At 42.4% G+C, this 144179-nt stretch overlaps 1 protein-coding gene and 1 long non-coding RNA gene across 2 annotated transcripts; both read left to right on the forward strand.

Annotated features, from left to right (window-relative positions):
• The first annotated feature begins 22292 nt into the window (after positions 1-22292).
• On the forward strand, positions 22293-38788 carry LOC121553652. The gene is made up of 3 exons (XR_005997555.1): positions 22293-22381; positions 22488-22563; positions 38704-38788. It is a non-coding gene; the product is annotated as an uncharacterized LOC121553652 (long non-coding RNA).
• An 8470-nt stretch (positions 38789-47258) lies between these two features.
• ptpn20 (protein tyrosine phosphatase non-receptor type 20) lies at positions 47259-121089 on the forward strand. Its single transcript, XM_041866935.2, has 41 exons — positions 47259-47320; positions 48062-48215; positions 48907-48978; positions 49176-49350; positions 49736-49871; positions 49988-50126; positions 57192-57344; positions 57700-57885; positions 60964-61126; positions 61225-61465; positions 61829-61929; positions 62084-62161; positions 62291-62398; positions 63349-63465; positions 67517-67725; positions 81336-81437; positions 81886-81979; positions 85605-85672; positions 85707-85787; positions 86333-86495; positions 86897-87111; positions 88020-88118; positions 88244-88692; positions 88880-89651; positions 90018-90188; positions 90278-90452; positions 92844-93054; positions 93153-93190; positions 94471-94535; positions 95014-95175; positions 95895-96354; positions 97278-97387; positions 97513-97598; positions 105441-105577; positions 105805-105953; positions 106081-106171; positions 115799-115955; positions 116171-116348; positions 116648-116863; positions 117403-117465; positions 119778-121089. The coding sequence occupies exons 1-41, from the start codon at positions 47259-47261 to the stop codon at positions 119946-119948; spliced, it is 6777 nt and encodes a 2258-aa protein (XP_041722869.2). The 3' UTR covers positions 119949-121089.
• Positions 121090-144179: the final 23090 nt, after the last annotated feature.

Genomic DNA, 144179 nt, shown 5'->3' on the forward strand with positions numbered 1-144179 from the left:
TGTGAAGCATGGGGGTGGAAACATAATGCTTTGGGGCTGTTTTTCTGCAAAGGGACCAGGACGACTGATCCGTGTAAAGGAAAGAATGAATGGGGCCATGTATCGTGAGATTTTGAGTGAAAACCTCCTTCCATTAGCAAGGGCATTGAAGATGAAACGTGGCTGGGTCTTTCAGCATGACAATGATCCCAAACACACCGCCCGGGCAACCCCATAGAAAATCTTTGGAGGGAGTTGAAAGTCCGTGTTGCCCAGCGACAGCCCCAAAACATCACTGCTCTAGAGGAATGGAGGAATGGGCCAAAATACCAGCAACAGTGTGTGAAAACCTTGTGAAGACTTACAGAAAATGTTTGACCTGTGTCATTGCCAACAAAGGGTATATAACAAAGTATTGAAAAACGTTTGTTATTGACCAAATAGTTATTTTCCACCATAATTTGCAAATAAATTCATTAAAAATCCTACAATGTGATTTTCTGGATTTTTTTTCCTCATTTTGTCTGTCATAGTTGACGTGTACCTATGATGAAAATTACAGGCCTCTCTCATCTTTTTAAGTGGGAGAACTTGCACAATTGGTGGCTGACTAAATACTTTTTTTCCCCACTGTAAGTATTTGATACATCAGAAAAGCAGAACTTAATATTTGGTACAGAAACCTTTGTTTGCAATTACAGAGATCATACATTTCCTGTAGGTCTTGACCAGGTTTGCACACACTGCAGCAGGGATTTTGGCCTACTCCACAATACAGACCTTCTCCAGATCCTTCAGGTTTCGGGGCTGTCGCTGGGCAATACGGACTTTCAGCTCCCTCCAAAGATTTTCTATTGGGTTCAGGTCTGGAGACTGGCTAGGCCACTCCAGGACCTTGAGATGCTTCTTACGGAGCCACTACTTAGTTGCCCTGTCTGGGTGTTTCGGGTCGTTGTCATGCTGGAAGACCCAGCCACGACCCATCTTCAATGCTCTTACTGAGGGAAGGAGGTTGTTGGCCAAGATCTCGCGATACATGGCCCCATCCATCCTCCCCTCAATACGGTGCAGTCATCCTGTCCCCTTTGCAGAAAAGCATCCCCAAGGAATGATGTTTCCACCTCCATGCTTCACGGTTGGGATGGTGTTCTTGGGGTTGTACTCATCCTTCTTCTTCCTCCAAACACGGCGAGTGGAGTTTAGACCAAAAAGCTCTATTTTTGTCGCATCAGACCACATGACCTTCTCCCATTCCTCCTCTGGATCATCCAGATGGTCATTGGCAAACTTCAGACGGGCCTGGACATGCGCTGGCTTGAGCAGGGGGACCTTGCGTGCGCTGCAGGATTTTAATCCATGACGGCGTAGTGTGTTACTAATGGTGTTCTTTGAGACTGTGGTCCCAGCTCTCTTCAGGTCATTGACCAGGTCCTGCCGTGTAGTTCTGGGCTGATCCCTCACCTTCCTCATGATCATTGATGCCCCACGAGGTGAGATCTTGCATGGAGCCCCAGACCGAGGGTGATTGACCGCCATCTTGAACTTCTTCCATTTTCTAATAATTGCGCCAACAGTTGTTGCCTTCTCACCAAGCTGCTTGCCTATTGTCCTATAGCCCATCCCAGCCTTGTGCAGGTCTACAATTGTATCCTTGATGTCCTTACACAGCTCTCTGGTCTTGGCGATTGTGGAGAGGTTGGAGTCTGTTTGATTGAGTGTGTGGACAGGTGTCTTTTATACAGGTAACGAGCTCAAACAGGTGCAGTTAATACAGGTAATGAGTGGAGAACAGGAGGGCTTCTTAAAGAAAAACTAACAGGTCTGTGAGAGCCGGAATTCTTTCTGGTTGGTAGGTGATCAAATACTTATGTCATGCAATAAAATGCAAATTAATTACTTTAAAATCATACAATGTGATTTTCTGGATTTTTGTTTTAGATTACGTCTCTCACAGTTGAAGTGTACCTATGATAAAAAGTACAGACCTCTACATGCTTTGTAAGTAGGAAAACCTGCAAAATCGGCAGTGTATCAAAAACTTGTTCTCCCCACTGTATATAAAAATTGGGGTGGGGTAGGGGGGTAGAAGGATTACTTTTATACTATCCCAGGTATTCCTTAAAGAGGTAGGGTTTCAAGTGTCTCCGGAAGGTGGTCAGTGACTCCGCTGTCCTGGCGTCGTGAGGGAGCTTGTTCCACCATTGGGGTGCAGCAGCGAACAGTTTTGACTGGGCTGAGCGGGAACTGTGCTTCCGCAGAGGTAGGGGGACCAGCAGGCCAGAGGTGGAAGAACGCAATGCCCTCGTTTGGGTGTATGGACTGATCAGAGCCTGAAGGTAAGGAGGTGCCGTTCCCCTCACAGCTCCGTAGGCAAGCACCATGGTCTTGTAGCAGATGCCAGCTTCAACTGGAAGGCAGTGGAGTGTGCGGAGGAGCGGGGTGACGTGAGAGAACTTGGGAAGGTTGAACACCAGACGGGCTGCAGCGTTCTGGATGAGTTGTAGAGGTTTAATGGCACAGGCAGGGAGCCCAGCCAACAGCGAGTTGCAGTAATCCAGACGGGAGATGACAAGTGCCTGGATTAGGACCTGTGCCGCTTCCTGTGTAAGGTAGGGTGTACTCTGCGAATGTTGTAGAGCATGAACCTACAGGATCGGGTCACCGCTTTGATGTTAGCGGAGAACGACAGGGTGTTGTCCAGGGTCACGGAGAAGGTTATTTGCACTCTGGGAGGAGGACACAACGGAGTTGTCAACCGTGATGGCGAGATCATGGAGCGGGCAGTCCTTCCTCAGGAGGAAGAGCAGCTCCGTCTTGCCGAGGTTCAGCTTGAGGTGGGGATCCAACATCCACACTGATATGTCTGCCAGACATGCAGAGATGCGATTCGCCACCTGGTTATCAGAAGGGGGAAAGGAGAAGATTAATTGTGTCATCTGCGTAGCAATGATTGGAGAGACCATGTGAGGATATGACAGAGCAAAGAGACTTGGTGTATAGAGAGAATAGGAGAGGGCCTAGAACTGAGCCCTGGGGGACACCTGTGGTGAGAGCATGTGGTGCGGAGACAGATTCTCGCCACGCCACCTGGTAGGAGCGACCTGTCAGGTAGGACGCAATCCAAGAGTGAGCCGCGTCGGAGATGCCCAACTCGGAGAGGGTGGAGAGGAGGATCTGATGATTCACAGTATCAAAGGCAGCAGATAGATCTAGGATGAGAGCAGAGGAGAGAGAGTTAGCTTTAGCAGTGTGGAGAGCCTCCGTGACACAGAGAAGAGCAGTCTCAGTTGAATGACCAGTCTTGAAACCTGACTGGTTTGGATCAAGAAGGTCATTATAGAATGAAGCACACTGAAATGGAGCCTGAGAAGCTGGTTATATACTCAGAAAAGAGGTGAAACCACTCCCCCTCCAATACAGCCATTGATTACCCAAATAACAACAGTCACAAATTCCCCTGCCCCTTAATCCTGGTTGATGTGTCAACAATCATCTGCAAGTTATGAGCAGTCAGCTGTTCACATACCAAGTAAACTACTTGGAAGACAGGCAGCACTTAAAGTAGCTGGCCCTAATTAGCAAAAAGACAGTAAGTACTAGACAACAACAGATTAAGACAAAATTAGACTTGGAGATATCAGGACTCCTCTGGCTATAGAAGGACTAATCATTAACAAAATAAAACAATGGCCCTTTATATACTCCGTGTCCCAGTCTTTCTATGCATGTAATGTCTGTGGGTGAATTATGAAACAATTACTGTAAGCAGATGTGCAAAAATTGATTTAGATTTGTTTTGCCACTGCTTGATCTATTTTAAATGTAAGAATATGTTGCAGATTTAAACTTTAATTGGTGCCTATGGAAACAAATAGAAATGTAATGAACAATGTTTACAATATTCAACTTTATCCTCTGCAATACTTTTTACAGTAGGCAATAAGCTGTCATTTAGGTGGTCATTAGCAGGTTATTATGAGGTCTTAACCATGACAGTACATAATATAGCACATTATGGCCTAGTGGTCAAAATTATGACCAGCTGGTCAGATAGAGGACACAAAATACATCATATTCAAGTCAGTAAAAATACATAGAAAAAACTTCAAACAGTTTGTGACCAGAAAAAGACACACTGACATAGGTTTATTGTGCTTTCAAGACAACTGGGAACTTTGAAAAAAACGAGGTCAAATCCTGACATCAGTGATCTTCAGGTCGGAAAGTTAGAGCTCTAGAAAGATGCCCGAGTTTCCTACTAGAAATTGGTAGTTGTTTGACCATTAAAAATAATTTCCCAGTCGGAGCTAGTTTTTTTTCCCGAGTTCCCAGTTGTCTTGAACGCAGCATTTTCCCACTGGGACGTGATCACAGGCCTCCTGTAGCTCAGTTGGTAGAGCATGGTGCTTGCAACGGCAGGGTTGTGTGTTCGATTCCCACGGGGGTATGAAAAATGTATGCACTCACTAACTCTAAATGACTAAAATGTAAATGTAAAATCACGCCCTATTGGCGGCTGTGCTTCTGACCTGTCGCCTGTCAAACTGCGCGTGTGTAATCCAATTGAGTTCTTAACGCCTGGGCGGGCTAATAATAGCGGCAATTTACAGAAAGAAAAAAGTTTCGAAACACGTAACATTCGAAGGATCTGGTAATGGAGAAACTGTATTTGGCCGTTTTGGATTGAGGCACTGGCAGAAAGTACAGTTTGGTGTCAGTCATGCGTTGCCTGATGGACTGTAGCTCCTAGTTACAGAGGACGCCAAAATAACATCCAATGATCACGAGGATTATATTGGAGCGTTGTTGAGGAGGGTGAGGATATTACTAAAGATTCGAGTTCTTCACATATCGAATGCGACCAGGTAATACGCAGCCCACATAAACATAATGTTTTTCTTTCATTTTAATTCCTGTAATTCGGTCTATCACTATCGCAATAATGGACTAAATGAACCTAACGTTAATCCTTATAGTCCAAGGACTTTACATGTTCTGTTTAAAGGCTAACTGGCTCTGGAAGACAAAACAGCCAAATACTCCATCTAAACGTGAATCGATTCTCAATTGCGGTATTGTTCTAGAAATATAAATCCCTCAACCTTCACATAAAATTAAATACAAAATACACACTAAATGTACAATGTTTTAACCGGGTTTAACACTGTTGCAGCTGACAGTACTGATCAGTGACACATTTGTAGCGTCTGTCTTCCATTTACACGCAGGTGTTCTTCTTCTTTGGAGTGTAACGGCAGTTGGCATCCAATATGTTGCATTACCGCCCCCAACTGGACTATAATATGAATCCATTATATTTTTTGATACAAAATGCGATCACAGGTGTTCGGAGATGCATATAGCTAATTAGCACAGGTAGTCCACTCGGTCTTCCATCTGTTTTCTGTAAACAAGCGCTGGAACATGACATATGGCCGTGTGGGAACCCTAACCCTATAAAGGTGTTTAAATTTAACCTTTAGTTTTTTGAAAATTATTTATTGCTGATATGAAAGAAACCCCACTGGGCACAGACTGGTTGAATCCACGTCATTTCAGTTAAACGTTGACCCAACGTGGAATAGATGTTGAATTAACATCTGTGCCCAGTGGGAAGGTGCTTATGCTTCCAAAACCACACCACAAGCGATGCGTGTGGATGTTAAGACCGAGCGTCACGGCTCTTAACAAAACTCCCTGTGCAGAAGACGCCTTCGCCCAATGACTCATGTGTAATGTAATGGAACTGAGAGTCATGATTAAGGGCTAGTCCAGCATTTCCCAAACTCAGTCCTGGGGACCCCAAGGGGTGCACATTTTGTTTTTGCCCTAGCTACACAGCTGATTAAAATAATCAAAACTTGATGATGAGTTGGTTATCTGAATCAGCTGTGTAGTGCTAGGGCAAAAACCAAAACGTGAACCCCTTGGGGTCCCGAGGACCGAGTTTGGGAAACACTGGGCTATCACCTGCTAATACAATTAGATAATTGGATAGTTAGGGCCTGTTCTGTATCTCCGGTTGTAAGCCCACTGTATCACATGTTTTGGATGAAAGTACATTATAGGCTATATGTTGCCATGTCCCTGTAGGCTACTTGCCAAATAAAATACAAAAAGGTAGGCTTACAGTTGTGGGCTTATGTAGGCTACTCTACAACTGCAGACTTACTAGTGATGTGCTGTTCAGGAACGATTCGTTATTTTTGAACGACTCTCTTTTACTGACTCGAGAGTCATGATTCATTTTTCTGAGTGACTCGTTCATTTCAGTACTATGTTGTTCTGACCTGCTGGCCACAATGAGTCCTACTGCAGGATTGATACATGCTCCTCCTGCTCAGCGGGTCCAGACACATGCTCCGACCAACAAAAGTCTGTCATATTCATTCGCGCAGTAAAATAGATCATGCTGCAGGCAGCATAAAGAAGAAAAATACATTCTTAGAACTGATAATTGATTGCGTGGTGCAAGAATGAATTCAACTAATTTATATTGAATGTTTTGATGGACAGCTTTATAGAACCAAAACATACACAGCCTCTGCTCAAAAAACTAGAGCTGCAATTCGCAAATTATATAGTGCATACCACCCTCACGACAGTCAAGAAATGCATTTTGCCAAAAGTTGTTAACAATCTAGTCCGTTTGCGGCCACAACTAGACCTTGTTTCAAATGTATCAAAAATGTATCTTATTTGTATGCCTCTGTGGAGATGGGAGAACCTTCCAGAAGGACAACCATCTCTGCAGCACTCCACCAATCAGGCCAGACGGAAGCCACTCCTCAGTAAAAGGCACATGACAGCCCGCTTGGAGTTTGCCAAAAGGCACCTAAAGGACTCTCAGACCATGACAAACAAGATTATCTGGTCTGATGAAACCAAGATTGAACTCTTTGGCCTGAATGCCAAGTGTCACGTCTGGAGGAAACCTGGCAGCATGGTGGTGGCAGCATCATGCTGTGGGGATGTTTTTCAGTGGCAGGGACTGGGAGACTAGTCAGGATCGAGGCAAAGATCAATGGAGCAAAGTTCAGAGAGAACCTTGATGAAAACCTGCTCCAGAGCGCTCAGGACCTCAGACTGGGGTGAAGGTTCACCTTCCAACAGGACAACGACCCTAAGCACAGAGCCAAGACAATGCAGGAGTGGCTTCGGGACAAGTCTCTGAATGTCCTTGAGTGGCCCAGCCAGAGCCCGGACTTGAACCCGATCTAACATCTCTGGAGAGACCTAAAAATAGCTGTGCAGCAACTCTCCCCATCCAACCTGACCGAGCTTGAGAGGATCTGCAGAGAAGAATGGGAGAAACTCCCCAAATACAGGTGTGCCAAGCTTGTAGCGTTATACCCAAGAAGATTCGATGCTGTAATCGCTGCCAAAGGTGCTTCAACAAAGTACTGAGTAAAGGGTCTGAATTATTATGTAAATGTGATAATTCCATTAAAAATAAATTCCAAAATCCTGTTTCTGCTTTGTCATTATGGGGTATTGTGTGTAGACTGATGAGGGGAAAAAACAATGTGATCAATTTTAGAATAAGGCTGTAATGTAGCAAAATGTGGAAAAAGTCAAGGGGTCTGAATACTTTCCGAAGGCACTGTACATCAACCTGTGCATGGTGAGTTTGAATCTGACACACTGCTATTACATCACATCCTCTCCTCCTACTTTAGGAGGCCCTAATCTATGGATTTCACATGACTGTGAATACAGATATGAATCTGTTGGTCACAGATACCTTAAAAAACAATTTAGGGGCGTGGATCAGAAAACCAGTGAGTATCTGGTGTGTCCACCATTTGCCTCATGCAGTGCGACATCTCCTTAGCATAGAGTTGATCAGGCTGTTTATTGTGGCCTGTGGAATGTTGTCCCACTCTTCAATGGCTGTGCGAAGTTGCTGGATATTGGTGGGAACTGGAACACGCTGTTGTACACGTTGATCCAGAGCATCCCAAACATGCTCAATGGGTGATATATCTGGTGAGTATGCACCTCGGCAAGACGGAGCTGCCCGCTCCATGATCTCGCCATCACGGTTGACAACGCCATTGTGTCCTCCTCCCAGAGTGCAAAGAACCTTGGCGTGACCCTGGACAACACGCTGTCATTCTCCGCTAACATCAAAGCGGTGACCCGATCCTGCAGGTTCATGCTCTACAACATTCGCAGAGTATGACCCTACCTTACACAGAAAGCGGCACAGGTCCTAATCCAGGCACTTGTCAATTCCCGTCTGGATTACTGCAACTCGCTGTTGGCTGGGCTCCCTGCCTGTGCCATTAAACCACTACAACTAATCCAGAACGCTGCAGCCCGTCTGGTGTTCAACCTTCCCAAGTTCTCTCATGTCACCCCGCTCCCCCGCACACTCCACTGGCTTCCAGTTCAAGATCGCATCTACTACAAACCATGGTGCTTGCCTACGGAGCTGTGAGGGGAACGGCACCTCCTTACCTTCAGGCTCTGATCAGACCCTACACCCATACGAGGGCACTACGTTCATCCACCTCTGGCCTGCTAGCCCCCCTACCTCTACGGAAGCACAGTTCCCGCTCAGCCCAGTCAAAGCCATTCGCTGCTCTGGCACCCCAATGGTGGAACAAGCTCCCCCACGATGCCAGGACAGCGGAGTCACTGGCCACCTTCCGGAGACACTTGAACCCTACCTCTTTAAATGTATGCAGTAAATGTATGCAGGCCATGGAAGAACTGGGACATTTTCAGTTTCCAGGAATTGTGTACAGATCCTTGCGACATGGGGCTGTGCATTATCATGCTGAAACATGAGGTGATGGCGTCGGATTAATGGCAAGACAATGGGCCTCAGGATCTCGTCACAGAATCTCTGTTCATTCAAATTGCCATTGATCTTCTGTTGCGTATCAAGGTAACCTAACCTGACCCTTGACAAAGGCAAGAAGTTGAAACATTTGGTCTTTGTGCTGGATTAAATAGCATATACTTTCTTGCTTATGCCTGTGCTTTTCCCTTTTTTGAGGACTAGTGGGCATACTACCCTGCATCTCACTGCTGGCATGCCTCTGAACCTGGGCCTGGTTGGTCCCTGGACGACCAGATTCTGAGGAAAGTGGTGTTAGAGGGCCAGTAGAGGGCACTCTTCCCTCTGGTCTAAGGAGACCCAAATTACCGAAAGTTGTCTTCAGACAGGTGAATCTGTCCTGCAAAGGCAGACTGACCATTGTAACAAAACTCACTTCCCATCAGCTTCCACTGCAAGTGTCAGTTTATAGCACCACGAGAGAAGGATTTAGACATGGAAGTAATGTAATTGAGTTTATCTGAGACCAGTACTCCTGTCCTGCTGCGTCTCTCTGTCAAGTGTCAGTCTATCCTATCTTCATTTATGGATCAAGCCTTAGTGGTCATTCTGAGCTCGTTCCCAATGATCAGTGCTTTAGTTTGTGTTGCTGTCCAGCGGTTCTGAATTTGCGATGCACCCCACTGTCCACGTTTTTCTGTACTATAGCGTTTTGATTTGAACATTTGAAAAGTTGTGGTGTGTGTATAGGATCCTATTTAAAAGACAGAAACAGATCATTTGGTTCCATTTCAACATATTTATTAGTGAAACCAAAGTGCTGTAACATATACAGTATACATATGGTCTACTATGATATAGGTTGAATGTGATGGTCTGCCTATAACCAGCCTGAGTAGGCATCGAACTCCATTCCTATTCTATTCAGAGTTTACAGAAATGTAATCAAATTGGAAATTAGTGGTTATCAGGCTAGTTAATGCAATGCATGTCTGTTGAATTTGGAAAAATCCACCCGCACTCGGCCCCGCCCCACCTACTCAGCCAATCAGAGCCACTACTACGTTGCGGCCGTGGCATACTGCATAGGGAGCCTACTTTTTACTAAACGGTACGTGCTAAATAGTATGTGACGATGAGTAAGTAGTATGCAGTTAAAGTATGTAGTACGCTAGTATGGGTATTCGGACATGGCCAGCATTTCCAGTGAACGCTTGATTCGCAAACGGTTGATCACTATGTTGGTGGGGGTTTTTTTCCAAGCAGCAAGCCCACAGCATGCTAGGTAGTGCTAGGTATCAACAGCCAATCCAGCACATCTGGAAGCTATTACCGAGCCTTGATTGGTCAATCGCACCGCAATATCACCAGGAATTATTTGCATTTTATAGTGAATGGCATTCTGGGATTAGGGAATTTTCACTTGTCAAACATAAACAAACATGGCTGCCATCATAAAGAATTTAGCTGCTGTTAGTTTAGCTCAAATCAAATCAAATCAAATCAAATCAAATCAAATTTTATTGGTCACATGCGCCGAATACAACAAGTGCAGACATTACAGTGAAATGCTTACTTACAGCCCTTAACCAACAGTGCGTTTATTTTAAACAAAAAAAGTAAGAATAAAACAACAACAAAAAAAAGTGTTGAGAAAAACAAAGAGCAGAAGTAAAATAAAGTGACAGTAGGGAGGCTATATATACAGGGGGGTAACGGTGCAGAGTCAATGTGCGGGGGCACCGGCTAGTTGAGGTAGTTGAGGTAATATGTACATGTGGGTAGAGTTAAAGTGACTATGCATAAATACTTAACAGAGTAGCAGCAGCGTAAAAAGGATGGGGTGGGGGGGCAGTGCAAATAGTCCGGGTAGCCATGATTAGCTGTTCAGGAGTCTTATGGCTTGTGGGTAGAAGCTGTTGAGAAGTCTTTTGGACCTAGACTTGGCACTCCGGTACCGCTTGCCGTGCGGTAGCAGAGAGAACAGTCTATGACTAGGGTGGCTGGAGTCTTTGACAATTTTGAGGGCCTTCCTCTGACACTCATCTCTTTTCTAAACAATATTACATTTATCTCTTGTGCTCACCAGAAATGTGGTACATTGTAAACAAGTCTAGCTGTTAGGTCGCTTATGGTTGTTTTATTTGTCAGCGCACCCTGTTATTTAGAATGGTTTATAGAATACGTTTGGCTGTGGATGTATTCCGTGTGATGCTTGGATAATGAAGTTCGCATTTATCTTTTACAATAAAAGGTGAAATTGAGGAATAAAGTTGTGAAGACCTTTTATTTCCCATCAGTACAAAACATTGTTTAGATGCTTTTCAACAACAATACTGTTCCAATCACATATTTGCAATGGTACGCTGCAGGGACTACTCAATAATGATCACAAATGTGATCATACGCGTATAGAGGTAAGCCTTTAACATAACTCCTAACACATCAATCAAATGTATTTATAAAGCTTTTTACATCAGCAGATGTCACAAAGTGCTATACAGAAACTCAGCCTAAAACCCCAAACAGCAAGCAATGCAGAAGTAGAAGCACAGTGACTAGGAAAAACTCCCTAGAAAGGCAGAAACCTAGGAAGAAACCTATGGCTCAGGTCCTCTGGGAGGGGAGGGAGAGAGATAATTAGAGGGAGCATACTTAAATTCACACAGGACACCGGATAAGACAGGAGAATAACACCAGATATATCAGACTGACCCTAGCCCCCCGGCACATAGACTATTGCAGCATAGATACTGGAGGCTGAGACAGTGGGGGTTGGGAGACACTGTGGCCCCGTCCATCGATACCCCCGGACAGGGCCAACCAGGCAGGATATAACCCCACCCACTTTGCCAAAGCACAACCCCACACCACCAGAGGGATATCAACAGACCACCTACCTACTACCCTGAGACAAGGCTGAGTATAGCCCTAACCCCTAGCCTAGCTAACGTTAGCCACCTAGCTAACATTAATGTTAGTCACCTAGCTAACGTTAGCAACAACAATTTGGAATTGGTAACAAATACGTATTGGAAATTTGTAACATATTGTACGAATTGAAATTCATAACATACAGTTGGGTGAATTTTGGTCCATTCCTCCTGACAGAGCTGGTGTAACTGAGTCAGGTTTGTAGCCCTCCTTGCCGCTCGCACACGCTTTTTCAGTTCTGCCCACAAATGTTCTATAGGATTGAGGTCAGGGCTTTGTGATGGCCACTCCAATACCTTGACTTTGTTGTCCTTAAGCCATTTTGCCACAACTTTGGAAGTATGCTTGGGGTCATTGTCCATTTGGAAGACCCATTTGCAACCAAGCTTTAACTTCCTGACTGATGTCTTGAGATGTTGCTTCAATATATCCACATAATTTTGTGAAGTGCACCAGTCCCTCCTGCAGCAAAGCACCCCCACAGCATGATGCTGCCACCCCCGTGCTTCACGGTTGGGATGGTGTTCTTCGGCTTGCAAGCATCCCCCTTTTTCCTCCAAACATAACGATGGTCATTATGGCCAAACAGTTATATTTTTGTTTCATCAGACCAGAGGACATTTCTCCAAAAAGTACAATCTTTGTCCTCATGTGCAGTTGCAAACCGTAGTCTGGCTTTTTAATGGCGGTTTTGGAGCAGTGGCTTCTTCCTTGCTGAGTGGCCTTTCAGGTTATGTCAATATAGATACTTTTGTACCTGTTTCCTCCAGCATCTTCACAAGGTCCTTTGCTGTTGTTCTGGGATTGATTTGCACTTTTCGCACCAAAGTACGTTCATCTCTAGGAGACAGAACGCGTCTCCTTCCTAAGCGGGATGACGGCTGCGTGGTCCCATGGTGTTTATACTTGCGTACTATTGTTTGTACAGATGAACGTGGTACCTTCAGGCATTTGGAAATTGCTCCCAAGGATGAACCAGACTTGTGGAGGTCTATCATTTTGTGTCTGACGTCTTGGCTGATTTCTTTTGATTTTTCCATGATGTCAAGCAGAGGCACTGAGTTTGAAGGTAGGCCTTGAAATACATCCCCAGGTACACCTCCAATTGACTCAAGTGATGTCAATTAGCCTATCAGAAGCTTCTAAAGCCATGACATCATTTTCTGGAACTTTCCAAGCTGTTTAAAGGCACAGTCAACTTAGTGTATGTAAACTTCTGACCCACTGGAATTGTGATACAGTGAATTATAAGTGAAATAATCTGTCTGTAAACAATTGTTGGAAAAATTACTTGTCATGCACAAAGTGGATGTCCTAACCGACTTGCCAAAACTATAGTTTGTTAACAAGAAATGTGTGGAGTGGTTGAAAAACAAGTTTTAATGACCAACCTAAGTGTATGTAAAGTTCCGACTTCAACTGTATCATACGAATTGTAATTCGTAAAATAGCATGCGAAATGGATTTTGGACAACCACAAATTAATACATACCATACGAAATGTTACATTTCATACTGAATTTTGTGTCTGAATAATATGAAATGCTATGAGATCAGGTTGCAACCAGCCAGCAGCATGCAGTGAAAAGAAAAGGAAATGCTTGCTAACTTGGTTAACTACTTCAGTAAATGAGTATTTCCAACAAATCAACTGTTTTAGACTATTATATTTTCACCAAGCAAGAAAAATGAACATGCAATCACTCTTGATTGAATGAAAATAATCATTTTGGAACGAACGCTTCCAGAGGGCATCACCGGGGGCACAGTGCCTGCCCTCCAGGACAGGTACAGCACCTGATGTCAAAGGAAGGCCAAAAAGATCATCAAGAACATCAACCACCGAACCACAGCCTGTTAACACCGCTATCATCCAGAAGGCGAGGTCAGTACAGGTGCAGACTGAAAAACAGCTTCTATCTCAAGGCCATCAGACTGTTAAATAGCCATCACTAGCCGGACTCCACCCAGTACCCTGCCCTGAACTTAGTCACTGTCACTAGCCGGCTACACCCGGTTACTCAACCCTGCAGCTTAGAGGCTGCTGCCCTATGTACATAGACATGGAATCACTGGTTACTTTAATAATGGAACGCTGTTCACTTTAATAATGTTTACATACTGTTTTACTCATTTCATATGTATATTCTAGTCAATGCCATCCTATTAAACTATTGCTGTGCATTTGGAAAGTATTCAGACCCCCTAATTTTGTTACGTTACAGCCTTATTTTAAAACTAAAATATCCCATTTACAGTATTCAGACCCTTTACTCAGTACTTTGTTGAAGCACCTTTGGCAGTGATTACAGCCTCGAGTCTTCTTGGGTATTACACTACAAGCTTGGCACACCTGTATTTGGGGAGTTTCTCCCATTCTTCTCTGAAGATCCTCTCAAGCTCTGTCAGGTTGGATGGGGAGCGTCGCTGCACAGCTTTTTTCAGATCTCTCCTGAGATGTTCGATCATGTTCTGGCTGGGCCACTCAAGGACATTCAGAGACTTGTCCCAAAGCCACTCCTGCATTGTCTTGGCTGTGTGCTTAGGGTCGTTGTCCTGTTGGAAGGTGAACCTTCGGCCCCAGTCTGAGGTCCTGAGTGGTCTGGAGCAGGTTTTCATCAAGGATCTCTCTGTATTTTGCTCTGTTCATCTTTCCCTCAAGCCTGACTAGTCTCTCAGTCCCTGCCGCTGAAATTCTTATTTATTTATTTCACCTTTATTTAACCAGGTAAGCCAGTTGAGAACAAGTTCTCATTTAAAACTGCGACCTGGCCAAGATAAAGCAAAGCAGTGCGATTTAAAAACAACAACACAGAGTTACATATGGGGTAAAACAAAACATAAAGTCAAAAATACAACAGAAAATATATATACAGTGTGTGCAAATGTAGCAAGTTATGGAGGTAAGGCAATAAATAGGCTATAGTGCAAAATAATTACAATTAGTATTAACACTGGAATGATAGATGTGCAAGAGATGATGTGCAAATAGAGATACTGGGGTGCAAATGAGCAAAATAAATAACATATGGGGATGAGGTAGTTGGGTGGGCTAATTTCAGATGGGCTGTGTACAGGTGCAGTGATCGGTAAGGTGCTCTGACAACTGATGCTTAAAGTTAGTGAGGGAGATAAGAGTCTCCAGCTTCAGAGATTTTTGCAATTCGTTCCAGTCATTGGCAGCAGAGAACTGGAAGGAATGGCGGCCAAAGGAGGTGTTGGCTTTGGGGATGACCAGTGAGATATACCTGCTGGAGCGCATTCTACGGGTGGGTGTTGCTATGGTGACCAACAGGGGCGGTGTGTTCATTAGGGCGATATGGGCGACGCACTGCCAAACGGGAAAAGGAAGGGATTTTCTTTCTAATCAATTATTTCACGGCAACAGTAGTTATCAGTGTTCTAATCTAGACGTCTGATCTGCCACTAAATGTCCAATCAGGCTAAAGTCGTGCTTCAAATGGCCCCGCCCCTTTTGGGGCAATTTCAGTCAGGTTGAAAATGGCCCCAGAAGTCTCTCATAGACTCTCATGTAAAATCTTTTTTTTTCAAATATCAGAGCTTTCAATACAATCTCTATGGGTTCCGGGAGGGCTTGCACTTACGCGCTTTCGTCATACGTAACATAACCATGAACGTAACTAAGAAAAGAGCGGGTAGCAGCGTCAATCAATTCACGTACTACTGTCAAGATGGCTAGCGTTCAGTGCAACTCGATTGTCTCTTTGAAAGAAGTTCCTTTTTGTCAGCGAACAAATCAAGATAAATTGGCAACGAAACAATTAGGACCTCCCAGACCAAATTTAATAATTCAACAGGTTTCTACTAAAGGGGGAAAGTCCTCCACCAGAGGATTTTCCAAAAATTGGTACGAACGAAAAACCTGGCTAGCAGGCTGTGATGTAGCTAATGCAGTCTTCTGCTACCCCTGCTTACTCTTTCACCCTGAAGGCGGCACGGCAGACAGCACCGCTTGGACAGCGACTGGTGTAACGGACATGCACCATCTTTCAGAAAAGATTAAGAAACATGAGCTGTCAAAGACCCACATGGATAGCTGTTTGAGATTGTCTGCTTTGGGGAGAGTGAACATTGCCACTCAACTGGATGAGGGATACAGGCTAGCTGTCCGCCGCCACAACGATGAGGTTAGCAAGAACCGCCACATCCTCAGCCGGCTAATCCAGTGTGTGAAGTTTTGCGGAGTGTTTGAGTTAGCTTTGCGAGGCAAAGATGAAACTGAGGGCTCCACCAACCCTGGTATTTTTCTTGGACTTGTCAACTTTGTGGCACAATTAGATTAGGTGTTTTATGGAAATGCATATTGTTTATGCAGTGTTGAGGAATGTGAAAGAACACCCTTGATTATTTTTACTGTGATAACTTATTTTGCTTTTGTAAGCCAACACTTTTGAGATCAGTCAATAAATGCTTCTGGTATTGACTTATATGCTGCCCCTGTCTTCATGTTGTTGCTGGACATATATATTTTTTAATGTGTGTAGGTCACCTAAATCATCAGAAAAATTGCCCCCCCTGAGAATTTTTTCAGGAGCCGCCACTGGTGACCAATGAGCTAAGATAAGGCAGGGATTTGCCTAGCAGTGATTTATAGATGGCCTAGAGCCAGTGGGTTTGGCGACAAATATGTAGTGAGGACCAGAGGCACAGGGTGGGAGTATATGAGGCTGGTGACAAAACGGATGGACTGTGTAGAAATCCAATTTGCTGAGTAGAGTGTTGGAGGCTATTTTATAAATGACATCGCTGATGTCAAGGATCGGTAGGATAGTCAGTTTTACGAGGGCATGTTTGGCAGCATGAGTGAAGGAGGCTTTGTTGCGAAATAGGAAGCCGATTCTAGATTTAACTTTGGATTGGAGATTCTTAATGTGAGTCTGGAAGTAGAGTTTACAGTCTAACCAGACACCTAGGTATTTGTAGTTGTCCACATACTCTAGGTCAGACCCGACGAGAGTAGTGATTCTAGTCGGGTGGGCGGGTGCCAGCAGCGTTCGATTGAAGAGCATGCATTTTAGTTTTACTAGTGTTTTAAGAGCAGTTGGAGGCTACTGAAGGAGTGTTGTATGGCATTGAAGCTCGTTTGGATGTTAGTTAACACAGTGTCCAATGAAGGGCCAGATGTATACAAAATGGTGTCGTCTGCGTAGAGGTGGATCTGAGAGTCACCAGCAGCAAGAGCGACATCATTGGGGGGGGCATGGGCAAGTTGCAGCGGAGTGTGGGGTATGTCACTGTGGGGACGACGTCATCGATGCACTTATTGATGAAGGTAGTGACTGATGTGGTGTACTCCTCAATGCCATCGGAAGAATCCCGGAACATATTCCAGTCTCTTCTAGCAAAACAGTCCTGTAGCTTAGTATCTGCGTCATCTGACCACTTCTGTATTGAGCCAGTCATTGGTACTTCCTGCTTTTGATTTAGCTTGTAAGCAGGAATCAGGAGGATAGAATTATGGCCAGATTTTCCAAATGGAGGGCGAGGGAGGGCTTTGTACGCGTCTCTGTGTGTGGAGTAAAGGTGGTCTAGAGTTTTTTTTCCTCTGGTTGCACATTTAACATGTTGGTAGAAATTAGGTAAAACGGATTTAAGTTTCCTTGCATTAAAGTCCCCGGCCACTAGGAACGCCGCCTCTGGTTGAGCATTTCTTGTTTGCTTATGGCCTGATACAGCTCGTTGACTGCGGTCTTAGTGCCAGCATCGGTTTGTGATGGTAAATAGACAGCTACGAAAAATATAGATGAAAACTCTCTTGGTAAATAGTGTGGTCTACAGCTTATCATGAGATACTCTACCTCAGGTGAGCAAAACCTAGAGACTTCCTTAATTAATTTGATTTCGTGCACCAGCTGTTATTTACAAATATACACAGACCGCCACCCCTTGTCTGAATAGTTACTGTTGAGATGTGTCTATTACTTGATCTCTGAAGCATTTATTTGGGCTGCAGTTTCTGAGGCTGGTAACTCTAATGAACTTATCCTCTGCAGTAGAGGTCTTCTATTCCAGTGGTGGTCCTCATGAGAGCCAGTTTCATCATAGTGCTTGATGGTTTTTCCGACTGCACTTGAAGAAACTTTCAAAGCACTTGACATTTTCCTGATTGACTGACCTTCATGTCTAAAAGTAATGATGTACTGGCATTTCTCTTTGCTTATTTGAGCTTTTCTTGCCATAATATGGACAGCCCTTTTTGGTAAAAGACCACCTTCTGTATTCCATCCCTACCTTGTCAAAACACAACTGATTAGCTCAAACGCATTAAGAAGGAAAGAAATTCCACAAATTAACTCTTAACAAGGCACACCTGTTAATTGAAATGCATTTCCAGGTGACTACCTCATGAAGCTTGTTGAGAGAATGCCAAGAGTGTGCAAAGCTGTCATCGAGGCAAGGGGTGGCTATTTGAAAAATCTCAAATATAAAATATATTTTGATTTGTTTAACACTTTTTTGGTTACTACATGATTCCATATGTGTTATTTCATAGTTTTGATGTCTTCACTATTATTATACAATGTAGAAAATAGTTCAAATAAAGAACAACCCTTGAATGAGTAGGTGTGTCCAAACTTTTGACTGGTACTGTGTGTATATACAGTTGAAGTCGGAAGTTTACATACACTGGTTGGAGTCATTAAAACTTGTTTTTCAAACACTCCACAAATTTCTTGTTAACAAACTATAGTTTTGGCAAGTCGGTTAGGACATCTACCTTGCATTACACAAGTAATTTTTCCAACAATTGCTTACAGACAGATTATTTAACTTATAATTCACTGTATCACAATTCCAGTCGGTCAGAAGTTTACATACACTAAGTTGACTGTGCCTTTAAACAGCTTGGAAAATTGCAGAAAATGATGTCATGGCTTTAGAAGCTTCTGATAGGCTAATTGACATCATTTGAGTTAATTGGAGGTGTACCTGTGGATGTATTTCAAGGCCTACCTTCAAACTCTGTGCCTCTTTGCTTGACATCATGGGAAAATCAAAAGAATTTAGCCAAGACCTCAGAAAGAAAAAAGTAGCCCTCCACAAGTCTGGTTCATCCTTGGGAGCAATTTCCAAATGCCTGAAGGTACCACATTCATCTGTACAAACAATGGTACACAGGTATAAACAACATGGGACCACGCAGCCGTCATACCGCTCAGGAAGGAGACGCGTTCTGTCTCCTAGAGATGAACGTACTTTGGTGCGAAAAGTGCAAATCAATCCCAGAACAACAGCAAAGGACCTTGTGAAGATGCTGGAGGAAACCGGTACAAAAGTATCTATATCCACAGTAAAACGAGTCCTATATCGACATAACCTGAAAGGCCGCTCAGCAAGGAAGAAGCCAAAACCGCCATAAAAAAGCCAGACTACAGTTTGCAACTGCACATGAGGACAAAGATCGTACTTTTTGGAGAAATGTCCTCTGGTCTGATGAAACAAAAATATAACTGTTTGGCCATAATGACCATCGTTATGTTTGGAGGAAAAAGGGGGATGCTTGCAAGCCGAAGAACACCATCCCAACCGTGAAACACGGGGGTGGCAGCATGCTGTGGAGGTGCTTTGCTGCAGGAGGGACTGGTGCACTTCACAAAATAGAAAATTATGTGGATATATTGAAGCAACATCTCAAGACATCAGTCAGGAAGTTAAAGCTTGGTCACAAATGGGTCTTCCAAATGGACAATGACCCCAAGCATATTTCCAAAGTTGTGGCAAAATGGCTTAAGGACAACAAAGTCATATCTCAGACTGGCCAATAAAAATAAAAGATTAAGATGGGCAAAAGAACACAGACACTGGACTTTTTCTTTGCAACTCTGCCTAGGTCAGCATCCCGGAGTCGCCTCTTCACTGTTGACATTGAGACTGGTGTTTTGCGGGTACTATTTAATGAAGCTTCCAGTTGAGGACCTGTGAGGCGTCTGTTTCTCAAACTAGACACTAATGTATTTGTCCTCTTGCTCAGTTGTACACCGGGGCCTCCCACTCCTCTTTCTATTCTGGTTAGAGCCAGTTTGCGCTGTTCTGTGAAGGGAAAGCTCATTATGTCCAGAGGAACTGATTGTGGGCCACTGAGAGGATGATCTGTCACAGATATCAACAGCAAACAAATCTAACTGATGAAATCCATCACACTTCACTAAACACTAGAGTACTGGAAATGCTGTTTGGATGAGCAGGCACTGGGATGAGCTGGCTCTGTTTCTGAGAATTGGCTCAGGGTCAGACCGTACAGTAAAAGTCATTGGAGAGGTCTATTTTTGTTTTGTTGCAATTTCTTCCCTATTATTTACAATGGTAAAAAAAAATGTATATTGGATATCCTGGTTCGCTCTTCCTTGTTTTATCTCCATCCCTGGATGTATTTATTATCTCAGTGGGGTGGCTGCACCTCACTGTCCTGTGCTGCTGAACTCCGGAAGTCTGCTTCACTGGTGCTGAATCACTGCTATTGGCTTGTTTGTTTACTTTAGCACCATCAGACCTCCGTGACAAAATCAACACCGATAGAGGGCAACCTAATTGTTGAAACTTACTGGAGGAACTGCGGAAACTCAGGATACTAACTGTAATGACTTGTTAATGTTATATGGAGGATATGCAGTAAACAGACATGAGGCCAGATATGAGTAATATGTTTAGCAGTGCAAATCAAATCGGTCTTATAGGCATTAGTTTTCTAGACTGATCCCTAGTTGATCAGCTGTTCAGTTGTTTGTGTGTGTGTGTGTGTGTGACAGACTGATTGATTGTTTGTTTGATTGATTGATGTGTCTGTCTCCAGGTGTGTGTGTGGTGTGTGTGCAGGATGAGCAGCACGTTTGTGACGCTAGCAGAAGTGTTGGAGTGTCGAGGAGGCCCTCTTCTGGAGGACGAGGTGTGGTCCCTCCTCCTGGGCACTGCAGAGTCCCTGGTCGACGTCTCATACAAAGGTACAGTAATACTACTGATGTACTTACTCAGTGCTACTTACTGTAATACTAAATTATACTAAATACTCCTCCTGGGCACCCACTACAGTACTGTTCTATAAAACTACTAATACTAATGTAGTAACTCAATATACTATACATACTATACTATACATACTACTTCTTAATATTAAATACTAACATCATACTAACTAAGGGGATATGGATTTGTGGAGAAACATGATTTATTTAGAGACATTTATCAGGTATTGCATGTCATTTCCACAGTCTGTATTTCTGTTCCCTTTTCAGGACATGACAGTATGTGTAGCATCATAAGCCCCACCTCCCTGCTGCTCTCGGCCACTGGAACACTGGCGTTTAAGAACTGCACCCTATCAGATGAGGCGTGCACGTTCACCGCGCCAGAGATGCTGCAAGGCCGTGCCTCCTCAACCAAACCTGCTATGGAGAAGGTTAGCACAAACACATTGTGCCCAAGCCCCAGCTCCAATTAGACGTTACCCATAGGCACAGTCCTAGGATCAGCTTACCGTCACCAAATCCTATCCTCATATATCAGGTGTAAATGTAAACCTGACATTAGATTTGCCTCTATCACAATGTGGTTTCTGATGTTGAAATTAGTAGCAGTTCTGCTGTTGAACGGTGTGAATGTGGGTTATATTGGTTCACTACAGAGAGAGAGAGGATTTATGATGTAATTCATCTCTCATATGGCCTTGGGCCAGCACCACTAACTAAAAGCATTCATCGCACTATCAGCACTTACACTGCTGCAGTGAGCTAAGTCCCTGTACTGAAGCTAATACACAAGGGGGAAGCACTAACATAGTGTGTGTGTGTGTGTGTGTGTGTGTGTGTGTGTGTGTGTGTGTGTGTGTGTGTGTGTGTGTGTGTGTGCACTGCTGATACAGTAGATGGCAGCACGAACACAGCAATGAGCCTCAAGTAACCTGCAGCAAAGATAACCCGCACATATCGCCATCTAGTGGTCCTAGAGAGGAAATACATTTTCATAAGTGCTGCCCTTGTGTAGACAGTGCTTTGCCTGTGTAAACCGAAACACAATACACAAGGATACACCATCTGCACTGTTAATGTGAATTGTTTTGGCATGCAGGTTTTTTTTCCAGAAGGATTTAATGTCCGACTAATATTGAGTGTCATACTCTAATCTGTCTGTCTTCTACCAGATGCTGGTGTATTCACTTGGTATGACTCTCTACTGGTCTGTCGATTATCATCTACCTCAGAATCAGGTGGGTCCATTTTCTTTCAAAACACCACTTATCAGAGCAGTGATACCAAATGTGTCTCTCTTACATTACTGTGACCGTCAACATTTAATTGACTTCAAAATTTAGAAACATGAAACATGCTGAACAAGAACTCGTTCTCTCAAGTCTTTCTCTCAAGCATGTTCTGTCCTCCAGTGGTTCCGGGCACACCATCACACTTCTCTTATTCTCTCCATTGATATTGATACCTGGAGAGATATTGATACCTTGTCTTGCATCTTTATTCCTGTCTCTCCCAGCCGGTCCAGTTGAGTGACCACCTAAACAGCCTGCTACTGAGCATGTGCGAGGACCTGGCCCACCGAAGGGTCAATCTGAACAGTATCTTGGAGTCGTGTGAGTCTCAGCACAAAGCTTCTCTCCTGCCTCCGCCCAACAGGGTCATACGACAACTGGTGGAGGATGTCTTTCACAAAGCTGTGAGTGTGTGTCGGGGTGGGGTGGCGGGGTGTCAGTGTGTGGCGTTCGGTCTGGCTGTCTGTCTGTCTGTGTAATGCTGCGATCTTACCAGTGCTTTTCTCTCAGATGGACCATGGTTCTGTGCCAGAGCCCTTTGCCCCGCTGAGTGGGAGGAGTCAGATGATCAGAGAAAGGCTTCACGGTAAGGACAGCCTCTAAATGTCCTCTATATCCCTCACAGCAAACCAGGAACATTCCCAGGGCATTAGCCAACATTCCCATTAAGTTGTAGTTAGTATGAAAGAAAATGATAACGTCCCACAAACATTCAAATAATTTTTCTAAGAAAATGTTTGGAATGAAATATCCTTGGAATGTTCTCCTAACATTCACTAAAATGTTGTTCACAACATTTGAAAAAACTACCACAGAACGTTCCCCTAAGAATCTTATTAGGTTGCCATGGAATGCAATAACACAATGTTACGGTAATGTTCTTAGAACATACTGCCAAAACAAAATGTGGGAGCAATAGAAGTGGTTCTGAGGAAACATTACAGGAAAGTTCTGCTAATGTTGATGGATATCTTATTCGAAACACCCATAACAACAAGCAGGGAATATTCCTTCAATGGTCTCATAAAGTTATTGTGTGACGTTATGACATGATGTTGTAAAAACATTCCCAGAACATACTTCAGCAAATATGTCTGGATTCAATTTAATTGGTTCTGAGAAAACATTACAGGAACGTTCTGCTAATGTTCATGGAGACGTCATCCAAAACAACATGCATGGAACATTCCCACAAGACTCTTATAAAGTTATTCTGTAATGTTATGACATGATGTTCCATTAATGTTCTGAAAATGTACTTTAAAGATAATGGAAGTAGTTATGAAAACATTGCTTCAATGTTCTGCTAATATTAATCTGTAGCGTAACTAGGGCTCTAAAATAAATAAATACAAATCTATGGTAGCATTGGTGTGCCCAACTTAAAAAAGTAAGGAGCCCAACATAAAATCTTGGCGAAACAGAAGATACAGTATATATATTTAATTGACTGAGATATAGCATTTTTGAAGCACATGTTTTGCTCTAGAAACTAATATTTTACCATGTAAAAAGCTAGAATGTTGATACAAAAACCTGTCATTGAAATTAGTCATTTGTGGAATATTAGGCTTCTACATTGTGTAAAAACACGACCTATTGAGATGCATTACATTGGAAATTCTACGCTCTCTCTTTAAGAGTGTCAAGTTTGTGAGTGATGACAGTGAAGCCTATCAAGCAAGAGATCAGTCATTCATTCATCGCTATGATCATTGACTTTCTAAAAAATCTATCCCTTTTCCTTTCTTTCTGTGCCCCCAAAAATGTTGATATGCTGGTAAAGTAACCAGGTTGTTAGCTAGCTAGCTAGGTAACATGACTGAACAATGTGTAAACAAATACCTGTGAGTGGTTTTGGAATGACCCGCGACATGGTTTATGAACAGTGCCTAAAAATGTACTTTTTGGTCCACCAGCCACTGTAGCAGGTAGATGAAATAAGTCTATGAGCCACTCAGAATTCTTACCAGCCAATACATTTATTTGCCATAATGACACAAAATAACACAAAAAAAACATTTCTCGGTTTTGTTTTTCCAGGTTTTGGAATTCCCCCGTTTTTTTTCTCAGATTTTCACTCTTATTCACACATTTTTTAAAAATAGAAAAACAACAAAATTGGATGTTCTAAATCCACAACAATGCTTAAACCACATCAGGAGACCACTTTTGAGGTCTAGGGAAGAGAATTTAGCATGATTTGAGCACATCAAGAGGCTGGTGTTTGTCTGGCTGTGTTTCTGTACTGCATGCGCAATAGCAGAGTTTGCAAAAGAAAATACCACCCGATTGATACAAATCATCATGATATCCTATCATTCTGCCAGTTGAGCCTACTTTGCAGTTAATATTTAATTGGGAACATTTTATGGGAAAGCCTTTAGAAATGACTGTTTCGGCATCGTCAATTGGCTACACAAAGTGGTAGACACAGGCATTCCCATGCTGTTACGTCATCAGAAAGTTGCAAAAAATACAAATCACTGATGGATTCTTTAATATTCTTTACATGTAGGCTTTGGATTGAACTAATCTGCGCTAACTTTTTTCTCTAAGGCACTCCGAAACAACTGCACAGGGAAGCCTATCATTACAACAATTATTATCTGGGTGATGCTCCCAAAATAAAATGTCAGGTCACACAGCAAAATATCTAGGAGCATATTCGACCAAAATGGTCTCACTTGTGTAACATTATTATAGGAATTTGCCAAATGTTTAAACAATTTGCATTTCAATCTTCTTACATCATGGTAATTTATTAGACTATTGTCTAAACATAGTTATTGCTTTTTTAAAGAAAGTTAATCAAGTAGATTTGAACCTGCGATCTGACATCTTCCAGCCCTTTAGGCCGCTTAGTCTGCTGCGCCAACAGGATCGTAATATTTCCGGTGGATTTCCCTTTACACTGAAATCGTTAAAGAGGGGCTGACTCACCGATTCTGCCTGGGCTTTTCTGCTGCTCATTAAGAAAAATGTGATTTGCATCTTGGGGGTGTGGTTCAATGTGGGTGTGTTATGTTCGCTATATCGTACCCTGGCAGTTATTTGGGGTTCACAGCAAAGCTGTGAAAGCCCATTGTTATTGTCTGAATTATAATTTTTTCTTTCCTTGACATGGTCAAATAACTCAAGCAAAGATTGGTAACTTTTTTTCTAATTTGGCACACAAATTAGATGCCATGAGTAACTTGCCAAAAAATAATGGCACCAATGGCCTAAAGGGGGTGCTGTTATAAGCAGTCTCACTTAAACCCTCATATCCGTCGCGCCGTATGACCTAGAGACTTGAAGTTTTAAAATGTTCCTCAAGACAGTGAGGATACTTTCTGTTCGTTTAGATAAACTACAATGCGTTCCGGTAAACAATTTTTAAACTCTTCTAACAAGATTAACTCCGTAGAGAGTTAAAATCAGTTACCTTACTAGCACTGTGCCATTTGTCAAACAGATTTCCTTTGTCTCTAGCAAACTCCACATAAGTCTGAGTAGGAGACTTTTATGAGACCTAAATCTCTGTCGATATGCCTCAGGAACAAGCTCATAGGCACGAAGAACAGTAGCTTTGACCACCTCATAATTCAAACTGTCTTCAAGAGGTAGCGCTGCCAGAACCTCTTGGGCTTTACCTGTTAGCTTACACTGAAGTAATAGGCACCATACCTCGTCGGGCCATTTCAATGCTACCGCTTATACGTTCAAAAACACTGAAATAGGAATCAACCTCTGACTCCCTGAACACAGGTACCAAGGTGATCTGCCTACTAATATCAAACGTAGCAGATGACACAGCTGGTGAGGATGGCTCACTAGCAGGCATAGTATTAGCAGAGACTAACCTCGCTGTTTCTGCCTCTAGTTCCATTTTACGCATCGCCAGTTCTTGATCAAGCCTACGCCGTCTCCAGTTCTTGATCAAGCCTACGCGTCTCCAGTTCCATCTTACGCGTCTCCTGTTCTATCTTACGCGTCTCCTGTTCTGCCTCTAGCTCCATTTTTACGCATCTCCAGCTTGTCTTGCCTGATTTGTGCCCGCTCTTCCGCCTCTATTTGGAGCCGTGTCGAGCGGACATCCATCCTGGCATCACTGTCAGTCAGTGGGGAGAGGGGGTCATAACGGGGCAATGTGGCTGGAGCCTTAGTCTCGTCCTCAGACACTGATGGGCTTACAGAAACATCAACCACATCCCCTACAGGAGCAGCAGACTCAGGCGGCGTGTAACTCAAGCACTCGCTCGTTTAACAATATCGCTAGCACTACTTCCCTAACTTCTGCTTTCACTATACCCTCGGTATGGGTACAGAAAAGTGGTCAGCCAAAGCCTGTAGATCCACTCTACGACAATTCTCAAAAATCTCCCACGTAGGGTTTTCCAAAAATGCTTCCAAATCAAAAGTAGCCATCCTACTAGCAACACGAGCCGTCGACTACTGAACACACACAAAAAACAGGTAGTACAGCTGCCAAGCTCAACACTGAACCAGACACTTACTAATTTGCACGAGTAGCATGGGATAAATCCCGGACGGAACCCCCACTTTATGTTACGAACCCCGTGGCTCTAAACGTCTAGGGTGGATGGACATGAGACCCGTAACATAAATTATGCAAATTATAAGTGTGACCTGGGAACAGTGAGAACAAAAATGACACAACAACCGTGAACTACCGTCAAACATAAATGGTACATTTCTTAACTTAGTTTGAGAAAAGCTAAGGGATTGGTGAAGAGAGGAAATACGATTTTACGTGTCCATTTAAATCCTTTGTAAATCCACTCCACAAAGGCCTATCAACTTGCAACTTTTTAGGTTCATCGAAGATGTTACCATGATGAACCATGTTCAGTTTGGCATCGATATCTTTATAAATAAGGACATTATTAACTATTCACTTTTTTGACTATGTAACTCTATTGCTTAAAATAATCATAACAAATCTTCTCATAGACTACAAGTCAGATTCACTCAAAATTTGGTATTTTGACTCATCACAATAGTCCCTAATGAGTTTGAGAAAATAACATTGATGCATGCAAAGATGGCCACACTATACCAGTAGATGCATATTAGCACATACACTAATATGCTCAAATATGTAGGCACATGGTACATGTCTTAGCAAAAATCTGATTTTACATGTCCATTTAAACCACTGTAAATCCACTCCACAGTGGCCTATCAACTTGAAACTTGTCATTGCTATCATGGATGTCTTTAAGATGAACCACACTGAATTTGGTTTGAAAAAACAAGGAAACTATTAACAACTGAATGATTACCTGCTGCATTCAAAGATAACCAACCTACAGCATTAGACTAAACTTCACTTGCGCCATCCTTGTGGTATTGAGAGATAAACATGGTAATGCTGTCACTGATTTCACATAAAGGAAGATAGTTCCTACATGATAGTGCTTGTTTTGTTATCCAACTTATCTTGTCCTTTTTGTCATGCTGTGAACCCCATTCATTGCTACTTGCAGCTATATTTGTTGTTTGTCCCTCTTGAGTCACGGTAGCAACATTTTGCCCTCAAAATGTAGTTTGAAGTATTTTCTGAGAAGATCATAGTCGAGCAATTTTACATCTAGCTAAGGTGTTTTGTGCAGTATATCTCAAGTACATTTTTTTGCATGAAAACTAGTCAGTGCACTGCAGACAGTCAAGTCAGCTGCTGCTGAGCTCAGGAAATATTTCTGAGAACATGTCTACAACTTCATCAGCAAACTGTCAAACTATCATCACAGATGGAAAAATTAGCCAGATGTTTTCACCGGATGTATAAATCTGAAGCATCCGGTTGGCATTTCCACTCACCACCAAATATGGTGATGAGAGGAAGCCCAGTGGGAAAAGATGGAGCGAGATGGATTTTGGCCGATATTCTGCTAATTATCTATGAAACATTTGATCTCAATACAGTTTTCTGTTCCCAAAACTAGAATCAGTTACGAACAGAGTGGCCCAAGTTTTGTAGACTTTACCCTTTGCCAAAGTAAAAAAAAAAAAAAAAACTTGTGCAAGGGCAAATTTTGTTATTGCACACGCGCACTTCAGAATAGGCGTTACCTAACGGAAATATGCAAATATATGCTAGAACGCACCAATAGGATCTCGCTAGCTCGTTTTTGGCTCTGCCCTCTTCCTTGCTTGTTTGATTAATTTGCTCCCATTGGAAACGACAGGCTGTGGTCTAGCTTGGGTTAGTTATAAAAATATTTGCTATCGTAAATAAAGAACAAGCTACACGCTGTTTATCAGTGCCCAAAATCACTAGCTAGTAAGGCCGGGACAATACCAATATTGTGATACTCGTTAGTATTGTGGCTAGGAAACAAAACATGAAGCGGATTTAACTTCTTTAGGAAAACAGCCCCATCATTATGTTGTCATCCAAAGTCACATTTATTTATTTTCCAAGCTATAGCACATAATATTTTACATGGAAAAAATATTGCGATACTGGTATTGTCCCGGCCCTACTAGCTAGCTAGCTAAGTTCCATCTCTGTGTTTGTCAGTTAAGCTAGCTAGTAGCTAGCAGGCACATTGAGCAAGCAGGCCACGTTAGCTAAATAAGCTTATCAAGTCACTGGCGAGTGGCGACGTATATGCTTCGGTGCCGTTTTGTTTTTACAACTTTCTCACTATCTATTACTGGAGTGTGCGTCTGTCTGGCAGTGTTTCATAGTGAATCATGTTACAAAACAGGTCGCGGCAGGACACAAGATGCTTACGAATGGGTTTTCAATTTTGGAATACTGACAAGTGGCACGTGGGATGCAAGTGCGGATTGTCTCAATTCTCATTTTGCCCAAAACAGTGAAAGACTCAAGTGATCACTATCAAACACATCAGCAAGTGGCCACTCCATAAAGGGTTTAGGGGCCAAGTGTTCTTTCAACAGAACGTTGGCGACGTGTTGTCTTATGTAAACAAGTCTGAGGCGCTGCGTAGCCTAATGGGCAGGCCTGTCTCACTGTCAGCAAAGCTGTTTCTCTGTGCATGACAGTTCTCCCTAGGTGTTACCATCCTGTGTTAGTGGGCAAGTGGGCATTATTGAAATCACAACCCAACTCTCAAATATCCAAAAATCTAGGGATTTAACAGCTTCCCAAAATCTCGCAAATCTCAGTTTTTGAAGATACTGACTTTATGACACAAATTATGCTATTTACACTTTGTAGTCAATATTTATACTACAATCAAGTTTCTGACTAATATCGATGCAACATAGACCATTTTCAACCAGAGAAGTTGGTTTTTGAGTTCAGCCTCCCTTTAAAATATGATTCAAACTATGGCTGTCTCAGTACATATGCACATATATGTACACCTCACCACAATCTGTCAGGCAATAATTTTACATGATTTCTGAAATCAAGTTCGTAGGGAAAATAAAAAGTCAAAACATCCCAACTTTACAGTATATAAAGAGGATTGGTAGAGTAAGAAATAGAAGAGGAAACTTATTTTTATAGATTTTGTTATCCTCTCTCACAGACAAAGACCCCAACATGGAGGTCAGAGTAAAGGTGTGAACAGGCTTAACATTTTTGTTAGTCCCATCCCAGTGGTGTAGTGGATTAATTCCAGGGATAACACTTCAAAGCTCCCAGGTTCGATCCCCGCTTAAGACTATCAACAACATGGTAAAACGTATTTTACCATGTTGTAAACTATGTTTGTACAAGCAATGTCTAATACACGGTCTAATTAACTGTCACGTTACAAATAATTGCAAAATGTCTTTCTACATTAATTGTTGTACAGACATATTTCTCAACAGTAAAATAGCACTAACACATGAAAGAAACCTCAATCGACTGTTCAAAACTTAATTGTATTATTCTAGGAACATGGGAATAACATTCTAAGAACATTAAAGGAAAGTTTTGTGCACCCTGATAGAAACATTGTAAGAATGTGATCACAACTGGACATAGAGTGTTTTGGGAACCTATATCTTGGAATGTCCCCACACTGTTCCTACAATCTTAATGACATGTTTTTTAAACTTTTAAATAACAGAAATAATGTGTTTGGTGAACATTTTTGCAACAGTAGGGGAATGTTTTGTGCACCCTAATACAAATGTGCATTTCAGCACAACTGGACAGATTTTGTGGTTTGGGAACCGATCTCATGTAATGTCACTGCACTGTTCTCACAACATAATTACACGTTTTGGGAACTTGAAAAGAACGTAACAAATATGTTCTGGTAACATTCTTGCAACATTGTTTAATCATCAACACGACTGGACAGATTTTGTGTTATTAGAACTTTTGCAGGTAATGTTCTTACACCTTTCCTACAACTTCACAGAACATTCACAGAACACGTTTTGGTTTGTTGGGAAGACATCATCATACATCACATCCTATCAGTGAGCTCTTGTTTCCATGACAACACGTCTAATAGCGGGTAATAGGGATAATAGAGTCGTAAAAAAAATAATCTAATCTGATGTCATAATGCTGAGACTTCCTTTTAATCCCATCTAGTAGTTTGGATTAGGTTGTTGTATCATGACACATGAAAAATCAGCGAACCGTAAAAAGGTCATTTTGACCTTTTTAGTTTTACTGACAACACAAAAACGTTGGCCAGCTCTATTGTTCCTGCGTTAAGACTGTGGTAAAACAGGATGAATGTTTTAAAATATTAGCGCACAGCTGGGATTAGGACCCGCAGTGATAACTAGTAATCTGTGGATGCAGAGTAGACACACACACACACACACACACACACACACACACACACACACACACACACACACACAAACTAACAGACTCTAAGGAGTAGTTACCCAGGTCAAACAGACAGGCAGCCATACTTACCCCTTATTTCTGAGACTTTATGCTAGAAGCAATAAAGAAAATAAACTGTAAACTCTTTAATCGTGGACCATACTATTTTGGCATCTATGGGCTAGCTGGTTTTAACTCCACCAACAAAGACACGTTCTGCTAACGTGAACAGAAAAAACAACACAATGATGGAAAGGGTATGGGATTTATGGAATGTGGTTGTTTGCCTGGGTTGAGTGGAGTTGAGCGTCAGAAATCCCACTCAGGCGCTCGACAGCCTTTTTCCCGCTCCGCTAAAAATCGCTTAGTGCTCACAGGGGGAAAAAATGCAGCTCCATTCATTACATTATTTTGTTTAAAAATCGAATTTAGCAAACACCCCATATACATTTGTCTTGACCTGACTGCAGTTCAGCGTCGTTACCGACTTCAGTAGGCAAATGCTCACCTTCAATAGCCACTGGCACGATGGAGAAGAAGTGTGCGCTTCACGAATGAATACCGGTTTCAACTGTACCGGGCAGATGGCAGGCAGCTTGTATGGCGTCATTTGGGCGAGCGGTTTGCTGATGTCAACGTTGTGAACAGAGTTCCCCATGGTGGCGGTGGGGTTATGGTATGGGCAGGCATAAGCTACGGACAACGAACACAATTGCATTTTATTGATGGCAATTTGAATGCACAGAGATACCATGACGAGATCCTGAGGCCCATTGTCTTTCCATTCATCCGCTGCCATCAACTCATGTTTCAGCATGATAATGCACAGCCCCATGTCGCAAGGATCTGTACACAATTCCTGGAAACTGAAAATGTCCCAGTTCTTCCATGGCCTGCATACTCACCAGACATGTCACCCATTGAGCATGTTTGGGATGCTCTGGATCGACGTGTACGACAGCGTGTCCAGTTCCCGCCAATATTCAGCAACTTCGCACAGCCATGGAAGAGGAGTGGGACAATATTCCACAGAGCACAATCAACAGCCTGATCAACTCTATGCGAAGGAGCGCTGCATGAGGCAAATGGTGGTTACACCAGTACTGACTGGTTTTCTGATCCACGCCACTACCTTTTGTTTAAGGCATCTTTGACCAACAGATGCATATCTGTATTCCCAGTCATGTGAAATCCATAGATTAGGGCCTAATGAATTTATTTCAATTGATTGATATGAACCAACCTATAACCAAGTAAAGTCTTTTAAATTGTTTCATTTTGCATTTATTTTTGTTCAGTGTGGTATGTATAAGCTGGAGGTAGCTTAGTGGTTAAGAGCGTTGTGCCAGTAACCGAAAGGTCGCTGGTTCTAATCCCCTGAGCCGACTAGGTGAAAGATCTGTCGATGTGCCCTTGAGCAAGGCACTTAACCCTAATTGCTCATGTAAGTCGCTCTGGATAAGAGCGTCTGCTAAATGACAAAAAAAAAAAAAAAAAAAAAAAAAAGTCTAAGTATTGCTGACCATTAGTTTACTCCAATTAGGAAAAAATATTTTTTATAATGGGGGATTAGAAATTATGCAAACAATTGCATTGATAGAACCCACAATCTATCTGCAATATTAAAGCTGTTCTACCCCCCTATCTAAAGCCTCGCACTTTGAAGTCAATCTGAGTTGGGTTGGCCTTGGTGGGCTAGCTCGAATTGCATTTCCACTTCCTCCAGAATAGAAATTGTCATGTTGCTAGCTAGCTTCGCTAATGTTCCTAAGAAATTGTAGAAAGTCCTTTTAGCTACAACTAGCTAGATAACTAGCTAGTTTGTGAGATGGTGAAGAAAGAATTGTATTACCCTCCCCACGCTGTAACTGTTACCCCATACTCTCAACGCCAGCTAGCCAAATGTTTAGCTTGCTATCTATCTAAATGGTTAGCGTTGTCGCTAGCATAACAGGCTATCTAGCTAGCTTGATTCCTAACCTTGCTTGCCTTGGCATTGGCTACTAGCTAGCAGGCTAACCAAACACACCAAACAACATGTTTGATAGGATGTAACTAGCTAGCTTTCAATCCATGCTAGCTCACGTTAGCTATCTAGCTGTAGTTTCAACTCTGATTTGCTAGCATTTGAGGGCTGACTGTTCTCATAAACATATGTGTAGTGCAAAAATAAATGAAGGATCGAAGTATGTTGGTAATTCATGTCATGTCCGACTACTGCTTGTCCATGTGCTAGCTAACAGCAACAAACCCAGATGAGCTAAACGTGAAAGCATCCAGTAGAGATCAGCTTCTCATTAGCTAGCTAACATTAGCTATATTATAGCTATAAAGCATCATGTTTACTGTTAATGTTTTGAAATAACATATATCTAGTTGATTGTATATACGTTATATACATAGTCTTAACAAGTACAAGCTAAGCTTTTCTAGCTATAATATTTAGCTACCTAGCTTTGCAAACATTAGCCTAGCTAGTTAGTGAGCTAGCATCACGTGTAGGCGATAGAAAAAAAGTTGTTTTTATTGCAAGCTAAAGCATACCGTTAGCTAGGAAACGTTAGCTTGCTGGCTCACTAGCTAACGTTACGTGTATGATCTGTGTAGTAATATTATTTTAATCAGAAAGCCATTTGCATTGGTAGTTATAGCCTAATGTAACCTAGCTAACATTGTTAGCTTTAGCTACCTGCAGATTCATACTACAGCTATGACAATGTTTGTATTGGTAGTAGTATGAGTTGGGATTATACTGGTTCATTGTTCTAGCTAGCTACCTAGCTAGCTACATGTCTAATAAAACATTCCACTTTGGCCGGATTATTAAATGACTCATCAAATTAGCCAGGTGTGTCTGGGGGTGACTACAGCCATCTATTGTATTTCATAAACATGTGTAGATAATAGTGACCCATCCACTTAGCTAGATGTGGCTGGGGGGTGGTTATAGCATTTCCTTCACATGACCCATCAATTTAGACAAGTGTGTCGGGTAAATGTCATCTAATAATGATAGAAATTTATGAAATATTTTTATCTGGACACTTTCTGTTTTTGATATCGCTACTATGCAAGTAACCACTTATAATAATAATAATAATATGCCATTTAGCAGACGCTTTTATCCAAAGCGACTTACAGTCATGTGCGCACTTCACTGTACCAGTTACACATTCTGTATCCTGCGCATGTGACAAATGAACTTAGATTTTATTTGATATAGTGTGTGTTAACCAAATGGCCTCATGTGAATCCTTAAAGAGATGGGTGGGGCTAAGGATTAAGAGAGTGTGAACGATGCTGAATGGGTGTAGACAAAGAAGAGCTCTCCAGTAGGTGTACCAAAACATTCAAGGACCATTTTCTCAAAAGGGGGTTTCAAGTTTATCAGCTTTCAAAGCAGAATGACTTTCCCATTGTTCCTCAACTGCAGTGTATGATATACCATTTTCTAGCTCTGAGTCTCTACTTTTATCCAATGTAAACATGTAAACATGTAAAAAAACTTTCTAATTTTGCTACATAAGACCGAACCAAGTGATTCATAAGACAACTAGACCAATGATAATTCAATAATCAATATTGTGTTGCACCTTTAACCAATAGCCTAACAAATGAACAACTCTTACAAATACAGTACAAAGACTTTTGATTGTCTTTAAGACATCCTATATATGACATTTCTGTCAGACCGCCTAGCCAATCTATTAACATACAGAAACACCCACCATATAATTCATATCATATTGCCTAGTACAGGTCAAATGTTTTGAGAATGACACAAATACTAATTTTCACAAAGTCTGCTGCCTCAGTGTTTTATGATGGCAATTTGCATATACTCCAGAATGTTATGAAGAGTGATCAGATGAATTGCAATTAATTGGAAAGTCCCTCTTTGCCATGAAAATTAACTTAATCCCCCCAAAACATGTCCACTGCATTTCAGCCCTGCCACAAAAGGACCAGCTGACATCATGTCAGTGATTCTCTCGTTAACACAGGTGAGAGTGTTGACGAGGACAAGGCTGGAGATCACTCTGTCATGCTGATTGAATTAGGATAACAGACTGGAAGCTTTGAAAGGAGGGTGGTGCTTGAAATCATTGTTCTTCCTCTGTTAACCATGGTTACTTGCAAGGAAACTCCATGCAAGATCTCACCTCGTGGAGTTGCAATGATCATGAGAACGGTGAGGAATCAGCCCAGAACTACACGGGAGGATCTAGTCAATGATCTCAAGGCAGCTGGGACCATAGTCATCAAGAAAACATTTGGTAACACACTACGCCGTGAAGGACTGAAATCCTGCAGCGCCCGCAAGGTCCCCCTGCTCAAGAAAGCACATATACATGCCCGTCTGAAGTTTGCCAATGAACATCTGAATGATTCAGAGGAGAACTGGGTGAAAGTGTTGTGGTCAGATGAGACCAAAATGGAGCTCTTTGGCATCAACTCAACTCGCTGTGTTTGGAGGAGGAGGAATGCTGCCTATGACCCCAAGAACACCATCCCCACCTTCAAACATGGAGGTGGAAACGTTATGCTTTGGGGGTGTTTTTCTGCTAAGGAGACAGGACAACTTCACCACATCAAAGGGACGATGGATGGGGCCATGTACTGTCAAATCTTGGGTGAGAACCTCCTTCTCTCAGCCAGGGCATTGAAAATGGGTCGTGGATGGGTATTCCAGCATGACAATGACCCAAAACATACGGCCAAGGCAACAAGGAGTGGCTCAAGAAGAAGGACATTAAGGTCCTGGAGTGACCTAGCCAGTCTCCAGACCTTAATCCCATAGGAAATATGTGGAGGGAGCTGAAGGTTTGAGTTGCCAAACGTCAGCCTCAAAACCTTAATGACTTGGAGAAGATCTGCAAAGAGGAGTGGAACAAAATCCCTCCTGAGATGTGTGCAAACCTGGTGGCCAACTACAAGAAACATCTGACCTCTGTGATTGCCAACAAGGGTTTTGCCACCAAGTACTAAGTCATGTTTTGCAGAGGGGTCAAATACTTATTTCCCTCATTAAAATGCAAACCAATTTATAACATTTTTGACATGCGTTTTTCTGGATTTATTTGTTGTTATTCTGTCTCTCACTGTTCAAATAAACCTACCATTAAAATTATAGACTGATCATGTCTTTGTCAGTGGGCAAACGTACAAAATCAGCAGGGGATCAAATACTTTTTTCCCTCACTGTATGTCCCCTTTTGTGTTTTATACCTCCAGCAGAATAATTATATTTCTGTGTGCATGATATTCACTGGCATATAGTACGTTCTATGGATGGTCTAAAACTGCAGTAATTGCGGGGGGACTAACATGCTATTTCAGAATGTGGGGTGGGGTCACGTAAAAAAAAAAATCTAGCTCCGTAGTGTACAGTAGCTGCCATTAGTGCAGCAGCGAAAATCCGGAAACAGTAATTCCAATAAAATCCCCCGCAATTAGACCCCCCCCTCCCCCTCTCCCTCTCCTCGCCGCGAGAGATAGTCCTATGAGTCTGGATCTGAGCACCTCCACGACGATTTCTAGAATATAAAGACATTCTAACTGTTCTGGTTGGTCCGAGAAACTGATGGGTTGGGCCAGAGCAAGAACACACGTGGGTAAAGCAGTGCTTTGATACTCAGATTGGTTAGAAATTATCCAATTGCTGATGACTTTGTTTTGTGCAACACCCCTCATTTTGACATCACCTCAAACGACTTCAATGATGGCAGTCTCAGACTTAAGTACAGTATGGAGCAAACAATAGAGCAGCAGAATAATTCCGTTTGAGTTGTCAAGCAAGGCTATTGTAAGAAGCTTCAACATTGCCAACAACATGTCGTAGGCTATTAAAAAGGGACCTACCTGATGAAGTGTGGCCACTGTGTTAAAAAACAACTAGCTTTTTCTCTAATCTATTGATGATCAGATACTTCTGTTGTAACTGTGGCTCTGTTGCGCTCATATTTTACAGTTGATCGACAACTTTTCCACTGTTACAAACTTGGACTCTTTTTTTAAATGTTGTACATTAGCCTATAAAAATCCAAAGGTCTCTGGTGCTGCTGCATTGGCTCATTCGTTGTCTTGCTGTCAATTACACAGGCTGTGTGACCTATTTCTTGGTCGACTCATATCAGCATCTCTGTGCATTAGTGATGGGGTAGGCTAAATACATAAAACAGTGCATTCGGAAAGTATTCAGACCCCTTGACTGTTTCCACATTTTGTTATGTTACAAACTTAAATATCACATTTACATAAGTATTCAGACCCTTTACTCAGTACTTTGTTGAAGCACCTTTGGCAGCGATTACAGCCTTGAGTCTTCTTGGGTATGACTCTACAAGCTTGGCACACCTGTATTTGGGGAGTTTCTCCCATTCTTCTTTGCAGATCCTCTCAGGCTCTGTCAGGTTGGATGGGGAGCGTTGCTGCACAGCTATTTACACATGTCTCCAGAGATGTTAGATCGGGTTCAAGTCCGGGCTCTGGCTGGGCCACTCAAGGACATTCAGAGACTTGTCCCGAAGCCACTCCTGCTTTGTCTTGGCTGTGTGCTTACGGAAGTTGTCCTGTTGGAAGGTGAACCTTTGGTCCAGTCTGAGGTCTTGAGCGCTATGGAGAAGCTTTTCATCAAGGATCTCTCTGTAATTTGCTCTGTTCATCTTTCCCTCTCCTGACTAGTCTCACAGTCCCTGCCACTGAAAAACATCCCCACAGCATTATGCCGCCACCACCATACTTCACCGTAGGGATGGTGCCAGTTTTCCTCCAGACGTGACGCTTGGCATTCAGGCCAAAGAGTTCAATCTTGGTTTCATCAGACCAGAGAATCTTGTTTCTCATGGTCTGAGAGTCCTTTAGGTGACTTTTGGCAAACTCCAAGTGGGCTGTCATGTGCCTTTTTACTGAGGAGTGGCTTCTGTCTGGCCACTCTACCATAAAGGCCTGATTTGGTGGAGTGCTGCAGAGATGGTTGTCCTTCTGGAAGGTTCTCCCTTCTCCATAGAGGAACTCTGGAGCTCTGTCAGAGTGACAATCGGGTTCTTGGTCACCACCCTGACCAAGGCCCTTCTCCCCCGATTGCTCAGTTTGGCCCGGCGCCAGCTCTAGGAAGAGTCTTGGTGGTTCCAAACTTCCATTTAAGAATGATGGAGGCCACTGTGTTCTTGGGGACCTTCAATGCAGCAGACATTTTTTGGTACACTTTCCCAGATCTGTGCCTCGACACAATCCTTTCTCGGAGCTCTACGGACAATTCCTTCAACCTCATGGCTTGGTTTTTGCTCTGACATGCACTGTCAACTGTGGGACCTTATATAGACAGGTGTGTGCCTTTCCAAATCATGTCCAATCAATTGAATTTACCACAGGTGAACTCCACTCAAGCTGTAGAAATATCTCAAGGAAGATCAATGAAACAGGATGCACCTGAGCTCAATTTCATGTTTCATAGCAAAGGGTCTGAATATTTATGTAAATAAGATATTTATTTTATTTATTTTGTAATTTGCAAAAATTTCCAAAACCTGTTTTCGCTTTGTCATTATGGGGTGTTGTGTATAGATTGACGAGGGAATACAAATTTCAAGGGGCCTGAATACTTTCCGAATGCACTGATGTAGGAAATGAAAAAATGTTGGTCAGAGCATGCTCAGAGCTTGTGGCTGAGTGCAACTGGAGTGAGAGAGAAGGCCGACGCTCCAACATGATTTTAATCCGCTCCACGCTCTAGCCAAATTACGCACGCTCCACTCCTTGCTCCACTCCACTCACATCCTCTGATTCACATGGCACCAACGGAAACCCTTGTTTTCGTCTTCTGTTGCATAACCTTTTGCTATGTATTAATACCGTGTGCATTAATGAACTGTCTTCATCTGCTGTTCTACCTGATGTTCTACCTGGTTTCACCTATTATTTTGCTTGGTATTTAACCTGGAATTGTACCTGGTGTTGTACCAGGTAAGCGTGATCGGTATCCTGACTACAGTGAGGGCAGCGCGGCTGGAGGGGAGAGCAGACGGTACTCTAACGACTCCACCAAGTCAGGTAAGATGCGGGGGTTAAAATGCTTAATCATGTTTGGTTGGAACAAAACAGTGTTTTTGGTAGCACTTTAATGTACAGTGCTGAAATAACAGGATAACATCCGGAAAGTAACAGTAAACAACAGGGAAATAAGATGGAAACATCCAGTTAAGAATGCAGTAATAACCCATTAATAGACAGTATGTAGCTGCTAAATACTGATATAAAGTGTGATGCATTTTCCTTGTTATGTAGAAACAATTATTTGTTACTGAAAACTATCAATAATAGAGGCTAGTAAGCACCGTCTATACTTATTAAGAATGTACTTGGAATGATTACGAGGCTGTAATGTACTGATAGGATGCATAGGGTGTGAGTAGCTCTGTTTTGTACTGACAAAACTATGGTTTATATGTAGAAACCAGACAACAAAGTTTAAATCAAGCCTCTAAACTTGATCAATCAATATACCCCCAAGCAACTGGGAGAGTGTGAGCGATCAACTTTGTACAACAGCGAAGCAAACAGTTGGTTAAACACCTCAGCGACACGAATCCAACAGGACATGGCCTCCTGCAAAGGAAAAGGAAAAGACAAAGGGCAGCTTGGAGACGCAAACCAACAAGCTGCTTTTTAATCTGTTGTTAAAAAAGTAGATTCGCTCGTGAAGACTATAGAGGCTATCGTGTCAGACACGCAAAAAACGTGCGCATGAACAAACAAGAAAAAATAGCCTTTTGGAAACAAACTTGCAAACTTTACAAGAGGAATTGGACCAGCAAGAAAACAGAATGAGATCTAACAACATGAGAATATTGTCCTTTAAAAATATATATATTATTTTAATTTAAGCATATACATATCCTTTTTTTAAAATATATTTCCCTTTATTAGAATATTGTCCTTACCAGAAGACGAGGAAAGAGGAGACAGTCACTGGAGGAAAATGGGATCAATTCTCAACTCAGTTTCCCGGCAAACCTTTCTACTCGAAGGCCTACAAACATTAAGCGTAATGGAGACCTCCATGGACAGAGTGGAGCCCCCTGCACTGAGAAAAAGCGATTAACGCAGGCTACATACAGTGATACCTAAGACCTGCTTATCGTACGTTGTGACTATTATTTTCCCCTCCCCCAACACAATATATACTCTACTTTCCCCAAGTAACTGTTAATCTCAATGAAGTAATGATAAAGTAGCCGATGCCAATGGGCTACATGGACACTGATGAGACAATTCAAAGGGGGAAATATAGCATGACATAGACTGATCAGGTGAATTCAGGTGAAAGCTATGATTCCTTATTGATATCACTAGTTAAATCAGGGAATCAGACACTTCCCTGAAGGATGTGTGGTGCCTCCACTCATCTCACTTCGGTCTTTCGGTGGACCCACTCTCCCCAAGTAGAGCCCCACCAGCCACTATACTTTAATTTAATTCACAAGGTATTATAAACTGACCACAGTATTTAAGTGGCAGTCTTTCTCTAATGTATTTACAATGACATAATCCACAGACTTTTGGTACATTAGGAGAGGAGTTGGTGCTTAAAAGCCCTAAAAAGCCAGTGCCTCAAAGTACAAAGAAGTACTTGCTTTGTTTTTTTGTGTGTTCTTTGTTAAATGTTTGCTCCGCCTACATGTTCACATGTTCTATATATGTAATGTGTACAATAACTATGTATTCATACTATGACTCTTCCATATCCATGGGAGGGATGTCCACCGCCCTCATATGGCATGTCTGCTAAAGACATGTAGCCTCCAAAGAGGCTGAAAAATGTAATCTCTACAAATATTTTACAGAACACCTAGAGATTGGCTATTTCCAACTACAAAATACTTTTTTCTCAAAGTAAAAAAAGCTATTCAAAATGGACTACATTTGTATCTCCAAAAATACACTCAACAATATACTGGGTTAAAAAATCCATAATATCTTTTGGACATCAGAGCAATATTGAGGGAATTTTATTTGAGTCAGAAAAGGATACTCGTATGATAGGTAAGAAAGCCAATCCAACTGACAATCTCTTAAAAATATATAAACTATTGGAATCAAGACCTAAAAAGAACTGGTATTGGCACAAGATGGAGGGAGTGTTGGAACATAACTAACGAATATTATACAAGAGACCAAATTCTCAAATTCTATAGCACAAGGCAGAGTCATGTCTTAAGTGTAAAGCTAACAGTGACTCAATGATTCATACTTTCTGGGAATGCTATAAAGTTGGAAAGTTATGGGCGGGATTTGAAAGTTGGCTGTCAGAAGTTTTACAATATAAATATACTTTTAATCTGTCTATTTGCATATTTCAAGACTTGGCATATGATGGTACGGTGAGATACCCAATGGGTTGGTCTGTACTTTTCTCGTCAATCATTTTGAAAAAATATTTTGCTTAAAAACTGGAAATCAAATGACCATCATTAAGACAGTGGATGAATCAAATGCATTATTATTTAAATATTGAAAAAATATGGGCAACAGAGAGAAATAGAATAGCTCAATTGGAGGTCATATGGCATAGCGCAGTGGTCACCAACCGTTCCTGAGTCAAGATAACTTTCTGAGTCAAAATGCAAGCCAAGATCTATCGCTCAGATCTTTATTTTTAACATGACTTAAAAAACGTAAGCCTATGCAACATTAGCGAATTAAAACCAGCTCTGTAGCAATGAGGTTTGTGCAGTAGGCTATAGGCCCAATACATTATCACTGCATATTGGCTATGCTTGAATTACCCTGCCAATGTTGTTCTTCCCAGATCATTTTGAAATTATATTTCAAACTTTTAGGTATATGATCACACTGGTAATATAGAGTTTGTTGTATTTGTTTTATTGTGAAGCACATTTACTGGACTGATGGCCTGCATCTGATGGTCAGTCTAAGGGGAGGGAGGGAGCAGCGGTGAGATTGCCTCTCACCCAACTCACAGCCCCTCCTCTCTCCCTCCCTCCGCTGAGAAAAGGGGAGGCAGTCTTCCAGCTGATGGCGAAACTTAAGTTGCACTGCATTATTTCTGCCTCATGCACCAATTAATGTTGTTACTCCTATGACCAGAGACCAAATATTCCTCAATATTAAAAAAGACACAAGCTGCTCATAATAACGCAAGCTTAACGAAACACTTTGCTATACTCATTCATAGCAGCTGCAGTGCTGGTTGTAGTGTGAGTGGAAGTGTGGAGAACGCGCATTTTATGGCTTATAAGTGTTGAACAAAGTGTTGACAGTGTTCAATAACAACTTGAACATGAACTTAATCATAAAAATAGCAGCTCGTTGCTGTATTCGTTGACTCTCTTTAGTCATGGTTTTAAAAGTTTGTAAATCTCACATTATGAACTTTGCTGTGCGTTCGAGGATTCTTTTTAGTCTATGGCGCGAGGAAACTGTGCAGACACGGTGATCTGAGCTATCTGATTGGCCAACAGTAGGCCTATAAGTGCACTTGATTTGCTCTCTGGGCCTGCCGATTAGGCAGAGTTCTACCTTCAGACACATGAAATGGTGCAAAATGGGAACACTTTGCCTTCCCGGCGCTAGGGCTTCTGAATCAAATGCACCTACCGCCAACATCAGAAAAATAAAGAATAATAGGAACGCAAAGCTTTATCGTTGGATTTTTTACAGAAATGTTTTGTTGATCAACTAGGAATGCCTTGTCGACCGGTTGGTGATCACTGACATAGTCTTACAAGCACTAAAAATGGAAGGGGTGGAAACGTGGGTCTGAGCATGCGTTGTCTTTTGTGTATGTATGGTTTATATTGTTTGATTTGTGTTTTTTTATCTTACAAAAAAAATACAGTGAGTGAAAAAAGTATTTGATCCCCTGCTGATTTTGTAAGTTTGCCCACTGACAAATACATTATCAGTCTATAATTTTTATGGTAGGTTTATTTGAACAGTGAGAGACAGAATAACAACAAAAAAATCCAGAAAAACGCATGTCAAAAATGTTATAAATTGATTTGCATTTTAATGAGGGAAATAAGTATTTGACCCCCTCTCAATCTGAAAGATTTCTGGCTCCCAGGTGTCTTTTATACAGGTAATGAACTGAGATTAGGAGCACACTCTTAAAGGGAGTGCTCCTAATCTCAGCTTGTTACCTGTAGAAAAGACACCTGTCCACAGAAGCAATCAATCAGATTCCAAACTCTCCACCATGGCCAAGACCAAAGAGCTCTCCAAGGATGTCAGGGACAAGATTGTAGACCTACACAAGGCTGGAATGGGCTACAATACCATCGCCAAGCAGCTTGGTGAGAAGGTGACAACAGTTGGTGCGATTATTCGCAAATGGAAGAAACACAAAATAACTGTCAATCTCCCTCGGCTTGGGGCTCCATGCAAGATCTCACCTTGTGGAGTTGCAATGATCATGAGAACGGTGAGGAATCAGCCCAGAACTACACGGGAGGATCTTGTCAATGATCTCAAGGCAGCTGGGACCATAGTCACCAAGAAAACAATTGGTAACACACTACGCCGTGAAGGACTGAAATCTTGCAGCGCCCGCAAGGTCCCCCTGCTCAAGAAAGCACATATACAGGGCCGTCTGAAGTTTGCCAATGAACATCTGAATGATTCAGAGGAGAACTGGGTGAAAGTGTTGTGGTCAGATGAGACCAAAATTGAGCTCTTTGGCATCAACTCAACTCGCCGTGTTTGGAGAACACCATCCCCACCGTCAAACATGGAGGTGGAAACATTATGCTTTGGAGTCGTTTTTCTGCTAAGGGGACAGGACAACTTCACTGCATCAAAGGGACGATGGACGGGGCCATGTACCATCAAATCTTGGGTGAGAACCTCCTTCCCTCAGCCAGGGCATTGAAAATGGGTCGTGGATGGATATTCCAGCATGACAATGACCCAAAACACACGGCCAAGGCAACAAAGGAGTGGCTCAAGAAGAAGCACATTAAGGTCCTGGAGTGGCCTAGCCAATCTCCAGACCTTAATCCCATAGAAAATATGTGAGGGAGCTGAAGGTTTGAGTTGCCAAACGTCAGCCTCGAAACCTTAATGACTTGGAGAAGATCTGCAAAGAGGAGTGGAACAAAATCCCTCCTGAGATGTGTGCAAACCTGGTGGCCAACTACAATACACGTCTGACCTCTGTGATTGCCAACAAGGGTTTTGCCACCAAGTACTAAGTCATGTTTTGCAGAGTGGTCAAATACTTACTTCCCTCATTAAAATTCAAATCAATTTATAACATTTTTGACATGCGTTTTTCTGGATTTATTTGATGTTATTCTGTCTCTCACTGTTCAAATAAACCTACCATTAAAATTATAGACTGATCATGTCTTTGTCAGTTGGCAAACGTACAAAATCAGCAGGGGATCAAATACTTTTTTCCCTCACTGTATATATACTGTATATAATAATGACGAATGTACTTAGAACTCTCGTAGACAGATTGTTTATTTAACAGAAACGTTTGAGAAACAACATACTAATTCTGTATGTGGAATCTCAACTAGGGCTATTACGGTGACTGTATTACCGCCACACCGGCGGTCACAAGTCATGACGGCAGTCAAATTCCACGTAACTGTTTAGTCACAGTAATTAGGCTTCTCCATGCTCTGATGCTGCTGATGGTCATTAGTAGCCTACCAAACTTGCTTAACTGCCTGGTACTCAGCACTCTATTGTCCCTCTAATCACTCTGACATCAATGCAAATGTTATCAAAAATCGAATCAAACACTTCATGACAGCATATGAGCTCATGTTGCGCAACATTTCTATAGGCTATGCAATTGCGTGAGATAACAGAGTTTTGATGGCCTCTATTAACCTCTACGGGATCGGTGTCCCTTATATGGGACGGTTGTTGCTCAATATGCAATATTCAAATGTGGGAACTGGGTTCTACAGTTTGACCTCTGACTCCACACCCACCTCGCCATCTAGATGTGTGAAGGTTAGTGTCTTTTCTGTAGGGAAGCTAATGATCCATCATTTATGACATTCCTGGGAGTGTGCAAACTTACATTTTGTACTACCATAGCATTTTTGTATGTTCTCTATATTTATGTACTTGAATACCAATTCGGCACATTTGGGAAAACTCTTGGCAGACTTGATACAAAATATTGTGTAGTGATGTAATTATTCACTGGATCAGTCTGAAACTTTGCACACACACTGCTGCCATCTGGTGGACAGCATCTAAATTACATCTAGAATCCTACGTCACTGTCTGGCCTTTCGCGTGCGTTTCAAAGATGATGCAACAACAACAACAACAACAAAAAAGGCATGTTTTTTTTGTTTGAATTATCTTTTACCAGATCTAATGTGTTATATTCTCCTACATTAATTTCAAATTTCCACAAACTTCAAAGTGTTTCCTTTCAAATGATATCAAGATATGCATATCCTTGCTTCAGGTCCTGAGCTACAGGCGGTTAGATTTGGGTATGTAATTTTAGGTGAAAATTGAAAAAAAGGATTAGGCCTACTACATTTATTTCTCGACTTTCCTAATATTAAGAACATTGCTTCTCATCCGCTATTCGCTATTTAAGTGCATAGATTACATGTATTTTTTTCCCCTGCCCCTGTTTCGAGACAGGTGCGTGATAGTGGCCCATTTTAAATCAAAACAAATTTCACACATACAGTGCATTCGGAAACTATTCAGACCCCTTGACTTTTCCACATTTTGTTATGTTACAGCCTTATTCTAAAATTGATTAAATGTTTTCCCCTCATCAACCTACACACAATACCCCATAATGACAAAGGGAAAACATGTTTTTAGACACTTTTGCTAAAAATAAAATAAATACCTTATTTACAAAAGTATTCAGACCATTTACTCAGTACTTTGTTGAATCACCTTTTGGCAGCGATTACAGCCTAGAGTCTTATTGGGTATGACGCTACAAGCTTGGCACACCTGTATTTGGGGAGTTTCTCCCATTCTTCTCTGCAGATCCCCTCAAGCTTTGTCAGGTTGGATGGGGAGCGTTGCGGCACAGCTATTTTCAGTTCTCCAAAGATGTTCGATCAGGTTCAAGTCCGGGCTCTGGCTGGGCCACTCAAGGACATTCAGAGACTTGTCCCAAAGCCACTCCTGTGTTGTCTTGGCTGTGTGCTTAGGGTCGTTGTCCTGTTGGAAGTTGAACCTTCGCCCCAGTCTGAGGTCCTGAGCACGCCAACATCTAGTGTGTTCCAACATGTAGTGGAAAGCCTTCCCAGAAGAGTGGAGGCTGTTATAGCAGCAAAGGAGGGACCAACTCCATATTAATGCCCATTATTTTGGATTGAGATGTTCGACAAGCAGGAGTACTTTTGGTGATGTAGTTTATCTTTAACAAGTTATTACTGCATTCTTACCTGGTCGTTGCAATCTTATTTACTGTTTACTATTACTTTCTGGACGTTACTGTTATTTCAGCACTGTAAACTAAAGCGCTACAGTTTTGGTTTTTCCCGTTTAGTGACTCCTGGAAAAAAAACGGATGTTAATTGTGTGACTTCATTCTGGATTTGCAGAGGAGTAGCTAGACGGCGCTCAGTGTTTTTCAAACATTATATTTGTTAATACTGTACAAGAAAGGAGATTTCCATGTTTCATTTGTTGAAGAATGTTCTAGATGATCTTATGCACTCCTAATGGTTAGTTTGCTCTTTGCAGTTAATGAGATAAATGTTGCTGTGGAATGTGGAAGCTGCTGATATGCATCCAGAGGGAAAGGTTCCTTTTCTTAGTAAATGTGTAATGTGTGTAAACCTTTGCTTGCAATAGGTATAACAGTATAATGTGTGACATGTTTAAAATATTTAAGTATCTTTGAACTGAACAAATGTTGGTACTAGGCCTATTTATTCCTAAAGAATGTGTTCTATCAGTGTCGTTTGGTATTTGTGTTACAGAAAGTTTACCTCACAAACCCTGGAGACAGAAACCCAGGAGCTCGCCCACCCCTGCATACCCACCGAACGTAGACCGGTATATATACCTGGAAATGTCGCGTACCTGGCTGACAAAGCAGATGAGCACACACACACACACACACACACACACACACACACACAACACAAACAAACACCTACCTGTGGGACTGACCTGTGTGTAACCTCATGCTTTAAACATCCAGTAAGACTCTGGGAAATATGCACGCCCACATACATTACTGCATCCTACAGTCTTAGGAAAAAAAGTGCTATCTAGAATCTAAAAGGGTTCTTCTGCTCTCTCCATTGGAGAACCGTTTGAATAACCCTTTTTTCTAAGAGTGTATACGATAATGGACAAAAATAAATAATTGTATGTTGTCTACAACTAACTTGATAATGAGCAACTAATGCTGTTAAAGTATTAGAAAATGTTTTTTAAAAAGTGTTCTGATTGTTTTGGAATAAGGCACAAGATTAAAGGACATTTTACTTTGAAGAAAGTCTTGAAAACGTTCATCTTGTCTTTCCCTCACACTTCATAAAATGCGCCACCGGTTTTCCTCGCAGACCCCCACTGGAAAGCTCCGCAGGCAGAATCAAAGCAAGTAACAACAAGAGAATCGTTAAAGATGCACATGTGTTAATAAGGGAGCACGCAGCACCAAGTGGATGTTCTTAAACAGGGACACTCGAAGTCAATCTTAAATGAATCATTGTTTACTATCAGCGTGTTGGAGAGGTTCCAACCAACTCAATGCACCAAGCACACATGTCGATCAGGAGCTCTAACGGGGCAGTCCCGTTAGTTCCATTATGTACTGGTTACAGACACGTTACATAGGCGTAGTTCATAGGGTTGGTTCCGGCAAATGTCTGGCACTGTCTCCTATCTTAACTTATAGAACATATTCTGGGCGTTCTGCCAGATGGTCCTAAGGAGGAGGTCATGATGCCCCCCCCCCCTCATATTTTTACCAGGCACAGGCAGGAACCAAGGATTGTTTATGACACCAAAGTCAATATGAACATTTTCAAGGCTGTTTCTTCACAAAGTAAAATGTCCTTCACACACTCTTTCTGACATTTATATATATCTCTCTCACTACCTGTTGTCTTTGACTCTGAGCAACAATGACACTGTCTGAGTGTGTCACTCATCTCCCCTGTCCCCTTCTGCATGTTGTCCTTGTTTATTTCTCTCTCTCACTCTCTCTCTCTCTCCTTCCCTATCTCCGTCTGACTCTCTCTCTTTCTCCCTCTCGCTCTCTCTCTCTGACTCTCTGACTATCTCTCTCTTTGAATCTCTCTATCTTCTCTCTCTGACTCTTTCTCCCCTGTCCTTCAAGACTGCCACAGGGTCTCAGACACAGAGAAAGTAGCAGTAGCTGGCTGTGCCAGAGCCCCTACATTGGCGGCCCCTCAAAGGGCGCACCCCAACTCCCCAGCCCTTCCATCACTTTCAGCGACTCCTCAGCCAGCCTCACCCAGAGGAAAGCCAAGGTAAGTCTGTCTGTCTGTCCATCCGTACCTACATCCGTCCCTACGTCCATCCGTCTATGATCTATCTATGACACCCTGTGATGTGGGCTGAGACCCCGTGGAGTTATCTGCTGGGCTGTGGGGGTGATAATACACAAATAATATGCAAGAGCATGCATGACTCTAAGTCATAGATTCTATATACTGTACTTCTTATTATTCTCATTGTTTGTCCTCTGAGGCATATGACTCCCACACAATTTAAGCTAGAATCCCAGTCTCTTACACTAAAGCAAATGAGATAATTTGATTAGTTTGTATGTTACTCAATGAACATTCAAGGTTATTTACAGGGGAAATAGTTGTTCTTAGAAAACTAGGATGTATACATGCAGCAAAGTGTTTGTGGGGATGAAATGAAGATACAATAAACTAGGTGCAGTCAGCTTAGCCTGTGATGTCACAGCCCCAGTGAGATTGAGGTAGCTGTCACCTCCGACCCAGTTCTGGTTTATCAGTCCTGACTTCAGACTGCAGTGCTGCTGGAGCATGGTGACGGTCAAAATCAGGGCTGGTGCATCCTGCTGCTGGAGAGTGTACAGATGTGTGTGTGTGTGTTGTGGTGTTAGTATTGTTTCTGTGTGTAGCAATGTTAGCATGGTGTGATTGTGTATCCGCATTGCTGTGTTTGCATCGTGTTGTGTCTTGTCAGGCTCTTGGTCCCGAGTTTATCAGGATGGCTGACGAACCTCAGGTAGTTCTGGAGCTACCCGGATCCATAGTGGTAAGAACATTTACCACAATATTCATATTTTTGTTTTTGAGTGTATTCTTTTGTTGACTACAGATTGATTATCTTTTTGTACCCTCCTCAATTCGTCTTTCTGTGTGTGTGTCTGTTTCTTTTTCTGTCTCTCTCCCTCTCTTTCTCTCTCTCTCTTTCTCTCACTCCTGCACCTCATCCCTCTCTCTTCCCACCAGTCTAAGAAGGGCAGGTCTTGTTCGTCGCAGAGAGAGGTCAGTGTGGTGTTGCCCAGTGGTCAGTCTGTATTGGTCAGATGTGACATAAAGTCCAGAGGGAGGGACGTGTTCGACATGGTGGTGGCTCACGCTAACCTGGTAGAGCACTTCTACTTCGGACTGGCCTTCATCGACGGTAAGAAACTGACAACAATTTTGTGTCTCATAAACATACAGATGTAGGATCTTAATTCGATCACTATTTTGTTGCTGAGAATTATTTTCCTGCACAGCAGGAAATGCAAACTTGTAGTGTATTTAAGGTTTAAAAAGGCTTCTAAAGTTTGTAATTTCCACTTTAAAATGTCAGACTTGATTTTCCCTAACTAAAAATGTATCAACCCCTACAACATTATTTGAATTAATAATAATTCACATAATAATTCACATTTCCTGTTGCTGCAGGATTATTTTCCTGCTGTAGCAAGCTGGCTCAAATTAAGATCCTACATCTGTAAAGTTGATTTATTGATTATAGTCATACTGAATTTACTATGTCATAAATCTTTCCTTTCATTTAGATGATGAATATTTCTTCTTGGACCACGAGACGAAAATCTCTAAAGTTGCTCCTGACAGTTGGAAGAAAGTGGTGTCGACCTCTTTTCTTGTTTTTCTACGGATCAAGTTTTTTGTTGATGATATCTCCTTCATATTGTGAGTCTGCAATACTTTTTATTTAAAGTATCTGGAGATTTGATGTCATGAACTGTTAGTGAAATGCAGTTATCACTTTTCTCTTTAAAGAACTGTACATTGTTGTGGTGTCCCAGACACAGGGTGACTCGTCACCAGTACTACTTGCAGCTGCGGAAGGATATCCTAGAGGACAGGTTGTACTGCAACGAGGAGACAGGCATGTTCCTGGCAGCTCTCGCTCTACAGGCTGAGTTTGGGGACTACATGTCTGAGGTGAACTGAGTGAAGCACTGTCTCCGATAAGAAACTTTTATTTTAAAATATTGTATTTTATGATGTACATAATGGATTACGTTCTCCATAAAACCCTGAGAGATTGTATGGCTCTTAATCATTCTTTCAGCCAGAGCAGTATGTTTATGAGGAAGTAGTATATCTCATTGATAGACCTGTTATATCTGTCTAGTACTACATTAATGGCAGTATATCTCATTGACAGACCTGCAACCTTGGTGTTAAATGATGTGGTAAAGGGTATTGATAGGAGGAAGCACTGTGCTGCCCTCTATTAACTTATCGAAGGCTTTCGATACTGTTGACCACTCATTGATTCAAAGATTGTCTGCAATCGGTATCGATCAGGCGTCATGTAATTGGTTCGACAATTACTTGACATACAGGACACTGTTTTTTCTGATGGTGTTATGTCAGGTTTCCTTGATATTACGAAAGGTGTCCCACAAGGATACATTTTAGGTCCTGTACATTTTACTGTCTATATAAACAATGTTGGTTTATCTGCATAAAATATGAACATACACCTGTATGCAGATTACACTGTTGTGTATGCTATTGCCCTTGCGGTTGACCAGGCTCTTTCAGAGCTTCAATCTGCCTTCATTGCTTTACAGAAAGCCTTTTTTGAACTGAATTTGGTACTTAAAGTAGGTAAAACCAAGTATATGTTATTCTCCAAATCACGTAAAAATGTATCTGATGATGTATGCATATGCATATTTGATGGTTCCCTCATTGATGGCGTCCCCGCTTATAAATGGTTAGTTAACAAATAAAACATTAAAATGGGCTTATTTTATAGGAATAGGCCATGCCTTTCATTAAATGGCAGAAAACAAATCATTCGGTCAACATTCATACCGGTTATAGACTATTGCGATATTGTCCTTATGAATGCAGCTGCCATTGGATGCAGTTTATCATAGCGCACTACGCTTTATTACGGACAATAGGTTCAGTACACATCACTGCATTCTGTGGCCCCTCTCATTGATCGATGCATTGCACTCTTTTTGTTTATAAAGCCCTCCTGCATAAACTTCTGCCGTACCTTAACTTCATACAGACGTACACGATACCAGACCCGGTCTCAGGGATGGCTAACTCTGGAGATCCCTTCGATCTCCACTGAGTTAGGTAAATCTGTTTTTAGTTTTTTTTGCACCTTTAAACCCGGTGACTAAGGGGGCAGTTGAAATCAGTGAGAGGGCACAATTTAGAGAGGGCACAATTTTGAGGTGGTTCTCTCACTGGAATTATATTTAATTCTGCTTATATCAAGCTATACTAGGGTTTAATATTTTCCCCATTTTACAAATGTTTCATCCCGAGAATAAATCACTTTTCTCCCGGGTAACCCGATATTAACCGGACGTGTCATTCAAAAGCATAATAATAAAGCATATAAATATGTCTGGATTTGATTAGAGCTTTGATCAGTATGAAAATTCAATCCTGATGCTACCTGAGCCTGATGAGACATATATTTGAATACGTTTTATGAGCCCTACATTAATGACATTTAATGAGCCCAAACCCAAAAAAGCCCAAATGATTGTTCCATTATCTATATCATATAGGCTACTGCACATTACGCACAACAGAAAAACAGAAAAGCCCATAGATGTAGCTATCTGGATGTTCTCTTGGGTAAATAAATGAAACAAGCTCCAGTAAGCTAATCTTTTTGATTGTGAACTGTATTACTGTACTGTATTGTATTATACTGTATTTTATGGACTGGAATAACACACATCGTTCAAACCATGATAAAGCAGAAGACAACATGTGATTCTGGTGAAACACATGCGGCCTACAAAGTTACAAGTAGGCTAGAGGCTTGTGAATTTAATTTAATTTTTTTAATAAAATAGGGCCTATTTGTATAGGCTAATTAGTAGGCTGACGCATATATGCCTTTCATAATATTTCCCCTAATGTTATTAGCCTACCTCCTCTTTCTCTCTCTATTGTTGTGTCATTCCTTCCTCGTTTTCAACAGTTAAATTAAATACATTTCGTTATCTTCATCATTCTAACGACATCCTTGAATAATATAGGACTATAATTGGATGCAGAAGGCTTTCACTTCTCTTCACGAATATTGAATGGTTATGGGTCTGAATAAATTATTGCTATAGCCTACCCGTGAGTTCTATTGGCTGCTGTAGTTAACATTCGGCAAAAAAGAGCTCGCTTCCCTCTTCAATTAGTCTATTGGTATAGGAAATGCTAAAAAAAAAGATGTCCAACAAGCTATTCTAGTCTAGCTTTTCCTGCATGGGACTCCAAGAACTAAGGAGGGTTTTTTAAGGAGAGGCCAGCGGAGCACAGGTGCTTGCATATTGCGCAAGAGACAGAGGCTATAATTTAGAAGCTTATTATGCATAACCCATCATTAATTAGCTAAATATAAGGCTAATATTGCATTGAATTTATTACCTGAAAGAGATAGGCTAGGACATCAATATATCAATCTAGAACAGGATGATCTATTTTGGATGCAATTTGAATGGAGTTGATGGAGAGAAAAACTGCGAGAGAGTGCTCGCACTGATTTAAAGCAACGATATCCGTGTGATTGGCTGTTTAAAAACTCTGTAGCTGCAATTTAAAAAACAAGGTGAAAGCCAGATGGAGATGGGTAAATTAGACGCGCAATCAGTTTTTATATTACTGTAGCATAGGCTGTGCTGCAGCAAATGTAGGCCTACCTGTCACAAGAAATAAAGTTACCATGATGAGATGATAGGTCTGCATGTATTGTGAACTGCGCTCCATACTGAGATGGGTCTGTCCCCACCCTGAGCGTTGATTCATCATGCAGAGGCCGTGGAGAAGCCAGATTTAGACATCGCATATAATTTAACAGTTCCATTTCACGCCATGCTGTTCATATAAATAATTTATTGTAATTTACCGGTTCCTCGCAGTGATTTATCCATGGAAAAGGGAGTGGTTTTGGGCGGTAAATCCCAGTAAATCTTGGTAACCGGGTTCCCGCCATTCAACCCTATGCTGTACAACAATAAACATAAAGTTAAAATGCTGAGACTCCGAGACCATTGAGTGCTTTTGAAGTGACAGGTTGGCGTGAAATCTGTAGCCCATCTCCACTTCGCTGTATCAGCACAATGGACAGCGCCCTACACACTAAAGCAAGGCCTATTTGGCAATGAATATAGGCTACAAGATACTGTAGATAAGGTAATTCACCTATTACGAACAGCCTATGTGAATGCAGTCTTACACACAGATGTCTTACCAAAATAATGAAAACTAAATGCTGAAAGTAGTAGCCTAGTTAATCATGCCAAACAAAAAGAAGGAATGAAAGCGAACAGAACAAAACAGTGGTAGGCCTACTAGATATCAGATCGATAAAGGCATGACTCAATCTATATTTAGGCTAGTTACATTAACAGTAAACAAACACAGTAAACAAAAGACGAACGCAAATAACCAAAATAGCCTACAGCCTACTACAGTGAGATACAGTCATGCACAGCTTTCTTGCTAAATAAATAGGCCTATAAGCCCGCTTCAAACATTGAACTCATGAGCTACATGATTTTCCGCAACACGTTGCGATATGGCACAATACACTTCTCTGGATCAAACTCGACCCACCCACGTAATCAATTAAGCAATGCCGGCCTAACATAAACACGTTTCCAATACGTACAGTTCCATTAACAACCACGAAAAGCAATGGGCTACCAAGAAAACCATAGAAATAGAATGTAGGCTATATTTCTCTATGATGAAACATACCGATATGTATCTATACCCAGGGGCGTCATTTGGGTTCTTGCATTGGAATTATATTGAATTGTGCTTATCTCACGCTATACCACAATATACATACAGTACCAGTAAAAAGTTTGGACACACCTATTCAGTCAAGGTTTTTTTTTTTTTTTGACAATTTTCTATATTGTAGAATAATAGTGATTACATCAAAACTATGAAATAACACATATGGAATCATGTAGTAACCAAGAAAGTGTATAACAAATCAAAATATATTTTAGATTTGAGATTCTTCAAATAGCCACCCTTTGCCTTGATGACAGCTTTGCACACTCTTTGCATTCTCTCAACCAGCTTCACCTGGAATGCTTTTCATTCACTCTGCCGTCCGACTCATCCCAAACCATCTCAATTGGCTTGAGGTCGGGGGATTGTGGAGGCCAGGTCATCTGATGCAGCGCTCCATCACTCTCCTTCTTGGTAAAATAGCCCTTACACAGCCTGGAGGTGTGTTGGGTCATTGTCCTGTTGAAAAACAAGCTCAAGCCCAAACCAGATGGGATGGCATATCGCTGCAGAATGCTGTGGTAGCCATGCTGGTTAAGTGTGCCTTGAATTCTAAATAAATCACAGACAGTGTCACCAGCAAGGCACCCCCACACCATAACACCTCCTCCTCCATGCTTTACGGTGGGAACTACACATGCGGAGATCATCCGTTCACCCACACCGCGTCTCACAAAGACATGGCAGTTTGGTCTGGAGTCCAATTTGGACTCTAGACCAAAGGACACATTTCCACCTGACTAATGTCCATTGCTCGTGTTTCTTGGCCCAAGCAGGTCTCTCCTTCGTATTGGTGTCCTTTAGTAGTGGTTTATTTGCAGCAATTCGACCATGAAGGCCTGATTCACACAGTCCCCTCTGAACAGTTGATGCTGAGATGTCTCTGTGACTTGAACTCTGTGAAGCATTTATTTGGACTGCAATTTCTGAGGCTGGTAACTCTAATGAACTTATCCTCTGCAGCAGAGGTAACTGGGTCTTCCATTCCTATGGCGGTCCTCAGCCAATTTCATCATAGCACTTGATGGTTTTTGCAGTTGCACTTGAAGAAACTTTGAAAGTTCTTGAAATTTTCCGTATTCTGACCTTAATGTCTTAAAGAAATGATGGACTGTTGTTTCTCTTTGCTAATTTGAGCTGTTCTTGCCATAATATAGACTTGGTCTTTTACCAAATAGGGCTATCTTCTGTATACCCCCCTACGTTGTCAAAACACAACTGATTGGCTCAAACACATTAAGAAGGAAAGAAATGCCACAAATTAACTTTTAAGAAGGCACACTTGTGCTTGAATGAGTAGGTGTGTCCAAACTTTTGACTGGTAGTGTAAAAGTTAAAATGCAGAGACCATTGAGTGCTTTTGGTCAAGAAGTGACAGGTTGGCGAAGTCTCTGTTCTTCTCTATCAGCACCATGGACAGCGCCCTACACACTAAGCAAGGAAGTTTTGGAAATGAAAATATAGGCTGGCTAAAGATGTCATTTTGCAATTCCATTTCCTAGGTTTTTGCTGAAAATGGCACCATTGGCCAAGATTTGGATCAAAATCAAGATTGTTTCTTGCCTTTTCAGAAGAGTTGCAGCATCCTTGATGCTTTGCTGAACTTCCTGAGTAATCGATCATTCCATTCTCCCTGAAATCTTTTTGTATGATCCCCCTCAAATGTCAGTTGAATTAGTTGAGCTCTCCTTGGGTGTAGCATGCTTCGTCTGTGCTGACTGAACACGTTTGTCAAAGTGGAAAATTAGTTCTTGCCAGCTGCCTATCATTAACAAGTGTTGACACCTCATTTCCCATAGCACTTCAAACTTGTTTTTCTTTCCACAGTGCAGTGCATTTCAAATGTTCTTTGCTTGATGCGTGCCTTGCTAATCCTTTGATTATATCAATAGCATGCTTCCTGTTAGAATACCCGCCTTGGTTGAAAGCCTTGTCTGCATTAGCATTGGACCCAATACAGAACTTTTGACATGGGAACCAAAAATCAGCATCTGCAGTAACCGAGTATTCCAGCCACTCTCTTCCTATGAACCAGTTACTATTAAATGAACGTTTTTGGACAGAAAACCTGCGGCTAGATTAGGATTCTAGGCTATCCTGGGCTGGCTCCTCTTTTCCAAGATCGTCAGTAACAGTCAGTGGAGGGGGCTGTGGAGCCATTATCCTGGCGACGCTTGTGGAAGGAGGGGTAGGCTCTTCACACGGTGCTAGCTGGAGCTCGGCAGCATCATCGCTGCCGGGCTTGGCGGCGGCCTCGGTGGTTTGATTTCTGATATCCATCGTGGCAGATTAGCTGGTTAGAGCTAAATAGGCTAACAACACTAATGCCTTATACAGCTAGCTAAGAAGCTAACTGAACACTGTTGTGGTGGGGTGTGAGGCAGAGTTGAGTGAAGCAGCTTCAACTGTAAACTTGACCCGTCCTTATAAATCTAAATCAAATATTACAGGCGGCAGCGTAGTGTACAACGTTATTCACGTAACCTACCACAGATGAGCAGTGTTTTTCCCACTTTTAATGGAAACCCAAAGGAGTCATAACTAACCGCCCAGTGGCTTACCATAGCCCACCTACACACAAACACACACACTCCGCGGCGCGCTCTGTCCATGGTGCTGATACAGCGCAGCGGAGATACAGATTTCACGCGAACCTGTCACTCAATCATTTGAGCTTTGTTATTTTTATATAGGGGCATAAAACAAAAATTGCAGCGGCACAAGTTTCAACTGAAGGGGCTATGCCCTCTTTTGCCCGTCGCGGAACTGGGTCCGTGCACCTTATTTGTGGAATAATCTCCAAGGCTCTCTAAAATTGGATGAATTGGTCTAGGGCAATTCAAAAGGCTGGTTGAGGACCTTTTTACTGAAGCATGTGTTTGTTTTTTATGATTGTGTTTAGCTTTTCGTGTGTTGATGTGAATATTGATGTGTATAGTGTGTATTGATGTGGGCTCATCTGTAAAAGAAACCTTGGTCTCAGCATGACTCCCTGTCAAAGTAAAGGTTGAATACAAATAAAAAGTGTTCAGTATGGCACACCGTACCAAAGAGTTAAACAGAAAATGAACATTTCTTATTGGACAACTCAAGGTAGTCCCTATTTCAGTTACTTTTCTTCCATTTGGTACCTATGGAACGCAATCCTGTTATATCTATATGGTGAAAACTACTACACTAGTGGCAGTATATGTCATTGACAGGCCTGTTATCTCTGTTCAGTTGTATGGCAAGAACTACTACCAGCTGGAGCAGTATGTGTCTAAGAAGATGCTGGAGAAGATGGCTCTGCCCACTCTAAAGGAGGAGTTGCCACGATTACATGCCAACAATACCCAGATGCTGCCAGAGGAGGCAGAAACCGAGTACCTAAAAGTAGGCAAGAGGAGAGACAACACACACACACAAATATACAGTACTGTATGCATGCATATGCATGCACGCACACACACACACACTCAGTATATTTACTGTTTAACCTCTTTCAAACCTTGTTCAACCTTGCAACATGAAAAAAGGGCCAGCTCTCACACTTGATTATTATTTGCAATAATATAAGCTTTGGAAATGAAAGACAATTAAAACAAAGCTTCTGTTATTGCAAATCATTTTTATTTGATCTATGTTGGTTTCAAGCATTCTTTTGACTTGTCTACACAAGAAGATTTTGAGTTGAACGCATTCTTCTCCTTTACTATGATCAAACATACTTGTTCTATCTTTTCTTCAGATTGCCCAGCAGCTTCCAGAGTATGGGATGGTGTTCCATCGGGTAGGCCGGGAGAAGAAGCCTGTGGTGGGGGAGCTGGTGCTGGGAGTCTGTGCCACAGGAATCATCATCTACGAGTTGAAAAACCACCTCCGCACTGTCACACGGCGATTCCTCTGGAAGGAGACCGATACCATCTCCGCCAACGTGAGTACTACTGGAATACTAGGGTTGTACTATAACTGCTATAGAACTATTACTAGTTCCACTGTAGACCAGATAGCAGATTTTCCACACACTCTTAGAAAAAAAGGGTTCCAAAAGGGTTCCTTGCAGAGGGATAGGGTTCTACCAATAACCATTTTCATCTGAAGAACCCTTTTTGGAAGATGAGTGTTCTTTGTAAGGCAAAGGGTTCTACCTAGAACCTTTTTCATCCTAAGAACCGTTTTTGAAGGAAGAGTTCTTTGATGATTCTTTGGAAGACAAGAAGGATTCTTTGGAAGGCAAGAATAAGGGTTTTACATAGAACTCTGAATAACCTTTTTTTATTGAATTTTATTGGCTAGAGCATTAGTGTTTACCTCAATGTGTAGCCCTTTCTTGCAGTCAAATGACCAAATCACCCTCTAGTGGCCTCATGGGTGGCATGTTATTAACATTTTTCATAATTTCATAATTAATAAACATTATTTAAAATAAAATAAAACTGCAGAAAATCTGGTGTTTCAATGTCAAAATGGTTTCATTATTTTTCAGTCTTCTGTGATGTATATAAAGTGTAATATTGGGATGCAAACTCAAAATATAATACATTTCAACTCTATATCTGACATGGTACAGGTGTTTTTTTTTTAAGACCATAACCATGTGTGTAAGGTGAACACTTTTGTTTCAAAGTAGATTTGTTTAAGACTACCAAGAAACATGGCCCTGATTTAGCCCACTGCAGTAACATGTTAAACTTTAGCCTTCTAAAGTTTAAAAAGATAGGTGTGAGAATGTTTTAAATTGTACCTATATGAGAATATTTGTTCACAGCAAATTGACCAGTGTTACCTAGTGTTGATTTTTCAGTTTAACATTTCAGTGTAACAGAGGTAAATTAACACTCAGTGGTGTAAATTAACACCAGTGTTGGTGTGAAAACCAGAGGTGAATGTGATTTGTGTCATTTTTACTTTGTGTAGGGTAAAACACTCAAAACCACACCCATCATTATCATATTTCCCAGCATGCTCTAAAGTAGGCTGATTTTAAAAAAAATGTTTATTTCAATATCTGTGTTTTTGCATGTGCATTGGTTGATTGATTGATTGATTGATCTGATGGTACACAAAGATAAATAGCATAAATGTTTCTAAACTAATCGAATTGGTTAGTAGTTGGACTTATTGTCCCCATTACAGAGATGGTTGTTCCTGTTTAGATGGTTTGGGTAGTCTCATTTATCAATCTTCCCCACCATGGCAGTCATTCTGAATGCGGGTGATTAAAAGTTCAAATTGGAGGTTGTTAATGTATTCACCCACCTTGGCATTTTTCCTATTTTGTTGCCTTACAACCTGGAATTAAAATAGATTTTTTGGGTGTTTCTATCATTTGATTTACACAACATGCCTACCACTTTGAAGATGCAAAATATATTTTATTGTGAAACAAACAAGAAATAAGACAAAAAAACAGAACTTGAGCGTGCATAACTATTCACCCCCTCAAAGTCAATACTTTGTAGAGCCACCTTTTGCAGCAATTACAGCTGCAAGTCTCTTGGGGTATGTCTCTATAAGCTTGGAACATCTAGCCACTGGGATTTTTGCCCATTCTTCAAGGCAAAACTGCTCCAGCTCCTTCAAGTTGGATGGGTTCCGCTGGTGTACAGCAATCTTTAAGTCATACCACAGATTCTCAATTGGATTGAGGTCTGGGCTTTGACTAGTTCATTCAGACTGGGACGGAGGTTCAAATGTTTCCCCTTAAACCACTTGAGTGTTGCTTTAGCAGTATGCTTAGGGTCATTGTCCTGCTGGAAGGTGAACCTCCGTCCCAGTCTGAAATCTCTGGAAGTCTGAAACAGGTTTCCCTCAAGGACACCATCCCCACAGTGAAGCATGGTGGTGGCAGCATCATGGTGACATCCCCACAGAATGATGTTGCCATCACCATGCTTCACTGTGGGGATGGTGTTCTTGGTGTGATGAGAGGTGTTGGGTTTGCGCCAGACAGCGTTTTCCTTGATGGCCAAAAAGCTCAATTTTAGCCTCAGAGTACCAGAGTACCTTCTTCCATATGTTTGGGGAGTCTCCCACATTCCTTTTGACGAACACCAAATGTGTTTGCTTATTTTTTTCTTTAAGCAATGGCTTTTTTTCTGGCCACTCTTCCGTAAAGCCCAGCTCTGTGGCTTGTACGGCTTATAGTGGTCCTATGGACAGATACTCCAATCTCTGCTGTGGAGCTTTGCAGCTCCTTCAGGGTTATCTTTGGTCTCTTTGTTGCCTCTGATTAATTCCCTCCTTGCCTGGTCCGTGAGTTTTGGTGGGCGGCCCTCTCTTGGCAGGTTTGTTGTGGTACCATATTCTTTCCATTTTTTTTTATAATGGATTTAATGGTGCTCCGTGGGATGTACAAAGTTTCAGATATTTTTTTATAACCCAACCCTGATCTGTACTTCTCCCCAACTTTGTCCCTGACCTGTTTGGAGAGCTCCTTGGTCTTCATGGTGCCGCTTGCTTGGTGGTGCCCCTTGCTTAGTGGTGTTGCAGACTCTGGGGCCTTAGATTGCACACAGGTGGACTATATTTAACTAATTATGTGACTTCTGAAGGTAATTGGTTGCACCAGATCTTATTTAGGGGCTTCATAGCAAAGGGGGTGAATACATATGCACGCACCACTTTTCCGTAATTGATTTTTTCAATTTTTTTGAAAAAAGTTATTTTTTTCATTTCACTTCACCAATTTGGACTATTTTGTGTATGACCATTGTATGTATCTATTGTCATAAAGAGTTTAATTTTAAAGCCTGGTGGAACCGTTCATAGAGGGTTCTAGGAAGAACCAGTTACAGGGGGTTCTATGAAGAAACCAACATAGAGGGTTCTACCTAGCATCAAAAAGGGTTTGCCTATGGGGACAAACCCAAAAAACCCTATATGGTTCTACTTAGCACCTTTTTTTCTAAGAGTGCACTGTGCTTTCAGAAGTGTTTGCCATTAACCGCTCCAATGCTCTGGATTTAAAAGACAACCCCCTGACGGTTGTCTCTCTCCCCTCCTCCCCCAGCATCGTAAACTGACCATAGAGTGTGGTGGTCCCAGTGGTAAGAAGCACATCTTTGTGACAGAGAGTTCTAAGATTGCCCAGTACCTCGTCAGTCTCTGCTCCGGGCAGCACAAGTTCCACAGCGAGATGAGTTCCAGGCAACTCAGCCACAGCATTGCTCAAGGTACGGGGTTCTTAGAGCACACACGGGCAGGCACACACACACACGCACACAAACACACACAATTGCTTATTCATTATGATTATTTGTTGTCTTTCCAGATGAGAACATTGAGAGGTACCAGTCTATCTGTCGGACGCGCGACTCCCGTATGAAGCGTCTTTCATGTTCTGAGGTCGTCCTGAACAACCTCGGCCACCGCGAGTCGTTAAGTAAGTCGTGTGATGAAATCACGGCGAAGGTGGAGGCGCGTCTAAGGCAACAGAGAGAGTTGAGGGAGATGAACAGAGATCTACCCGAGCCATGCCCACTGTCAGAGATGAAGGAACAGCAGGCCTGGAGGTAACACTACAAAACAGCACATAACACTATGTAACCCTACATAACACTGCATACACTACATACTGTACATAACACTACATAACAATGAACCTCATCATCAATACAATTATTTTCACTTGAGCTCAAAGGGTCCTACATTCTATGCGGGGAACTCACCTCATCCACATAATTTTGTTTATTCGTCCACAAAGGGAGAGACCCTCTGCTTACTTACTTTGACTTTATCCTTTTGATAATGATGACAATCATTATGGTGACAAACTATGTGTCGTTGTGTTCTAGTACTCCATAATTATTTCCAACAGTACAGATTATTAGCTTAATGATAAACTATGTAAACCCATGACTGTTGTTGTGTTCCAGTACTCCAGAGCCCATCCCCAGAATCATGTCCAGTCCCTCGCTACAGAAACATGACTCTGAGGGCTTCTCAGATGCCCCCTCCACAACCTCCTCCATACGAGGTGAGGACTGAGTACGCTATATACTCTTATCTGAATAATTTACTATAACACTGCATATGCTTAACTCTCTGCATTAACTTAACTCAAATCTTAGCCTTTTTTATGAATGCTCTTGGTATTGTGTTTAACCCTTGACCTGTGGGTTATTTTACAGTAGACACTCCAACCAGGGGTTCTCCAGAGAGAGAGATCATCTGTCTGGTCCTAAGGAAAGACCCTAAACTGGGCTTTGGTGAGTAATAGGGTTTTAGGGGTGATTAGGAATTTAAGGGTGATTTTTGTAGATTTGTTTTTTTGTCATAGAAATACAATGACTCTGGTCCTCTGTCTCTCTCTCTCTCTATTTATCTCTATTTCTCAGGGTTTGTGATAGTGGGGGAGAACAACACAGGGAAACTGGGCCTGGGAATCTTCATAGCCTCCATCGTACCTGACGGACCAGCAGACAGAGATGGCAGAATCAGACCAGGTACTGAACAGGGAGATAAAACAAGTCTTCAGGAGTCAGACAAGATTACTTATCAAGTGAACATAGTTCAAACACACACACATACAGTGCCTTCAGAAAGTATTCACTCCCCTTGACTTTTCCCACATTTTGTTGTGTTACAAAGTGAGATTAAAATGGATTTAATTGTAATTTTTTTGTCAACGATCTACACAAAATATTCTGTAATGTCAAAGTGGAAGACAATTTCTAACATGAAAAATGAAAAATAAAACACTAATATATCTTCATTAGATAAGTATTCAACCCCCTGAGTCAATACATGTTAGAATCACCTTTGGCAGCGATTACAGCTCTGAGTCTTTCTGGGTAATTCTCTTAAGAGCTTAACATTTGCCCATTATTCTTATCTAAATTATTCAAGTGCTGTCAAATTGGTTGTTGATCATTGCTAGACAACCATTTTCCAGTCTTGCCATATATTTTCAAGCAGAATTAAGTCAAAACTGTAACATGGCCACTCAGGAACATTCACTCTCTTCTTGGTAAGCAACCTCAGTGTATATTTGGCCTTGTGTTTTAGGTTATTGTCCTGCTGAAAGGTGAATTAATCTCCCAGTGTCTGGTGGAAAGCAGACTGAACCAGGTTTTCCTCTAGGATTTTGCCTGTGCTTAGCTCCATTCCGTTTATTTTTTATCCTGAAAAACTCCCCAGTCCTTAACGATTTCAAGCATACCCATAACATGATGCAGCTACCACTATGCTTGAAAATATGAGTGGTACTCAGTAATGTGTTGCATTGGATTTGCCCCAAACATAACACTTTGTGTTCAGGACAAAAAGTGAATTGCTTTGCCACACGCCATATATAGGCTGTAACACAACAAAATGTGGAAAGAATCTTAGTCTTTTTAAAAATCTTTGGTTGATTGTCAGACTGATACTGTGCTTTAATTGGTTGATTATGCAGGTGGTTGTCTGATCTCTCTAAATAAGATCAGTCTGGAGGGCGTCACGTTCACTGACGCAGCAGCCATCCTCCAGAGCTGCCCTGATGAGGTGGAGCTCATCGTCTCACAGCCCAAATGTACGTAGAACCTATTACAACCTAATATAACCCACCCAAATATACTCTTCATACTCTGTCATTGTCACAGCTCTCTTTATCATTTATTTTTATTTCTAGACCTTATCTGGAAGATTGCTGCTTTTCTCACTCGTCTTTTTTGGTACTGAGTATGATTATACTTTTTTAACTGGTGGATTAGCTTTTTTCACCCTCTTCCATTTGTCTGTGTGTATATTTCTGGTAAAGGGAAAGGGGGATACCTCGTCAGTTATACAACTGAATGCATTCAACTGAAATGTGTCTTCCGCATTTAACCCCTCTGAATGTGTCTGTAGCTAGGTTTCTATCCAATTGGCAACAGATTTTCATTTGAATATTCTAAAATCTACATGAAAACAATGTGTATTTTCCCACCAGAGATGTGTTTCCATCAAATTGATACAAGTGAAATGGGTTTCCATCGCATTTTCAACTGTACTAATGGTTTTGTCACAAAATAATGTTGTGTTATATAGCGAATGTGCCCACTCTGGTCTTGGCACGTGGGCTCTAGCCAATAGCTCGCAGATACACTACCGGTCAAGGGTTTTTCTTTATTTGTACTATTTTCTACATTGTAGAATAATAATGAAGACATCAAAACTATGAAATAACACATATTGAATCATGTAGTAACCAAAACATTGTTAAACAATTCAAAATATATTTTATATTTGAGATTCTTAAAATAGCCACCCTTTGCCTTGATGACAGCATTGCACACTCTTGGCATTCTCTCAACCAGCTTCACCTGGAATGGTTTTCCAACAGTCTTGAAGGAGTTCCCACATATACTGAGCAATTGTTGGCTGCTTTTCCTTCACTCTGCGGTCTGACATTCATCCCAAACCATCTCAATTTGGTTGAGGTTCGGGAGATTGTGGAGGCCAGGTCATCTGATGCAGCGCTCCATCACTCTTCTTCTTGGTAAAATAGCCCTTACACAGCCTGGAGGTGTGTTGGGTCATTGTCCTGTTGAAAAACAAACGATAGTCCCACTAAGCCCAAACCAGATAGGATGGTGTATCGCTGCAGAATGCTGTGTGCCTTGAATTCTAAATAAATCACATGCTTTACGGTGGGAACCACACATGCGGAGATCATCCGTTCACCCATTTTTTCAAAATGTACTTTACTCACATAAAATGGTTGGAAGGAAACCTGGGTCCTCATTTATCAATATTGCATAGAAACTATTCTAAAATACTACTAATGAACATAATTTAGAATGTTCATACACATAGAAAAAGTGTGATTTATCAAACAATCCTACGAGCGTCATACACACACCAGTAGGAGATAATCATTGATAAATACCAATTGTTCTTAGCCTCAGTGCTCGTGCACGACCATGGCTATTTGTTTTTTGAAACACCCCTAATTTAACCATATATGGTCAAAATGATCCCTTTAAAGCCTTACCATGAAATACGTTGCAACCCAAAAAAGCTTAAAAATCATAAATTCAGAGACTGAAATAGAGGTGCTAGTGTCAGAGATTGAGTACAACCAAAAGGTTTAATTTGGCTCGCTCAGTTGTTGCTTGACCAGTAAAAATAAAAACATAGCTACAAAGAGAGGACCATTAAGACAATTAGTTGCTTTAGCAATGACAAATATACTTCAAATGAGTAGGCAACACTCACCAATAAGCCATCCATCCTCCAACAGCTCCCTCCTGTAGGTGTATCAGCCAACATTGCTGATCTGCAGAATGAACGAGTCATGCGGTCCACCTGGCCAACTTGACACCACATTCAGCAGTGTCTTTTGCGCCTCACATAACCTGCACATTAAGAGAGGAAGCCTTCTCTGTTCATATAGTTGAACTAGTTTTGGGATGGTGCTTTTATGGCGATGTGGGTGCCGTCTATTACTCTGTCCGTATTTGGGAACCCATTGATGGCAAAGAAACCCCTCTTGACTTCAACCTGTTGTACAGTGGTGTATGGAAATTGTATGTTAGATTGTTTTGCTGATGATTGCATCCAAAACATTGGCTCATCAAGGGTTGTGCGATGCCAATCGGCAAGCTTCACTTGAAAGTGCCCTTTGTGGATAGCACTTGGATGTGCACAGGAATGGCATGCAAGTAGGTCTTAAATCCTTGCAAAACTCCTATAAGATTGGTTTTGGGAAGCGATGTCTGATGAGCCAATCTGTACTTTTTGCACAAAATGTCCCAACTTTCTCTAAAAACTCGCTCTCTGGGAAATGCAGCGTGTGACAAATCTTCCAACAGAGCAAGATCAGTCATCTCTCATTCCATTTCCATTATGTCAGTCTTTTATAGTATTTCAACAATGGTTTCACTTTCACACATGCCTCTAATTTAACAAATGACTTTACTTTATATGGCTTATTATCGTAACAAATGCACTGATGTGGTCAAATTATGTGCCTTGCAAAAGTATTCATACCCCTTGGCGTTTTTCCTATTTTGTTGCATTACAGCCTGTAATTTAAATTGATTTTTATTTGGATTTAATGTAATGGCCTTACACAAAATTGTCCAAATTGGTGAAGTGAAATGAAAAAAAATTACTTGTAAAAAAAAATTATAACAGAAAAGTGGTGCGTGCATATGTATTCACCTCCTTTGCTATGAAGCCCCTAAATAAGATCTGGTGCAACCAATTACCTTCAGAACTCACATAATTAGTTAAATAAAGTCCACCTGTGTGCAATCTAAGTGTCACATGATCTGTCACATGATCTCAGTGTATATATACACCTGTTCTGAAAGAGTCTGCAACACCCCTAAGCAATGGGCCCCACCAAGCAAGCGGCACCATGAAGACCAAGGAGCTCTCCAAACAGGTCAGGGACAAAGTTGTGGAAAAGTACAGATCAGGGTTGGGTTATAAAAAAATATCTGAAACTTTGAACATCCCACGGAGCACCATTTTAAATCCATTATTAAAAAATGGAAAGAATATGGCACCACAACAAACCTGCCAAGAGAGGGCCGCCCACCAAAACTCACGGACCAGGCAATGAGGGCATTAATCAGAGAGGCAACAAAGAGACCAAAGACAACCCTGAAGGAACTGCAAAGCTCCACAGTGGAGATTGGAGTACGTCTATAGGACCACTTTAAGCCGTACACTCCACAGAGCTGGGCTTTACGGAAGAGTGGCCAGAAAAAAGCCATTGCTTAAGGAAAAAAATAAACAAACACGTTTGGTGTTTGCCAAAAGGCATGTGGGAGACTCCTCAAACATATGGAAGAAGGTACTCTGGTCAGATGAGACTAAAATTGAGCTTTTTGGCCATCAAGGAAAACGCTATGTCTGGCGCAAACCCAACACCTCTCATCACCCCGAGAACACCATCCCCACAGTGAAGCATGGTGGTGGCAGCATCATGCTGTGGGGATGTTTTTCATTGGCAGGGACTGGGAAACTGGTCAGAATTGAAGGAATGATGGATGGCGCTAAATACAGGGAAATTCTTGAGGGAAACCTGTTTCAGTCTTCCAGAGATTTCAGACTGGGATGGAGGTTCACCTTCCAGCAGGACAATGACCCTAAGCATACTGCTAAAGCAACACTCAAGTGGTTTAAGGGGAAAGATTTACATGTCTTGGAATGGCCTAGTCAAAGCCCAGACCTCAATCCAATTGAGAATCTGTGGTATGACTTAAAGATTGCTGTACACTATCTAATCTATCTATCTAATCTATCTATCTAATCTATCTAATCTCTGAGGGACAGTATGAGCTCGCTGGCTCCTAGTACCTGGAGTATGACATTAAAGACTTTTGTTCTTGGGGAGAATAGGTCATGATGTTGGAGAAGGGGATTCAATAAGCACTAGTCACCTACTTTATCATGCTGTATAACCAGTAACAACCTCTATCTTCCCATTTTCACACTATAGTGTCAAACTGAACCAAACTGTGCTGGGTTGGACATTTTATTTTCACATCGTCTTTTTCACACGTTTCCAGCAACCAGGCCAGCTCAGTACAGCTTTGTTTGGCATGGCTTGGTACGGCTCATTAGTGTGTCCCTTCCCTCCCATGCAGATTCTCTGAGGGACAGTAAGACTTCTCTGGCCCCCAGTACTCTGAATCTGATGTTGGAGAGGGGCATTGGGTCCCAGACCACCTTGAGTGGAACAGAATTCCATCCGGCCATGGAGGAGCTGGAGGAAGCACTGGCTCTGTCCAACATGGCTACACCTAAACATGGCAAGAGACTCCACATCCCTGTGGTCCGGATCCTGGATGCTCAGGTAATGCTGGTATATTATTCCGTTTTTTAAAGATTTTTCTGTGTTTTTGTTATTGTGTTAAAGGCCCAATGGAGCTGTTTTTATCTCAGTATAAATCATTTCTGGGTAACAATTAAGTACTTTATTGTAAAAGTTTTTCATTAACATTGTTTTTAGCAAGAAAAATATTTCTCAAGCAAGAATTTTGCTAGGACTGTCTGGGAGTGGTCTGATTGGGGAGGGGCACCAAAGTGGTGGCGGGGCCTAATGGGAGGGATATGCAATCTGAAAACTAGCCGTTATTGGTCTGGACCTTTTTTTGTTATTGGTCTATTTACAGTGCCTTCAGAAAGTATTCATACCCCTTGATTTATTCCACATTCAAAATGAATTACAGAAAAAAAATGTGCCCATCTACACACAATACCCCATATTGACATAGTGAAAACATGTTTTTAGAAATTGTAGCAAATTTATTGAAAATGAAATACAGATATACACTATAAATACAAAAGGTATGTGGACACCCCTTCATATTAGTGGATTCGGCTATTTCAGCCACACCCATTGCTGACAGGTGTATAATCGAGCACACAGCCATGCAATCTCCATAGACAAACATTGGCTGTAGACTGCCCTTACTGAAGAGCTCAGTGACTTTCAACGTGGCACCGTCATAGGATGCCACCTTTCCAACAAGTCAGTTCGTTACATTTCTGCCCTGCTAGAGCTACCCTGGTCAACTGTAAGTGCTGTTATTGTGAAGTGGAAACGTCTAGGAGTAACAACGTCTCAGCCGTGAAGTGGCAGGCCACACAAGCTCACAGAACCGGACTGCCGAGTGGTGAAGCGCGTAGCACATAAAAATCGTCTGTCCTTGGTTGCAACACTCACTACCAAGTTCCAAAGTGTAAAGCTCGCTGCCATTTGACTCTGGAGTAGTGGAAATGCATTCTCTGGAGTAATGAATCACGCTTCATCATCTGGCAGTCTGACGGACAAATCTGTGTTTGGTGGATGCCAGGAGAAAGCTACCTGCCCAAATGCATAGTGCTAACTGTAAAGTTTGGTGGAGGAGGAATAATGGTCTGGGACTGTTTTTTATGGTTCATGCTAGGCCCCCCTGGGAAAGCCTTCCCAGATGAGTGGAGGCTGTTATATTAAATTTAATTAAATTTTTTTGTTATAGCAGCAAAGGGGGACCAACTCCATATTAATGCCCATGATTTTGGAATTTGATGTTCAACGAGCAGGTGTCCACATACCTTTGGCCATGTAGTGTATCTTATTCACATATTAGAATCACCTTTGGCACCAATTACAGCTGTGAGTCTTTCTAGGTAAGTTTCTAAGAGCTTTGCACACCTGGATTGTACAATATTTGCACAATATTATTTTTCAAATTCTTCAAGCCCTGTCAAGTTGGTTGTTGATCATTGCTAGACAGACATTTTCAAGTCTTGCCATAGATTTTCAAGCCGATTTAAGTCAAAATTGTAACTTGGCCACTCAGGAACATTCAATGTAATCTTGGTAAGCAACTCCAGTGTATATTTGGCCTTGTGTTTTAGGTTTTTGTCCTCCTGAAAGGTGAATTTTTCTCCCAGTGTCTGTTGGAAAACAGACTGAACCAGATTTTCCTCTAGTATTTTCCCAGTGCTTAGCTCTATTCCATTTATTTTTATCCTAAAAAAAAAAACTCCCTAGTCCTTGCTGATGACAAGAATACCCATAACATGATGCAGTGATGTGTTGTGTTGGATTTTCCCCAAACATAACTCTTTGTATTCAGGACATGACGTTGATTTCTTTGCCACATTTTTTGCAGTTTTACTTTAGTGCCTTATTGCGAACAGAATGCTTGTTTTGGAATATTTTTACAGTCTGTTCATTTTGTCATTTACGTTAGTATTACGGAGTAAGTACAATGTTGTTGATCCATCCTCAGTTTTTTCTCCTGTCACAACCATTAATCTCTGTAACCTTTTAAAGACACCATTGGCCTCATGGTGAAATCCCTGAGCGCCCCATACAGTGCCTTCAGAAAGTATTCACACCCCTTCACTTTTTCCACATTGGAAAGCGTCACATCTGGAGGAAACCTGGCACCATCCCTACGGTGAAGCACAGTTGTGGCAGCATCATGCTGTGGGCATGTTTTTCCAGAGGCAGGGACTGGGAGACTAGTCAGGATCAAGGGAAAGATGAGCGGAGCAAAGTACAGAGAGATCCTTGATGAAAACCTGCTCCAGAGCGCTCAGGACCTCAGACTGGGGCGAAGGTTCACCTTCTAACAGGACAATGACCTTAAGCACACAGTCAAGACAATGCAGTAGTGGCTTCGGGACAAGTCTCAATGTCCTTGAGTGGCCCAGCCAGAGCCCGGACATGAACCCGATCGAACATCTCTGGAAAGACCTGAAAATAGCTGTGCAGCTTCGCTCCCCATCCAACCTGACAGAGCTTGAGAGGATCTGCAGAGAAGAATGGGAGAAACTCCCCAAATACAGGTGTGCCAAGCTTGTAGAGTCATACCCAAGAAGACTGGAGGCTGTAATCGCTGTCAAAGGTGCTTCAACAAAGTACTGAGTAAAGGGTCTGAATACTTACGTAAATGTGATATTTCCATTTTTATTTGTAATACATTTGCAAAAATATCTCAAAACCTGTTTTTGCTTTGTCATTATGGTGTATTGTGTGTAGATTGATTAGGGAAAACAACAATTTTAGAATAAGGCTGTAACGCAACAAAATGTGGAAAAAGTCAAGGGGTCTGAATACTTTCCAAATGCACTGTACATAGATGAAGGCTTCCCCCTGTCTGTCGTGGATGCCCTTAGTTTGAAGATGTCATCCAGAGACAGGTGTTTTATACAACAACCTTCTTGCTGTGTTCTCTTTTTGGACTCTACGCATTTGGCAATCATCTCTCGGCTTCCACCGGGCATTCCACTGATTTCAAAACTCTGTGAACTTCTTCTGTGACAACGACACCATTCATTAGAAGACTCTACAATGTCAAGTTCAATTAACATGTTTTTACCTAAATCAGGGATTTCCTCATTGTCTGATTCATTTTCAGAGTCAGAGAGAACCAGCATGGCATGATCATCCTCCAGAAAGTAGTCCATCACAACTTTTTCCCACTGAGCTTTGTTGATTGTGCTATTAACTCAAAAGTATTTCAGCGTGGTATACATACGCTGTCATGAGCGACTGGGTTGATTAGCTTCAGTTAAGCAATGTTGAGAGCAGTAGCAAAACTTTCAGTTCTTTATGATATCTTTAAAAAAAGCTGTGGTTAGGGCTGTTGCGGTGACCGTATTACCGCCACACCGGCGGTCATGAGTCATGAAGGCAGTCAAATTCCACATGACCGTTTAGTCACGGTAATTAGGCTTCTCTAAGCTCTGATGCTGCTGCTGGTCATTAGTAGCCTACCAAACTTGCTAACTGCCTGGTACTCAGCACTCTATTATCGCTCTAATCACTCTGACATCAATGCAAATGTTGCGCAACATTTCTATAGGCTATGCAATTGCACGAGAAAACAGAGTTTTGATGGCCTCTACTAAAAAGAGGAGGATCCCATCAGCTTTCTATAGGCTAGGCCTACTATATTTATTTCTCAACTTTCCTACCTGGCTGGCATGAAAATGAACGTGAAAAGCGTCCTCCATTCACAATTTAAGTGCATTGGTTACATGTATTTTTTCCAGCTGCCCCTCTTTCGATACAGATGCATGATAATGGTCCGTTTTAAATTTCATATGTAAAGACAAGTTTAAATCAAGAATAGTCTGATGGGTGACAATATTAGCCTATCACTTGTGAATGATATATTATCACTTGTGAATGATGCCCAGCATTTTTTTACTTTTTTGAATCATAGTCGCACACCTCGTGTAGTCTAGCCCATAGGCCTATATGTTTGATAAGGTTTGTATCACAACTAAAGTGGCCAAATAACTTCTTAAAATTAAGCACATTATTCCGCTTTACAGGGGGTGAAGAGCCTAACTGACATACAGTTGAAGTCGGAAGTTTACATACACTTTAGCCAAAAACATTTAAACTCAGTTTTTCACAATTCCTGACATTTAATCCTAGTAAAAATTCCCTGTCTTAGGTCAGTTAGGATCACTACTTTATTTTAAGATTGTGAAATGTCAGAATAATAGTAGAGAGAATGATTTATTTCAGCTTTTATTTCTTTCATCACATTCCCAGTGGTTCAGAAGTTTACATACACTCAATTGGTATTTGGTAGCATTGCCTTTAAGTTGTTTAACTTGGGTCAAACATTTCGGGTAGCCTTCCACAAACTTCCCACAATAAATTTGGTGAATTTTGGTCCATTCCTCCTGACAGAGCTGGAATAACTGAGTCATGTTTGTAGGCCTCCTTGCTTGCACACGCTTTTTCAGTTCTGCCCACAAATGTTCTATAGGATTGAGGTCAGGGCTTTGTGATGGCCACTCCAATACCTTGACTTTGTTGTCCTTAAGCCCTTTTGCCACAACTTTGGAAGTATGCTTGGGGTGATTGTCCATTTGGAAGACCCATTTGTGACCCAAGCTTTAACTTCCTGACTGATGTCTTGAGATGTTGCTTCAATATATCCACATCATTTTCCTTCGTCATGATGCCATCTATTTTGTGATGTGCACCAGTCCCTCCTGCAGCAAAGCATCCCCACAGCGTGATGCTGCCACCCCTGTGCTTCACGGTTGGGATGGTGTTCTTTGGCTTGCAAGCGACCCCCTTTTTCCTCCAAACATAACAATGGTCATTATGGCCAAACAGTTCTATTTTTGTTTCATCAGACAAGGGGACATTTCTCCAAAAAGTATGATATTTGTCCCTATGTGCAGTTGCAAACCGTAGTCTGGAAATTTTTTTGCCGGTTTTGGAGCGGTGGCTTCTTTCTTGCTGAGCGGCCTTTCAGGTTATGTCGATATAGGACTCGTTTTACTGTGGATATAGATATTTTTGTACCTGTTTCCTCCAGCATCTTCACAAGGTCCTTTGCTGTTGTTCTGGGATTGATTTGCACTTTTCGCACCAATGTTTGTTCATCTCTAGGAGACAGAACGCGTCTCCTTCCTGAGCGGTATGACGGCTGCGTGGTCCCATGGTGTTTAAACTTGCATACTATTGTTTGTACAGATGAACATGGTACCTTCAGGTGTTTGGAAATTGCTCCCAAGGATAAACCAGACTTGTGGAGGTCTACAATATTTTTCAATTAGCCTATCAGAAGCTTCTAAAGCCATGACATAATTTTTCTGAATTTTCCAAGCTGTTTAAAGGCACAGTCAACTTAGTGTATGTAAACTTCTGACCCACTGGAATTGTGATACAGTGAATTATAAGTGAAATAATCTGTCTGTAAACAATTGTTGGAAAAATTACTTGTGTCATGCACAAAGTAGATGTCCTAAATGACTTGCCAAAACTATAGTTTGTTAACAAGATTTTTGTGGAGTGGTTAAAAAACGAGTTTTAATGACTCCAACCTAAGTGTATGTAAACTTCCGACTTCAACTGTACATAAACAACGTGTGAGTTTCAAGTTAGGGAAGATAATTTTCACCATAAAAATGCACCTTTATAATAAAAGCATTACATGCATAATTGCATTTGAGGTCACTTTTGATCATGCTGTTTTCCACGAATGGAACATTCACGCTTGTTGCCTACTACCATGTGCACATTGCTGCACTTATAATTTGAAGAAATAGCCTAATAGTTTATCACCATTTTAAGCTAAACGTTCTCATCTGTTGCGTCAGACACATTAAAATGTTTTTTTGATAATAGTGGTTGTATTAATTTGGGATCTATCGCATCCCACAACTGTCCCAGACTATGTTTGGAATATTTATTTCTCGCACAGAATAGAATAGGTAGAGTTTTGTACTATGGGGGATAGTAGATAGCTTAGTGGTTAAGAGCGTTGTGCCAGGAACCGAAAGGTCGCTGGTTCTAATCCCCGAGCCGACTAGGTGAAAAATCTGTCTGTGCCCTTGAGCAAGGCACTTAACCCTAATTGCTCCTGTAAGTCGCTCTGGATAAGAGCGTCTGCTAAATGACAAAAAAATCATTTAAAAAAATGTAGATTGACATAGGCTAGTGCTTTTGCTGTTTGTTAGGCCTACTCATCTTGTTGGCTGACGAAATGTACATATGGACAGTTCTTCCAATATCTTCAATATGCACCTCGGAATTGGATAAGGACGAGCGCAGTTACGTCCCCGATGTGTCTGTCTTCACTTGTAGCCTGTGAGAAAGACCCGATCAACTGATGGAGAGCCATGTGAGTGGGGGGTGATTTGGAGCGCTCAGCACTCAGGGAGAAGAGCACAAAGGCCACTGGCCGCAAAAGGCATGGATTTCTTTAGGGTGCATTACGGCCACAAAAAGGGGATGCAACAAAGCAGAGCTCGTGCCTTTTCAAGTGACTTTTTTCAAATCATCATTAGAGTCGCATCATGCAGCCTTACAATGTATTAAAAATCAAAACATAAAGCCCAACGTTTGTAGAACAACTAAAGTTACATTAATAACTTTAAATGAAGCATATAGGAATACCTATTTCTTTGTTAACCACTCAATACAGAATAGCCGTATGTGCGCACTCCCTCAAATCGTTTGGAGAAAATATCCTTTCTATTTCATTCACCTTTGTTCAATTGTATTCTTCATACTATAAAATAATGCCACGGAATCCTAAGCAAATCTTGTCTGCTAAATGAACTAGTGTAGCCCACAGCCATTTGGCATAGCCAGATCAGGACCTAACATAAGGACAACTCAGAGTATGCTATTCTGTTCTTCTGAAATAGACTACATTTTCTTCATATCATGCTTCTTTAGACCTGTCTAAAATAAATAATGGATTTATTGTGAATGTGTAGGCTATATTACATGGATTTATTAGACTTTTTAAAATATAGATGTCCCAAAGGTCTACGTCAGTTGCTTGTAGGCTATGTGTGGAAGCTGACTAAATTTCGTGACCACCACAGTCCTAGCTGTGTTAGACAAGATTATCCACACATACTGAGCAGCTCATGTTACAATATAGACAGAAGCATGCTACATGGCAGACCAATCCGAACTCATCTCCTGTGCCTCTCCTGTGAAGTAGTGACGTGCGACATACACCTAGTTTCTTGAAATGGGTCACATTTTGCGCAGATAGAACCACTGTCAAGAATTACAGTGGGGAAAAAAAGTATTTAGTCAGCCACCAATTGTGCAAGTTCTCCCACTTAAAAAGATGAGAGAGGCCTGTAATTTTCATCATAGGTACACGTCAACTATGACAGACAAAGTGAGGGGGAAAAAATCCAGAAAATCACATTGGAGGATTTTTAATGAATTTATTAGCAAATTATGGTGGAAAATAAGTATTTGTTCAATAACAAAAGTTTCTCAATACTTTGTTATATACCCTTTGTTGGCAATGACACAGGTCAAACGTTTTCTGTAAGTCTTCACAAGGTTTTCACACACTGTTGCTGGTATTTTGGCCAATTCCTCCATGCAGATCTCCTCTAGAGCAGTGATGTTTTGGGGCTGTCGCTGGGCAACACGGACTTTCAACTCCCTCCAAAGATTTTCTATGGGGTTGAGATCTGGAGACTGGCTAGGCCACTCCAGGACCTTGAAATGCTTCTTACGAAGCCACTCCTTCGTTGCCCGGGCGGTGTGTTTGGGATCATTGTCATGCTGAAAGACCCAGCCACGTTTCATCTTCAATGCCCTTGCTGATGGAAGGAGGTTTTCACTCAAAATCTCACGATACATGGCCCCATTCATTCTTTCCTTTACACGGATCAGTCGTTCTGGTCCCTTTGCAGAAAAACAGCCCCAAAGCATGATGTTTCCACTCCCCATGCTTCACAGTAGGTATGGTGTTCTTTGGATGCAACTCAGCATTCTTTGTCCTCCAAACACGACGAGTTGAGTTTTTACCAAAAAGTTCTATTTTGGTTTCATCTGACCATATGACATTCTCCCAATCCTCTTCTGGATCATCCAAATGCACTCTAGCAAACTTCAGACGGGCCTGGACATGTACTGGCTTAAGCAGGGGGACACGTCTGGCACTGCAGGATTTGAGTCCCTGGCGGCGTAGTGTGTTACTGATGGTAGGCTTTGTTACTTTGGTCCCAGCTCTCTGCAGGTCATTCACTAGGTCCCCCTGTGTGGTTCTGGGATTTTTGCTTACCGTTCTTGTGATCATTTTGACCCCACGGGTGAGATCTTGCGTGGAGCCCCAGATCGAGGGAGATTATCAGTGGTCTTGTATGTCTTCCATTTCCTAATAATTGCTCCCACGGTTGATTTCTTCAAACCAAGCTGCTTACCTATTGCAGATTCAGTCTTCCCAGCCTGGTGCAGGTCTACAATTTTGTTTCTGGTGTCCTTTGACAGCTCTTTGGTCTTGGCCATAGTGGAGTTTGGAGTGTGACTGTTTGAGGTTGTGGACAGGTGTCTTTTATACTGATAACAAGTTCAAACAGGTGCCATTAATACAGGTAACGAGTGGAGGACAGAGGAGCCTCTTAAAGAAGAAGTTACAGGTCTGTGAGAGCCAGAAATCTTGCTTGTTTGTAGGTGACCAAATACTTATTTTCCACCATAATTAGCAAATAAATTCATAAAAAATCCTACAATGTGATTTTCTGGAGAAAAAAAATCTCAATTTGTCTGTCATAGTTGACGTGTACCTATGATGAAAATTACAGGCCTCTCTCATCTTTTGAAGTAGGAGAACTTGCACAATTGGTGGCTGACTAAATACTTTTTTCCCCCACTGTAAATCTTTGTGTATTTATTGAGGCTACCAGACAGCCCTTTTTATTACTTTGGTTACAACACATTTTGATTGTATCATAATTAATTTGATCAACAAAATTGCAAATGATCAATTTCAAATGATTTTGACATACCAAAAGACCCAGTAGGCATATGCTAGTAATTGTTGTTTGATGCCCAATTGCTGGTGGGCTTACAAAGTAAACCGTTAATATTATTTATCACCAAACAATTTTTGGAGCTGCATATTAATTTTTGTCAATCCTCTCTCCCTACAATTTGACATTTGCGCTGCACCCGATCCTATAGCTGTACAGCAAATCAGGGCGAACACATGCACACAATCAAATTAATTGACAAGGGTGTATGAATGCCCTTAGAGGTGATTCTGTGTTTACAGCCAACTTCAGTTAAAGTTCATGTTCAGAACATAAATGTGGGTGTTGCTACTCTCTGTTTATTATCTATGCATAGTCACTTTACTCTACCTACATGTACATATTTCCTTGACGAACCGGTGCCCCCGCACATTGACTCGGTACCGGTACCTCATGTATATAGCCTCGCTATTGTTATTTTTACTGCTGCTCTTTAATTATTTGTTACTTTTATTTTTTATTATTTTATATTGTATTTTTTTGGTATTCCTTCTAAAAACTGCGTTTTGGTTAAGGGCTTGCATTTCACTGTAAGGTCTACACCTGTTGTATTCGGTGCATGTGACAAATACAATTTTATTTTATTTGAATCTGAGGTGCAGTTAACTCTAATGAACTTATCCTTTGCAGCAGAGGTAACTCTGGGTCTTCCTTTTCTATGGCGGTCCTCATGAGAGCCAGTTTCATCATAGCGCTTGATGGTTTTTGCGACTGCACTTGATGAAACTTTCAAAGTTCTTGAAATTTTCCAGATTGACTGACCTTCATGTCTTAAAGTAATGATGGACTGTCGTTTCTCTTTGCTAATTTGAGCTGTACTTGCCATAATATGGACTTCTTCTGTATACCACCCCTACCTTGTCACAACACAACTGATTGGCTAAAACGTATTAAGAAGGAAAGAAATTACACAAATTAACTTTTAATTAACCTGTTAATTGAAATGCATTCCACATGACTACCTCATGAATCTGGTTGAGAGAATGCCAAGAGTGTGCAAAGTTGTCATCAAGGCAAAGGGTGGCTATTTTGAAGAATCTCAAATATAAAAAAAGTGAACACATTTTTGGTTACTACATGATTTCATATGTGTTATTTGTCTTCACTATTATTCTACAATGTAGAAAATAGTAAAAATAAAGAAAAACCCTGGAATGAGTAGGTGTGTCCAAACTTTTGACTGGTACTGTATATATTTTTTTATAGAAAGTGACAATTTGTAAGCTACAGCCCTTGTCTTTTAGAACATTTAAATCAAATCTTTCTGCTGGCAATGTCATTTAGAATCTCTAGCTCCTCGTTTGCAATAGGAAAAGTGAATGGGACATTTTTTTAAAGTTTTTTTTTTTACTCCATATCTTGAAAGCCCTGATTGCTAAGGTCATTTTAAGATGTCAGGCTTGAAAATCCTTTCAGACATTATTGCACAGTGATTCACTACCCAAACCAGATGCAACTGGTTTCAACCTGATTTTGCTTTGTCATTATGGGTATTGTGTGTAGATTGATGTTTACTTATTTTTTTACATCCATTTTAGAATAAGTGTGTAACATAACAATGTGGAAAAAGTCAAAGGGTCTGAATACTTTACGAATGCACTGTGGGTAGAGACTTCAGCTTTCTCATATGTATATTATTGCTGTAAGACAAAAAAAATTAAGGAATGGCACATTGCACAAACCCTGCACTTTTAAAATGGCTGTGTTTCTAAGGAAATTTAGAGCGCCACCATTAGGTAAAATATATTTTTTCTCTATTTAATAAACTACATTTCGAAACAATAATTGGTGACATATTTTATTTAAAATCTAAACTTTCAAATATCTTGTTGCCCAAAATGGGGGGACCGCCCCCGAAGAAATGTTGTTATTATATTTATTTTTTTACATTTCAGTGTTGTTGTTTTTCTCGGGCTCTGTAGTAGTCACATTGTTCCCACAGTCCTTAACTTTCTAACAGTAAGCATGTGTTTGTAGGACTTATAATTTTAAAACCGAAATGTACTTTATGAGGGTAGTATACAATATTATGCGTTGTTTAGAAAATACCACCAGAGGGCATCAGAGTTTGAGGTTAAAGTGTCTGTGCACACTATAGTGACATTTGACATGGTTATGATGCCAATAATTTATTTCAATGTAATATTGTGACACAGATGTTGGTAAATGATATAACACCGTGTTATAACACCTGGTATGTAGACTCTTATGTAGCATGTAATAACATTATTGTCATGCAGACTGTGTAATGGTAATTGTTATTAAAAGTTGACATTCAAGCATATGACAACAGGATGAACAGTCATCTAGAACACCCATTATAACTCGTTTTATATCATCTTATGCTGTTACTCATAACAATTCAAAACTACTGATGACAGCTTATGACAAATGCTATAATGTGTTATATAGCTGTTTATAAAGGCTTTCTGCATTCATAAGGACATAAGGACTTGCTGTACACCTACAGCAAGTCCATCATACTGACCAGACAGTGTGCTATGGAACAGTTCTGTCGGCTGCCAAACTGCATAGGATCTAGTTTTGGCGTGAAGTCCCTCAGGATCAAGTGTGCAGCAAACTGTTCACAGTTGAGATGTTAAGGAGATAGGCCTCAGTTCTTTAATGTTTTGTGGGGTAGATTCCGGTATGGGGTCCGGTCCGGTAGCCTCTTTCCATTATCCAGGGATGATACCTTCTTTGAACGACCTGTTGATGATGTCACAGAGAGGAACGCTGATCTCACACCACACACAAACTCCTTCAATATTCTTGGAATCATGTCTGGGCCAGGGGATTTGTGACAGTTGATGGAGGCCAGTCTACTATACACATCCCACAATGAAATGGTGGGCAGTAAGGGGGCTGGCAGGAAAGGAGGCAGAGCTGAACGTTCGAGGGGTGGAAATGACTAGGACACCTTGACGAACTTTGTTGATGGAGTTTGCGATTGCCGAGAAGTCCTGGGGATGGATTCCAGGAAAGTTGATTCGGTCAGCTTGTGTTGCACATGGATTTTGCTCTATTGTGCCAGCTCTGGGGTTCTATTTTCCATGCCTTTTACTTTGGATTTGTTTGTTTTTTGCCACATTTATTTCCCTTTGGACCCAGTTTCTGTAAAAGCTTGCCAAGGCACATGATTTTCCTATCTTGAAGGCTTATCGTCTTTTGGTGGATAAGGTGCTTAATATTGGGGGTGATCCATGGTTTGTCTAATGCATAGGTTTTCACCATCTTCATAGGGACATGTCTATCAATTTCAGGCAGGAGGGTGTTGTCGAAGGCGTAAGCTTTAGCATTGGTGCTGGTTGCTTCATTCACCTCCAGCCATGGATGAGTGGTAATCCACTTGCCAAACTTTCTTAAGCCAGGCTGCCTTTATAGGTCGTACTATCCGTTTAGTGCACTGGGAAGGTCTTGGTTGTGCATTTGGGCTCCAGAGGACACAGTTGTGGTACCTTGAGCTGACGGGAGGGAGGATCTCAGGCATCAAGTACAATGTCTTAATGTTGGTGACAATCATGTCAGGATGGCTTCACCTCTGGTGTTGTTCTGAACTACCAGACAGAGTTTGTTGTCCAAGGCAGATTCTATGTACACTGAGGTGGTTGAAGTCTCCAAGAATTGTCCGATGTCTGGGTACTTAGTACGGAGCAGGTCAGATGAGGATATTAGATATTCTAAGAGTTCATCCTGATGTGGTGATTGTGGCAGTGAGTGACGCCACCACTTAAAAAATGACGCAACATTTCTTGAAAACAATGGCAGACATTATTTGAGCTGAAGCGAGAGAAAATAAACTCTGACTTTATAATTAAATGTTGCCCATTCACATTTCATATGTTGCCTGACTACAATGTTGTATCTTGATACAATAATAAATACGAACTGTGTTCATTTTGGCATGTTTAACTGCCTACAGTACCCACTGTAGTGTGCATAGATCGCCTGCTTATCAAAGCCCATGTTAAGTCAATAGTGCTAACTAGCTAGCTAGTTAGCACTATATAGCTAGCTGATAATTATGAAGTAAAAAGTTTGCTTTATGTACATGTATATCTTTTTTCATCTCTATTGCCATTGTCCTGGCTGGAAGCAGGTTCAGTGAATGGGAAGGTACAGCGTGAGGTAATACGGTAGCACCAGAGTGCGAGTGCAATATCAAATGTAATATTTTTGATGCGTTCTCCACACTCTCGTCCCCACAAGAACGTACTCAAGAGAACGCTCTTGGAGAACGAACTATGAGCATGAGAGTGTGGAGCACTGAGGGGAAATTCTTGGAAAATTCTACTTGTTCAACAGACTTGGATGGAGACTTAATGGGATAATAGATTAGCTGATCAAGGTCATGTTCGTGGCTAATGGATAAATGGATTAAGGATGGAGTTCAGGGAATTCGGAATTAGTTTATTTGTATGACGTTATTGTAAACGAGCTGTAGAATTCACGACGTGATAGCATTCTTGGTATTCGTTCATTCTCTCTCTTTCTCTCACCCTTTCTCTCTCTCACACTCTCCCCTACCTCTTACCACCTCCCCCATCTCCCTCTCTGTCCCTCTCACTTTCTCCCCCTCTATTTCCCTTTCTCTTTCTCTTTCTCTTTCTCTTTCTCTTTCTCTTTCTCTTTCTCTCCCTCCAGGATGTGTGTTCCAGGTCTCCCTCTATCTGCAGTCTGAGAGCCGGGGAACAGCTGGTTGTGGAGCTGAAGAAGGCTAACGGCAACCTGGGCATAAGTGTAGCTGTGAGTAAATCTATATATGTTACAGTAGTGTTTCCCAACCCCACACCTTGGCCATCCCATAGAAACAGAATTACTAGAATGTGTACCCATGAGTGTTCCAGTCAAAATGCTTTGTCCCTTCTAGTAATTATATTCCTCATTTCCACCTATAACACTACTACTGTCTCAGTCACACCAATCTACAGTACACACTCTTCTATAGGGTGGAGGTTAGGGGTCAGGCTAGGGGTTAGGTTTAGGGGTCATGATCAAAACAACCCCTAATGCCTTTGTCTAGCCCCTACTCGTAGTCTCCTATACTTAATGCAGTATGTTATATGTTCTCTAGAGGGGAATCAAGACCAGTGTTAGTTTCAGAGGCAATAGTCCGAGGCTAGGGGCAGGGGTAGAAGCTATGATATAATATATACAGTACAGTATGAGATACAGTATGTGTTGTGCTCTACAGGGTGGAGTGAACACCTGTGTTCGTTACGGGGGGATATACATCAAGAGTTTGGTGCCAGGGGCCGCTGCTGAGCAGGACGGACGCATTCAGATAGGTAACCAGACATCACTAGTCAACCAATACCTGACTAGCTTCACACATTCAGATAGGAAACCAGACATCAGTAATCAACCAATACCAGACTAGCTTCACACATTCAAATAGGAAACCAGACATCAGTAATCAACCAATACCAGACTAGCTTCACACATTCAAATAGGAAACCAGACATCAGTAATCAACCAATATCAGACTAGCTTCACACATTCAAATAGGTAACCAGACATCACTAATCAAATCAAATCAAATCAAATCAAATCAAATTTTATTGGTCACATGCGCCGAATACAACAGGTGCAGACATTACAGTGAAATGCTTACTTACAGCCCTTAACCAACAGTGCATTTATTTTAAACAAAAAAAGTAAGAATAAAACAACAACAAAAAAGTGTTGAGAAAAAAAGAGCAGAAGTAAAAATAAAGTGACAGTAGGGAGGCTATATATACAATAGAATAAAGTGACAGTAGGGAGGCTATATATACAGGGGGGTACCGTTGCATAGTCAATGTGCGGGGGCACCGGCTAGTTGAGGTAGTTGAGGTAATATGTACATGTGGGTAGAGTTAAAGTGACTATGCATAAATACTTAACAGAGTAGCAGCAGCGTAAAAAGTATGGGGTGGGGGGGGCAGTGCAAATAGTCCGGGTAGCCATGATTAGCTGTTCAGGAGTCTTATGGCTTGGGGGTAGAAGCTGTTGAGAAGTCTTTTGGACCTAGACTTGGCACTCCGGTACCGCTTGCCGTGCGGTAGCAGAGAGAACAGTCTATGACTAGGGTGACTGGAGTCTTTGACAATTTTGAGGGCCTTCCTCTGACACCGCCTGGTATAGAGGTCCTGGATGGCAGGGAGCTTTGCCCCTGTGATGTACTGGGCCGTACGCACTACCCTCTGTAGTGCCTTGCGGTCAGAGGCCAAGCAGTTGCCATACCAGGCGGTGATGCAACCAGTCAGGATGCTCTCGATGGTGCAGCTGTAGAATTTTTTGAGGATCTGAGGACCCATGCCAAATCTTTTTAGTCTCCTGAGGGGGAATAGGCTTTGTCGTGCCCTCTTCACGACTGTCTTGGTGTGTTTGGACCATGATAGTTCGTTGGTGATGTGGACACCAAGGAACTTGAAGCTCTCAACCTGTTCCACTACAGCCCCGTCGATGAGAATGGGGGCGTGCTCAGTCCTCTTTTTTTTCCTGTAGTCCACAATCATCTCCTTTGTCTTGGTCACGTTGAGGGAGAGGTTGTTGTCCTGGCACCACACGGCCAGATCTCTGACCTCCTCCCTATAGGCTGTCTCATCGTTGTCGGTGATCAGGCCTACCACTGTTGTGTCGTCGGCAAACTTAATGATGGTGTTGGAGTCGTGCCTGGCCATGCAGTCATGGGTGAACAGAGAGTACAGGAGGGGACTGAGCACGCACCCCTGAGGGGCCCCCGTGTTGAGGATCAGTGTGGCAGATGTGTTGTTACCTACCCTTACCACCTGGGGGCGGCCCGTCAGGAAGTCCAGGATCCAGTTGCAGAGGGAGGTGTTTAGTCCCAGGATCCTTAGCTTAGTGATGAGCTTTGAGGGCACTATGGTGTTGAATGCTGAGCTGTAGTCAATGAATAGCATTCTCACGTAGGTGTTCCTCTTGTCCAGGTGGGAAAGGGCAGTGTGGAGTGCGATAGAGATTGCATCATCTGTGGATCTGTTGGGGCGGTATGCAAATTGGAGTGGGTCTAGGGTTTCTGGGATTATGCTGTTGATGTGAGCCATGACCAGTCTTTCAAAGCACTTCATGGCTACAGACGTCAGTGCCACGGGTCGGTAGTCATTTAGGCAGGTTATCTTAGAGTTCTTGGGCACGGGGACTATGGTGGTCTGCTTGAAACATGTTGGTATTACAGACTCAGTCAGGGACATGTTGAAAATGTCAGTGAAGACACTTGCCAGTTGGTCAGCACATGCTCGGAGTACACGTCCTGGTAATCCGTCTGGCCCTGCGGCCTTGTGAATGTTGACCTGCTTAAAAGTCTTACTCACATCGGCTACGGAGAGCGTGATCACATAGTCGTCCGGAACAGCTGGTGCTCTCATGCATGCTTCAGTGTTGCTTGCCTCAAGCGAGCATAGAAGTGGTTTAGCTCGTCTGGTAGGCTTGTGTCACTGGGCAGCTCGCGGCTGTGCTTCCCTTTGTAGTCTGTAATAGTTTTCAAGCCCTGCCACATCCGACGAGCGTCAGAGCCAGTGTAGTATGATTCAATCTTAGACCTGTATTGACTCTTTGCCTGTTTGATGGTTCGTCGGAGGTCATAGCGGGATTTCTTATAAGCGTCCGGGTTAGAGTCCCGTTCCTTGAAAGCGGCAGCTCTACCCTTTAGCTCAGTGCGGATGTTTCCTGTAATCCATGGCTTCTGGTTGGGGTATGTACGTACGGTCACTGTGGGGACGACATCATCGATGCACTTATTGATGAAGCCAGTGACTGATGTGGTGTACTCCTCAATGCTGTCTGAAGAATCCCGGAACATGTTCCAGTCTGTGCTAGCAAAACAGTCCTGTAGCTTAGCATCTGCGTCATCTGACCACTTTTTTATTAGCCGAATCACTGGTGCTTCCTGCTTCAGTTTTTGCTTATAAGCAGGAATCAGGAGGATAGAGTTATGGTCAGATTTGCCAAATGGAGGGCGAGGGAGAGCTTTGTATGCGTCTCTGTGTGTGGAGTAAAGGTGGTCTAGAGTTTTTTCCCCTCTGGTTGCACATTTAACATGCTGGTAGAAATTAGGTAGAACGGATTTAAGTTTCCCTGCATTAAAGTCCCCTGCTACTAGGAGCGCTGCATCTGGATGAGCGTTTTCCTGTTGATTAATGGCCTTGTACAACTCATTCAGTGCAATCTTAATGCCAGCATTGGTTTGTGGTGGTAAATAGACAGCTATGAAAAATATAGATGAAAACTCTCTTGGTAAATAGTGTGGTCTGCAGCTTATCATAAGATACTCTACCTCAGGCGAGCAAAACCTTGAGACTTCCTTAGTATTTGATTTGGTGCACCAGCTGTTGTTTACAAATATACAGAGACCGCCACCCCTCGTCTTACCCGAGTCTGCCGTTCTGTCCTGCCGATGTAGCGTATAGCCTGCTAGCTGAATGTTATCATTGTCGTCGTTCAGCCACGACTCCGTGAAACATAAGATATTACAGTTTTTAATGTCCCGTTGGTAGGATAACCGTAATCTTAAATCGTCCATTTTATTCTCCAAAGCTTGAACGTTGGCTAATAGGATTGATGGGAGAGGCAGTTTACTCGTTCGCCGTCGGATCCTTACAAGGCACCCCGACCTACGTCCACGATATCTCCGTCTCTTCCTCACGCGAATGACGGGGATCTGGGCCTTGTCGGGAGTCTGTAGAATATCCTTCGCGAACGCCTCGTTGAAGAAAAAGTGTTCGTCCAACGCGAGGTGAGTAATCGCTGTCCTGATATCCAGAAGCTCTCTTTGGTTATAAGAGACGATGGCAGAAACATTATGTACAAAATAAATTACAAATAACGCGGAAAAACACACATAATAGTACAATTGGTTAGAGGGCTGTAAAACGGCAGCCATCTTCTTCCGGCGCTGTTCTGTTCAGACAGGTGACCGACTGCTGGAAGTTGATGGGTCCAACCTACGAGATGTAACACACAAACAGGCCGTGGAATGCCTAATCAATCATGTGCGTATGTATGACAGGTGACCGACTGCTGGAAGTTGATGGGTCCAACCTACGAGATGTAACACACAAACAGGCCGTGGAATGCCTGATGAAGACTGGAGAGGTACGATGTACACACACTCCATCCATCTTTCTCTCGCTCTTTATTTAGCCTCTCTTTCCTTCTCTCTCTCTCTCTCTCTCTCTCTCTCTCTCTGACAGTGGCAGGGCAAACCATATGTTTACAGTTGTTGTTATTTTAGTCCATGCTAATGAGCTTTAGCCTCAGCCTTTAGGTTAGCTGACGTTAGCATGCTCTACACTGACACCCAGGCCACATCGCTAACATAATGTTAACAGAAATCTTAGCTTAGCCCAGTCACCCCCTGTCCCCTCACTGGGTTACGTAATGCCCAGATTCCAGGACAATAACAAATAACATAACAAATCTAGCTATTTCCTCACATGGCTTTACTGGCATAATGAGTCTCTAAACAGCACTCTCTTAACCCTTAATCCCTGTTGTCGGACAGAATTCTGTGATTTTAGCCATTACAGTAAGTGTTTCTGTGTGTATGATTGTTGTGTGTGTATGATCGCTGTGTGTATGTTCACTGTGTGTGTGTGTGTCTGCCTGCTTGTGTGCCCATGTCTGTGTGTGTGTGTTAGGTGGTGAGTCTGCTTCTAGAGAGGCAGCCCCAGGTGGTGTTGGAGGCGGGAGCAAATCGCCCCCGCTCAGCTTCACAGAGCCAATCAGGAAGCCTCAGGAGAGACAGCTCCATGGAGATGACCTTGAGTGGCAAGACCAAGGACTACAGCTTTGTCACTGATAGTGAGAGGAGAGGGCACACACACACACACCCATGGGCACACAACCAGGCAGACACACACACACAGACTCCCCCGAGTTGGCTGTGACTTATCTGACAGCTACATTGTGTTGGCTGTCACAGACACAGACAGCCCTGACACCCCCCCAGTCCCCTGAGAGCAGACACTGATGCCTTATAGCTCAATGTGTGTGTGTGTATGCATGCGTCCGTACACATTCCAATCTGGTGGAGGGGTACAATGAAATGAGTCATGTTTTTGTTTTTAACAGCAACAAATGCTTGTTGGTGCATGCAAATAATGATGTGAAGCTGGATTAAATTAAACACAGACACACACCCACCCTCATCCTCTCTCAAACACTCCTAGATAATGATGACTCTTTCTTTGCGCTCTTCTCAGACAACACTCTGAAGGTGCTGTTGAAGAAGAGTCTGTGTGGTTTGGGCTTCAGCTTCTACATCAGTGAGTTGAACAGTGGTTCTGACCAGGGCAGCAGTGTGGTGCGGATCAAAACTCTTTTCCAGGGTCAACCAGCCAAGGAGTCAGGACAGATCAGAGAAGGAGACGTCATATTGGCTGTTAATGGACAGTGGGTCAAAGGCCTCAGCTACCAGGTAAACAATGTCTTTCTTGTACAAATCTCTTTATCATGGTCCTTCAAGCCAGATATGAAGAATTGTGTCCTGTTGGTGAGTGTGAATGGGGTGGTTAGAGTTAGGGTTGTATTAAGGTTAGGTTGTGTAGGTTAGGGTTCGGTGTTAAATATTTTCATATGTTGGCGTACCTTGCTGAATCTGAGAGGGGGGAGGGGGGTGGTCTACCGATGAGGCGCAAGAGCGTTACTAATGACGTTCTTTGTCTTTTTGTATGTTTTTTTTACAAATTATGATTTGGTGCGTCAGCATCACAGATTATTTTGACGAGTGATGATTTTATGGAGGTTGTGCTAAAGAGGAGGCGAGGATTTTAACCAGAAAGTTTGGGTAGTTCTGTTAGCGTCATCTTGCTAGCTAGCTAGTGCATGCAATATTTGGTTCTAGTTTCTGAAAATAGGGTTAATTTAGTTTTAGAATGCAGTGTGTCTCTCTGTATGTTAGCTCTGTGCTTTATTAAGCATTCTCTCTCTACCCCCTTCGCTCTCTGTGCCACATCACAGTTAATCCCCTAATCTGATCTAACAGAAATTAGATCTATTAGTATGTCTCACCTATGGCTCTGAACTATGAATTACACAGCGGTCGGACTGAGATGGACAGTGTAGTTAACATGCAAATTAGTTGTTGTCATGGAATACTTGGTGGCAAAGTGGTACTCTATGCATATGTGGCCCACCAATATAAACACACATTTTTAATTAGTGCACCAAGTACAGTGACAAATAAATGCAGCAGATACAGATAATTTGTTGTGGTTAGCAAAAGCATGCAGAACTCCCTACCAATATGCCACTGCCCTCCCCAGCAGACAGACCCACACATATACCCAAAATTCCTTGTACTGACCCTTGACCTCTCATCCACAGAGGGTGTTGTTCCTGCTCCGTGGGCCTCCATCTGAGGTCCACCTGACGCTCTGCAGACCTTCTCTTGGAGTACTGTCTCAACTGGACGCTGACACACTGGTGAGTACACACACACACACTGACATACACACAGAGAAAAACAGACACACGCACACAAACAGACACACCTACACACACTGAGCACTGAGAATTGTACACTGAGTTGTATCTCTCTCTTTAAATAGGTTCCTTTCTTGTCTCCAAACCGTGGGGTGAGGTCCAAGTCTCTAGACATCAGGTTAGGGGAAGATTATAGCCAGCTACTCAAGTTACAGGCACACCAGAACCACCAGTACAACCAGGAAAACCAGGCCCAGAAGGGGCCAATGCAGCCATCACAAGTCCAGGACCAAGCCTCCAGGCAGGCCAGCCAAACAGCCAAATCCCCTGAGCCCTCTGGAGGTCCGAAGACTCAACAGAGTCAGGATAGTCAAGACAGCGAGATGGACGTAGCCGAGAACCAGCCCTCCTCACCCTCTCCCACCCCTCCCTCACCCCCTTCCCCCATCTCCCTCGCCAGCAGAAGTGACGCAGGAGACAGTGAAGAGTTGTCGGTTGTGGACGAGGAAGTCTCCGAAGAAATTAGCTTGGCATCTGTCGGGTCCAAGACCAGTGCTAGTCCCGTGTACCCCAGGTAACGCTGATGTAACATTCTATGTACAGTAACACATTATTGATTGCTGCCTTTTAGAAACAGGTCTCTCTTGTAAAATAAATGTTTATTTTCAATGCGATTTACCTGTGTAATTAAAGGATAAATTACATGAAAATAAATACACACACACAACCTAACTGTGAATGAACCTTGTAAATACTTCCAGTGGCATCAGAGAAGAGGCGGACGGCAGTTTGACATACTGCCTTATGGGTGATGGAATAACCATTCTGGCTGATAAAGAGTACTTGACCATCAGTTCGACTTCGGACAGTCCCTCTAGCCTCACCTCAAACACCTCATGTACCCCCAGTGTGGCTCCACACACTACCTCTTATACCCCCAGGACCAGATCCACCACCCCTACTAGTTTCCAATCCACCTCCCCCAATAGTACTTCCATCCCCCACAGCTTGTCCTCGCAAACTACAAGCACAACAAACCACAATTTGTCCTCGCAAACCACCTCTGTCCATCAGACACCATCTCAGCCTTCCTCTAGGCCTACATCCAACCTTTCCTCTAGGATGTCTGACCTCAACATCAGCCCATCGGTGCATCCTCCCCAGCCCCAGCATGCTACACCTCCTCCTCCTCCCAGCCTCTCCTTCCATACCTCCAACCCCAACTCCAGGACCTCTGATCGCAAACACAGCATCCCCTCAGATCGCAAGTACAGCATCACCTCCGATCGTAAACACAGCATCACCTTCAAGACTACCAATGCCTCCAACATCACTAGTTCAGTCGTCCAATACCATCCCCAGCCCCCTGACACCTTTCCCCCCTCGCCACCCCCCGCACGCCACCTCTCTCCCAAGCCTCCCCTGTCCTCACTCTCTCCCCCCATTCAGGCTGCACCTCTCCCACACCCTACCTGGAGACAGGAAACCGAAGGGGAGGAGGATGAAGATGAGGATGAGGAAGATCCCAGAAAAGTGAGACTTCATGTTAATGACATTACATTTATAAAATTAGGTTTTTGTTTAGTCACATCCATAAAATCACTTTCCTAGGTGCTGGATTAAAGAGGATAATGTAGAACAAAAAATACATCTGTCAGTATAATTTTCCTGATGCAGCCCTAGTTTGGGGATGAAATGTTGTCCGATTAAACAACACTTTGGGAGGATATACCAGTGTGCAGGTTAATTTTTTGTTCTAATGAAATTAGATTGAACTTTATTCATAGCACTTTTCACAACTGCGTTCACAAAAACCCAAGCCTCTAAACCCTAAAGAAAACAGCCGAGAGAGTGTCCAGGCCTTTGTTCTATTTATCTGTCTTTGTGTTTTCCATCCAGGGCATGATGAAGGAATTTGAGATGTGTGTGGTTCTGACCAAGTCGTGGAGCGGTAGTTTTGGGTTCACCATCACACGCAGCAAACTGGATGCCTGCTACTACATTCAGGACATACTGGACAACCCTGCTAAGACTGACGGACGGCTCAGACCAGGGGACAGACTAGTCACGGTATACACGCATACGTGGACAAACATGCACACACATACACACAGGCACACATTATCCTTACCTGTCTCTCCCATGTTCCCCTCTCCCAGGTCAACGGCCAGGATGTGACGAATGTGACAGATGAGGTTGCCATGTCGATCCTGAGGTCGTCTCCTAGGAGACTGAGTTTGATCCTGGGGAGGGCGGTGACCAACCTGATAGCTCCGCCTTTTCCAGACAACCTGCAAGACATCATACTGCACAAGACACCCACTGGACAGCTTGGTAAAACACTGAGTGGGAGCAGGACAATTAGGATTTAATGGATGGCGGAACTACAGTTGAAGTCGGAAGTTTACATACACCTTAGCAAAATACATTGAATCCTTGTAAAGATTCCCTGTCTTAGGTCAGTTAGGATCACCACTTTATTTTAAGAATGTGAAATGTCAGAATAATAGTAGAGATTTATTTCAGCTTTTATTTCTTTCATCACATTCCCAGAGGGTCAGAAGTTTACATACACTTAATTAGTATTTGGTAGCATTGCCTTTAAATTGTTTAACTTGGGTCAAACATTTCGGGTAGCCTTCCACAAGCTTCCCACAATAAATTGGGTGATTTTGGCCCATTCCTCCTGACAGAACTGGGGTAACTGAGTCAGGTTTGTAGGCCTCCTTGCTCGCACACACTTTTTCAGTTCTGCCAACAAATTGAGGTCAGAGCTTTGTGATGGCCACTCCAATACATTGACTTTTTTGCCCTTAAGCCATTTTGCCACAACTTTGGAAGTATGCTTGGGGTCATTGTCCATTTGAAAGACCCATTTGCGACCAAGCTTTAACTTCCTGACTGATGTCTTGAGAGGTTGCTTCAATATATCCACATACTTTTCCTTCCTCATGATGCCATCTATTTTGTGAAGTGCACCAGTCCCTCCTGCAGCAAAGCACCCCCATAGCATGATGCTGCCACCCCCGTGCTTCACGGTTGGGATGGTGTTCTTCGGCTTGCAAGCAGCCCCCTTTTTCCTCCAAACAATGGTCATTATGGCCATTTTTGTTTCATCAGACCAGAGGACATTTCTCCAAAAAGTACGATCTTTGTCCCCATGTGCAGTTGCAAAACGTAGACTGGCTTTTTTATGGCGGTTTTGGAGCAGTGGCATCTTCCTTGCTGAGCGGCCTTTCAGGTTATGTCGATATAGGACTCGTTTTACTATGGATATAGATACTTTTGTACCTGTTTCCTCCAGAATCTTCACAAGGTCCTTTGCTGTTGTTCTGGGAATGATTTGCACTTTTTGCACCAAAGTACATTCATCTCTAGGAGACAGAACGCATCTCCTTCCTGAGCGGTATGATGGCTGTGTGGTCCCATGGTGTTTATACTTGCGTACTACTGTTTGTACAGATTAACGTGGTACCTTTAAGTGTTTGGAAATTGCTCCCAAGGATGAACCACACTTGTGGAGGTCTACAATTTCTTTTCTGTGGTCTTGGCTGATTTCTTTTGATTTTCCCATGATGTCAAGCAAATAGGCACTGAGTTTGAAGGTAGGCCTTGAAATACATCCACAGGTACACCTCCAATTGACTCAAATTATGTGAGGTAGCCTATCAGAAGCTTCTAAAGCTCCCGAGTGGCGCAGTGGTCTAAGGCACTGCATCTCAGTGCTTGAGGCGTCACTACAGACCCCCTGGTTCGATTCCAGGCTGTATCACAACCGGCCGTGATTGGGAGTCCCATAGGGCGGCGCACAATTGGCCCAGCGTCGTCCGGGTTTGGCCGGTGTAGGCCGTCATTGTAAATAAGAATTTGTTCTTAACTGACTTGCATAGTTAAATAAAGGTAAAAAAAATAAAAATAAAATAAAGCCATGACATAATTTTCTGGAATTTTCCAAGCTGTTTAAAGGCACAGTCAACTTAGTGTATGTAAACTTCTGACCCACTGGAATTGTGATACAGTGAATTATAAGTGAAATAATATGTCTGTAAACAATTGTTGGAAAAATTACTTGTGTCATGCACAAAGTAGATGTCCTAACCGACTTGCCAAACTATAGTTTGTTAACAAGAAATGTGTGGAGTGGTTGAAAAACGAGTTTTAATGACTCCAACCTAAGTGTATGTAAACTTCCGACTTCAACTCTATATTATAGAAATCCAGTGTGAGGGTCTGCGCTCAGGCTGCAATGTATGGTGGCCGGTGCGTGGGAGAAACAATATTTGTAGAACTACGTAGGTACTCGCACTCAAACCATGAAAAGGAAAAACCAAGGAGGCCGAGATGCAAGAATATACTTAATTTAATCCATGCTCAAAAGAATAACAAAAGGTCCTAGTGCAAAGTGCTGAACAAAACAAGGAGCATACGTTTCGGCTTCTCTGCCTTCATCAGTGCTGTACAAACTCATTAAGGAGGCACGTACTTAAGAAGACACACCTGCTGTGCGTAACAGACGCACAGGTGCAGGAAGAATCTGAACTATGTTGTACTCTGTTACAATTTCAACCTTTCTGTCTGTATATATTTCTGATATAACAGGATGGTGTTCATTAGGTCACACAGTAGCAAAAACTTTGCAACGGAAAACATTCAGTTAGTTTAGGTCGTATCTCTTCTTATCACTCTGTTTTCTTCCGTTTTGTGCCTAATGAACACATCTCTCAGGTATAAAGCTGACAGGTGGTATAGGCAGCAAGTGGCAGGGGATCTACTGTCTGGAGGTGGTTCCTGGTTCACCTGCCTGTGAGGAAGGCAGCGTCCAACCAAACGACAGGATCCTGTACATCTGTGGCCGATGCACCATGGGAATGACTCTGGAGGACGCTGTCAAGGCATGCGAGAACGCTCCACGCAAAGTGAAACTCAAGGCCACCAGGTGTGTGTGCCTGCCTGTGTGTGTGTGTGTTTTGTATGCATGCATGCATGCGTTTTTGTGTTAAATGAACCATCTGTTTCCTTTCTTTCTTGTTGTAGAGATGACCAGCCTGTGACTCCCAAAGCCAAGAGGAATGGTGCGTATCAGATCATGTAGGGAGATGCTTTAGCCTCCCGGTGACCCCTATGTTCAGTTCAGGACTCATCTCTATGTATATGACTGCTGGTTCACATAGAAACAGACACAAACTGAAACACTGGAATGTTGCAATGGGTTAAGTTGATTTAATGAGAAGTTTGTAACCAGGCAGGTTGATGCCTCATTGACGAAGTAGATGCTATTCTCAGATCAATCATTACCAGAGTAGATAACCATATTTCCTGAGATAGAAGCGTCGTAGTTTGGTCTTTCAACATTACAGTGTATGATTCTGTGTCCTGTCTGTCTGTGTCCAGGTCTCAGTGACCTGAGAGAGTGGAAGAAGGAGAAGGAAAGGACGTATTTCAGGAACCTCTCTCTCTCTCCTCTCTCATCTCTTTGTCTGTGTTTGTAGCCGTAGCCCGGTGCTGACAGACAGTGTGTGTGTGTGTTTGTTGACAGACAGGGCCTGTGCTGCCACTGCAGGATTAATTATTACAGAGCATCTAAACCTCCACTGGGGGTATTAGACCACACACAAAAAGACACACACACACACGCACACATAGATGGACACACATGCAGCACACACACACACATAGATGCAAACACACAAACACACAGATACACACACATGGCTGGGCACAGACACCCATACACACACACGCTCTCTTGCGCTCTACGGGGCGATCTAGTTGTTTGGTGACAGTGAGGGGTGAGGTAGAGGGACAAGAGAGGCTAGTGGTGTCTACCTGTTCGAGAGGAGACCTACGCACCAAAATGGCCACAGAGGAGGGAGGTCAACGTGAGTTTCTGTCCTGTTCTGAATATCGTCACCAGGGGAATGTTTTACTTTTGTTTGAAGTGGACAGCTTTTGAAGAGGCTTTGTTTTGTGACTGGAGGGGTAGAACATTATCCCAGGTCAAACATGCATTAATATGTGTTAGATTAATCTTGTTTTAATCATACGTCTGTATTGGTTATGGTACATTTGCTTATGAATTATTAATGATGGATGTTTTTAATACTTGCAAGTTGTTTTTATCTCTCAGTAGATTAAGTTACATTGAGCTGGTTTGAGGAACATTGAGCAGGAGCTATCATTTATCTTACCTGCCACACTGGCCTTTGGGTTGACCATAGGACTTACATAACATAGCAGACTTTATTGTCTATTGAAATGGAAATATAGTTAGATGTTCTTGCGGAGATACGTTTTTTCTGAAACTCCTCTCTGTTGTCTCATTTTCTTCTGTCTCTCTGCGTTTGTTCTGCAGCTAAAACCGTGCCCGAGACCACTGGGAAATTCAGACCACCTCTCTCTCTCACCTCCGATCAAGACGTAAGTGTTAGCGCTCACTCTCTCCATCTCTCTATCTACATATCGCTCTCACTCTCTTTCGCTGTCTCTCTTTCTCTATCTCTCTTTCTCTATCTTTTCTCTCTCATGTTCTCCATCTTCTCTCTCTCTCTCTCTCTCTCTCTCTCTCTCTCTCTCTCTGTGTGTGATGACACAGGTTGAAACTAGAGTCATCTGTTCTCTCGGCTTGGGGCCTGCGTGGGCATTCTCACCTGATTCATGCATTAATATTTTACTGCTCAAACACTGCTTACCTCAGCCTGTGGCAGAGAATTGGGAATATACTTATAAGAGTCTGGATAAAAGTGTCCACTTAATGGCTAAATTGTAATTGCAAGTGTCTCGGGACAGGGGTGAATCCTAACTTCCTAACTTGAATTTTCACAGTAATTTGACTTAAGTGGAAGTTAGCATTCACCCCTCTGACTGGATTTGTAACTTCCACCTCTCCCTCTCTCAGAGCTGTATCTTGCAGATAGATGTGTGTAAGCCAGAGAGAGGGGGGCTGGGCTTTGCTCTGATTGGAGGATGCAACGGAAGCACGCTCAGGGTGAAGGAGATCTGCGCTGGAGGCGTGGCCCAGCAGGATGGGCGGCTCAGAGTGGGAGACATACTGCTCGAGGTACGGCCATGCTAGAGCCCTGCACAGGCATGGATTTTAAGCCCAAGCCCTACCCATTCAGGCCCTTCCCTACTCAGGCCCGATTGCTTCTGCCAAATTTAAGGCCCGGCCCTACTCGAAATCAGAAATAACTTCCTCCGTTAGTAAATCCATTAGTTGCTCCTCTCTGTCTGTCACTCGCTCCCTGCGCACAGCTCGCTCTGCATGCGCTTTGCTCATGGCTGCTCTGAGTCTGTGAGTATCCATAGCAACGGCTCCACTTGGGCTGCTCTGCTCAATGAAGAGACATGAGAGAGCATTTAGCTGTTATCTACTTTTTGTCACTCTGACAAAACTCAAGGAACATTTTCTGTGAAATAATCTCTCCTGTCTTATATTTGACGAGGTTGAAGCACTTCTGACACCATGTTATGACCTTAGTCAGATATAACTGCACTGCGCAGCAGAGCACAAACAAATGGTTCAGCTTGAAAATGTTAGTGATACCCGAGCCCTGCCTGTACCCTAGTTATTGATGAAAAAACAGGCCCTACCCGGCCCTAACATGATGTATAATGTCGGGGCCCGCCGGGCTCGGGTCGGGTAGCAGAGCACTAACGCACACATGTGACTTATCAATGACTGATGACTCATCATCCATGACTGATGATGCGTCCAAACATGACTTTTAATATATTTGTACTAAATATGTGTCATTGTTGTATTCCAATGTGTTCTAGGTGAATGGTATAATAGTATCAGGTCTGAGCCACAGTAAGGTGGTGGATATCCTCCGTAAGGCTGAGGGAAACGTCCAGCTCACCATCTGTAGAGACATCATACCACGGGCAAACACAGCATCCTGCGCTGATGCATCCTTCTCTATGGTCTTCCCTGGAGACAATATGGCCATCTGTCCTGGATCCAATATGGCCTCTTGTCCTGGATCAAAGATGGCCCCTTGTCCTGGATCAAATATGGCCTCCTGCCCTGAAGTCAACATGGCTACCAGCACTGGAACAAATATGGCCTCGTATCCTGGATCACATATGGCCACCTGCACTAGAGACAACATGGCCTCCTGCACTGGATCAAATGTGGCAGTCTACATCGAAGCCCATATGGCGGACAAAGCCAAGCCTTTCTCCAACCCTTCTGCCTGCTCCTCAAATGATGTCCAGCAGGAGGACCATCCCCCTGGTGAGATCTAAGGGATAGTTCATCCAAAAGTAATATTTGCTATTTTTAACTATTTTTTGCTAAGTAAATATTCCAATCTGCAGGCCTAAATCCTAAACAAAATGTACTTAAAGGCCCAATGCAGCCATTTTTATCTCAATATCAAATAATTTCTGGATAACAATTAAGTACCTTACTGTGATCGTTTTCAATTAAAATGGTCAAAAAGAAACAAAAATAGCTTCTTAGCAAGAGCAATTTCTCAAGCAAGAATTTTGCTAGGACTTTCTGGGAGTGGTCTGAGTGGGGAGGGTAAAACTGGAAACTAGATGTTATTGGCAGAGAGATTTGGAACTCTCTTTCTTATTTGTATATTAACTCAGTTACCATCTGGTGATGTCACCAGGCAGGCCAAAACTCTATCCCACCAAAACAGGCTGAAATTTCAGGCGGCCTTTTCAAACAGCTCTTACACTAATAGGGCATTCAAAGCTAAAAAGATATGTGTCCTCCAAAGAGGGGAGGTTAATAAAAATGTTATTTTTTTTAAAGAATAGGAGCAGGGTAAGTTTCATTCCGATGGCCATCAGGATGCTGAACAGTGGTATATAGGACAAATGTAGGCCCAATACATGGTCGGGCAGTAGACTGCAGAGACGGAATAATTCTGTTGTACATGAATTATTATCTTTCCAGTGTTTTCCATGTTGAATGTATGATAGTGTATTGTGTATTGTATCGTTTTGTGTATTTGTATGCTGGCTTCACAAAATGAATTATTATTATAAATTTTTTAAAGGACATTAAATTTTCACAGTATTTTTCCAACCTCATAGTGTAGAAATATATATATCTAACACAGGGAAATCAAATTTTTGACAGCACTGGGCCTTTAAATGTTTGAGTTATACTGTATGTAATTTTGCCTGTGTATTTGATTCCAGAGGAGACTTCAGATCCAGTACCTGATGTAGAGAAGGGCATTATCCCACTTTCTCCCCCCCACCCCTCACTCCGCCTGCAGGCCCTGACAGAGGAGGACATGGCTGGACAGGTAACACACATACACACACCACTGTAGCATTGCAGTCTATCATGAAAATAGGAGCCACCACACTCCCCTGTCACCTCTCTTTCTCTTTCTTTCCCGTTCTCTCTCTGGTGTGTGTGCGTGTGTAGGAGAGCTGTAACAGTACACCCTCTCATCTGGCTTGCTGCCTGTCCAGCAAGAGTATGACTGACTTGCTCCATGAAGCCTCGGACAGGTAAGACTGATCTTATCCTCCTCTCCTCTTTTCCTCATCCTCTCCATGTGTCTCTCAATAACAATCACTCATTTTTGCCAGTACATTTACATTTTACATTTACGTCATTTAGCAGACGCTCTTATCCAGAGCGACTTACAAATAGGTGCATTCACCCTTTAAAGTGGGGAGAGTGGGGTAAGTTGAGCCAAAGTATTCACCCCCAATTACTTTTTCCACATGTTGTTACGTTACAGCCTTATTCTACAATTGATTAAATGCAATTTTTCCCTCATCGATCTACACACAATAGCCTATAATGACAAAACGAAAACAGGTATTTAGACATTGTAGCAAATCTATTACAAATAAAAAACAGATGCCTTATTTACATAAGTATTCAGACCTTTTGCTATGAGACTTGAAATTGAGCTCAGGTGCATCCTGTTTCCATTGATCATCCTTGAGATGTTTCTACAACTGATTTACCTAACTCAGTAGAGACCAAAGGAATTTACAGAGTTAGCCATCCCTGAAGTTTAGTAATGATATTAGGTACTATGGTAGTTTTTGTAAAAGGGCTTTATACATGAAAACATAGCAATGTACAGTATCAACCTACGTGACATCAAAGAGGGCCAACCAACTTTCTGGTAGAGAATGCAGACCTTCCAAACCTTGGGGATAGTACTAGATATAATCGTCAGGTAAAAAATATGGATTAATGATTCAGCAATAGGGGTAGAGAGCTGCAGCAAAAATGGATCAAGCATATCAGCCCCAGTGGATTTTTTTCTAGCACAGCACAGGTTAGTAAATTGTTGAAATGAATACAAAGATTCACTAGAAGTTGACAGGTTAACCGTCCTGTCAGCTAGAGGCTGGCAGAAGGAAGACCAATCAACTGACTGACCAGGGTCAATTAAACCACAGTTTATCTCAAATAAAAAGCCTGCCGAGATAAAATTATGATTAAAAGCATCACTTATCCCATTCTTCTCAGTTATGATGCCATAGTCAGACAGAACTTGCTTAGGCAGGGAAGAAGAGGACTTTGTATGCTTCAGTGTATTTACTGTTTTCCAAAATTTTAGAAAGATCACCAGCAGAGGCAGAGATGGGTTTTGAGATCAATTGAGACATATTAAGAGCAATGCATATACTCTTAACCAGCTAAAGTCGATGTCCGCGCCCTCGTCTATTTAAGATAGAGATCTGCGGTGAAAGGAGACAGAGCTAGAGCGGTGTTTGTCAGACCATGAGACATCCTGAAAATCGGTCTTCTCACAAAATCAACTGTAGAGTCTGAACAGTTTGGCCTATTATGACCCCTCTATGGAAAGATGAGTCTCTCACTAACACGATGGTGTTCTCGGTTTTTCTCTATGACCCCCACAAGCATATTGGGACTCGTCTGAAGTTGGTACAGCCGATCTGCCAACTTCTGTCTGTAGCGTCCGAACAGTTTGGGTTACACACTAATATGACCCCCCTGTGGAAAGGCGAAACTCTCACGAACACGTACACACTGGGGCCAATCCACCACCGCTCTCACCTTCCCGGGATCCATCTGTACACTCCCTGCTGCGATGATGTAGCCCAGGAAGGGGATGGTGGAGCGATGGAATTCGCATTTCTCCGCTTTCACAAAAAGCTAGTTCTCCAGGAGGCGTTGGAGGACCTGTCGGACGTGGAGCACGTGTTCTTGGGCGGAGCGGGAGAAGACGAGGATGTCATTGAGGTAGACGAAGACGAACCGGTTCAACATGTCACGGAGAACATCATTATCCAGGGCCTGGAACACAGCTGGAGCATTGGTAAGGCCAAATGGCATGACCAAATACTCGTAGTGACCGCTGGCCGTGTTGAAGGCAGTCTTCCACTTGTCCCCCTCCCGTATCCGCAACAGGTGGTAAGCATTCCGTAGGTCCAGCTTGGAGAACACGTTGGCCCCCTGGAGCGGCTCGAAGGCCAAGGAGATGAGTGGTAGCGGGTAGCGGTTCTTCACCGTGATGTCGTTGAGGCCCCGGCAGTCAATGCACGGGCACTGGGTTTTGTCCTTCTTCTCCACAAAGAAGAGCCTGCTCCGGCGGGGGAGGCAGAAGGACGGATGAACCTGGCAGCTAGGGAGTCCTCAATGTAGGTCTCCATAGCCTTGGTCTCCGGACCCGACAGTGAGTACAGTCGGCCCGGGGCGGAGTGGTGCCTGGGAGAAGGTCGATTCCGCAGTCGTAGGGTCGGTGCGGCAGAAGCGAAGTGGCCCGGGTCTTACTGAACACCTCCCGGAGGTCCTGGTACTCCGAGGGAATGGTGGGAGGTCTGAGGCAACTTCCAAGCCCCCAGGAGGACGTCACGGGGCAGGCTGCGCTGACTTCAGGCAATGAGCGTGGCAGAACGGGCTTGTAAGGATCCGACGGCGAGCGAGTAAGCTGCCTCTTCCATCAATCTTAGAGTGGTCCGAGGGGAAGGAGGAGGGCTGCAGCTCGATGATGAGCGAACACTGAGCGAGAAATGCCCGACAGGTTCCCGACTCTCCAGCGAAGCGTTCCGGGGGAGGTAAGTGGGGATCTCGGGAAACCAGGTTGGCCGGGGAGGCCGCGCTGCTAACAGCCGTGTTACTTAGGGGCTGGGAGGTTACCGTCGTGGTAGGCTGCCTAACAGACAACCCGCGGAAATGCTCCAGCAATGTTAAATGCTCGGTCATGGTGTTCAGACAAGGTCTGGAAACCTTCCATGAGACCGCCAAGCAACTCCTCGTGCCTTCCAATGGTGGCTCCTTGGGAGGAGATGGCTGGGTCAGTCACGGCCAGTTCGTACTATCACGATTCAGGAGAAGACCCAGATGCAGACAGTGTCGAAGTAACAAAAGTTTATTACAAAAACAGGGGGCAGGCAAACGACAGGTCAAGGGCAGGCAGACGCAGTAATCCAGATCAGAGTCCAAAAGGTGCAGAACGGCATGCAGTCTCAGGGTCATGGCAGGCAGTGGTCAATAATCCAGGGTGGTGTGACAAGGTGCAGAACGGCAGGCAGGGGCAGACAGAATGGGCAAAACCGGGAAAACTAGAAAACAGGAACTTAAGAAAGACAAGAGCAAGGGGGAAAACGCTGGAAGGCTTACCAACGAAACAAAACGAATTGGCAACAGGCAGAGAACACAGGTGTAAATACACTGGGGATAATGGGGTTGATGGGCGACACCTGGAGGGGGGTGGAGACGATCACAAAGACAGGTATTTTCTTTACAGTGCCTTGAAAAAGTATTCATCCCCCTTGGCGTTTTTCCTATTTTGTTGCATTACAACCTGTAATTTAAATGGATTTTTATTTGGCGTTCATGTAATGGACATACACATAATAGTCCAAATTGGTGAAGTGAAATAAGAATAATAACTTGTTTCAAAAAATTCAAAGAATTAAATAACAGAAAAGTGGTGAGTGCATATGTATTCACTCCCTTTGCTATGAAGCCCCTAAATAAGATCTGGTGCAACCAATTACCTTCAGAAGTCACCATAATTAGTTAAATAAAGTCCACCTGTCTAAGTGTCACATGATCTGACACATGATCTCAGTGTGTATATATATATATATATATATATATATATATATATATATATATATATATATATATATATACCTGTTTCAGTCTTCCAGCAGGACAATGACCCTAAGCATACTGCTAAAGCAACACTAAAGTGGTTTAAGGGGAAACATTTAAATATCTTGGAATGGCCTAGTCAAATCCCAGACCTCAATTCAATTGAGAATCTGTGGTATGACTTAAAGATTGCTCTACACCAGCGGAACCCATCCAATTTGAAGGAGCTGGAGCAGTTTTGCCTTGAAGAATGGGCAACAATCCCAGTGGCTAGATGTGCCAAGCTTATAGAGACATACCCCAAGAGACTTGCAGCTGTAGTTGCTGCAAAAGGTGGCTCTACAAAGTATTGACTTTGGGGGGGGTGAATAGTTATGCACTCAAGTTTTCTGTTTTTTTGTCTTATTTCTTGTTTGTTTCACAATAAAAAATATTTTGCATCTTCAAAGTGGTAGGCATGTTGTGTAAATGAAATGATACAACCCCCCAAGAATAAATTTTTATTCCAGGTTGTAAGGCAAAAAAATAGGAAAAATGCCAAGGGGGTTGAATACTTTCGCAAGCTACTGTATATCATATTTTCTTCATATCATAATGTTTCTTTAGACTTGCCTAAAATAAATGTATTTATTGTGATGGTGTATATTAAATGGTTTATTAGACATTTTTTTATGAAGATGTTCCAAAGGCCCCCATCAGTGGCTTGTAGGCTTCGAGGCCTGGAGATGCTAAACATGTTCATGTTAATTAACGGTCAATTACCATGAGACCGGCAGTAATTTGCATGACAATAACCGGCTGACAAAATGTCATGAACGCCACAGCCCTAAACAGAGAGATATATACAGTGGGGGAAAAAAGTATTTAGTCAGCCACCAATTCCTTAGTTATATGGACACCAAGGAACTTGAAGCTCCTCGTCCTGCTCCTCTACAGCCCCGTCGATGTGGATGGGGACGTGTTCGGCCCTCCTTTTCCTGTAGTCCACGAACATCTCCTTTGTCTTGCTGACGTTGGGGGAGAGGTTGTTGTCCTGGCACCACACTGCCAGGTCTCTGACCTCCTCCCTATAGGCTGTCTCAACGTCGTCGGTGGTCAGGCCAACCACTGTTGTGTCGTCAGCAAACTTAATGATGGTTTTTGAGTTGTGCGCAGTCATGAGTGAACAAGGGACTACAGGAGGGGACTAAGCACGCACCGCTGAGGGGCGTCCGTGTTGATGATCAGTATGGCGGATGTGTTGTTGCCTACCCTCACCACCTGGGGGCGGCCCATCAGGAAGTCCAGGATCCAGTTGCAGAGGGAGTTTTTCAGTCCCAAGGTCCTGAGCTTAATGATGATCTTGGAGGGCACTATGGTGTTGAATGCTGAGCTATAGTCAATGAACAGCATTCTCATGTAGATTGCATCATCTGTGGATCTGTTGTGGCGGTATGCGAATTGGAGTGGGTCCAGGGTGTCTGGGATGATGGTGTTGATGTGAGCCATGACCAGCCTTTCAAAGTGTTTCATTGCTGAGGATGTGAGTGCTACGGGGCGATATTCATTTAGACAGGTTACCTTGGCATTCTTGGGCACAGGGACTATGGTGGTCTGCTTGAAACATTTAGGTATTACAGATTGGGTCAGGGAGCTTTGAAAAAGTCAGTGAAGACACTTGCCAACTGGTCAGCGCATGCTCTGAGTACGTGACCTGGTAATCCGTCTGGCCCTGCAGCCTTGCGAATGTTAACCTGTTTAACCTGGTCTTACTCACATCGGCTATGGTCATCCAGTCGTCCGGAATAGCTAGTGCTCTCATACATGGTTTAGTGTTGCTTGCCTCTGTATGCATAAAAGGAATTTAGCTCGTCTGGTAGGCCCGCGTCGCTGGGCAGCTCGCGGCTGGGTTTCCCTTTGTAATCCGTGATAGTTTGCAAGCCTTGCTACATCCGATGAGCATCAGAGCCGCCGTAGTAGGATTCAATCTTAGTCCAGTGTTGATGTTTTGACTGCTAGATGGCTTGATGGAGATCATAGTGGGATTTGTTATAAGCATCCGGATTAGTGTCCCATCATTGAAAACTGCAGCTCTAGCCTTTAGCTCAGTGCAGTTGTTGCCTATTATCCATGGCTTCTGGTTGGGATATGTACATACGGTCACTGTGGGAACAACGTCGTCGATGCACTCGTCGTCGATCCGTATTGAGCTCTTCACTGGTACATCCTATTTGGGTTTTTGCTTGTAAGCAGGAATCCGGAGGATAGCGTTATGGTCAGATTTGCCAAATGGAGGGCAAGGGAGAGCTTTGTATGCGTTTCTGTGTGTGGAGTAAAGGTTGTCTAGAGTTTTCTTCGCCTCTAGTTGCACAGGTGACATGCTGGTGAAAATGAGGTAAGACTGATTTCAGTTTCCCTGCATTAAAACCACCGGCCACTAGGAGTGCCGCCTCTGGATGTGCATTTTCTTGTTTGCTTATGGCCCTATACAGTTTGTTGAGTGCGATCTTAGTGCCAGCATCGGTTTGTGGTGGTAAATAGAGAGCTAAGAATAATATAGATTAAAACTCTCTTGGTAAATAGTGTAGTCTGCAGCTTATCATGAGGCATTCTAACTTAGGTGAGCAAAACCTCGATACTTCCTTAACATTAAAGATTGTGCACTAGCTGTTGTTAACAGAGACACACACCTCCCCCTTAACCTTACCCGAAGCTGCCGTTAGGTCTTGACGATGCATAGAAAACCAGCTAGATGTGTATTATCCATGTCGTTGTTCAGCCACGTCTCTGAGAAACATAGGATTTTACAGTTCTTCAGGTCCCGTTGATAGGAAAGTCTTGATCGGAGCTCGTCAAGTTTGTTCTCTAGTGATTGTACACTACCGTTCAAAAGTTTAGGGTCACTCTGCCTAGGTCAGCATCCCGGAGTCGCCTCTTCACTGTTGACGTTGAGACTGGTGTTTTGCAGGTACTATTTAATGAAGCTGCCATTTGAGGACCTGTGAGGCGTCTGTTTCTCAAACTAGACACTAATGTATTTGTCCTCTTCCTCAGTTGTGCACCGGGGCCTCCCACTCCTCTTTCTATTCTGGTTAGAGACGGTTTGAGCTGTTCTGTGAAGGGAGTAGTACACAGCGTTGTACGAGATCTTCAGTTTCTTAGCAATTTCTCGCATGGAATAGCCTTCATTTCTCAGAACAAGAATAGACTGACGAGTTTCAGAAGAAAAGTTATTTGTTTCTGGCCATTTTGATTCTTTATTCGAACTGCTGACGCTCCAGATACTCAACTAGTCTCAAGAAGGCCAGTTTTATTGCTTCTTTAATCAGCACAACCGTTTTCAGCTGTGCTAACATAATTGCAAAAGGGTTTTCTAATGATCAATTAGCCTTTTAAAATGATAAACTTGGATTAGCAAACACAACTTGCCATTGGAACACAGGACTGATGGTTGCTGATAATGGGCCTCAGTACGCCTATGTAGATATTCCATAAAAAATCTGCCGTTTCCAGCTACAATAGCTATTTATAACATTAACAATGGCTACACTGTATTTCTGATCAATTTGATGTTATTTTAATGGACCAAAAAATTGGAAAACAAGGACATTTCTAAATGACCCCAAACTTTTGAACGGTAGTGTACGTTCGCCATTAGAACGGAGGGTAGAGGCGATTTATTTACTCGCCGATGTAGTCTCGTCAGGGAACCTGCACGTTTGCCTTCTCTTGCACCGTCGCTTTCAAATCCCTGGGATTAGGGCCTGGTCCGGAATGAGCAGTACATCCATAGACTCAAAATATAATATGTTTTCATGGTACGTTAACTGCACTGTAAGCACTGTGTGTTAATATTGAAGTAATGTCTCAGTTCTCCTCGGAGTACACTGCGTACATCTGTAGTGTCATACCACAGACTGTTACTCAACGTTTTTGGCGTGTCTACTAACTTTGACCACAAGGAGGCAGCAATGAGTCACTGATGAAACAAAAACGTGTGCTGCCTATGATACTGTATAACCATATCACAATGGGATCTCCTGGTTGAATAGACGTTGACTTGATAGTTAATATATCAGTAAGGATATATCATAATATAATGATTGATAAAATAATTTAATATCAGATACAGTATAGAAAAGCTGCTATTGTATCTTACGTGCAAAAGGAGCAGGGAAAGGAGGCTCAGCATGATTTCAACCCCCTTACGAAACACTAGAAATGGTCTGCCCCTCTACAGAAGAGTAGAAATCGTCTCATCCCTACCCCCTGATCCCCCCCAGGAACCAAATCCCTGTGACGCCATTGGACGAAACCATGATGGGCAGCAAGAACAGCCAATCAGACGGCTGGAGCAGCGAGGATGAGGATGATGAGACATTTGAAGCTAATGGTCATGAGACCATGTCACCCTTCTCAGGTACAGGGTCAGGGGAGGGCGGCCGGTCCAAATCCTAAGTCTGACGGGAAAATGTGTTGCCTTTGTGCCTTTGAGCAAGGAACTTTCCCCTAAACTGCTCCAGAGCTCTGCACCATGGGTTATTCTTTTTCTAGCACTGTTAAATGGTTGGTTTTCGAAAACCTAACTACAGTGCATAGGTCCCATATTTATAATCATGAAGAACTTATTCCCTCTCCTCTCTCCAGGTCCACCTATAGTATCAGAAGAAGAGTTGGTCAGCCTAGCCATGATCAGTCCAGCTAAGACCAGTCAATACGCTGGGTCCAGAGTGAAAGCCCTCATACAGATACTACAACATCAACTAGACCAGCAAGAACTGGTCCGAGAGTTCATGGTGGGTATACACTGTGTGTTCCTCATTCATACACATGCACACACACACTAATGAAGTATGTTAACCATGTCATGCAACTTGGTCTGCCTTTTCAATAGCAGCAGAAAACATTTTCAGTTTGTTTCAGGCCTTGGAGCATCTAAAGCCGTCTGATAACTGTCTGGTGGGGAAAGCTCCGGAGAACCGGGAGAAGAACCGCTACCGGGACATCCTGCCCTGTAAGTCCCTGTTAAACCGGTATAACTACAGTCCCTTTCATGCTTCTGTGTAGTCTGCACTGGAACCATCTAATCTGGGCTGGAAAGGACAGCTGCGGGCAAAATTGACACACAACGTGTTAGTTACGTAATTTTCTGGTTGTAAGATTACAACCTAATGGTCCCTGTTGCAACCAGATAATTACGTCTTTTTCATGACGATATCAAGACGTTATATTTTGGTTGTTTTCTGGTCATATAATAGTTATGGTGGCTAAAAGATGTCAGCAAAACATCCTTATACAACCTGAAGGTTGTACTACAAAGGAGGTTCAATTCGTTTTTCTGTATTTTTAAGTTGTATATCTTGAAAACTTTATTGTTGACATGCAAAACATTTTGGGACTATATCAACAATGGACTAATGAAACAAATTCCAAAATATAGTTTTTGGGTGGAATTTTCCTTTAAATTTGATAATCAACCAGAAAAAACTATTTATTTTCTGGTTCATTGAGAAAGCTAAACTTAGATATGAGTTTTGTTTTTTTGAGTCAATTAGACCATGCCCATTTCAAGGTCAAGGCCATCTTCAAAAAAAATAAAGTCAACGTGTTTCAGAATATTTTGTCAAGTTAGCTGGCTAACTAATTTATGCTGCTTTGTAGTATACCCCTCTGAACATAAAGACATACAATTTCAACCAGTTTTGCTAGCTGGGCAGTGGTCACTTAAGTCTTATCCCTTATTTTATGAGTTCCCATACACACATGTAACTCCGATTTCCGTGGTAATTTACATCTGTGTGCCCTGCTAGTGAGGAGCATTTGGTTACGTGTGTGTGTGTGTGTCGGGGGCAACGTGCATGCTCCGCCCACCTGAGAATCTCTCCTTTTCAGCCATCTATTTCCTGTGTTTGAGGGATGCAAAATCCACTTGTCACTTAAATCTCGCTGGATTCATTGCTTTCATTTTACTCTGGTGACTCTTTCCCACTCTTGCTTGTGCCATTAATTTCTTTCTTGTTAACAAACGACTGTGGAAACGTTTGTAATGACCTGTCAAATACACTTCGGTTATGGCTGAAATGGGCTCAATGGAATACATTGGTTAAACGTTGCATCTATAATAACGACAACACTTCGTTGGGGATTTAACTCAGCGTCTCGACACTTACATCACAAGAAAGAGAAGAAAGTTAACTTTATTTTAGTGGGTTTGGATTATTTTGTGCAATTGAAAAAAGTAATGATTTAATACAGTTGAAATGTTTACAAATTAGATGTGCTGAAATGAAAGCAACATCCACACTCGGATTATAGTGATATTATGTCTGATCTCGCAAACAATGTAAAGTATGTATAGATAGGTGTAATCTAGAGTCAAGCGTTTAGATTTTAAATCTGTGGGCATCCTTCTCTTGACATACTTGTCACGTTCTCTTGCATAATTCAACAACAGTAATTCATTAGGCAGTCTAGAATGCGCAGGTGAGTGCAGGTAGGCCAAGACAGAGCAAGTTTCTGGTGGTTGCAGCCCTGGTCCACCCCTTTATATTAATTTATAAATGTATGCAAAGACATCCAGTGTATACAGTGGGTATCATAAATATTCATTGGATTTCTTCAAATTTTATTGTGTTACAACTTGGGATTAAAATTGATTTAATTGTCATTTGTTATCAATGATCTACACAAAATACTATTAATGAAAAATAAAACACTAATATACTGTACCTTGATTAGATATGTGTTCACCCCCCTGAGTCAATACATGTTAGAAACACATTTGGCAGTGATTATAGCTGTGAGTCTTCTTGGGTAAGTCTCTAAGAGCTTTGCACACCTAGATTGTGCAATATTTGCCCATTATTCTTTTCGGAATTCTTCAAGCTCAAGGTGTTGGGGATCATGGCTAGACAGCAATTTCCAAGTCTTTCCATACAGTTTCAAGCAGATTTAAGTTAAAACGAACTTGGCAACTCAGGAACATTCACTGTCTTCTTGGTAAGAACCCTTATGTTGTAGGTTATTGTCCTGCTGAAAGGTGAATTCCTCTCCCAGTGTCTGGTGTAAAGCAGACTGAAACAGCTATTCCTCTAGGATTTTGCCTGTGCTTAGCTCCGTCCCGTGTCTTTTTATCCTGAAAAACTCCCCAGTCTTTGCCGATATCAAGCATACCCATACCATGATGCAGCCACCACCATCCTTGAAAATAAGGAGGTAAAGGTCTGGGTACCAAACTTCCTTCATATTTACTCCTGAAGTCTGGGGTGACAATCTAACACCCTTATTTGAAAGGTGTTAGATTGCTGATGCTATGTATTGGCCAATGAGAGGCTTTGAAACCACAACATTGGTACTCCTCAGAAGGAGCAGTCCTCCATAGGAATTAATAGAATTCTACAGTATTTCTACAATATCTCCTGCATCGACAACGTCGTTTCCACAGTGACCGTACTCAGTGATGTGTTGTGCAGGATTTGGCCCAAACATACAGTGAGGGATTTGATCCCCTGCTGATTTTGTACATTTGCCCACTGACAAAGACATGATCAGTCTATAATTTTAATGGTAGATTTATTTGAACAGTGAGAGACAGAATAACAACAAAAAAATCCAGAAAAACGTATGTAAATTTTTTTATAAATTGTTTTGCATTTTAATGAGGGAAATAAGTATTTGACCCCTCTGCAAAACATGACTTAGTACTTGGTGGCAAAACCCTTGTTTGCAATCACAGAGGTCAGACGTTTCTTGTAGTTGGCCACCAGGTTTGCACACATCTCGGGAGGGATTTTGTCCCACTCCTCTTTGCAGATCTTCTCCATGTCATTAAGGTTTCGAGGCTGACGTTTGGCAACTCGAACCTTCAGCTCCCTCCACAGATTTTCTATGGGATTAAGGTCTGGAGACTGGCTAGGCCACTCCAGGACGTGCTTCTTCTTGAGCCACTCCTTTGTTGCCTTGGCCGTGTGTTTTGGGTCATTGTCATGCTGTAATACCCATCCATGACCAATTGTCAATGTCTTGGCTGAGGGAAGGAGGTTCTCACCCAAGATTTGACGGTCCATCGTCCCTTTGAGGCGGTGAAGTTGTCCTGTCCCCTTAGCAGAAAAACACCCCAAAAGCATAATGTTTCCACCTCCATGTTTGACGGTGGGGATGGTGTTCTTGGGGTCATAGGCAGCATTCCTCCTCCTCCAAACACGGCGAGTTGAGTTGATTTTATAGAGCTCCATTTTGGTCTCATCTGACCACAACACTTTCACCCAGTTCTCCTCTGAATCATTCAGATGTTCATTGGCAAACTTCAGACGGGCCTGTATATGTGCTTTCTTGAGCAGGGGGACCTTGCGGGCGCTGCAGGATTTCAGTCCTTCACGGCGTAGTGTGTTACCAATTGTTTTCTTGGTGACTATGGTCCCAGCTGCCTTGAGATCATTGACAAGATCCTCCTGTGTGGTTCTGGGCCGATTCCTCACCGTTCTCATGATCATTGCAACTCCACGAGGTGAGATCTTGCATGGAGCCCCAGGCCGAGGGAGATTGACAGTTATTTTGTGTTTCTTCCATTTGCGAATAATCGCACCAACTGTTGTCACCTTCTCACCAAGCTGCTTGGCGATGGTCTTGTGGCCCATTCCAGCCTTGTGTAGGTCTACAATCTTGTCCCTGACATCCTTGGAGAGCTCTTTGGTATTGGCCATGGTGGATAGTTTGGAATCTGATTGATTGATTGCTTCTGTGGACAGGTGTCTTTTATACAGGTAACAAACTGAGATTAGGAGCACTCCCTTTAAGAGTGTGCTCCTAATCTCAGCTCGTTACCTCTATAAAAGACACCTGGGAGCCAGAAATCGTTCTTATTGAGAGGGGGTCAAATACTTATTTCCCTCATTAAAATGCAAATCAATTTATAAATTTTTTATTATAGACTGATCATTTCTTTGTCAGTGGGCAAACGTACAAAATCAGCAGGGGATCAAATACTTTTTTCCCTCACTGTAAGGCTTTTGCTTTTAGGCTAAAAAGTGTATTCCTTTGCCGTGTTTTGTTTGTTGTTGCAATATTACTTTAGTGCCTTGTTGCATACAGGATGCATCTGTATATTTTTCTTCTTCTTATCATTATTGTGGAGTCACTACAATGTTGTTGATCAATCCTCCGTTTTCTCCCATCACAGCCAACGAACTCCGTAGCTGTTTTAAAATCACCAATAGCCTCATGGTGACATCCCTGAGCAGTTTCCTTCCTGTCCTTCAGCTCAGTTCAGAAGATCGACTGTATCTTTGATGTGTCTAGGTGGTTTAATACATCATCCACAGCATAATTATTAACTTGACCGTGCTAAAAGAGATATTCAGTGTCTGATTTGTTATTGTTGCCGATCTACCAATCACTGCCCTTCTTTATTTCTTTATAAGGTTTTCGAAAATGTTCCTGGTCTTTGTAGTTGAATGAATCTGTGCTTGAAATGCAGTACTTGACTGCGGGACCTTACAGATGTTGTATGTGTGGGGGACAGAGGAAGGGGTAGTCATTCAGAAAATAATTTAAACCCATATTATTTCACACAGAGTGTGTCCATGTAACTTACTATTTGATTTGTTAAAAGCCCAGTGCAGTCAAGAATGTGATTTTCTTGTGTTTTATATACAGTATAGTTCCACACTATGAGGTTGGAATAATACTGTGAAATTGTGAAAATGATGATAATGCCCTTTTAGTGTAGGAGCTGTTTGAAAAGACCGCCTGAAATTTCTGCCTGTTTTGATGTGATTGAGTTTTGGCCTGCCTGGTGACATCACAAGGCGGTAAATTAGTTAATAGACCAATAAGAAAGAGAGTTGCAGACCTCTCTGCCAATAAAAGCTAGTTTTCCGTTTTCCCCTCCCCACTTAGACCAATCCCGGACAGTCCTAGCAAAATTCTTGCTTGAGAAATTGCTCTTTGCTAAGAAGTTTTTTTTAACCATTTTAATTTAAAACAATCACAGTAAGGTACTTCATTGTTACCCAGAAACAATTTGATATTGAGATCAAAATGGCTGCATTGGACCTTTAAGCCAAATGTTATTCCTGAACTATTTCAATTTTATTCATTTGTAAAAATGTGTAGAATTTTCTTTTCATTTTGACATTATGGAGTATTTTGTGTAGATCAATGACAAATAAATCACAATTAAATCTATTTCAATCCCACTTTGTAATGCAACACACCCAAATGAGGCCCATACAATCTTCTTTATAAACATAAATTCAAAATAACTTCACAGATCTTCATTGTAAAGGGTTTAAACACTGTTTGCCATGCTTGTTCAATGAACCATAAACAATTAATGAACATGCACCTGTGGAACGGTCGTTAAGACACTAACAGCTTACAGATGGTAGGCAATTAAGGTCACAGTTATGAAAACTTAGGACACTAAAGAGGCCTTTCTACTGACTGTAAAACACCAAAAGAAAGATGCCCAGGGTCCCTGCTCATCTGCGTGAACGTGCCTTAGGCATGCTGCAAGGAGGCATAAGGACTGCAGATGTGGCCAGGGCAATAAATTGCAATATGTCCGTGCTGTGAGATGCCTAAGACAGCGCTACAGGGAGACAGGACGGACAGCTGATCATCCTCGCAGTGGCAGACCACGTATAACAACATCTGCACAGGATCGGCACATCCGAACATCACACCTGCGGGACAGGTACAGGATGGCAACAACAACTGCCCGAGTTACACCAGGAACACACAATCCCTCCATCAGTGCTCAGACTGTCCGCAATAGGCTGAGAGGCTGGACTGAGGTCTTGTAGGCCTGTTGTAAGGCAGGTCCTCACCAGACATCTCCGGCAACAACGTCGCCTATGGGCACAAACCCACTGTCGCTGGACCAGACAGGACTGGCAAAAAGTGCTCTTCACTGACGAGTCGCGGTTTTGTTTCACCTGGGGTGATGGTCGGATTTGCATTTATCGTCGAAGGAATGAGCGTTACACCGAGGCCTGTGCTCTGGAGCGGGATCGTTTTGGAGGTGGAGCGTCCGTCATGGTCTGGGGCAGTGTGTCACAGCATCATCGGACTGAGCTTGTCATTGCAGGCAGTCTCAACGCTGTGTGTTACAGGGAAGATATCCTCCTCCCTCATGAGGTACCCTTCCTGCAGGCTCATCCTGACCTGACCCTCCAGCATGACAATGCCACCAGCCATACTGCTCGTTCTGCGCATGATTTCCTGAAAGACAGGAATGTCAGTGTTCTGCCATGGCCAGCGGAGAGCCCGGATCTCAATCCCATTGAGCATGTCTGGGACCTGTTGGATCGGAGGGTGAGGGCTAGGGCCATTCCCCCCAGAAACGTCCGGAAACTTGCAGGTGCCTTGGTGGAAGAGTGGGGTAACATCTCACAGCAAGAACTGGCAAATCTGGTGCAGTCCATGAGGAGGAGATGCACTGCAGTACTTAATGCAGCTGGTGGCCACACCAGATACTGACTGTTACTTTTGATTTTGACCCCCCCTTTGTTCAGGGACACATTATTCAATTTCTGTTAGTCACATGTCTGAGGAACTTGTTCAGTTTATGTCTCAGTTGTTGAATCTTGTTATGTTCATACAAATATTTACACATGTTAAGTTTGCTGAAAATAAACGCAGTTGACAGTGAGAGGACGTTTCTTTTTTTGCTGAGTTTATAAGTATAAACAATTACAATAAATGGAATACCTGAATTCCCACCAAAATTAATTATTTGTGTGTGGCAGTACAATGTTTTATGTTCTATAATTCAGTCAATATCGGATGGATTTTTTTTTTCAAAAAGTTTGGAGTATCTTCATCCATTGTCCAACTGTTGCCTTTATTCAAATACTTTTTTAACCTTTTGACAATTTCGATGCCTGTTGCTAGTGTGTGTGTGTGTGTGTGTGTGTGTGTGTGTGTGTGTGTGTGTGTGTGTGCGCGTGACCAGTACAAGCTTTGTTTTGGCAGCATCATCAGAGTTTTATTTCACTAAGTAGGTGCAATGAGCCAGCAAACTCTGATCAACAAACACATAAACAAGACCCCCTGTGAGATAGACCACAACATTCCTCTCTTTCTCTTCTCTCTCTATCTATCACTCCTCTCCTCTCTTCTCACCCATCATTTACTCCCCAGTGCCCTATTAATTTATTAAGTGTTTTCTCCTCTGTCATTTACTCTGTAGTATTTACTAGTCCCTGGACTGGACTGTTCCTGGGAAAACAACAACACAGCATTGTTAGACTGTAGATTAACAACACTGTTGGCCAGTGGCACACACTGGTCTCCTCATAAAACAGTGTGTGTGTGTTTGTGCGTGCATGCAAGTAACTGCCAAAATATAGGAAACACCAACATAAAGTGGCTTAATAGGGTGTTGGGCCTCCACTAGCCAGAACAGCTTCAATGCACCTTGGCATATATTTTACCTTGGCATACAAGTGTCTGGATCTCTACTCATTTACTGAAGTGTTTCCATTATTTTGGCAGTTACCTGTATATCTCTGACCTGAATGTGTTTGCTGGGAAATGCTGTTTTATTGTTCTATTTTGGAAAAGGACTGAGGAATGTGTGTTTCACTGGACGTTCCATGGGGGAAAAAATGTGGTGTACAACCGTAATCAGCAGAATAATGTTTGTTCTAAACCTCCTAAAATGGTTTATGGGTACAGTGCCTTCGGAAAGTATTCAGACCCCTTTACTTTTTCCACATTTTGTTACGTTACAGCCTTATTCTAAAATGTATTAAATTGTTTTTTTCCTCATCAATCTACACACAATACCCCATAACTGGTTTTTAGAAATTGTTACTAATTTATAAAAAATATAAAAAATATTTACATAAGTATTCAGACCCTTTACTCAGTACTTTGTTGAAGCACCTTTGGCAGCGATTACAGCATAGAGTCTTCTTGGGTATGACCCTACAAGCTTGGCACACCTGTATTTGGGGTGTTTCTCCCATTCTTCTCTGCAGATCCTCTCAAGCTCTGTCAGGTTGGATTGGGGAGTGTTGCTGCACAGCTATTTTCAGGTCTCTCCAGAGATGTTTGATCGGGTTCAAGTCTGGCTGTGCCACTCAAGGACATTCAGATTCTTGTCCCGAAGCCACTCCTGCGTTGTCTTGGCTGTGTGCTTAGGGTCGTTGTCCTGTTGGAAGGTGAACATTCGCCCCAGTCTGAGGTCCTGAGCACTCTGGAGCAGGTTTTCATCAAGGATCTCTCTGTACTTTGCTCCGTTAATATTTTCCTCGATACTGACTAGTCTCCCAGTCCCTGCCGCTGATGCTGCCACCACCATGCTTCACCATAGGGATGGTGCCAGGTTTCCTCCAGATGTGACGCTTGGCATTCAGGCCAAAGAGTTCAAATTTGGTTTCATCAGACCAGAGAATCTTGTTTCTCATGGTCCGAGAGTCTTTAGGTGCCTTTTGGAAAACTCCAAGCGGGCTGTCATGTGCCTTTTATTGAGGAGTGGCTTCTGTCTGGCCACTCTACCATAAAGGCCTGATTGGTGGAGTGCTGTAGAGATGATTGTCCTTCTGTAAGGTTCTCCCATCTCCACAGAGGAACTCTAGAGCTCTGTCAGAGTGACCATCGGGTTCTTGGTCACCTCCCTGACCAAGGCCCTTCTCCCCCTGATTGCTCAGTTTGGCCAGGCGACCAGCTCTAGGAAGAGTCTTGGTGATTCCAAACTTCTTTCATTTAAGAATGATGGAGGCCACTGTGTTCTTGGGGACCTTCAATGCTGCAGAAATGTTTTGGTACCCTTCCCCAGGTCTGTGCCTCGACATGATCCTGTCTCTGAGCTCTATGGACAATTATTTCGACCTCATGGCTTGGTTTTTGCTCTGACATGCACTGTCAACTGTGGGACCTTATATAGACAGGTGTGTGCCTTTCCAAATCATGTCCAATCAATTGAATTTACCACAGGTGGACTCCAATCAAGTTGTAGAAACATCTCAAGGATGATGAATGGAATCAGGATGCACCTGAGTCTCATAGCAAAGGGTCTGAATACTTATGTAAATAAGATATTTCTGTTTTAATTTTTTATACATTTGCACACATTTCTAAAAAACTGTTTTTGCTTCGTCATTATGGGGTATAGTGTGTGGATTGCTGAGGACATTTTTATATTTAATCCATTTTAGAATAAGCCTGTAACGTAACAAAATGTGGGAAAAGTCAAGGGGTCTGAGTACTTTCTGTCTGCAGAGTTAACTGCTGTAATCAGGAAACATGGTTCGGGAATGTCATGAAACTGACCAGAGAGTATATTGCTGTCCCCCTATTCTACTCATCTATCTACGGACGCATTCTCGTGTTTCTAACTCACATCGTGGTTTTTATTTTTGTATAATTTTTTATTAGATTTTCTATTATTATTATTATTATTATTATTATTATTATTATTATTATTATTACTGCATTGTTGGGAAAGAGCTCCCAAGATAAGAATTTCACTGTACTGTTTTACACCTGATGCATCCTGTGCACGTGGCGAATACACTTTGAAACTTGAAACATACACACACATACATAGCAGGACTATATCAATGCCAGTTATGTCCAACTAACTCTTCTCCCTCTCTCTCTCGCTCCCTTTCTCTCTCCCCCTGCTCTCTAGATGATAAGACGCGTGTTCCAGTGGGTGATAATCAGGACTATATTAATGCCAGTTATATCCATATGGAGGTTGGCAGTGATGAGTTCATCTATATCTCCTGCCAGGGTCCTCTGCCCTCCACCGTGCCCGACTTCTGGCAGATGGTCTGGGAGAACAGGTCTGTGGCATTAGTGTATACACAAAAGTTTCCGACAGACATCGTTTCGATCGAAAACGTTTTGCAGAGGAAAATGAGAAATTCTGTTTCAGTCCGTTTTCTTCTGTATGGTGCCTAATGAACACGACCCTGGTGTGTCAGCGCTGACCTGTAACTAAGGTCTTATAGTCTGAATAGTACAACATCGTTAACAACCGTCTTTCCCCACTCCCCAGGTCTGATGTGATAGCCATGATGACCCAGGAGGTGGAGAGAGGCAGGGTGAAGTGTCACCGCTACTGGCCAGAGAGGGTGAGCTGTCCCCTAGACACGGGACGCTTCCAGCTCAGCCTGGAGAACCAGCAGATCATGGAATACTTCCACATCAAGATCATCCGCATGGTGGAGAAAGAGGTGAAGGAGGGACGATAAATAGAGGGGACGGAGAAGATTCTAAAAAGCTTAAATGTAAAGCATGAATTAGCATGAGTACAATGTCTATTTTTTTGTGTCTACTAAATCCAATGAAAGTCGTTTTGAAGGATACACTATCTCTCATTTCAATTCAGTTTTTCATCAGCCACTGTCATCTCCGCTGTCTCTTAGATGGTTTAGGCCCTGGTCTCCTTTATGACAAAACACATTTGTAAAATTGTACAATTTGGAATTTGATTGATCAGTTGATTGATATCTGTTCCCTCCTCCTGTTCCAGTCTGGGGAGACCCACTTTGTCCGTCACCTGAAGTTTATCCGTTGGCCTGACCACGGTGTGCCGCAGTGTTCAGAGCAGCTGGTCAGATTTATCCGCTACCTCCGAGCGGTCCACCATAAAGGACCTGTTACTGTTCACTGTAGTGCTGGGATAGGACGAACAGGAGTACTGATCTGCACCGATGTCATCCTGAGTCTCATAGAGAACGATCTCCCGGTGAGTTAGATAGAGCACACAGGTGCGCACCAATGATGTATAAACACTAGATTGCTGATGCTATGTATTGGCCAGTGAGAGGCTTTGAAGCCACCATATTGGTACTCCTCAGAAGGAGCAGTCCTCCATAGGAATTAATAGAATTCTACAGTATTTCAATTTAATGTTTCAATTTAATTGAAGTATTTCTTTGTTGTAGTGGGGATGTTAAAAGTATGCATTACGGTGTCTGTAATATAATATATTAGCAAACAATTATGTAGAAATTAATAAATGCATTTCAATTTTTTTCAAAACCTTTTTTACAATGGCTTTCGAAACAGTGCCTCTGGTCAGTTATCTAGTGTTTTATATACATAATTGGTGCACACCCAGACACAAACACATGCATGCATGCACACGCTCACACACACTCCTTACCTCAAATACGGATACAAACTATGCTCTTCAATTGGTGTTCTTAAAAGTCCTTGTGTATATCAGAGAGATACCTGTACTAACCTCCATGTACCTAACTCCTTGTCTTTCTCTGTCCACAGATCAACATCAGTAACATTGTGAGGGAGATGAGACTGCAGCGATACGGCATGATTCAGACCAAGGTCAGTACAGTAGGCCCACCAGTCAGAGGTTAGTGTCAGGGGTCACGGGTCAAACATTTGATTAGCCATTCAGGCTACCATTGATCCTTTGTCTATGGCTTCCGTAAGCCTATCCACTATTGTTTCCTACATAATCAGATATGAAATGAAATTACACATATTCCACAAACCCAGTTTGAGTAGTGGTTCTTTAGTCCTACTAACCTGGGGTGGGTTTCCCAAAGCCTTCATAGCTAAATTCATGTCACTCAACCACCCAGCCACTGAGCCCTGAAAGAATAACAATTATAAAAATCTATGTTTGACGGTCAATCATCTATGCATGATTCAAATATAATTTGTAAAATAAAGCACTTTGCGGTTTGAGTGGCGCGAGTCTGGATGGTCGAAAGAAAGTATGTTAGCTACGAAGCTGACGGGAAACCCACCCCCATGGTTAATGACAGTGTGTGAATAGAGTTAGTGGACCCTCACAGCGCTAGAGAGAGAGACAGAAGCTACAGTTGAAGTCGGAAGTTTACATACACTTAGGTTGGAGTAATTAAAACTTGTTTTTCAACCACTCCACAAATTTCTTGTTAACAAACTATAGTTTTGGCAAGTCGGTTAGGACATCTACTTTGTGCATGACACAAGTAATCTTTCCAACAATTGTTTACAGACAGATTATTTCACTTATAATTCACTGTATCACAATTCCAGTGGGTCAGAAGTTTAAATACACTAAGTTGACTGTGCCTTTAAACAGCTTGGAAAATTCCAGAAAATGATTTCATGGCTTTAGAAGCTTCTGATAGGCTAATTGACATCATTTGAGTCAATTGGAGGTGTACCTGTGGATGTATTTCAAGGCCTACCTTCAAACTCAGTGCCTCTTTGCTTGACATCATGGGAAAATCTAAAGAAATCAGCCAAGACCTCAGAAAAAAAATTGTAGACCTCCACAAGTCTGGTTCATCCTTGGGAGCAATTTCCAAACGCCTGAAGGTACCACGTTCATCTGTACAAACAATAGTACGCAGGTATAAACACCTAATACCGCTCAGGAAGGAGACGCGTTCTGTCTCCTAGAGATGAACGTACTTTGGTGCGAAAAGTGGAAATCAATCCCAGAACAACAGCAAAGGACCTTGTGAAGATGCTGGAGGAAACAGGTACAAAAGCATCTATATCCACAGTAAAACGAGTCCTATATCGACATAACCTGAAAGGCCGCTCAGCAGGGAAGAAGGCGCTGCTCCAAAACCGCCATAAAAAAGCCAGACTACGGTTTGCAACTGCACATGGGGACAAAGAAATGTCCTCTGTTCTGATGAAACAAAAATAGAACTGTTTGGCCATAATGACCATCGTTATGTTTGAAGGAAAAAGGGGGTCGCTTGCAAGCCGAAGAACACCATCCCAACCATGACACACGGGGGTGGCAGCATCATGTTGTGGGGTGCTTTGCTGCAGGAGGAACTGGTGCACTTCACAAAATATATGACATCATGAGGAAGGAAAATGATGTGGATATATTGAAGCAACATCTCAAGACATCAGTCAGGAAGTTAAAGCTTGGTCGCAAATGGGTCTTCTAAATCGACGATGACCCCAAGCATACTTCCAAAGTTGTGGCAAAATGGCTTAAGGACAACAAAGTCAAGGTATTGGAGTGGCAATGACAAAGCCCTGACCTCAATCCTATAGAACATTTGTGGGCAGAACTGAAAAAGCATGTGCGAGCAAGGAGGCCTACAAACCTGATTCAGTTACACCATCTCTGTCAGGAGGAATGGGCCAAAATTCACCCGACTTATTGTGGAAAGCTTGTGGAAGGCTACCCGAAACGTTTGACCCAAGTTAAACAATTTAAAGGCAATGCTACCAAATACTAATTGAGTGTATGTAAACTTCTGACCCACTGGGAATGTGATGAAAGAAATAAAAGCTGAAATAAATCATTCTCTCTACTATTATTCTGACATTTTACATTCTTAAAATGAAGTGGTGATCCTAACTGACCTAAGACAGGGAATTTTTACTAGGATTAAATGTCAGGAATTGTGAAAAACTGAGTTTAAATGTATTTGGCTAAGGTGTATGTAAACTTCAGACTTCAACTGTATTTCCCCCTAACCACTAATGTACCACATCATAAGTAATTATAACATCCTATAATTATCTGACTACAGTCGGCTCTTTACTGCACTGTGTTTGTGTGTGTGTGTGTGTGTGTGTGTGTGTGTGCGTGCGTACGCGTTTGTGTGTGACCAGTGCATGAGCATTTGGGTATGTGTGTAGTAACATCTCTGTTTTGTCTCTGGTTATAGGAACAGTACCTGTTCTGCTACAAGGTATGGTTGGAGGTTCTACATCACATCCTGCAGCTGCACGGTAACCAATGGCAACCAGAGAGCCCCCGCGAACTTAATATGAGCCCTCGCGCACACAGTAACCGATGGCAACCTGAGAACCCCTGTGAAGATAATCAATTTGTTTGACCAGTTACTTGCCCCCCCCCGTTAGCAGTTGATTTTGTTATGAACACTGTATATGTATATGTTTTAGCCAATTCCTTTGTTTGTTTGATGTCATGCCAAACATGACTATTCAGAGTTGGCTAAAGCACATATAAATGGGAAGACCAAGCTACAGTATGTTTCTGCAGGGTTTTGATATTTGGGTTATGAATGTATTGATGTAGGTAGACATTTTTACAGTTGGTTCTTTTGTGTTTTTTCTAGATGACAGTGGCTGATGAAAAACTTAACTGAAATGAGAGATACTGTGATTATAGTATTGGTTTGAGTTAGATCAATGATATGACAGCCTTTATGGGTTTAGTGATTGCCTTCTGTGTTAAGTTAGGAGTGTTTTGGTTGTGGGATTTTTGAAGGGTATTACTATTTAAATTGTTATATTTAATCTTTCCATATTTTATTTTAGTAACTTAATGTATATATATTTTCACAATTGTACTGCATGCATAATATCAATTATAACCTAAATACATTTAATAGCACCACAGCACATCACTAACCAATGATGTCACTGCTAATTGCAATGCACAGTGTAAGGTGTATTATACCAAAATGTATATTAGAATATCTTTAAATATGTAGCTAATATATAGAGTTTATGAAATATTGTGTTTAAATATTGTGAAATAAGTGCATGTAAATCATTTGAGTTTTGTCCATGACTGAAACCAGAAGTGAATAGAATCAAGTGCCTTGGAAAGACTTGCAGCTTTATGTCACACTGATTAATAATAGTTATGTAGTGTGAATCCAAACATGCGATCTTGCAGTGCGAAGAGACTCATATTTTGTTTGTTTCACCTCCGGAAACCTGAAAACCAGGTTTGATTGAACAGGACCCTGAGTACACATGCTCTGTGTGATTCTGTAAGGAATCTCTGTCTGATACTTTCACAGGTTTTTGTTCATATCTTGTTGTCCCACAACTTGGATTCACTGTATGTGAGTTCTGCAGTACAATAGTAGTGAAACTATCTTCAATTTGCAGTCTGTCTACAACCACTGAACAAGTGCTTAGGGGTTTGAAATGTAATGACAGTCAAATGCACAAAAATATACTGTATTTCTTATTACATTTTAGTCATTTAGCAGACACTCTTATCCAGAGCGACTTACAGTTAGTGAATGTAATTATTTAATTTTTTTTATACTGGCCCCCCGTGGGAAACGAACCCACATCCCTGCTGGCCACACCCTCCCCTACCTTGGACCAATTGCGCGCCGCCCATGGGTCTCCCGGTTGCGACAGAGCCTGGATTCGAACCAGGATCTCTAGTGGTACAGCTAGACGCTGCGATGCAGTGCCTTAGACCACTGCGCCACTTGGGAGTCATTGTACAATAACATCACCATTGTAGCTGCAGTTTCAGTAGCATGATAATATAACTCACTGCAACATACACTGTGTGTAACAGTGTAGCCTTGGTCTGGTCACTATGTATTACCTCTGACTGTCATATAAAATCTGTTCTCAAATACTGATTTGTTTCACATTGTGGTAAGAGACAGGATCATGATTAGAAACAGATGTTCTTTATTTGGTAGGTCACAGGTATTGTATATGACAAGGACAAGGCAGTTGGCTATAACAGGTATATTTACAAACTGACAGAACATGGAAAAGAGAGAAGGGAGAGAGAACCCTAACTGTGGCTACATGGAGCCCCTCTCTGGTACAGAGTAAATTATCTCCAGGTTTACTGCATGATAAATAAGTGTGTCTCACATGGGCATTTGTGACCGCATGGAAACCCCACTGGGCACACACTGGTTGAATCAACATTGTTTCCATGTCATTTCAATGAAATGACGTTGAACCAACATGGAATAGACGTTGAATTGACATCTGTGCCGAGTGGGACAGCACGCACCCTAAGAGGAAACAGCTAGCTACACACACACACACACACACACACACACACACACACGTCTTAAAACCTGAGACTGGGGAAAGCCCTATAGCAATGTCTCCCTCTCTCCCACTGTCTCTCTATTAGGACTCCATACCTCACTCCATCACTCACTCCTTCACAAAGTCCCTTCCTCATTCCCTCTCTCGCACTCTCTCCCTCCTTCACTCTCTACCCCAGACCTTGTTATAGTTGTGAGTTATTGTATGACATGGGTTATTCAGGGTCCAGTCACTTTTAGGTGTATAGAATTATATAAATCCTACTTGCCTTTTATAGTTTCGTATAAATAGTTATTTCCTTTTTTATAAAAGGTGATCGTAGGAGTCTTGGCTGGAATGAATGAATAAATGAATGAAGAAATTAGTGAATTAATGAATTCTTGTTATCCCTGGGCAGGGTCTGAGTGAGCGCTGGAACCTCCCTGGGAGAATCTCAATTGCATTACCTTGATTCCTCGCGACCTCTGACCTTCTCATCCAATGGGTTTTGAGAAGGAGAGAGGATGCGAGGAATCTAGGAAATGCAATTGAGATGATCTCCCTGATCAAGTCTCACATCCTCCTTATCCATCACCAGCCACCATTCTAAAGCACCACTGTGAATACTGCCATCTTCTCCTTTCTAACCATAAGACACACGGGAGAGGATAAACAGGAGTGGAAGAGAAGAGAGAAGGAGTGGAGGAAAGGAAGTGGAGCAGATGACAGACAGTGGTGATGGAGAAGGAGTGGATGGAGTGGAGGAGAGGGCATCCAGAGGTGATAGAGATAGAGTGTGGAGGACATGGGGAGGTGGCAAAGTAATTAGTTGTGGTGTGTTCAGTGAGAGAACAGTGGTTTATAGACCACGCGGGAACGTGTAGAAATGAACTCACTGACTTCCAGTAAATCATCACTCTCTCTGTTGGGTTCACACAGCAACACACACACACACCCCACCATGTTTTCTGTTAAGTCGATATTTTTTTTTATTAGCACACACGAGCTGCTCCATTACTCATTGCACACACATCTTGTTGGGCTTTAAAGAGCATCTAGCTCTGTTCTATGGGAAGTTTAGTCTAGGACTCATGACCTGTGGGACACTGGGAATTTGAATTTTCTCATGACTCCTGTGGACTCCTCATGGACAGTCAAATAAGTGATATGAAGAGCAGACAGACATAAATACTCAGGGAGGATAGAACACATCTTCCACATATCCTGGAGTTTTCTGAGTGACCAGAGAGCTGTAACTGTCACACACACACAGAAGGTGCTGGAGGTTCGAAGGCAAGCAGCTGGAGTTTCAATCAGACCTAGGGTTTAAGGGGAGCATGAGGTGAGGGGGGGGGGTTGAGTAAGTGGACGTGTGTATTTTTGTCTCAGTGGAGGTGTGTGTTGTCGGCACCAGCCAGGTGTTGAGTGGGGGGCCAAAGCTTGGTGATGATGGAGGTTCAATCGTCTTGTAGCGTAAAGTACGAGTCAGCTCATACCTCACTGTCACCAACACAACTAAGCCCGCCCCCCTGGCAAAGTAGTTGGTGGCTGTGTGTGTTTGTGCACACATTTGTGTTTGTGCATGCGCACGTAAGTGGCTGTGCGTGCATATGTGTGTTTGTGTGTGTTATTCACATCCTGTGTGTGTGTGTGTGTGTGTGTGTGTGTGTAGACTCCCTTGGTGTCTCTGGAGTGACAGACAAAGTGACACTCACAGAACAACCATTCATGACATCACTGAATTAAACTCCACTTATTTTACAGGCAAACAAGGAAGTGAAGGAAAACCAATTATAAAAAGTCCCTCTTGTAGGTCCACTTGTAATTATCTTAGGGTTGACTTAAAGCGGAGTAGCTGCTTTCATGTCCTGTGGTCATGTTGGGTTTTGAGTTACTGCCAGAAGTACTTTGTCAAATAAAACACCATTTTATTTGTCACATGCTTCGTAGACAACAGGTGTAGACTAACAGTGAAATGTTTACCTACAGGTAAATTTCAAACAATGCAGTGTAAAAAAAAAAAAAAAGATAAAAAAAATACATAAATTGTGACACGATGAATAAATAATGGGTCTTGTTGCTTCCAGACTTGGTGCATTGGTACCGCTTGCCGTGCGGCAGCAGAGAGAACAGTCTGTGGCTTGGGTGGCTGGATTCTTTGACAATTTTTGGTGCTTGGTATAGAAGCCCTGGATGGCTGGGAATTCGGCCCTGTGATGTACTGGGCCGTACGCACTACCCTCTGTAGCACCTTGTGGTCAGATGCCAAGCAGTTTCCATACCAAGGGGTGATGCAGCCAGTCAAGATGATCTCGATAGTGCAGCTGTAGAACTTTGAGGATCTGAGGGACCATGCCAAATCTTTTCAGCCTCCTGAGGGGGAAGAGGCATTGTCTTGCCCTCTTCACAACTGTGTTGGAGTGTTTGGACCATGATAGCTCCATAGTGATGTGGACACCGAGGAACTTGAAGCTCCACTACAGTCCCGTCGATGTGAATGGGGGCGTGCTCAGCATTCCGTTTCCTGTAGTCTATGATCAGCTCCTTTGTCTTACTGATGTTGAGGGAGAGTTTGTTGTCCTGGCACCACATTGCCAGGTCTCTGACCTCCTCCCTATAGGTTGTCTCATCGTCGTCGGTGATCAGGCCTACCACCGTCGTGTCGTCGGCAAAAAATGATAGTGTTGGCGTTGTGCACGGCCACGCAATCATGGGTGAACAGGGAGTACAGGAGGGGACTAAGCACGCACCCCTGAGGAGCCCCCATGTTGAGGGTCATCGTGGAAGATGTGTTTTTGCCTACCCTCACCACCTGGGGGCGGCCTGTCAGAAAGTCCAGGATCCAGTTGCAGAGGGAGTTGTTCAGTCCTAGGGACCTTAGCTTAGTGATGAGCTTCAAGGGCACTATGGTGTTGAACGCTGAGCTGTAGTCAATGAACAGCATTCTCAGGTAGGTGTTCCTTTTGTCCAAGTGGGAAAGGCTAGTGTAGAGTGCAATAGAGATTGCGTCATCTGTATGCAAATTGGGGTGGGTGATGGTGGTGTTGATGTGAGCCATAACCAGCCTTTCAAAGCATTTCATGGCTACAGATGTGAGTAGTACGGGGCGATAGTCATTTAGACTGGTTACATTGGCGTTATTGGGTACAGGGACTATGGTGGTCTGTTTGAAACATGTAGGTATTACAGACTTGGTCAGGGAGAGGTTGAAAATGTCAGTGAAGACACAAGCCCTGCGGCCTTGTGAATGTTAACCTGTTTAAAGGTCTTACTCACATCAATACGGAGTCGTCCGGAACAGCTGGTGCTTTCACGCATGGTTCAGTGTAGCTTACCTCGAATTGAGCCTTTAGCTCATCTGGTAGGCTTGTGTCACTGAGCAGCTCGTGGCTGGATTTCCCTTGTAATCCGTGATAGTTTGCAAGCCCTGCCACATCAGATGAGCATCAGAGCCGGTGTAGTATGATTCGATCTTAGTGCTGTATTGATACTTTGCTTGTTTGATGGTTCATCGGAAGGAGTAGCGGGATTTCTTATAAGCGTCAAGGCTAGTTTCCCAATCCTTGAAAGTGGCAGCTCTAGCCTTTGGCTCAGTGCGGATGTTGCCTGCAATCCATGGCTTCTGGTTAGGATATTTACGTACGATCACTGTGGGGACGATGTCGTCGATGCACTTATTAAAGAAGCCATTGACTGATGTGGGAAACTTCTAAATGCCATCAGATGAATCACGGAACATACTCCTGTCTGTGCTAGCGAAACAATTCTGTAGCTTATCATCCACTTCATCAGTCCACTTCAGTATTGAGCGCATCACTGGTGCTTCCTGTGAGTTTTTGCTTGTAAGCAGGAATCAGGAGGATAGAGTTATGGTCAGATTTGCCAAGTGGAGGCGTGAGGGAGAGCTTTGTATGCGTCTGTATGTGGAGTAAAGGAGATCTAAAGTTTTTTTCTCTCTAGTTGCAGATATCCTGCATTAAAATCACTGGCCACTATGAGTGCTGCCTCTGGCTGAGCATTTTCTTATTGGTTTATGGCCCTATATAGCTCTTAGAGCGCAGTCTTAGTGCCAGCATCGGTTTGTAGTGGTAAATAGACAGCTACGAAAAATACAGATGAAAACTCAGATGGTAAATGGCATGATTTACAGCTTATCATGAGGTATTCTAACTCAGGCGAGCAGAACCTCGAGACTTCCTTAATATTAGAGATTGCGTACCAGCTGTTGTTAACAAGAGACACACACACCCGCCCTTGAGTTTACGACACACTGCTTTTCTGTCCTTCCGATGCATAGAAAAACAGCTAGATTTATATTAACCATGTCCTCGTTCATCCACGACTCAATGAAGTATAGAATATTACAGTTGTTCAGGTCTCATTGATAGGATCGTCGCGAACGGAGCTTGTCTAGTTTGTTCTGATTATACATTTGCCAATAGAACAGAGGGTAGAGGCAGTTTAGTTCCTCAGTTTAGTCTTAGTTTCATCAGGGTACCCCCACGTCGGCCTCTATCGCTGTCTTTTCCTCTTCCGAGTGTCAGGGATTAGAGCCTGGTTTGGAGCCTGCGCAGCAGTGTCATTGAAGTAGAATTCTTCAGCCAAATCGAGGTTAGTGATGATTGCTGTTCTGATATACAGAAGCTCTTTTCGGTCATAGGAAACGATGGCATTATGTACAAAAAAAGTTAACATCAGCACAATAAACCACACAAAATAGCAGAATTGATCAGGAGCCTGTAAAACGGCTGCTATACATCCCAGCGCCATTCTCTCCTGCTCTCTGTGCGTGCTCCTCTTTATTTAAATTGGTGAGTGTTTTGAGGCTGTCAGTTGGTGTTTTTCGCAAGAGCATTTTCTCATTGTGTGGTTGTTGTATTGTGAAAGCAGGAGTTACTATATTAGCAAAGAACAATTGCTGTCTTTGAAATCTGCTGTGAGATTGAGGTAAATTCATCAGTTCTTCAAAAACACAACGTTGAAAGAAATGGACAGGTAAAAGCATTACACCAGTAGGCATTCACTTTATTGCTTTCACCCATATTATGTTTCCAGATCAGTGCAGATAAAGGAGAGGAGACAAGTAGAGGACGCCACTGTAGACTATTGAGATGCAGCCCTGGGACTATGGAAGGAAAGGTCTAAGAAGCAGATGTGAAGTAGCTAGTGTAGGGTTGGATAGTCCCATCGTGCTGTGACGTCATCTCCCCGGAGACTTGAAGTAGTCTGTCGTTTCCGGTCTTCCAAAGCTGCTGTTTTCCTACGGATATAATCCCGGGTCAGGCATACAGGTAGGATCTGTGTAACATCTACACTAAATATACTGGATCTGAATACACCACTAGCTGGGTTAAATACACCACTAGCTATCCGTTTCCACCAGCATTGTTACATGCTCCTAAAATGCTTCTACACAAACCATACTGGGTCTAGGCATGACTCAGCTCTCCCTGCCCCACTGATTGGCTCTTCTGTGTCAAGGCGTGCTGTAGGTGCAGTGGCGGAATCAAACGCAGGACGCAGACGGATAATCCAACAGACTTGTATTAAGCCGAAACACGGCAAACGGACAACACTTGCCCGAAGGCGAAATACGCACGAAGGCGAAAAAGAAACAAAACAGCGCACAAACAGGTGCGTAAACTCCAGCGCAGTGGAGAGAAGCTCAACCGAGCGAAAACACGTCTGACACAATCAATAATACACAACACCTGACAAACACAACGGGAACTAAATAGGACACTAATGACACTAAATGAAAACAGGTGTGACAACACTCAGACAAAAGCAAACGAACATGAAACATACAACGGTGGCAGCTAGTATTCCGGAGACAACGAACGCCGAAGCCTGCCCGAACAAGGGAGAGAGGCAGCCTCGGCCGAAACCGTGACATTCTGTATCTGCTTGATTATAATTAGATAGCTGGTATCTGAAGCGGACAGGGATACTGATGATGACGGACACTAATGATGTAGAAACACTCATTGGGTTAATATGTGGTGCGTTGACCCTGAAATAGAATAATATTCAATGATGAGAAAATGTAGAGAAATAGGAAAGGTCTGCACTCTTAATACTGAGCTGATGAAAATATCAATTGAGCTTGTTTACTATTCAATTTAATCTCATTCTCCACAATGTACAAATTGCGGACCTCTCCTTACCACGGTCTCTTCACAGACACTGATGAATCTAATATCTTCCTGCCCATAGGGTTATTCATGATCATCAATCCCTAATCATCCATAGAATAAGAATTATATTTCCATGAATCCGGCTATTCACCTCATCAGTCAGTGCATTTGTCATCTTCCAGTAACCCTAACGCACAGAGACCATCTATCCGTGTAATGACAGGGGTGGTATAAGGATGGTCTAGACATTAGTAGTGTGTGTGCGAGTGTGTGTGTGTGTTTGCGCACGTGTGTATGTGTGTGTGATTGAAAAGCAGACTGAATCCAACATCTGTCCTCCAGGTCTTCTATGTGTCTTAATTAAGGAGCTCTGAGTATCTCCATGGATGGGTTAACTTTACTGTAAACCCTGTCAGTCTCTGTTCAAGTAGACTGCTAGTCCTATTACGGATCTCAGAGGTCCCATCACCAGTTAAATAGATGGGATAACCATACTACTGCAATGTGAGAGCAGATATCTCAGACTTTGTCTGTCTTCTACAGGAATCTCGCTCTCTCTCTTGTCTTGAGCTCAAAGAATTCACATTAGCCTACTGATCCCAGCTCTGGGCCCAGTTTTTCAAAACTTTTCTGCAATCTAGGGTCAGATCAATCTGGCTGATTCTTAGCCAGTCTTTCTGAAAAAGATTGGATAGGATCATTCTGATATCAAGATCACACAATACAGATTTCCAGTGCTTTGACTAGGCCTACACCTTGCCATCTAGACTGCTCAATATAACAACTGACCACATACCTGTACTGCAGTCAATTTAAAATAATGAACCTTTGGTTTTCAGATGTAAGATTTTTTTTTTCAACCTTCCCAGTTTAGTTACATTGAAATGTATTGGTTTTGGGGCTTTTCAACTCTCAAAATCCACCCTGAATCTACCCTTCCAGTGGGATCAAGATTATCCAGATTTTCAGCATCAACACAACCCTAATCATATAATTAATGAATTCATTTAAGAACATATAATTCTGATTAAAGGTTGGATTGGATTACCAAATCAGAATCTCAAATTCTAAGAATGAATCCGATCCGATTTTGAAAAACCGGGCCCTGGGCGATTAGACCCTCTTGTGATTCTCCCAGTCCCTGTGCTCTGATGACTACACAGTCTGAATGAGAGGGAGAGATGCACCCCCCCCCCAACACAACGAGCCTCTCCCAAAACACAACACACACCCATCATATAGACACACACCTCCACTTTCAGTCCTTCTCAGTCACATCACATCCTATGATCCTCCTGTTATACACACATGTCTCTTTCTTCACTCCCAGAAAAGTGGGAATCATTGTAAAGAGGTTTGTTCTGGTGAGAGTAAATCACAAGGTGGACAGGGCCCATCTTTAGAGCTCTGGAAACACTGACACAAACGCAAGCACACACACACACACACGCACTCACTGTTTCCACTCCATTACTGTAATTATTTCTCCCTGCAGGGAGAGAGGCAGACTAAATGTGAATGGGCATCGGTCACCAACAGTACTGAGGGTTTCACCACCACAGCTCTGGGAATAGAAACACCTTTACTGAGTAAAGGGACATTACACTTAAATCACATTGTGTCAGTTGTTTTCCGACCTCAAAGTAGTCTTATATCAAGAGGAGTCAACATTCCACCCCATCGGTGGTGTAGATCCAGCTACAGTGGGGAGAACAAGTATTTGATACACTGCCGATTTTGCAGGTTTTCCTACTTACAAAGCATGTAGAGGTCTGTCATTTTTTATCATAGGTACACTTCAACTGTGAGAGACGGAATCTAAAACAAAAATCTAGAAAATCACATTGTATGATTTTTAAGTAATGAAGTTGCATTTTATTGCATGACATAAGTATTTGATACATCAGAAAAGCAGAACTTAATATTTGGTACAGAAACCTTTGTTTGCAATTACAGAGATCATACGTTTCTTGTAGGTCTTGACCAGGTTTGCACACACTGCAGCAGGGATTTTGGCCCACTCCTGCATACAGACCTTCTCCAGATCCTTCAGGTTTCGGGGCTGTCGCTGGGCAATACGGACTTTCAGCTCCCTCCAAAGATTTTCTATTGGGTTCAGGTCTGGAGACTGGCTAGGCCACTCCAGGACCTTGAGATGCTTCTTACGGAGCCACTCCTTAGTTGCCCTGGGTGTGTGTTTCGGGTCGTTGTCATGCTGGAAGACCCAGCCACGACCCATCTTCAATGCCCTTACTGAGGGAAGGAGGTTGTTGGCCAAGATCTCGCGATACATGGCCCCATCCATCCTCCCCTCAATACGGTGCAGTCGTCCTGTTCCCTTTGCAGAAAAGCATCCCCAAAGAATGATGTTTCCACCTCCATGCTTCACAGTTGGGATGGTGTTCTTGGGGTTGTACTCATCCTTCTTCTTCCTCCAAACACGGCGAGTGGAGTTTAGACCAAAAAGCTCTATTTTTGTCTCATCAGACCACATGACCTTCACACATTCCTCCTCTGGATCATCCAGATGGTCATTGGCAAACTTCAGACGGGCCTGGACATGCGCTGGCTTGAGCAGGGGGACCTTTTGTGCGCTGCAGGATGTTAATCCATGACGGCGTAGTGTGTTACTAATGGTTTTCTTTGAGACTGTGGTCCCAGCTCTCTTCAGGTCATTGACCAGGTCCTGCCGTGTAGTTCTGGGCTGAACCCTCACCTTCCTCATGATCATTGATGCCCCACAAGGTGAGATCTTGCATGGAGCCCCAGACCGAGGGTGATTGACCGTCATCTTGAACTTCTTCCATTTTCTAATAATTGCGCCAACAGTTGTTGCCTTCTCACCAAGCTGCTTGCCTATTGTCCTGTAGCCAATCCCAGCTTTATGCAGGTCTACAATTTTATCCCTGATGTCCTTACACAGCTCTCTGCTCTTGGCCATTGTGGAGAGGTTGGAGTCTGTTTGATTGAGTGTGTGGACAGGTGTCTTTTATACAGGTAACGAGTTCAAACAGGTGCAGTTAATACAGGTAATGAGTGGAGAACAGGAGGGCTTCTTAAAGAAAAACTAACAGGTCTGTGAGAGCCGGAATTCTTAATGGTTGGTAGGTGATCAAATACTTATGTCATGCAATAAAATGCAAATGAATAACTTTAAAATCATACAATGTGATTTTCTGGATTTTTGTTTTTGATTCCGTCTCTCACAGTTGAAGTGTACCCATGATAAAAATTACAGACCTCTACATGCTTTGTAAGTAGGAAAACCTGCAAAATCGGCAGTGTATCAAATACTTGTTCTCCTCACTGTATAGAAAACATCAACACTGCAAATCTGGATATTACATAGTGCTTATCTTTTACATTCGATGGCTTGCTACGTGAACGTATATCAACAGAAGACCACATTTAAGGTATGAAAATATCTGTCAAACTTTGATTTTGAAGTGTAATGTCCCTTTAAACTCCTATAGGTCAGTGGTATATTCATCAGAAAATTCAAAGCTGTTTCATAAATCATATCAGAAAGACATTTTTCCAGAAAAAAAGTAACCTTCAAATCATTTGGGTCATGATCTTCTGAGACTTAACAGTCTTTTATCCACTTTCTTTACTCTCTTACAGAGACTTCAAGGACTTTCTGTTCTCACAACTAACATGTCACGTGAGTGTCAAGGACAGTCTTCTCTCTGTCACACACACACAAACGCACCTCCCGAACTCCCCCACCCCTCAACAGCCGCATCAGTATATTGTGATTAACACCTGCTGCCAATTAGCCAACCCTCTTTGTCAAGCTGCTGTTTAAAAAAAATAACTGTGGCTCGCCACATCAAAGATGTTCCCCAAATGAGAAAAGATTTTACACACACACACTCCATGGTTAGGAACATCGTTTATCTTCATCTATGGCAGACCATCCTTGAGCGGCTCCGGCAGGAGCAGGTAATTGAAAAACAGCTTCAGCGCTTCAAATCCATGTTATTTAGCGGCGATGATAATTGATGACTCTCAGCTTGTGGAGTCCTGGGAGTCGTTTGTATTCATTAGTGTAAATTCTAATTAGGGTTTGTGATTAAAATGTGACTGTAACAGGCAGCGGGGTGCCGGGTGCGGAGACAGCCGCTGATGAGACCTCTGGTTCTGGTCACTGGCTCAGAGATTTGCCCTTAACCAGGAGCGTCGTGGAGGAGGAGGACGACAGTCCTCACTGCCGGCTAGCACCATCAATCTGTGTCTACTTCCAGTTGAGACATCCGCTCTGATGGACACTGCATTTGTGTAAAGGAGGGATAGGGAGAGTGCTCCGGGTAAGCAATTAAATAACCACATGCATGCATACACATGACATAGGCCAATAGACCTACATGCATGTGCACATATACACACATTCAGGGAGAGAAAAAACATACTTAATAAAAGTCACTGTGCAACGTTCCAAAAGACTAGTTAGAAATCATCTTCACTTCGCCCTTTAATAATAATAACACCTCTATTTCCTGATAATTATCCATTGAAGAGTAGTCTTATTAATCCATTAATTAATGAGTGACTGCACCTAAAAACCATGTGGCATCAATATGAGTCAAACATTTATTCTAGTGACAAATTTATTACATAGTGTAAATAGGATAATTTTGATAATAAAGTCAGTCTTGTCTAAAACAGAGTTTGGAACCTCAGTGCGTCACAACGAGTAAATGAAGGTTGGGTTCGGATTACAATTATGTCAACAAATCATGACCCCTTTTGCCAAGCTCCATGTGCAAATCGCCAGCCGGCCACTTTGCTTCCCTTCATTGAGGGCTCCGTTGTTTCACCGTCCCTAACGCGTTCAAAGGATCATGGCCATTTGAGACTGAAAAGCCCTATACGGATTGACCATGCAATGCATGCATCCAGCAGGATGCACAGTCAATAACTATGGTTTGCATGTCCTGCCGAAGGACCCTGCGGAATAGGTGGTTGGAGTTCGTTGGTCCCCAGTGGTGGTGAGTATACTGGTAGCTAGACCATAAACTGCTGGTTATGTACTGTATCTGGTTATGTATATTTTGATAATCATTATCAACTATCATCGCTAGTATAGTTGATGTTAGCTAGCTAGCTAACTGGCTAATGTTAGCCTACCTCAATACAACTCGGATTTGGCTTGGAAACACAATAACATTTAAAAAGAAAGCAAATAATTAGTAGGAAACCTTTTGTCATGATTGTGATGTCGCCAGATTGACTTTAGATGCATTATAACTTTAGCCAGCTAACTAAGACTGAGGGGACCACCGTATTTTAGCTAGGTAACATTAGCATTGCTAGCTATTTTTGACAAACTTTGCTAGTAACAGTAATGGCAACACTCCCATCTCTCTAAAGTAAATTTTAACTAAATTTGACGACGTCATAATATGGCAAAGTTGTTTGCTACTAATTATTTGCATACTTTAGCAATGTCATTGTATTTACATGCCACTACAAATTACTGTAATTTAGACTAAATAGTCACATTAGCCTCTGAGGTGCAACCCATGTCTAGGGCACAAATATATATTGGATGCAGTTATGGTGGTACTAGCTAACTCATGTCTGACTACAACAGTGTACTAACTAGCAGCAATAAACCCAAACCAATCCAGGGCTATAGCAATTGGTTGCATACAGTTGGTTGCATAGTGTAACGGCATCACCGGCCTGTATCTAATCCAATCTGGAGCCAGTCAGTCTACATTGTAAAACACATAATTAGCTTCCAAACAAGATTACGTTATTTCTCAAGCAATGTTTATAATTCAGGGATGATGACAATCATTGACCCTGTTTTTCTGTAAGACAAAGTGCGCAGTTGGCTGCCAGAATTATCCCCTGTTTATTAATGGATGACCTACCAGAAGGAGCAAAGGTCCAGCAAGGGGATTGCAATGGTTTAACGACCTCCCAAAATTATTTAATTTACTCTTCACCTGCTATTTTCACAGCTTGTCAGGCAAGACCTCAGAATAAAAGTCTGTCATGCGACACAAGTACCCTTGTGACACCTCCTTCGTTGTTGCCAGTCTCCCTCGACTCCTATGAAAAGGACACCCCATCATGAGGCCTCTGATAGTGAACCGAGTTACTGCCCTGATGACACCGACGGCTTCATCAACAACGTGAAAAGTTGTATTAAAAATACCCGGCTTGATAAACTAGTACGCTAATTCCCCAGCCAAGCAGATCCAACTAGAGGTGTCTTATGGTAGAGAAATGAACACTCAATTCTCTGACAACAGCTCTGGTGGACATTCCTGCAGTCAACATGCCAATTGCATGCTCCCTCAAAACTTTTGACATCTGCGGCATTGGGTTGTGTGACACAATTGCACATTTTAGAGTGGCCTTTTATTGTCCCCAGCACAAGGTGCACCTGTGTAATGATCATGCTGTTAAATCAGCTTCTTGATATGCCACACCTGTCAGGTGGATGGATTATCTTGGCAAAGGAGAAATGCTCACAAACAGGGATGCAATCAAATTTGTGCACAAAATTTGAGAGAAATATGCTTTTTGTGCATATGGAACATTTCTGGGATCTTTTATTTCAGCTCATGAAACGTGGGCCCAACACTTCACATGTTGCGTTTATATTTTTGTTCAGTATAGAAGACCTAGAAAGGGGGCTCTCATCAGCATCATGCAGACATGCACTCGCTGTGAGCATTCCTATTAATGGAAAACTCAGACAGATGATGGCAAATAATCTGTGTGTGTGTGACAAACCAGTATATTTTATGAGGGGCCAGGAGCTGATCTATGCTGCTATGCCCATCAATCGGGCTCTGGCAAAGACCTCGCCTCTTGCCTGCTCTTCAACGGTCGTCGATAGGGAGAGCAGAATTAGGTAGGTTTAGTCTGACTTCACCATAGTATATGTTTGTGTGTCAGATATCACCTGCTCCTAACTGCCATTGGCAATAGAACGGTGACTGTGTATGTGTTCACAGATGCAGAGAGACCTGGGTCCTCATTTATCAACCGCGTGTGCACAAATCTGTGCTTAAACCATGTGTGGGATCATTTCCATGCAAAGTGTGAGATTTATCAATATGAACATTTGCTTGAGTGTGGTTAAATTCACGCACAGCCATGACCATGCGTAAGCACAGTGCAAAGTGGTGGAATAAGATAACTGCTTGTCAAGCGTAGAATGGGGAAAATATATGTTGAAAATGTGTGAAATATATGTTGAAAATGTAATGAATAATTAAATAATAATATTTCCATTGTAAATTCATGCAACATATCTTTATTAATTTTATTGGCCCATCCACCACCACCCCTCTTCGGAGGACAAAAGTAACTTTGTATTTTTACATTTTATTTTTGACATGCTATTTAATTTCACCACATCAGTGCATTTGTTACAATAATAATCCATATAAAGTACAGTAATTTGCTAAATGAGAGGTATGTGTGAAAGGGGGGATAGACTAATCTAACATATGGAATTGTTTTAAGATGATCGTACCAAGGATCATTTAGCTATTTGATTTTGAATTTTAGGATGCCTTTAGGTATCCATAAAATATATTTAAAAAATGATTTGATGAAACATTGGCCTTACTGAAATTAGGCCACAGACACGTTGTCACGCCCTGACCTAGAGAACTCTTGTTGGTTGGGTCAGGGTGTGAGTTTCAGTTTGAGATCTATGATTCCCAATCAGAGGCAGCTGTCGCTCGTTGTCTCAGATTGGGGATCATACTTAGGTAGCCTGGTTGCCTAGTTGTGGGATCTTGTGTTCCTGTTAGGCTTGTGGTGTTATAGCCCTTAGGACCTTCACGGTTACGTTGTTTTTGTCGAGTGTTTATTCGTTCTAATAAACATGTACGCATACCACGCTGCACCTTGGTCTGACCCGTCTCTCAACGACCGTGACACACGTATTGAATAACAGATTCATACATGGAAAAACAGATTTGTTTTGAAGTGTCTGTTCTATATCTGAGAGATAAAGAAAGATCAGGAAACTATTATTTATTTGTATACATATTTAACCCCTTTTTTTCACTAAACTACTTCCATAATATACTTCCATTCCTTTTTTTTAACTGGTACTTTCCATAGAGTGGCCATATTAGTTTTTTTTTAGGCCAAACCGTTCCGATGCTACAGACGTTTTTGTGAGAAGACCGATTTGAGGGATCTGACAGACACAGCTGTAGCACGGAAATGGATTGAGACACTGCCCATGCAAAAAAAACATATCTCTATCTTAAAGGTGCAATATGCAGAAATCGCTGCGCCATTTACTAGTTGCTAAAATTCGAATAGTTCTCCTAATTTCAGTTTGTGACAAAACAAGCAATGGATAGTGTAGAGAATCATTGTACCATCGAAACCACTGTGAAATATATTTTAATTAAACCAAAAATATTGTATTATCACCTGTTTGAAACCGGGGTACAAAACCTCAAGTAAAAGATTCAAGAATGAAACTTAAGAATGGGAAGCATAGAAATAGAGCCCATTTTACATATTAGCATGACATTTTTTTATACCACACAAATTACCCAAATTACAAGCTAAGACTGGACAAAGACATAGGCCTATGTGTTCATCTTATCATATTTCTCCAATGCCAAATCAGTGTGTCTTGTTTGCAATGAAACTGTCTCAGTTTGCAAATAATTACAATAAATCTGAGATGTCATTAGGAATCTGAGCATGGTACTTTCAAAAGTTAGGCCTGCCTTTCCACCCCAGACAGAGCATGCCTACCGACGCAGAAAGATTTAAGCTCTTCTTCCATGGCTTAACCCAACGATAGGTGTTTCCCTAAAGGCTGTCTGGGTTTAAACATCTATTGTACAGAAAGTGAATAGGTTATTCAATTGATTACTTCCAAAGCAAAGTCAATTTTTTTGTCTCCTTGGCTATAGAAGGTCGTAGCTCAGCCTCTGAATGTCAAAGAAACAAAACAATGATATCCCCATATGCATCAGTCACGTCTTTCCCGGGTATTTTACAGCTTGTTTCTAGCATAAAGCATTGCGGGCCAAAGCGCTGTTATAGATCACTTTATATAATCAGATCCGTTTTGTTTTCTTTAAAACTAACAAGGGGTTGGCCTGTGACTTTTGCCATTTTCTTTAATAAAAAGTAGGCTTATGGCATACCCTCTCAATTCAAGTCTTGGATTGAATTTAACAGCCCTTCACTGACATGGAGGTAGGCTATTTAAAGAGTGCATGGTGGGTGGAGGAATTGACCGACAAATCTATGGATAGAGCAGCCTATAGCCTAATTTCATCTGTCAAACAGGAAGGCCTACCTCTTATTTCTTAATAGGAAGAAATAGGCTCCAACATAAAGCCCTCTTGTTGTTAGTAAACTCTAATTTAAAATGAAGACGGTTTAAATGAATTATGCCTACATGAATTTGCCTACTTTCAGCACAATAAGCTCTCCATTTCCGATTGAAAATGTCGCGGCTGCTGCTTCAAGTTTCAGCACCACAATGTAAGTTACTCGAATCTGTCTTATTCTGAGGTCAATAACTCTGAAAAATAGGCCTACGTCATGGGCAAGAAACATATTGCTTTGAATAAAATCAATTATAGTAGTAGCAAGCTACAGTATCAAAGTTGATCTTCGCGCTTTCCTTCTCAAACTGAACAGAACATAGGCTATAGGCTAGTACGCGAGCAAGATCGTGAATTTTCTGGACTAGGCCTAATAAATAATTATTTTTCGGGAGAAGCCTTTGACTCTCCTCCTGAACTGCCACCGTAGGCCTACACAGCATAGTCATTGGTAAGGCAGCACACAAAAACGTTTTTGATCAGCAAGATTAGAGCAGGCCAGGGCTCAGGGTTGGAATATCCATTGCAGTGTATAAAGTAGCCTAGTTTTATTTACACCATCCCAGAAGCTAATGTATCTTAGAAATATAACTTTGCTCTGTGCTTCTCCAAGCATGCACTTAGTAGCCTATAGCCAATATGCAATGGATCATTTGATTGAGACCACACTAAATAGCCTATAGGCGCCCTTGATATTGTGCGCCCAGCGCAGAATTGAGAGATGACGGGTGGCATCGGGCACACATCGATATATATATATATGTGTATATGTATGTGTATATGTATGTATATATGTGTATATGTATGTATATGTGTGTGTATACACAATATATAACTTGTTCTAAAACACTTTCATCAATTACAAATTACCTTGACTAGATTTTTTTAATACTAACCCCTCCCCTTGACTGAAATTGAAAAAGCATGACTGTCCCCCATTTTCCTCCAGGTACCCATTATGTACATTTCAATCCAACCCTAACTGCCATTGATAATAAAACGGTGACTATGTGTTCACAAAAACATGTATGGAGCCAGCAGATGGACACTTGCAAGATGACTGATAGACATGCTTGATACTGATGTCTCGGAATGGAGAGAGACCTGGCACTCGGCATAAACATTTTACTAGACACAACTTTTACTTGTATTGTCTTTTTTTATTATTGAATTGAATGGTATTAGTCAAAATGGGAGGGAGAAACCCTGTGTATTCTGCACCAGGATCAGGAAACTCCTGTTGGATACGGGACACCGTATACGGTGTTTTAACCGGACGGGAGTTTTAACCGGACATGCCCACTCTTTGACTGGACGGAGAGCGACTGCCCGAATTTGTTTGAGTGAATTGTTTGTAACAGAAAGTTACATTTAACAGGATTCATTAATGTGTATAAACTCCTAAGCTAGATGAGGGACACAGGACAAGGACACACCATGTGTTATTGGTGTCACGAGTAAATAACAGAGGGTCAGTGTGCCAAGATAGATTGGGGGCCACTGTTGCTAATCTTAGGATGGGTGCGTGATGGAATGGCCTGGCTAGGGTGCCACATGATACAAAGAAGGTGGATGATATGGTGGTAGATGAGTGACAATCAATAATGGTTAGAAACTGTGTAAGATAAAAGTAGATTGGAAGGGCATTATATAAACTGAGAGATTTTCTATGGAAGTCATTCATATGACAAGAGGTGAAGCACGTGCAGCTTGTCATATGATCCGGTACTGAAATAAATGTGAATCAACCTTCCAGCTGAGTGTCGACTGCTCTCTTACATCCTGAACTTCTCAATACCAGAAACTCATCATAACAACAGTCTATTTATTTTTTATTTTTTTATTGTATCATATGTATTTACTGATGGCCTGTATAGATCCGGAAAAATACATCAGTTATTCTCTTTTTTTATTTTTTACTCTGCCTCTAATTCACTATCTCTGCAACACTGATTGAGTTGCTATGTCTCTTCTCATGGAGGCTTCCCCATTCAGAGGAAAAAGTGAGCGTTTCATGCACTGCGGGAGCTATATTTACTATGCACTTTCCCGGGACAATGTGGACCGACCGGAGTTATGATACAACAACTGTTTACACGCAGAGGACTATAGGGAAGAAGTGGCTACTCTTAGCAAACAGATTAAGAACTAGCACAATATACTGGGGAAAGCACCCCCACCTACCTTCTCCTTCTCTACACCAAAGGCTGAACGCCGCTGGCTGAATGGCCAATGCCTTCCAGGGACCCCTCCCTGAAGAAGTCTCCCACTCCCCTGAAAGATGGAGCAGGACCGGGGATTCTGGTGGATTTAACTGATGATACTGTCACCTCTCCTGCTGCCCAACCATGGAAGCACGTCCCCGCCATAAGCCAAATGGAGGGAAGCAGCCTGTGGTGAATGGGGCTTCTCCTGAGTGGCGCAGTGGTCTAAGGCACTGCATCGCAGTGCTAACTGTGCCACTAGAGATCCTGGTTCGAATCCAGGCTCTGTCGCAGCCGGCCGCGACCGGGAGACTCATGGGCGGCGCACAATTGGCCCAGCGTCGTCCAGGGTAGGGGAGGGAATGGCCTGCAGGGATGTAGCTCAGTTGATAGAGCATGGCGTTTGCAACGCCAGGGTTGTGGGTTCGATTCCCACGGGGGGCCAGTATAAAAAAATATGTATTCACTAACTGTAAGTCGCTCTGGATAAGAGCGTCTGCTAAATAACTAAAATGTCAATGTAAATGTTTAACATTGGGAAGCCCGACCCAAATCCAGTTGTCAAACAGCTTTGCCCTCCTGGATGCGGAGGCTCCCTACGACATCGTCCCCTATCTCGGACTCGGATCCTCCACGTTCCCGGGGGGACTCTGCCTCCGATTAAGATCTGCAGTGCTCCTCCTCTTAACGGGCCTCGAGGGTGTCTGATGCACCAACTCCTCCGTCAGCCACAATGGGTTTTGTGGCCGGCTCGAGGCTGCTGAAACTGGATTTTAAAGAACAGATTCAAGCTCAGAAATACTCCAAAAAGAGGCAGATTATTTCAGGCCCTGTGCCATCGCTGGGCAACGGCAGTGAAAGATTCAGCAGGCTACTGGCATTACACATCTGGCTAAAAGACTACTGTAGCTCTGTTGGCATAACTTTTATAGATAACTTTGACACCATTTGGAAACAGAAGATGCTCTACAGGATTGACGGAGTCCATCCAAATCATCTTGGTGCCTGGACCTGTCCTAGCATTTCAAGGCCGCATTGAGACAATGACTTATCAGTGACCTAAGCCCTGCTCCGATAACCCCTACCACAGTGCTGCTGCAAATGTACACTTTCCCAGGGGTGTTGGCAGTCAATGTAAGTAACCTAATTTGTGACTCGTTTCAGGAAACTAGGCGTATGTCATGCGTCACTACTTCACAGGAGAGCCATTTGAACATAAACCTTTTTTAAAAAATCAAAATGCGTTTTTTGGGCAGAAATACCTTCTGGAACATGTGAACGTTCATGTGCCTTAATTACAAACCTTTATGCCATCTGTAAATACGAATAAAAATTGTTAAATTACGAGCCTAGTTGGATTAGCCAGGAAATGACAGCAACCTTCCCGCTAGCCATGATTGGCTGAGATCATGAGTGGGCTGGACATGCCGAGAGATGAGTTCGGATTGGTCAGCCATGTAGCACCTTCTGTCTATAACATCAGCTGGTCAGTATGTGTAGGTGATCCTTTCTAACATGGCTTTTTTGAAAGATATCACTTAGTAGAACTACATAAGGTTGCTCTCCACTTTCTGGAGGGCCGAATTTGGAAGTCAGTGGAATTAGAGTATGATAGCTAAGAAGATGTAGAAAATTCTGCCGTTTGACTGCAAATATGCAGATGGAGTCGAAAAGAGAACACACGGAAGGCTGTTGTATAAAACACCTTTCTCAGGATTACATCTTCAAACTAAGGGCAACCATGGCATCCGTGACAGAGAGGGAGAAGCGTCCATCCATGTATACGGGTAAGATAGTCTAGCTAGCCACATTTTCCGATATTACACGTTTCAAATTTTGTCAGAAAGTCGTTTTCATTTAAAGTTAAAATGTACTGTTAGCTAGCTAACATTACGTGTATGATCTGTGTGTAGTTCTATTATTCGTATCTCAGATCCATTTGCATTGCTAGTTATAGCCTAATGTTAGCTAGCTGACATTGAACCTGGTTGGTTAGCTACCTGCAGATTCATGCAGGGTAGTAACGTTATGAGTTGGGATTATGGTTTAGCTAGCTAGCTGTCTTGCTACATGTCTAAACAAAAGACTCCACTACTATGCAAGTAACCATTTCAATAGAATGTTCATGATGTCACTGCGACAACTGTCGATAGACGTAGCTGGTAAATTCACTCTGGCTATCTACTCCGATTTCAGAGCACTCTCGTCTGAGTGTGCCAGAGCGCAGAATAACTGACAAATTTACGAACGCTCAACACCCATTGAATATGGCCAGTGTCAGTAAACGTTGGCAAAAAAGCGTAATTAAATTGTTGCCAACAGCATAGTTGCAGTCACCAACGCTCTGGATAACTTAAACACAGCACAACCAGCTCTGCTAGGGCGAGTAAAATGGTCAGAGTGAGCTGTTCTCTCATTTGTGTCTGGAAGTAGCTAGCAAGCTAGCCAACGTTAGCCAGTTAGCTTGGGTGCTTGACTGCTGTTGTTAGGTCAGAACGCTCGGATCAACCCTACTCCTCGGCCAGAGCGTCCAGTGTGTGCTCTGAATGCTCCAAGAGCAAAACACTCTGAATTTACGAACGGACAATCTGACAACGCTCTGAGTTTACGAACACCCAGAGCGCACTCTGAGCACACTCAGGCACTCCAGGTTAAATTTACGAACACACCCGTAGTATAAACCAGCCTTTAGTCTTGAAATCTTTGGTTGTTTGATACATGGCCTCACATGTGAATCCTTAAAGATGTGGGTCTAAGGCTTTAGAGGGTGTGAACAATGCTGAATGGGTGTGGACAAAGAAGACCTCTCCAGTAGGTGTACCAAAACATTCAAAGGCCATTTTCTCAAAGGTGAGGTTACAGGTTTATCAACATTCAAAGCAGAATTACTTTCCCATTGTTCCTCAACTGTAGTGAATGAGATACCATTTGCTAGCTCCGAGTCTCTACTTTTATCCAATGTAAAAAACACAATTTCAAATTTTGCTACATAAGATCGAACCGGTCGGTAACATTTATGTTCCTCTATATGACTCTGTCAATCCATCAGCTATTGTCAGCAGTAATCATGTGCCTATTACCCTGAATTATGCTGTTAGCACTGAGACGTTTTTCCCTAGTAGGAAGCCCACTGTGAGCAGTTCACCCTGCACGATGCTCAAATATCACTGTCATGTCGCCCTCTGATAAGCCTCCCAGTAAACCAATAAAACAATCAAGAATTCCAGAAAAGCGCAAAAAATATCCCATATTAACATATGTAGCCTAAGAAACAAGATTCATGAAATTGATAAGTTGCTAGCCACAGAAAGCATTTATATACTGGCTATCTCTAAAACTCACGTAGATAATTCCTTTGGTGATTCAGTGGTAGCAATATATGGTTATAACATCTACAGAAGAGACAGGAATGCCAATATTCAGAGTCATATTCCTGTAAAGCTTAGTGAGGATCTCATGTCAAATGCTGTTGAAGTAATATGGCTACAGGTTCACCTGACTCACCTAAAGCCTAATCTTGTGGGAAGTTGCTATAGACCACCAAGTGCTACCAGTTAGTATACCTAAAGCCTATTCTTGTGGGAAGGCGCTATAGACCACCTAGTACTAACAGTCAGTATCTGGATAATATGTGTGAAATTATTGATAATGTATGTGATATCAACAGATAGGTATATTTTCTGGTTGACCTAATATTGACTGGCTTTCATCAAGCTGTCCACTCAAGAAAAAGCTTCAAACTGTAACCAGTGCCTGCAACCTGGTTCAGGTGATCAATCAAGCTACCAGGGTAATTACAAACAGAACAGGAACTAAATCATTAACTTGCATTGACCACATCTTTATTAATGCTGCAGAAATGTGTAATTAAAATATAATAGCCAAAGTTACAAAGACTGGACCTAAAATAGTGTATCATACAAGAGGTTTTTCAATGATTGCTATGTTGAAGATGTGAAAAATATTTGTTGGTCTGATGAGGAACATCCTGACGCTGCACTTGAAGCATTTATGAAATTGCTTATTCCGATTACTGACAGGCATGCGCCCATTAAGAAACTGATTGATAACTGTGTGTGTGGTCCTCTGTAGCTCAGCTGGTAGAGCACGGCGTTTGTAACGCCAGGGTAGTGGGTTCGATCCCCGGGACCACCCATACACAAAAATGTATGCATGCATGACTGTAAGTCGCTTTGGATAAAAGCGTCTGCTAAATGGCATATTATATTATTATTATAACTGCTAAATCCCCATGGATAGATGATGAATTGAAAAACTGTATGGCTGAGAGGGATGAGGCTAAGATAATGGCAAATACAGCAAGTCTGGCAACACAGCAGATTGGCAAACATACAGTAAATTGAGAAATCATGTAACTAAACTATACTAAGGAACAAAGATAAATTATATAAAGAAAAATAGTAAAAAGCTCTGGAGTACATTACATGAAATTCTAGGCAGAAAAGCTAACTCGGCTCCATTCTTCATTGAGGCTGATGGCTCATTCATAAAACCGTTTGATAATTCCAACCACTTTAATAACTTTTTTGTTGAAAAGGTTAGCAAACTGAGGCATGACATGCAAACAACAAATTCTGAGCCTTCATATTCATATATAATGG

The sequence above is a fragment of the Coregonus clupeaformis genome, chromosome 37 (assembly GCF_020615455.1).
Source record: "Coregonus clupeaformis isolate EN_2021a chromosome 37, ASM2061545v1, whole genome shotgun sequence".
NCBI lineage: Eukaryota > Metazoa > Chordata > Actinopteri > Salmoniformes > Salmonidae > Coregonus > Coregonus clupeaformis.

Bases quoted from the DNA above. Each gene is read 5' to 3' on its own strand.
- ptpn20 (XM_041866935.2), top strand. From the start codon at position 47,259: ATGCGCCACCGGTTTTCCTCGCAGACCCCCACTGGAAAGCTCCGCAGG. The intron at 85,673-85,706 runs CTAATCAATCAT...ATGACAGGTGAC, and splicing joins ACAAACAGGCCGTGGAATGC to CGACTGCTGGAAGTTGATGG. The intron at 97,388-97,512 runs GTAACACACATA...GTGCGTGTGTAG, and splicing joins AGGAGGACATGGCTGGACAG to GAGAGCTGTAACAGTACACC.